This window comes from Colletotrichum acutatum, assembly GCF_030867785.1.
Source record: "Colletotrichum acutatum strain CBS 112980 chromosome Unknown BDZ83scaffold_31, whole genome shotgun sequence".
Lineage (NCBI taxonomy): Eukaryota > Fungi > Ascomycota > Sordariomycetes > Glomerellales > Glomerellaceae > Colletotrichum > Colletotrichum acutatum.
Genome location: NW_026849025.1, coordinates 1 through 129343, shown reverse-complemented (window position 1 = coordinate 129343; position 129343 = coordinate 1). Strand labels below are relative to the sequence as shown.

General features: G+C 54.9%; 41 protein-coding genes and 2 non-coding genes across 43 annotated transcripts; 18 read left to right on the top strand and 25 right to left on the bottom strand.

Annotated features, from left to right (window-relative positions):
• Positions 1 to 2091: 2091 nt before the first annotated feature.
• On the bottom strand, positions 2092 to 4074 carry BDZ83DRAFT_650278 (homeobox domain-containing protein; the record flags this gene model as incomplete). Its single annotated transcript, XM_060510360.1, has 3 exons — positions 2092 to 3377; positions 3434 to 3645; positions 3719 to 4074. The coding sequence occupies 3 exons, from the start codon at positions 4072 to 4074 to the stop codon at positions 2092 to 2094; spliced, it is 1854 nt and encodes a 617-aa protein (XP_060366631.1).
• A 3265-nt stretch (positions 4075 to 7339) lies between these two features.
• Positions 7340 to 10309, top strand: BDZ83DRAFT_774021 (uncharacterized protein; the record flags this gene model as incomplete). Its single annotated transcript, XM_060515411.1, is given in 4 exon segments — positions 7340 to 7429; positions 7589 to 8119; positions 9532 to 9672; positions 9689 to 10309. 4 exon segments carry the CDS (start codon positions 7340 to 7342, stop codon positions 9878 to 9880), a joined length of 954 nt encoding a protein of 317 aa, XP_060366630.1. The 3' UTR covers positions 9881 to 10309.
• Positions 10310 to 10686: 377 nt separating this feature from the next.
• BDZ83DRAFT_729449 (uncharacterized protein) lies at positions 10687 to 11602 on the bottom strand. The gene is made up of 2 exons (XM_060512821.1): positions 10909 to 11602; positions 10687 to 10875 (listed from the first exon to the last, which is right to left on the bottom strand). Exons 1-2 carry the CDS (start codon positions 11234 to 11236, stop codon positions 10814 to 10816), a joined length of 390 nt encoding a protein of 129 aa, XP_060366629.1. The 5' UTR covers positions 11237 to 11602; the 3' UTR covers positions 10687 to 10813.
• Positions 11603 to 16463: 4861 nt separating this feature from the next.
• BDZ83DRAFT_615528 (alpha and gamma adaptin binding protein p34-domain-containing protein) lies at positions 16464 to 18341 on the bottom strand. The gene is made up of 3 exons (XM_060507900.1): positions 18093 to 18341; positions 17264 to 17812; positions 16464 to 17022 (listed from the first exon to the last, which is right to left on the bottom strand). Exons 1-3 carry the CDS (start codon positions 18169 to 18171, stop codon positions 16472 to 16474), a joined length of 1179 nt encoding a protein of 392 aa, XP_060366628.1. The 5' UTR covers positions 18172 to 18341; the 3' UTR covers positions 16464 to 16471.
• A 744-nt stretch (positions 18342 to 19085) lies between these two features.
• BDZ83DRAFT_574079 (uncharacterized protein) lies at positions 19086 to 20408 on the bottom strand (the record flags this gene model as incomplete). The annotated part of the gene is made up of 1 exon (XM_060504679.1): positions 19086 to 20408. The coding sequence occupies one exon, from the start codon at positions 20406 to 20408 to the stop codon at positions 19086 to 19088; it is 1323 nt and encodes a 440-aa protein (XP_060366627.1).
• A 2118-nt stretch (positions 20409 to 22526) lies between these two features.
• On the top strand, positions 22527 to 23738 carry BDZ83DRAFT_574169 (uncharacterized protein; the record flags this gene model as incomplete). The annotated part of the gene is made up of 2 exons (XM_060504689.1): positions 22527 to 22830; positions 22894 to 23738. 2 exons carry the CDS (start codon positions 22527 to 22529, stop codon positions 23736 to 23738), a joined length of 1149 nt encoding a protein of 382 aa, XP_060366626.1.
• A 340-nt stretch (positions 23739 to 24078) lies between these two features.
• Positions 24079 to 25464, bottom strand: BDZ83DRAFT_718350 (hemolysin-III related-domain-containing protein; the record flags this gene model as incomplete). Its single annotated transcript, XM_060512061.1, has 4 exons — positions 24079 to 24174; positions 24293 to 24695; positions 24788 to 24953; positions 25302 to 25464. The coding sequence occupies 4 exons, from the start codon at positions 25462 to 25464 to the stop codon at positions 24079 to 24081; spliced, it is 828 nt and encodes a 275-aa protein (XP_060366625.1).
• A 2875-nt stretch (positions 25465 to 28339) lies between these two features.
• Positions 28340 to 29175, bottom strand: BDZ83DRAFT_255195 (uncharacterized protein). The gene has a single exon (XM_060501959.1). The coding sequence runs from the start codon at positions 29025 to 29027 to the stop codon at positions 28401 to 28403; it is 627 nt and encodes a 208-aa protein (XP_060366624.1). The 5' UTR covers positions 29028 to 29175; the 3' UTR covers positions 28340 to 28400.
• Positions 29176 to 36152: 6977 nt separating this feature from the next.
• Positions 36153 to 38131, top strand: BDZ83DRAFT_650271 (uncharacterized protein; the record flags this gene model as incomplete). The annotated part of the gene is made up of 2 exons (XM_060510359.1): positions 36153 to 36224; positions 36299 to 38131. 2 exons carry the CDS (start codon positions 36153 to 36155, stop codon positions 38129 to 38131), a joined length of 1905 nt encoding a protein of 634 aa, XP_060366623.1.
• A 2353-nt stretch (positions 38132 to 40484) lies between these two features.
• Positions 40485 to 44164, bottom strand: BDZ83DRAFT_615508 (CAS/CSE protein). The gene is made up of 4 exons (XM_060507899.1): positions 43827 to 44164; positions 41855 to 43732; positions 41495 to 41798; positions 40485 to 41438 (listed from the first exon to the last, which is right to left on the bottom strand). The coding sequence occupies exons 1-4, from the start codon at positions 43894 to 43896 to the stop codon at positions 40811 to 40813; spliced, it is 2880 nt and encodes a 959-aa protein (XP_060366622.1). The 5' UTR covers positions 43897 to 44164; the 3' UTR covers positions 40485 to 40810.
• A 1570-nt stretch (positions 44165 to 45734) lies between these two features.
• Positions 45735 to 50638, top strand: BDZ83DRAFT_750701 (uncharacterized protein; the record flags this gene model as incomplete). Its single annotated transcript, XM_060513950.1, has 2 exons — positions 45735 to 48760; positions 48877 to 50638. 2 exons carry the CDS (start codon positions 45735 to 45737, stop codon positions 50636 to 50638), a joined length of 4788 nt encoding a protein of 1595 aa, XP_060366621.1.
• Positions 50639 to 57665: 7027 nt separating this feature from the next.
• BDZ83DRAFT_718346 (acetyltransferase) lies at positions 57666 to 59003 on the bottom strand (the record flags this gene model as incomplete). Its single annotated transcript, XM_060512060.1, has 1 exon — positions 57666 to 59003. The coding sequence occupies one exon, from the start codon at positions 59001 to 59003 to the stop codon at positions 57666 to 57668; it is 1338 nt and encodes a 445-aa protein (XP_060366620.1).
• A 1844-nt stretch (positions 59004 to 60847) lies between these two features.
• BDZ83DRAFT_729440 (uncharacterized protein) lies at positions 60848 to 62850 on the bottom strand (the record flags this gene model as incomplete). The annotated part of the gene is made up of 4 exons (XM_060512820.1): positions 60848 to 61407; positions 61458 to 61656; positions 62503 to 62591; positions 62760 to 62850. The coding sequence occupies 4 exons, from the start codon at positions 62848 to 62850 to the stop codon at positions 61175 to 61177; spliced, it is 612 nt and encodes a 203-aa protein (XP_060366619.1). The 3' UTR covers positions 60848 to 61174.
• Positions 62851 to 63655: 805 nt separating this feature from the next.
• BDZ83DRAFT_574267 (Mis6-domain-containing protein) lies at positions 63656 to 66150 on the top strand (the record flags this gene model as incomplete). The annotated part of the gene is made up of 8 exons (XM_060504697.1): positions 63656 to 63737; positions 63795 to 64170; positions 64222 to 64293; positions 64350 to 64473; positions 64521 to 64697; positions 64757 to 65020; positions 65066 to 65170; positions 65236 to 66150. 8 exons carry the CDS (start codon positions 63656 to 63658, stop codon positions 66148 to 66150), a joined length of 2115 nt encoding a protein of 704 aa, XP_060366618.1.
• Positions 66151 to 66808: 658 nt separating this feature from the next.
• On the bottom strand, positions 66809 to 67648 carry BDZ83DRAFT_650265 (ABC transporter; the record flags this gene model as incomplete). The annotated part of the gene is made up of 1 exon (XM_060510358.1): positions 66809 to 67648. One exon carries the CDS (start codon positions 67646 to 67648, stop codon positions 66809 to 66811), a length of 840 nt encoding a protein of 279 aa, XP_060366617.1.
• Positions 67649 to 68447: 799 nt separating this feature from the next.
• On the top strand, positions 68448 to 70184 carry BDZ83DRAFT_718343 (DNA polymerase alpha/epsilon subunit B; the record flags this gene model as incomplete). Its single annotated transcript, XM_060512059.1, has 4 exons — positions 68448 to 68491; positions 68564 to 68879; positions 68944 to 69889; positions 69949 to 70184. 4 exons carry the CDS (start codon positions 68448 to 68450, stop codon positions 70182 to 70184), a joined length of 1542 nt encoding a protein of 513 aa, XP_060366616.1.
• A 452-nt stretch (positions 70185 to 70636) lies between these two features.
• BDZ83DRAFT_574108 (uncharacterized protein) lies at positions 70637 to 72274 on the bottom strand (the record flags this gene model as incomplete). Its single annotated transcript, XM_060504683.1, has 3 exons — positions 70637 to 70935; positions 70987 to 71788; positions 71978 to 72274. The coding sequence occupies 3 exons, from the start codon at positions 72272 to 72274 to the stop codon at positions 70637 to 70639; spliced, it is 1398 nt and encodes a 465-aa protein (XP_060366615.1).
• Positions 72275 to 74104: 1830 nt separating this feature from the next.
• BDZ83DRAFT_254786 (pyridoxal-phosphate dependent enzyme) lies at positions 74105 to 75732 on the top strand. Its single transcript, XM_060501958.1, has 4 exons — positions 74105 to 74168; positions 74250 to 74386; positions 74460 to 74629; positions 74686 to 75732. The coding sequence occupies exons 3-4, from the start codon at positions 74544 to 74546 to the stop codon at positions 75635 to 75637; spliced, it is 1038 nt and encodes a 345-aa protein (XP_060366614.1). The 5' UTR covers positions 74105 to 74168; positions 74250 to 74386; positions 74460 to 74543; the 3' UTR covers positions 75638 to 75732.
• A 95-nt stretch (positions 75733 to 75827) lies between these two features.
• On the bottom strand, positions 75828 to 76672 carry BDZ83DRAFT_574164 (GNAT domain-containing protein; the record flags this gene model as incomplete). The annotated part of the gene is made up of 2 exons (XM_060504688.1): positions 75828 to 76472; positions 76589 to 76672. Coding segments are annotated over 2 exons (729 nt in total), but the record flags the coding sequence as incomplete, so codon positions are not given.
• A 425-nt stretch (positions 76673 to 77097) lies between these two features.
• On the top strand, positions 77098 to 77213 carry BDZ83DRAFT_t116. Its single transcript has one exon. It is a non-coding gene; the product is annotated as a tRNA-Ser (tRNA).
• A 319-nt stretch (positions 77214 to 77532) lies between these two features.
• Positions 77533 to 77633, bottom strand: BDZ83DRAFT_t108. The gene has a single exon. It is a non-coding gene; the product is annotated as a tRNA-Ser (tRNA).
• A 35-nt stretch (positions 77634 to 77668) lies between these two features.
• BDZ83DRAFT_615482 (tRNA synthetase class I) lies at positions 77669 to 79956 on the bottom strand. The gene is made up of 3 exons (XM_060507898.1): positions 79716 to 79956; positions 78384 to 79648; positions 77669 to 78318 (listed from the first exon to the last, which is right to left on the bottom strand). Exons 1-3 carry the CDS (start codon positions 79900 to 79902, stop codon positions 78010 to 78012), a joined length of 1761 nt encoding a protein of 586 aa, XP_060366612.1. The 5' UTR covers positions 79903 to 79956; the 3' UTR covers positions 77669 to 78009.
• Positions 79957 to 80078: 122 nt separating this feature from the next.
• On the top strand, positions 80079 to 80955 carry BDZ83DRAFT_254692 (nuclear transport factor 2 domain-containing protein). The gene is made up of 3 exons (XM_060501957.1): positions 80079 to 80254; positions 80323 to 80884; positions 80937 to 80955. Exons 1-2 carry the CDS (start codon positions 80209 to 80211, stop codon positions 80787 to 80789), a joined length of 513 nt encoding a protein of 170 aa, XP_060366611.1. The 5' UTR covers positions 80079 to 80208; the 3' UTR covers positions 80790 to 80884; positions 80937 to 80955.
• Positions 80956 to 81068: 113 nt separating this feature from the next.
• On the bottom strand, positions 81069 to 82933 carry BDZ83DRAFT_718337 (prenyltransferase alpha subunit; the record flags this gene model as incomplete). Its single annotated transcript, XM_060512058.1, has 3 exons — positions 81069 to 81943; positions 82027 to 82740; positions 82882 to 82933. 3 exons carry the CDS (start codon positions 82931 to 82933, stop codon positions 81069 to 81071), a joined length of 1641 nt encoding a protein of 546 aa, XP_060366610.1.
• A 460-nt stretch (positions 82934 to 83393) lies between these two features.
• BDZ83DRAFT_574087 (mevalonate kinase) lies at positions 83394 to 84968 on the bottom strand (the record flags this gene model as incomplete). The annotated part of the gene is made up of 2 exons (XM_060504680.1): positions 83394 to 84677; positions 84759 to 84968. The coding sequence occupies 2 exons, from the start codon at positions 84966 to 84968 to the stop codon at positions 83394 to 83396; spliced, it is 1494 nt and encodes a 497-aa protein (XP_060366609.1).
• Positions 84969 to 86057: 1089 nt separating this feature from the next.
• Positions 86058 to 87992, bottom strand: BDZ83DRAFT_650257 (uncharacterized protein; the record flags this gene model as incomplete). Its single annotated transcript, XM_060510357.1, has 5 exons — positions 86058 to 86155; positions 86645 to 86876; positions 87624 to 87694; positions 87802 to 87930; positions 87953 to 87992. The coding sequence occupies 5 exons, from the start codon at positions 87990 to 87992 to the stop codon at positions 86058 to 86060; spliced, it is 570 nt and encodes a 189-aa protein (XP_060366608.1).
• An 844-nt stretch (positions 87993 to 88836) lies between these two features.
• BDZ83DRAFT_574133 (uncharacterized protein) lies at positions 88837 to 89625 on the top strand (the record flags this gene model as incomplete). Its single annotated transcript, XM_060504685.1, has 1 exon — positions 88837 to 89625. The coding sequence occupies one exon, from the start codon at positions 88837 to 88839 to the stop codon at positions 89623 to 89625; it is 789 nt and encodes a 262-aa protein (XP_060366607.1).
• A 156-nt stretch (positions 89626 to 89781) lies between these two features.
• BDZ83DRAFT_615469 (60S ribosomal protein L38) lies at positions 89782 to 91067 on the bottom strand. Its single transcript, XM_060507897.1, has 4 exons — positions 90804 to 91067; positions 90676 to 90709; positions 90403 to 90531; positions 89782 to 90226 (listed from the first exon to the last, which is right to left on the bottom strand). Exons 1-4 carry the CDS (start codon positions 90831 to 90833, stop codon positions 90171 to 90173), a joined length of 249 nt encoding a protein of 82 aa, XP_060366606.1. The 5' UTR covers positions 90834 to 91067; the 3' UTR covers positions 89782 to 90170.
• A 427-nt stretch (positions 91068 to 91494) lies between these two features.
• Positions 91495 to 91917, top strand: BDZ83DRAFT_750687 (uncharacterized protein; the record flags this gene model as incomplete). Its single annotated transcript, XM_060513949.1, has 4 exons — positions 91495 to 91530; positions 91584 to 91596; positions 91649 to 91779; positions 91834 to 91917. The coding sequence occupies 4 exons, from the start codon at positions 91495 to 91497 to the stop codon at positions 91915 to 91917; spliced, it is 264 nt and encodes an 87-aa protein (XP_060366605.1).
• Positions 91918 to 92115: 198 nt separating this feature from the next.
• Positions 92116 to 93529, bottom strand: BDZ83DRAFT_574231 (peptidase family M48; the record flags this gene model as incomplete). Its single annotated transcript, XM_060504692.1, has 2 exons — positions 92116 to 92535; positions 92585 to 93529. 2 exons carry the CDS (start codon positions 93527 to 93529, stop codon positions 92116 to 92118), a joined length of 1365 nt encoding a protein of 454 aa, XP_060366604.1.
• A 363-nt stretch (positions 93530 to 93892) lies between these two features.
• Positions 93893 to 94721, top strand: BDZ83DRAFT_254637 (ribosomal protein L34). Its single transcript, XM_060501955.1, has 3 exons — positions 93893 to 94102; positions 94156 to 94649; positions 94711 to 94721. Exons 1-2 carry the CDS (start codon positions 94008 to 94010, stop codon positions 94469 to 94471), a joined length of 411 nt encoding a protein of 136 aa, XP_060366603.1. The 5' UTR covers positions 93893 to 94007; the 3' UTR covers positions 94472 to 94649; positions 94711 to 94721.
• Positions 94722 to 94910: 189 nt separating this feature from the next.
• On the top strand, positions 94911 to 95753 carry BDZ83DRAFT_750684 (uncharacterized protein; the record flags this gene model as incomplete). The annotated part of the gene is made up of 2 exons (XM_060513948.1): positions 94911 to 95119; positions 95195 to 95753. 2 exons carry the CDS (start codon positions 94911 to 94913, stop codon positions 95751 to 95753), a joined length of 768 nt encoding a protein of 255 aa, XP_060366602.1.
• A 134-nt stretch (positions 95754 to 95887) lies between these two features.
• On the bottom strand, positions 95888 to 98688 carry BDZ83DRAFT_615454 (glycosyl hydrolase family 3 N terminal domain-containing protein). The gene is made up of 4 exons (XM_060507896.1): positions 98330 to 98688; positions 98079 to 98272; positions 97940 to 98028; positions 95888 to 97892 (listed from the first exon to the last, which is right to left on the bottom strand). Exons 1-4 carry the CDS (start codon positions 98413 to 98415, stop codon positions 96027 to 96029), a joined length of 2235 nt encoding a protein of 744 aa, XP_060366601.1. The 5' UTR covers positions 98416 to 98688; the 3' UTR covers positions 95888 to 96026.
• BDZ83DRAFT_254660 (uncharacterized protein) lies at positions 98495 to 99035 on the bottom strand. Its single transcript, XM_060501956.1, has 2 exons — positions 98667 to 99035; positions 98495 to 98612 (listed from the first exon to the last, which is right to left on the bottom strand). Exons 1-2 carry the CDS (start codon positions 98917 to 98919, stop codon positions 98575 to 98577), a joined length of 291 nt encoding a protein of 96 aa, XP_060366600.1. The 5' UTR covers positions 98920 to 99035; the 3' UTR covers positions 98495 to 98574.
• Positions 99036 to 102523: 3488 nt separating this feature from the next.
• BDZ83DRAFT_718332 (lipase) lies at positions 102524 to 103659 on the top strand (the record flags this gene model as incomplete). The annotated part of the gene is made up of 3 exons (XM_060512057.1): positions 102524 to 102673; positions 102728 to 102843; positions 102906 to 103659. 3 exons carry the CDS (start codon positions 102524 to 102526, stop codon positions 103657 to 103659), a joined length of 1020 nt encoding a protein of 339 aa, XP_060366599.1.
• Positions 103660 to 104893: 1234 nt separating this feature from the next.
• Positions 104894 to 108188, bottom strand: BDZ83DRAFT_574238 (SNF2 family domain-containing protein; the record flags this gene model as incomplete). The annotated part of the gene is made up of 3 exons (XM_060504694.1): positions 104894 to 105122; positions 105179 to 108020; positions 108125 to 108188. 3 exons carry the CDS (start codon positions 108186 to 108188, stop codon positions 104894 to 104896), a joined length of 3135 nt encoding a protein of 1044 aa, XP_060366598.1.
• Positions 108189 to 109712: 1524 nt separating this feature from the next.
• Positions 109713 to 111928, top strand: BDZ83DRAFT_254377 (uncharacterized protein). Its single transcript, XM_060501954.1, has 3 exons — positions 109713 to 109947; positions 109997 to 110024; positions 110079 to 111928. The coding sequence occupies exons 1-3, from the start codon at positions 109802 to 109804 to the stop codon at positions 111834 to 111836; spliced, it is 1932 nt and encodes a 643-aa protein (XP_060366597.1). The 5' UTR covers positions 109713 to 109801; the 3' UTR covers positions 111837 to 111928.
• Positions 111929 to 112608: 680 nt separating this feature from the next.
• BDZ83DRAFT_574280 (palmitoyltransferase PFA3) lies at positions 112609 to 114267 on the top strand (the record flags this gene model as incomplete). Its single annotated transcript, XM_060504699.1, has 2 exons — positions 112609 to 112756; positions 112820 to 114267. 2 exons carry the CDS (start codon positions 112609 to 112611, stop codon positions 114265 to 114267), a joined length of 1596 nt encoding a protein of 531 aa, XP_060366596.1.
• A 723-nt stretch (positions 114268 to 114990) lies between these two features.
• On the bottom strand, positions 114991 to 118263 carry BDZ83DRAFT_574088 (peptidase M16 inactive domain-containing protein; the record flags this gene model as incomplete). Its single annotated transcript, XM_060504681.1, has 3 exons — positions 114991 to 115179; positions 115233 to 117447; positions 117497 to 118263. 3 exons carry the CDS (start codon positions 118261 to 118263, stop codon positions 114991 to 114993), a joined length of 3171 nt encoding a protein of 1056 aa, XP_060366595.1.
• A 1228-nt stretch (positions 118264 to 119491) lies between these two features.
• On the top strand, positions 119492 to 123086 carry BDZ83DRAFT_615437 (uncharacterized protein). The gene is made up of 9 exons (XM_060507895.1): positions 119492 to 119932; positions 119986 to 120304; positions 120358 to 120540; positions 120590 to 120747; positions 120794 to 121166; positions 121216 to 121735; positions 121784 to 121903; positions 121955 to 122157; positions 122245 to 123086. The coding sequence occupies exons 1-9, from the start codon at positions 119765 to 119767 to the stop codon at positions 122775 to 122777; spliced, it is 2577 nt and encodes an 858-aa protein (XP_060366594.1). The 5' UTR covers positions 119492 to 119764; the 3' UTR covers positions 122778 to 123086.
• Positions 123087 to 123893: 807 nt separating this feature from the next.
• Positions 123894 to 124765, bottom strand: BDZ83DRAFT_615433 (uncharacterized protein). Its single transcript, XM_060507894.1, has 2 exons — positions 124204 to 124765; positions 123894 to 124137 (listed from the first exon to the last, which is right to left on the bottom strand). Exons 1-2 carry the CDS (start codon positions 124658 to 124660, stop codon positions 123995 to 123997), a joined length of 600 nt encoding a protein of 199 aa, XP_060366593.1. The 5' UTR covers positions 124661 to 124765; the 3' UTR covers positions 123894 to 123994.
• Positions 124766 to 125423: 658 nt separating this feature from the next.
• On the top strand, positions 125424 to 125735 carry BDZ83DRAFT_615430 (uncharacterized protein). Its single transcript, XM_060507893.1, has one exon. It carries the CDS (start codon positions 125481 to 125483, stop codon positions 125655 to 125657), a length of 177 nt encoding a protein of 58 aa, XP_060366592.1. The 5' UTR covers positions 125424 to 125480; the 3' UTR covers positions 125658 to 125735.
• A 1778-nt stretch (positions 125736 to 127513) lies between these two features.
• BDZ83DRAFT_574286 (PLC-like phosphodiesterase) lies at positions 127514 to 129343 on the bottom strand (the record flags this gene model as incomplete). The annotated part of the gene is made up of 1 exon (XM_060504701.1): positions 127514 to 129343. A coding segment is annotated over one exon (1830 nt), but the record flags the coding sequence as incomplete, so codon positions are not given.

Genomic DNA, 129343 nt, shown 5'->3' with positions numbered 1-129343 from the left:
AGTTCCCCGTATCCGGCTGCATTTCCCATCCGCAAGGTGCCACAGACCCCCTCCGCTCCGGCGTCCAGGAAAGTAACGCCGTCTCATCTCATTTCCATCCGTTGATGCCTGCAGCAGCGCAGCATGGCACCTGGCTCCCGACCGTTCTTCGAATTATCGGGCAATATCCCATACCATACCGCCGGAAATTTCCGTCAAAACGTCCACACCACACCCAAAGCGCAATCGTCCGAGTCCACAATGCCTTAGTATCGTTCCCATCCCATCCGTTCTCTCAGAGCCGCAAATCAAACATATCTCAGAAGACAAGACACAGTCATTGCATCTCTGTGCTACGAATGAATAGAACAGGCAGTCAATGATGGACAGATCTCGCCCGGCTTACCATACTTTATTTAGGGTACACAGAGCGCCCCTCAAAGTCCCCCAAAGACCTCGTGTTAGCGGGCCGCCGTCTCGCTGGCCAGATGCACTCCAAGCACCCACCCATCCATCCATCCCCGCCTCTCACGACCAGCCGGGCTCGCGCGCCAACGTCCTCCGCTAAGTTAGGCTGAAGTGATGGACAAGCACACAAGCTAGGCAGTTGGGCAACCAGACATCAGCCGACCAGCCGGCCAGTCGAGACCTCACACTACCCTTGGTCTTCCACGTTGATCCTCCTCCGCCCACACTCTCGTAAAGACCGTAGACAGTACCACGCTGTATCTCTGCTCTTGGGACAGAGCACAAGACTCAGCGAAACGCGACCTCACGTAACATGTCCAAGTCTGCCTTGCTGCTGCGTAACAGAGCACCCGGCTGCGACCAGCCCTTCATCCCAGGGCGCTCGAGGCAGATCGGATTCTCTTCAGCCTTACCCGCACAAACTCATAAGGGACACATCAGATGGACATGCATACGTCCAAGCTCCATAGGCATAATGGGCGGGGCGTCGAACTGTACATTGACGACGTCTGCTTCAGTTCTGGCTAAACCTCACCTCTGAGATCGGGGCCTGCGGGGTCTTGCAAGTTGCATCGGTTCACTGCAACAGTCGTGATCCTGATACATCACCAGAGACCCTTTAGGGATTGATCAATCGCGCATTATACAAGTCACATAACGATTTGGGGAGCAAAATTGAAAGTGGGAAAACAGGGATTCAATGCCCATCTGTCTCTCAACTCTATCGTCAGTGCTTACAAGCCAGCCGCTTCTCTTTCGAAAAGCAGTCAGCCAGGCCTCTTCGCTGCTCGGCCACCGGAGGCAGCTTCCCATTACCACCCCCTTCGGTGCCGGCATACAACAACAAAAGCCACAAAGCCCCTGCTCCCACGACCCATCAAACCAAGAAAATACCCAACAATATAGGTAAACAAGTAATGTGTGTCTTGAGAGAGTTGTATATCCTCAATAAAAAATGTGTGTTGTGTGTGTGACTGATTACGAACCAGGAAAATCCCAAGCCACCTGGGCTTTTCCCCATTTTCATCCTCCAAAACCCGCAGCCAGGACATCTGAGATTCATGAACGATGACAGATGAAATAAAAAATCAACGAGACAGCGATGTGCAGCGCAAGCCAACCAAGAGAGAAGGGGAGGATATTAGGGGCCACGCCATCGTCTCCGCGCGGTAGGCGTGGCAAAAGGACTAGGTTTGGTGATGGATTGGGGCATGATGAGATGCCCACACCCTCGTACCAGAAGCCGTATTTTTGTTCGCGACAATAAATGACTCGAAAGGTGAAACAAATCCAAAAAAAAAAAGTGTGCAAAGGTACGATCGCCTGTGCCGGACATGCATGATCGAGATTCCGAATAGAGATATCGTCATGCAGAGTCGTCGTGGCCGATGGATGATGTTGTAGTGAGAACTGAATCACACATCATAGTCATCGGTGTTGAAAGTAGACCAAGCGCAACCCCATCTGGTATATGTCGAGCGCCAAAAACGCCAGCTGTGAATGACCAAGGCAAGCAACTCCTCTCTCTCGAATAAACCATTTGAGAGAGCACGCCTTCCCAAGTTTGTATGTACGCCATATCCTAGTCAAAGGAACCCCAGAGTCTTCCTGACGTATTCAGGCACGGCAGGCCGAACTCAGGAATCAGTGGGGTGTTTGGTGCATGGACTCGGGAGACATTGAGTTGGGGTCAACGTGGTCAAACTGTACCAGTTGGTTCATGTCGAGGTCATTGTGGCCTTGCTCACCATACGCAGGTGAGTGAGGGTGCATCGGCAAGTTGATGGTGTGCTTGGAGTACATCTCGTTCAGGCCGGTGCCATCATCAGACACGGCACATGATCCATTGTCGCCCTGCTGGTAGATATCGGCGGAAGCAGATCTGCCGAGCATGGAGAGCGGAGGTGACTGCTCAACGATGGACGGCTCACCGTGGTGGCTGCCGAATGAGAGGGGAGACACGGAGGGCGGGATCATGCTCGGTGACGGGTGGGCCATGGGGGAGAGGAAGGCACTGCCGTACGGCGTGTTGTAGCTGGAAGCGGCCGGGAGAGGGCTCGGCTCAGGGCCCTGGGAGAAGAAGTTGGGGCTCGTCGGGAACTCGGAAGGAGAGGCGGTGGTGGCAGACATGGGGTACTGGCGCATATCAAGACCGAATCCGGCTTGAGTGTCGATTCTCAAATTCGGGCCGAGTCCACCGGGCGCCTGAGGAATCGGTGCGTAGATGTTGGGACCAGGCGTCTGAGGAGCAGCCATCTCACCCGGCTGCTGGATGTAGAAGGAGGGCATGGGGGTTTGGAGCATCGAGAAATCGACGGCCATAGGCACGGAGCGACTGCGCTGTCTCTTGTGGCCAGGACCGCGCATGCCGGGGTGCATATGGTTGATGCCCCAAGACTCCTGGAACATGCCAACGTGCGGCTGAGCAAAGTTGGGCTGCGATGAAGGGCGGCTAGGGGACACAGGAGCAGACATGGACAGGGCGTGCTGCTGGTCGATGAAGGGGTGCGGGTTGTTGCGGTTCATGAAGGCCTCCAAGGAGACAAGCTTAGCCAACTGGCCGCTGAGAACCTTGGGGTTGCCACCGAGGTGGTGAACCAAGCAGTGCGAGGCCTGTTGGTCCTCGGTGAAGTCGCCACACTGGAAGAATCCGCTGGCCTGAGGGGAGGAGTCCATGAAGAAGTTGGGAGCCCGGTTCAGCTCGATGACGATGCCACCAGGCTTGTTGGGGTCACCCTCCTGGTTCTCGAGGAAGATGTTCTTGATGTAAGCAAATGGGTACTCGATCTTGTAACCCGCCTGCTCGTTGTTGATGTAGTAGGTCATCGTGCACTTGTCGGGGGAGTAGAAGATGATGAGATCCATCGTGTTGTGTCCCACGCGAGTCCACTTGCCGATGCTCAGAGAGCGGCAGGTCAGATGATGGATCACTGAGAATATTAGTGCTGCTTTCGTCGATGATTTGCCAGGGACTTCTTAGACTTACAAACTTTGCCCTGGCCGTTCTGGTCACCGCCGAGAAGCATATTGTTGTGGCCGTAGGGGAGAAGGCCGGTACGGCCAAGGAAGGGGCCGCCGAGACCCTTGCCGGACTCCATCGCCTGCATAGCGAGGTAGGCTCGCATGGACTCAGGGATCGAATCAATATCTTCGCCGGTCTCGAGGCTCTTCTTGGCCAAAAGCTTGATCTTGGCGCGTCTGTGGAGTATTAGTGGTAATTCAGGGGTATCAGGCTGCAGAACCGGAAGGCGAGGGGCAGTAGAGGGCGTACCTGTTCTGGAACCAGATCTGAACAGATCTTTCGGTCATGTTGATCTCTTCTGCTATCCGCTCACGGACGGTGGCAGTGGGGGTTGGGTTCTTGTTGAATTCCACCTCGAGAGTCGTCAACTGGTCCTGAGTCGCGCGCTGTCTCTTCTGGTTCTTTTGCTGCTGGGTCAGGGTGCTCTTGCGCGGCGGGCGCCTTGATTGCGAAGAGGGAGGCTGTCCATTGTGGGTAGAGGTGGAGGGGGAGGGAGTTTGGTCCATCTTGTGGGCGGATGTGGGAGAGACATCCTGAGGGGTGGATGAGCCGGGTGTCGAGACTTGCTGGACGAGGCCCACGGGGTGTTCGACCTCGGTAGCCATGTCTTTTTCTCTTTCTTTCCTTCTCGAAATTCCTTCGTTCGGTTAGAATGGAGTCGAAGAGGCTGATCGCTTGTGATGTGGTGCGATGTGGTTGATCAGATCAGGGTGGGCGGATGTTCGCGAGGTGAGGGAGTCTCGGTATTAGTCGCGTCCAGGAGGTGATCGGGATGTCGAGGATCGTATAGTTCACGAAAACGCGCAGATGCGGTACTAGGTGTAAATGGGTGGTAACAGGTATGGTGCTGTGAAAGCTAAGGGAAGGTATAGAATGAGCTGTGAGGCAAAAGATGCTAAGGAGTGTGGTCTCTGATCCAACAGGGGGAACAGGAGGTGAGATTTATGTGTGAATAGTGTCGTTTGGTTCGCGAAGAACGAATGTGTGTAATTCAACCAGACGGGAAGGAACGTAATGAGAATACCCGGAAAGGAGTGACGGGATTCGGAAGTTGAGATGGTTGAATTATTTCAAGAGAGTGACTGTGAAAAGGAAAAAAAAAGGAGTGGGGGAAGAGGAATAGGAGGGAAGGGATTGTCGTGAACGACGAGGATGACGATGAGGAGATGGGATGAGGAAGAACACCAGGAGGGATGGGGGCAAGAGAGGAGAAAAAGGAAAAGGAATGGATGGGCGCGAGGCGGCGGGCCCCAGTAAAAAAAAAAGGGAACAGAACAGACGAACGAACGAACGAAGGAACCGGCGCCAATCCACCCTGTTCCTGGGTAGGTGTGAGGTGCCTGTCTCCTCCTCTCTCTCTCTCCCCTCTATGTGTAAGGCAAGGTACCTTTTCCCATGGACTCGCCTTAGCTCCAGGAGTTCCCTTTTCGCTTCTCACCTACTGTGTTGCGCCTGTAGACACGCCTTGGGTACTTGTTCTCCCACTACGAATACTTGAGGTGCTGTCTAGGGCTCCTCGCTGGGAAGAGGTTTGGTCTGGATGGACGGCCCCAGGGCCAGGAGAGGAGTGAGGCGTGTGGGTTGCGGGCGGGTGAGGGACGAGGGTGTGAGGCGAGTCGAGTTGGGGTGAGGTGTGGAAAAGTGGGGTCTTTGGATGACAGGGGGAAGGAAAGACCGGACGTGGGATGTGGGACGTGAGGTGTGCAGCGGCGGCTCAGCAGCCAGTGGTGTGTGCGGTCTGCGGGATGGTCATGGGCAAGGGCATAGGATAGATGGATGGGACCGTTGATGTGAAAGGCACCAGTTAGAAACGGTTCATAGGTTCCATGGGTCCATACACGGTACCTTCTTCCGTACGGAGCAAGGAGACTGAAGTTGAGGTCCAGGTTGAGTCTGGTACTTGGAAAACGTATGCTCTAGCCTTAGGTAGGAGTACGCATCATGTGAATGCACCTTCCTTATGGTAAAGTAAGGTACTCCGTAACCTCTTTCCCCCGCCCCTTTTTTGGCAAGCAGGGTTTGGGGCAGCTTTTGCTCTTGCTCGTTCCCGTCCAGGTCCCTTTCTCTCCTCAACTGCAGGTGCAGTGTTCAGTGTCCACAGCACGAATGGGTGTGGAACTGTGGATGGGGCAGATACGCCGCACGCCGCACAGGAGAAAAAAACTGTGAAAGCCAGACAATTGACGCACCCAGACAGGTGGACGCGGCGGACTGGACGTGGATGTGGACACTTGAAGTCTGGACGACGGACGTTGACGGGGGACGAAGACGAGGACCGGGGCTGGACGTATGGGCGACACCACCAGCGACCAGCGGCCAGTGGCTAGTGCACAATGACTGGGTGCACAAGGGTAGTGCCAGGTACGCGCCTTCTCTTATTCGTCGAGAAAAGCCACTTTACCGTTCGTACCTGCCGCCGATGAACGGAACCTGTCCCAAGCTGGTAAACCTTGCCCCAAGTGGCTTTAGCGGTTTGTTCCCCCCCCCGTTTAGCCTTTTCTGACCTTCTCTCTCGCTTCCACTTTGTCTCTTCCTCTCCTTCTCCTGCATAGCTGTTCTTAGCCTCCATCATCCGTCCCGTCTCTCATCCATCCTGCTTCTACACTACTGCGTGGGCGTACTCCGTACTCGAGCTGGTAATTGTGCACCTTGTGTGTGCATGCGAGTATGCGTTGTCGACCTGTTCCTGCGTCCTGCGCCTCACCTCATGCATCCGTATCCCCCAATCCAGATCCAGACCAGCCAAACCAGCCAGACCAGTCTCGTTCTCTCTCCGCTCTCCCACACCAGAATGACTACACACCGCCGCAACGCCGCGCGCCGCCGTTGGTTCATCGGGGCTGCTGATAGGAGGTGCACCATCGCACCCGCCATGGATCATGACCCTGCTCATTGCTGCAGTTCCTTGCCCTGTTGATGCTGGACTGCTTCTTTGTGCCCAGTGGCCATTGAGAGAAAGGTGGGGGAGCAGAAACATGCAGCGGCCGAGGAGAGACCATACACGACAAAAGGGAGGCCTATCCCAGCAAGCGGGAGGCCAAAAGGGAGACCGGCAAGTGCCAGAGTGCCTCTCTTTCGCTCTTGTTGGGTTCACGGGGTCGCGCCCGATGGACGCATTGAATCGAATCGCGCGGTATCCGTCCACGACCTGGACGCCGATAAACACACAGCATCATGCCTTCGCAGTACTTACACGAACGGATCCTCAGGCTCTGATTATCAGAAAACGTCCATCCTTTCCTACCTCGTGTCCGATGCCAGGCTAGTGGCTAGTATCAACTAAAGAGTATCCGTCTACTCTGTAGACAGACACTACCACGTGTTTTGCGGCTCGAGAGATGCCGCATAAGCATGAGGTAAGGTAACTGGCGAGAGAGTGCGCATCATCCGGCCCAGTCTCTTCGCTGCCCGCTATGGGTACTTGGTACGAATCGTGTCGCCTATCCTTTTGGTCCTCACCGTCTTGTGACTCTCGTCCAACGCAACGCCAGACGCCGTGGGTCGCGAAGCATGGGCCACGGCCGGAGACTGAAGCAGAGCAAGATACTCGCAGAATGTGTCGCGCTTTCCGCCAAAATGGCCGTACCTTGCGCGGTAAGTGAGGGGAGACGGACGAGAGAGTCTCCATCCTTTTTGGGGGCCGTAAGAGAAAATCGCGGCCGGTGTCTGATGCGCGCTGCATCAGCATCTGTGGAGGCAAGTGCGGATCTCCCTCAAGGCTCACGCTGTCTGGCTGTCAGTGGTCAACTTCCACCGTCCGCATCCTCGCTCCGTTGTTGATCGCCCTGGAAGGCTCGGCCTCGAGGCTTGGTCCTGTAGATTCTGGCATTCTGCCGGGAAAGGGAGGCATAAGAGCCGGACGGTGGGACGATGAACGGAAGGTCCAAGGAGATTCCCGTCAAGCATGACTTGGAAAGGAAAGTCCACGTCTATGGAGTACGTGCTCCATACTTTGCATGTGTAAGTACGTACACGTCTGGCTGTGACTGTGGCTGATGAGACTGTGTGGGCCCAGAACGGAGCAAGCAGTGAAGCACAGTTGCATGGACGGGGTCCATCTTTTTGGTTCGGTCCTCAGGCACAGGGGTGACTGACAAGGTACGTACTTTGAATCCATAGGTAATGCAGACACCCAGGTCGGACGGCAGCTTAAGAAAGGGGATGCAAGGAACGAATAGAAACATGTCTTGGCCCAGAGAACAAAGAGCAGTGGATTTTGTATTGGACTTGCAACGGATGGTATCGTACGTAGACGACACGAACAACTTCAAGTGGAGTCAGCAGGCAACTCGTTTTCGAACCACTCGGTTCGGGGCTGTTCTCATGCGAAAGATGCAGCCGCACTCCATACTCTGTACCGAACGACGCCAAAAGACTCGCAGCCGCAAAGCCACGACCGTCTTATCGGTGCTGTTTGAACAGGGGCTTGTTTCCGTAAGGTACCTACCTTATGTATCCGTCCCCCCTCTGAGCTCTCAGACATCCGCACCATGCTTTACGGATAACGATACGGATGCTTGCTCTTTGGTTATTCGAGAATCAAGACCAACCAGTCCAGTCAGACTTCCTCCAACCCTCCGACGTCAAGATCATCCAAAGTCTAAAGTCCCCGAATCCCAGCCGTTATCTCGTCCCGACATCCAGGCACGGGTAGGGGAGGGTGCTATAATGTGTTTTGTTATGCATTCTCATGACACCTTATCCCGCCAATCTGTCGCGTCCCTCCTACTCCATCCCTTCCCGCACTTTCCATCCGTTTGCCCTTCTGGGCTGTCTTGCTTCCCATGTCAAGTTACTGGTGTGCTTAGGTAATGTGCGGAGTACCTTGAGCCAAAATATCCTAGAACAAGACTCGTCATGTGCGGGCAAAACGGCAGGCTTAGTCGGCTCAAACTATCCCGTCAGTCTCACGTCCGCGAGACGGTGGCAGGGGTGCTTAGGTTCTCTCATGGGGGAAGGTATGAACACTCCCCCTCAACGCATAGAGACCCGCAACGGTTTGCTCACAGTGCGCGGCTTCTCCGCCTTCCGTTGCACTTGCCAGTCGCACTTGCACCAAACCTAAGGAAAGAACCACTCGCTAGCTGTAAGGTACCCGAACGGAGGAAGGTACGCTGGATGTGTCCACCTTAGAAACGTCGCTCCCTGACCCCTGCTCACGTCGTTCATCCAGTCTTTTCCCAATGGGAACCTCTAGTTGGTTTTCATCCACACTCTTTTTCTCTCGCTCCAAGTCTCCAAATCAGGTCTACATGCGGTTGCAGCGTGAACTTTCAACATGGTCCTGTCAACCTGCATCATACTGCAGGTCGAGGGCGTCTTTTGCTGGCGCCGGTCGATCGCGATGGCATCACTGCACTGCACTGCACTGCACTGCATTCACAATGCACCACTCGCAACTGGGACAAGCCGCATAGTCCAGCGTCACATCGCCGGCTCGTCTTCAACTCCTCGCTCCCACACTGTGTCGTACCTAACGTCTCTTTCGTCCGGTCTTGTCCCTGTTCCTGGCGATCCATGCTCCCCCTCCTCGTCCTCCTCGCCCGACTTTCACGCTTTCCCCTCGCCCCCAAGACGCGTCCTCATCACACAAGCCGTGTCAGGTACACAATGATCCGCCAGATTTTGTCGACTGCATCCTGACAAGCCGTGTCACAAACGACTCCAAACGAAACCACACAAACCCGTCATGGCAACCAGGCACCTCTCGAAATAGCACACAAGGTTTCGTCGAATCGAATCGACGGCCGTCAATCATTGTCCAGGACATGCAGTCATCGATCCAGGCAGCTCCTGTCGTGGATCGTTGTGCCGCCTGACCTCACATATGCAGTATGCGGTGCCTGGCTGCTGTTCTGCCCACACACACACACACACACACACCGTTCGTCCTCAGCATCCGTCTTCAGGCTTGGATCTGCAAGGCTCCGTTCTCCATCTTCTGAACAAGAATGATCCGTGGCGAAAAAAAGGGTCGGTCTCGCTGGGTACGGTGACGCCTGTCGCTGTGCGCAACAGTCACGCAGCACAGAGACACCTGCCAGACGATAGCTGATCCACAGACTTCTGTAGCCGGTAATATGCGACTGGCGGTCAAGCGTCCGCTCAGACGCCGCCGTCCCGGCTTTGTGAGCCTCCAGCTCGGAATGGATCCATCACGTATTCGACCTGGAGACAAGACTACTTTGAACCTCACTCGACCCGTACGCCTTGCGCTAGCGCCTATCGCCGAGGGCTGACAAGGTCTTCCTAGTCAAGACCGCCATACTGAGTTCGACTGATTCAGCACAAGAAAACCGACGACTCAGCCAAAGTGCAAAGCCTCCTTTGCTGGACCTACCTAGCACCTTTCAATCACGAAGTATCTGGCCGACGGCTTGGGCCGGGGCCAACGTTCAAAAGACAGTTTAAACAAGATAGGCTCGGACCAGCTAGACATTCACTCATTACTGGTCATAGCAGCAGCTTTCCGAGCGGCGTGCCCACTATGCACACCCAAGCAGACGGTTCACGGCTCTTAGAACTACGCAATTCTCTTGGCCGCCAAACTGCTCGCCCGAGTGAGTCCCGACCATCCACTTATTCGCGGGGCAGATCTCGACGCCCATCTCCACGTCGCCTTTGCGCCCGCTCGGTTCTTTCATCGAGCGATGGGGTGATGGCTTCATGACATGGCCGATGCTCTTGGGGAGATTCTCGTCATTTCGAGGCCATCCCGCCGGGGACGCCAACGGCACGGGGTTTGCGCCTCCAGAGGTCGTCCCCTTCTCGGACCATCAAGACCAAGCCAGTTCCAGAGAGCTTCGACCTAGAGCCCGAGATACGTCGGTGCCTTCTGGAACCACTGAATAAACAGGCGTTAACTTCCACAAATGACACGTCGAGAAAGGGGCCTCCCCATGCTGAGCTGAGGTTCAACCCGCCCAACTACATACCAGCCGACCTCGTCGACCGTCATACCGAGGGATGGTGCCGCCACGCATCTTTGCGCACAAGTCTGAGGTGAACTATGTTTGCTCCATGCTCGGCATCTCCCTTTGGCCTTGTCTCGCGTCTGCAACAGACATCGAAACGTCGTACCTTTGAAAACAACGCGTCGGGGCGATCGTCTGGCCATTCCTGTGGGAGTGCCGGGAACCAAAGGGATGTCTCAGACAAGACACTAGGGCATCACAAAGATCGCTTTGCACGACGGAGGGTCTTTTTTGCACACTTTGAGCGTTCCAGTATGCATCTTGCGAACCAATGCTATTCAGCACAAGGCCCACGACTGGTCTTGTTTCGCCGTCCTCACGTTCGAGCTCGAAACGGTCTTTGGAATTCGCATCGATCCTCCCTCCGTTGCTAGACCAAAGGCAGCGACATACTCTCGTCGACTTTCCAGGAGCCTTCCGCTTCGGCCTTGGCTTTTGGGAGACGCAACTTGTGTTACCTCGTACCTGCAGAAGCGTTATGCAGCCAGAACACCCATCCCATGACCCAAGTGCCACATGCACCGAAGACACTGTAACGCAGCGCTAACTGCCTTTGATCATCCGGCCAGCTACCTCCAAGCTCCAAGCCATCCGGCCGTCCTACGGCGACCCTTTCAAGATTGGTGGAGGAGCTCCATCGGCCAGCGGCGGGGGACAAATATTTTGCATTCGCGAGAAGCACATCCGTGAAGTTCGGCAGCAGCAGATGGATTGCGGTTGCGCGACTGCCGGAGCTTTGACTCTTAATATGCTCAGACGTCTCGGTCTGATCACGGCCGGTGACATTGGACATGCTCTGCCAATGTCAGATGACAAAAAGTTCAGACGAAATGTTCCGCCCAAGCGCTCATTGGCGCTCGCTGCCGCCGGCATCGTTCCTCGAAGGCGTGGCGCCGTCGAATGGAGCTCAAACGATCGGAATGTCCCATGCTCGCGCACGCGTCGGCGTATCACTAAGATAGACGGACTCCGTAAAGGCGGCTACAAGTCTACCAGACACCATCAGGAAGCCCGAAATAGCAATGAGATCCTCCGCCCATCCAAAGTTCAAGGTCAAATAATACCTCCATGTCTGCACTTGCATTTGCCTTTGTACTTGTATTCATGGCATTGGCGGTCCTCATCCCGGCTAGGTGGTCCTCTAAAGAAGCACCCCCCCCCCCGGAAGGCTGACGGGGGTCTTGTTGGTATTTTGTTGTTCTCTAACCAACCAAGTGGCTTCGTTTCAAGTGTTCCGAGCGACGAAGCATAGAGTTTGACTTTATCCTGCATGGAAACGAGGTAAACATCACTCGAGAGTCCACAGGCTTCTCTGCTCAAACGAGACAACGCCGCTGTCAGCGCCGAAGCAAAGTCGTGGAGCAACGGAGAGGGACGGCATTACGTCGGTGATGCATGACAATTCGGCTCCGTTTTCCAGAATTGGTCTCCTTGAAGGGGTGCACGAAGTGCGAGAAAGTCAGCACAGTGTTGAGGAATGCGGAAGACTGTCCCTGAGAACTAGTCGGTGTCAGGGCTCCAGGTTGTCTTCAGCAGGATCCGCTTTTACCCCTGAGCGCTGATGTTGATACCTTGCAACTTTCTCAGGGACGCTGCGGCTCAGCCAACCAGCCTCGAGGAGAACAACAGGGATCTGTCAAAGTCAAATCACTCTCATTGGACATTATGCTTGAAACCTGGCCGAATTCGGTCAGGCGAAAGATCGTCGATGGATTTCCTTGTCGGGTTAGAGAGAGAGCCACTACCGCAGCATCTCATGGCTCAGGGCTTAAGGCTCTCTCTCATGGAACCAGGGCAGAATCATCAGACATGGAGCCTGGAGGAAGAGAAAGGGAGGGGTGAGAGTCTGAGAGAGCCTTGGTTGAGGTTCCCCCTGCCTTTCCACGCCTCTCTGGCCCCATGGGCCCTCATTCTGCGGATGCGTCGTGCCTTTTTCGTCTGATCTTTTCTCTTCCCGCTTCTGGCTCGCGTCTCCAGTCCTAGTCCCCCGGTCCGCCTCCGGCCCCGTTCAACAACAACTGTCAGACAAGAGCCCTGTCGGAGCGCGGCCGTTGTGCAGCGTGCTTCCTCCGCAAAATATCAACCAAGAACCCTGGGGGAGTATCCGTACGGAACATAGATGACTATCTTCTTTCGCCGCATAAAGGAGAACGGGAGCAGGAAGTCTAGCCGTGACTATTGACAACCGACCGTCGCATAGTTCCGTGCGTTGTTGGTGGGAGATCGTCGTTTTGGATGCCCACTCGCCGTTGGCCTTGGGTTCAAACAATCTAAACACTTCTGTTACTGACTCAGCCACCGAAGCCGACGACGGTCGTCAGTAAATACGGCGGGCCAAATCTGGTTGTGGCATCCATCGCCCTCTTTTGACTTGCCAACCCGCTGCCGTCTGTGTCCGGACTTCGCGGTCGCCGGTATGAGCTGCCCATTGCTTCAAAGAATCTGCCCGTCTGGGGTTCATCGCTGCTAGCATCACCGGACGCCGGACGGGGACCCCAATCTCACAGCCTGGTGAATTCGTTCCAGAAGAATCGTCGAACATTGCGAGCCCGAAATCCCCGGCCGACTCCCTTGGCTTTGCCCCTCCCCCTATCTCGAGCCCTGCAGACTTAATCCTCGCTTGCCGGGAGCCCTTGAGAGACCGGCTCTTGTTGCTGGACCCTTTATGGGTAATACGCAAGATTGCCGCAAGAGGTAGACAAGGCGAGGAATAGGCGAGATGGATCGCTGACATTTCCGCCGCAAAGTCGGTGGCACCAACCCACAGAATCAAACGGTGGCATGGAAATCGGCTACTGACAGCCAGGCAACACGAGAGCGTCTGACACTTTACGGATACAGGGTCCATCTATCAGATCTGCTGCTCCGGGAGTCCTGTCAGCTGACCATCCGCAGCTACCGAAAAGGCTACAGTCTCCATCAAGCCCGTGTTGTCGATAGCTGGCTAATTTGGCTTGGCTTGATAATGGCGTGCTTCACAGACTTTTGTCGTCCCTTTGTTTCCACACTGCGAAACGCTCATGGCTGTCAGACTGTCAGTTGCCATCGATACCGTCCCAAAAATCTGGTTCTGCTTCTGTAGCCACGTTTGGAGGCCCAGAGCTTTCATGTCGCCTGCAAACGCATTCAGCTCCATGTCCACAACTGACAGAGCATAATCACTCCGCAAACGTTGACCAATAGGCAAGTTGCTAAAGCTGGGGCTCCGCCGAGGCATGAATGATCTTCGCGACGCTGCGACAACACATTGAGAAACGCGCCTTGACGCGTTGCCATTGCTTGCTCCAGGTGCATTGTTTTGAAGCCTCGATGGCAAGATGGTGCATGCTCATTGCGCATGTTGCGATTGTTTACTTCCCATTACATATGAGAGATGCTGTGCAACGAGCCTGATCTTCACTAGCGACTGTGAGGCAAAACTCGAGATCCCACAGCATCGCGCCAGTAAGCTCGGACGATTAGTTTTCTCCTCAATCGACTTGGCTACAGCCTACCCGTACGGAAATGCCCTCTATGCTGGGATATAATCGACCATCGGTCGCCAACTATCATGAATGCAGCGTCTAGCGAAGCCCCCAACAGCGCAGCAGGGTACCCAAAACTACCGTGATACCGGGCCAAGCATTCCCAATCGAGTTTGCTGAAACTTAGCAGGTTATCGCTTCCTCGACAAGCATTACAAGCATCGCTGAGAAATTTCCGATTGAGCCTAGCTTCCCCGCCGGCAGAGGAGGGAGGATTCGTGAAGGAAAGGAAAAAGACCACCAGTCATGCGTCGGCGGTCTCCAACGCGCTGCTCCGCCGCATTGTTTGGCGAGGCGCGGCAGAACATTCTATTGCTACAAAGACGTGCGTGCTCGGGCCTCTAGAGGGGATAGGAACGAGGAGGGGAACCACGTCGGCATAACCAAGCTGTGGGCCATATGGAGAGGCTGTGCCGGACTTGTCCCTGCTCGTCGTCTGTCTGCGACGTCGACGTCGTGCATCTGTACGAGATCGCACAAGGGCTTGCAAGAGGATCGACGCTAGCGTTCGTCTGATGTTCTTCCCGGCCCTCACCGAGACGGGTCCCCTGGCCGGCCTCCCGCTGACACCTGCTTGACCCGAGACGGGACTTGACCGTCAAATTGTTCGGATCAATATATTCTCCCGGGTTGATCCAGCTTCTCGGCGATTGACATGAGCTACAGAGGGCTTCTTTTTCATGACTCGGTATAGGTAAACTCAAGCGCGGAGCGTCCCCGAAGCCTAACCCAAGTGACGAACGACCTTTGACAGTATGGACTGACTGCGTACACTAGTCTTGCCGCATGATACTAATGGATTCCCTGCTTCCTTCGCCCACCGTCCGAACTGCTCGATTCGAGTGGGTTCACTTTATATTTCCAAGCCGTCTAACGCAAACCTATATGTCTGCTTAACCACGCCCTCGGTTTCCCCTGCCCCAAAACGGGTCAGCTTGCGGAAGATGTTGGGATGGGGGACTGTTCTTACACTAAGAAGCAACACTCTATGCATGCCACGCGGCGTGTCGAAGACTGAAAGAAATAGGAGAGGCCTTATGATTCTCGGAATAGGCCGACCTAGGCGTACACAGCCGGGGCAGCATTTTCCTTGAATATCCCGGGATCTACGTCCTTTGGATAGCCTACAATTTGTCTGCTCACGGGAGATCAGCAGGAAGCCACGTTTCTGGAGGCTTTACCCCTATGCGGTGCCCCTTTTGGATGTAGTGACTGACTATCGTTGTTGCTCCATATTGTTTTCAGCATGGTCGCTAGCAAATTCATGAGCTGGAGCTCAATAATACGACGGATACTCTCAAGGCTTCTTGCTAGTTGGCTGAAGATGGCCGTTGCAGATTCTAACGACATGGAGAAGGTTGAATAGGTTTGGCGACAGTTGAGGGGGTGCAGATGGAACATATCGTTGGCTGCATGTCGAGCCTCTCGGGTTGCATAGAACTGTTGCCGAACTCATATTTGGACGGGTTTATGTCGCCGCCCGAATCAATGAGCTTATGTGGGATTTCGATATGTACAAAACTACGTGACTGAGGGATGACGAGTATTTCCATGCGTGCGTTCACAATTCCCATGAGTTCGAGGGTTGTGAGGGCTACAGTTGCCTTTGTGATTTCTTCATCTGGCATTGTAAGAGGGTCGGCTTTGACGCCAGCTGCTTTGCCTACAGTATCCAGCCGAGGGACCGCTTGCGCCTGTCACATTGCTCCAAGTATACTATTTTTCCTCAGTGCATGACCTAGAGAACTATCATGGACCACTCAACGCCGGAAAACATTGCAATATCTCCAATACCCGAGGTGGTTCGTTTTGGGAGGCTGGGCTTACAAAAACCTGGAAGGAGCAAGGCATCACGGGAGGAAAAGGAATGCCCCAACATTCGAATGCTTCTGCTTCATGGAAAAACGAGATCGATTTTCTGCGCCCTTTTCTCTCCGCATTTCAGACCTGACGTCCCTGGGTATGTCTTTACGCCACCTTTTCCTCTCTCTCAATGACGGCGGGAGCTGGCATCTCTGGTCTGAAGGTAGGCGCTGCTGCCTTCGACCCTTGATCGAAGGCTCTCTCTCTCTCTCTCGTTCTCCTGTATAGAACACGGAAAGGTCATGACCTTGATTTTCAAATAGCCACAAGCGTGAGGTTTCTGCCGACGAGATTTCTGGTGGGAGGGACTTGGAAATTTTCAAGTTCCAGCCAGTTCATTTTCTTTTTCCGTCACTGTTACTGCCCAAGAGAAAGGACGCCACGCTCTTCGAACTGCTCGTGAGGGTAGACACCCTCTCAGAACAGCCAACCAGCAAGCCATTTCCCTAATCCCGCTTCCATCCCAGCGGTGCCTTTCGTGTTCTGCTTCCGGGAATATGAAGTCTCTGTGCAGCGGACATGATGACACGGATGACCAATATCAACGCCCCGACCCCTAGAGCACAGCAGACCAGACCAAATCAGAAGAGCCAGAAGCGTCCTTTTGATATTTTTTCTCCCCCCGCCCCCCTCCCCCCCTTTCAAAGCTCCTTCATCACCTCCCCAACAGCCTTCTTCGCCATCCTCCGCCTCTGGTCCTCGGGCAGACCCGCGCTGAGGTCCCGGACAGCCTGCAACTTGCGCATCATCTGCTCAATCTTTTCCACGTCCTCGGCATCCAGGTCCTCCTTTTCTTCGTCCTTGCCCTTCTTCTCTTTTGCATCCGGGATTTCGGTTGTAGCAGCGCCTCCTCTACTTCCACTCGCTGTTTTCCCCGTTCCCAGTGCTCCCCATTCTGCTACTTCATCCTCCTCCTGCTCCTGCTCCTGCTCGAGATTCCAAATCGCCTTCTTCAACCCTTCGAAATCCGCTCTGTCGAAGCCGAAATCCAGGTTCTCTGGGTCGTCGAGGTCAAACTCATCGTCGTCGTCATCGTTGCCGGTGCCGCCTGCTAGAGGTCTAGGTTTCCTGGGTAAATCGCCGGCGGCAGCGTCGAGGTCCGAGTCGAGGTCCGACGGGCCGTCCATGGCGTCCACGGCGTCCCAGTCGTTGGATTCGAGGGCTTCGAGGACTCTTGCTATGCCCATTTTCTCTACCAGAGAAGGGATGTCAGTATGTTCGGGCCTTTGATATGTTGTGTCGAATAGGGGTAAGTTCCGGGACAAAGGTCCTCTACCCCCCCATGACTCCTTCTTCCCAAAACGGCCCTCGAGGGTTGAAGCAAGGCTCGAGGGTATGAGCTGAAGAGTGAATAGCTCAGAGCAAAGGAGAAGCCGAAAAGTAGAAGAAGGGACAAAGGAGGAAACAAGCAGGGGCAGATGCGAGATACGAACCTCCAAACTCGTTCCGGCCATCATCCTTCTTACCCCCACGAACCTGAACGAACTCGAGTCCCCATTCAGCGCAGAGATCCTCCCACTCGTCCGCCGTGCCATCCCCGACGCCGATGCCCAACCCGACGCCGTCCCATCCCCACCCGCCGAGCCCTTCGCGAACGACTCTCCCGACCTCGGTGATGAGTGCGCGGGTGTCCTCTGGCGAGGGCTGGGGGGTTGGTGCTGGTGGTGACGCGACGGTGGCATGAGTGGTGGTGACGTCTGCCGGCGCCGATGCTGATGTCGAAGACGGGACCGCGGAAGAAAGAGACGAGGAAGCAGAAGGCGAAGAAGAAGGCAGCGCGAATACAACAGCCAGCCCGCCTAGCACGGTGAGAACTTCTTTCGCCTCGGGCGAGAGAAAGGAGGCGGACCACTCGGCTGGGGAGTCGACGAGGTCCAGCCAGATGGGCACGTCGGCGGTGTAGTAGCTCGTCTTGATGGGGAGGATGTGCGTTGTGCCTGCGAGGGTTGTGGATGCCGGTTCTGGGTGGGTGCCTGTGAGATCTGCGCTTCCGTATTAGTATGATTATTGTATCAAGTATCTGGCAGATACCCCAGTTGCGGGGGAGGAGGGGGGGCGTGTGTGGAAAGGTGTGATGTGACGAGTTACGGTGAGATTATGAGGATGCCGTTGCGTAGTTTCTCATGGGATGGCGGGCTTGATTCCCGTTTCATCTCTTGATGAGAATGAGATGGATGAGAATCAGACGCTTTGGAGTGAGAGAGAATGCCCAGACTAAGTAAACAAACAGGGGGAAAAGAAGAGAGTGCCGTTTTCACCAACCTTTGATGACTCTACTCAAATGCTGCGTCGAATCGGCGAGCGAGACCGCCAACACCCGGCGCGGATTCTTGACTTCCATAACTTTATTCTTCCCCCCTTTCCCCGATGCAATCTGTTTGAATCTTGAACTGGAGTGAAGACTCTCTTGTCGCTGAAGAATTCGGGGGACGTTGAACGACACGACGTTGGGAAATGGCTTGGCGAGCTCGTGAGTGTGTTTGGAGCTTCTCAGTGTTTAGGCGCAGTGAGATTGACTGAGTTGAGGTGAGGTGGGATGGCGGGGCACAACAAAACGGCGGGGTTCCGTCGGCGCAGGGTCCAGATTACCTAAACTCTGTGCGGACGGTCCGTACTCGTCCAATTGGTGACCTTCGCCAAAAACTACTGCTCTCCTCGGTCGCTCTTGCCGTCCGGACGGAGCTAGACCCTAACGATGCTCGAGCGGTGCTTACACGAAGCGGACGGGGTCCAGTCGCTTGTGAGACATGGGACGGAAGCTTCGGGTGCAACATGATATTTCTCTCCTCCTCCTTCTTACACTACATTAATTTTCTCATTTGCTTCTGCACATATCTCCATGGCTATGCCCTTTTCACGGATCACAACTTTACACATCACCCGATGCACTGATATTCTTACTCCGATGTAATAGCAATTCGTCTCGATTGGGTACTACGTATGTATATATATATCATGCTGTGCTTTTCGCAAGTACTCTGAACCCTCGCTACCTATGCCAAAACAGTGGTATCCCCGAACCAAAAGGGCAAAGAAAGAATCATGATGCGTCACAGTCTGGGAATCATTACGAGGCGATGCAGGAAACAAGGACAAGAAAGCAAGACACCCGCACTTCCGGCCTTGAGCAAACGAAAAACAGCAAAAAGACGAGCAAAGCGACCTATCCGAGGAAACGACACCGATACCCAATGAACGAAACAGCCAAGGAACAAGGAAATCAAAAAGCATGCTGTGCTCGACCGAGACCAAAAATCAACGATCCTCTCCCCACCCAAAGTGTCGATTGACAACATTCATGGCACTAACACCAGCCCTTACGAGCCCTCTCGTTGTCTCCTGATCGATCCCCGCGAGGACGTCTTCGAAGCTCGTGTCCTGTCTTCCCTCGGCATCTCGCAGGTCGCGCTGGTCCAGCTCGCCCTGCCTCCTCTCCAGCACGGCCTTGGAGATGGCCCGCGCCCACATGTTGTACAGGTCCGCCTCGGACAGGCTGACGTAGTCTCTGCCGCCCGCCGCACCCGTCAGGGGATCTCTGCGGCGCCTGGAAAACGCCCACTCGGCTTCGACGACCTCGAAGCGCTTGGTGCGGAAGAAGAGGTAGGGCCACGCAAAGATCCAGAGGAAGGTCAGATAAAACAGCCAGCGGATCCAGGTGGTCTGGCGCCAGCGATTCACGCGGCACGTGTTGTAGATCTCGACCGTGCTGTCATGGACGGGGAAGGAGACGTCGATGCGGCCGCGGTAGTTCGTGGCGCGGACGAGGTCCTCGAGGCGAGCCTTGAGGCGCTCGTCGTCGTCGAAGCCCGGCACGGTGCGCAGGAGCGAAAAGGTCTTGAGCCCCGCGTGCGAGGCGCAGTAGCGGTGGCACCACTCCCGCAGCGTGGGCGGCTCCTTGCTCACCTCCTCGCCGGCGGCGCCGCCTCGAGCACCCGAAGACCTGCCGCCGAAGCCCGGGGCACGGGTGGGGAAGACGGTACCGCGGCGGACCTTTGAAAAGTTGTCTGCGGTGCGAAGCTCACGCCAGGAGCGGCGGGTGGCGATGTCGCGGTAGAGGTACGGGGTAAGCTCGACGCGGACGTCAAAGTCGACGACGGTCTTGCTCTCCGTCTTGTCGTCGCGCTTGCGGATGCTCTCGGTGTGGGTGCCGCGGACGCGCAGGTAGGGTCTCGGTGGCGACTGGGCGAGAGATGTGATGTGGGACTCGAGAAAGGCCGGGTCGGTGTCGAGGCGGCGTGAGCAGTGGATTTCGGCACCGGTTTCGGGGTCCCTGCGGAAGAGGAGCGGGGAGTGGCCGGACTCGTCTGCCAGGAGCGGGGTCACGGTGGTGGTTATGTTGTGTTTTGGGTCGAGCGACGAGGGCTCGTCGGTGTAGGACGGGGGCAGGTCGCCGGCATTGGAAGACGAGGCTGTGGCGATGTCGTCGTAGTAGGGGTCGTTTGTGTGGAGGGAGAAGGCGTCGGAGGGTTGGTTGAGACGGAGAGGCGGCGGGTTGGCGGCGGCAGAGGAAGCATCGTCCTTCTTGGAGTCTGGTTCAAAGGGTGACAGATCGGGAGAGAAGGCGCCTGGCATCGACATCTTGAGGGAACGACGCTGTGGTGTGGTCGTGGGAGGAGAAGAGGTAGGTCGGTGGTCTTCGTTGTGAGATGCCTAGTGAATGTCTCAATAGTAAGGTCGAAGATGGAGATGGAGATGCGGGAGACCAAGGCGTAAACAAATGCTCCAACGGCAGCAAAGACGAAAACAACAACAGCCCAGCAAGGTAACAGAAAAAAAAAACGAGAGACAGGACAGTTGTGAGGGGATGGGCAAGACAGAAAGGAATGGTGTGTTGCCGACGGCCGTATGCGTTCCTGGGCACCTGGGGACGTAGGCAGACGCACCAGGGATGGGGAAGTACCTTATGGGTGGTGGTGGTGGTGGTGGTGGTGGTTATTTTGGCTTTCCGGTGGACAAGCGTGACAGGCACGACAAGGTTCCAGGCCCCGAATTCTGCGTCCCAAAGTCTTGGCCCTCCTTTGGCCACCAAGGGACCTCCTGCCGGCGTTCTTTTCCCCCCTCCCCTCCACTGGGTTTTGGCTGGACTTGGGTGGACTGGACTGTCAGCTCAGGTCGCCGGTCTTCTACCAAGGGACCACTACGCTGCGGCAAGACTGTCATTGGGTGGGAAATTCGCCCTCGACGCCCCAAAAGTCCACAAAGTGTCTTCCATCTCCACTTCCCACTCTGCCCGGGGCGCCCCACACGCCGCCCTTTCGTGCCGGTGCCGCTGTGCCACACAGCCACCAGACTTTCCATTCAGGGCAAGCCGTCGCGGGGATGGACGATGGACCCGACCGGTGTCGAGACAAATCGTCCCACTCCCATCTGGTGAGTCGTGACTGCCAGTGAGGCCAGTGAGACGTCGCCCGTGCCACACGGTTCAATGCGATGAACCTGGCAAACTGGCGACTCATTCAGCTCAAAGAAAAGTGTCAGCTGCACGTCGCGTCTTTTTCATTTTTTTTTTGGCCGCATGTTTTCAGTTCGGATAACCCCTTTGCACTTTCTACTTGCTTGGTTAGGTAGTGTACCTTGACTTGCTGTACATGTGCCGATGAATCTGCACAATGCTTCGGCCTCACTGCAAAGCATCGCCATCCACTCGGGTATCTATAGACATGCCTGGCCTCAGTATTGAACTTGGGTTCGCGACACTGAATCTCGTATATTTACTCGAATCTGAATCTCAGCTGGGGCCAGTGTTACGTTGAACGCAGTATCCTGATACCGATGCTACCTGGTGAACTTTCTTCGGACGACCACTTTTGACGTTCCAGCCTGCCTAGAAAATACCCGAAACTACGATCCTAGTCCGGCAGCACATACACAGTACACAGTATTGCCTAAGGGGATGCAAAAGTTAGCTGCAGTGTCGAGAAGCCAGTATTCAGATTATGGCTTGATTCTGAATCTTACTTTCCCCCAAAAGCATCTCCTTTAGCCTACGGATAGCTAGCGGGCCAATCAGGTTCTGCCAGTCCAATGCACAGTAGATCGACGATAAAATGCAACTCTTCTTCGCATTCGATGGCAACACCTCGTCCGCAGTCTCGACTCCCTAATCTACTAGGCGACGGGGCCAGCCTGCCTAAGTAATGGCCACAATCATTTCCAAGCAATCGAAACGATCTCCGTCATGGCTTCCAGCTCAACTTGACGAGTACGGAATGGCAGATGGGGGTGCTAACTAGTAACACGCAAGCGGCAGTTTAGTTGTCTCTTCTCTTTCCGAGTCGTGGGGAGAGAGAGCAGAGGAAGAAAGGAACATAATTCTTGAATTTCGAGTTGTGGCGTTCTTACTTGGCTACTATTGGTCCCCTCACTCGCAGCATACCATGTGGCAGGATCGCCCTCACCAGACCGTTATGTTTAACCGTTAGGCAGCGCCGACTTCCGCCGATTCTGACGACGACCCTCAACTAAGTGCAGTTATGGTATTCGTATAAGAACTCATTGGAGTGCGACAAAAGAGACACCTGCAAAGTATATAACAAGTTTCAATAAAGAATCATCTTCCTGGCCTGCTCTTCTATATCCTCGTTCTCTCTAGGCTTCGAACAAAATCAAACATCACCAAAATATATATTTATACCAAGCTCTCATCCATTCAAACAATTCATCCTTGGCTTCCCAGGCCCGAGAATTGAACGAAACATGGCCTCATCCCGCGCCTGGACATTCACCAACCGCGGCACCCCCCGCTCCGTCCTCTCCCTCGTCTCCAGACCAGCCCCAACCCTCCCACCAACCGCCCAACTCCTCGCAAAAGCCAAACCCGTTCCCGGCGCCGCCGACGGCAACCAATGGCTCCTCGTAAAAGTCGCACACGCGGCCCTGAACCCGGGCGGACACCTCTACGTCACCAAGCTACCCGGAGCCGTGCGCGCAAAGACGGCGGTTCCGGATTGGGACCTAAGCGGGACCGTAACGGATGTGTGGAGCCCCGACTCCGGTTCCGGTTCCGGTTCAAATGTGGGTATTTCGACGCCCGTCAACGCCGGACCCAGCACAACTGCAGCAGTCAAGAGCAGCACCTCCCGCTTCTTCTCACAGGGCGACCGCGTCGCAGCCTTCCTCCCCATATCCTACGCCTGGCCAACCGGCACCGGCGCTTTGTCAGAACACGTCCTCCTGCCCGCGCGCTACGCCGTTCCCGTCCCCTCCCACGTCTCCCTCCGCGACGCGAGCTGCGTCATGACGGCAGGCTGCACCGCCGCCGTGACCATCCGCGCGACGGGACTGAAAGCAGGCGACAGGGTTCTCGTCAACGGCGCCAGCGGCGGCATCGGGTCTCTAGCCGTGCAGATGGCGCGCGCCATCGTCGGGCGGGAGGGCCACGTCGTCGGCGTCTGTTCGGGACGCAACGCGGAGATGGTGCTGGGGCTGGGCGCCGACGAGGTTGTGGATTATACTGCGGATCGTCCGGTGCCTGTGTCAAAGGTGCTGGGGGAGAAGTTCGGGGCTGAGGGGAGGAGGTTCGATGCTGTTGTTGATTGTGTTGGTGTGCAGGATGTTTATGTGCACTGCGCAGAGTATCTGAAGCCCGAGGGTGTGTACTCTGCGGTGGGGATTAAGCCGGCTGACCAGTCCGTCGGGGCTCTCGTCAAGGCGGGATGGACGATGCAGATGAACGCGTTGTGGCCTCGTTCGACTTGGTTGGGCGGCACGGGGAGGCGGTGGGCTGCGACGGCGATGATGGATCCTGGGAAGGCCCTGATGGAGGAGGTTGTTGCTATGCTGGCGGATGGGAGAGTCAAGGCTGTCGTGGAGAGAGAGGTTGGATTTGAAGAGGCCGTGGACGGGTATGAGATTGTTGGTAGTGGGAGGGCACGGGGGAAGGTTATTGTCAACATCGGTGAACAATGATTCGGCCCATAGAGAATCAGTGTTGTTTGTTTTTTGGAGAAGTACCACTGGATGTAAAGTCTTTGGAAGCACTGTTTCTATTGGATACATAGATCACTAATTAGACTTCGTATTATGCTCTATAAATCGAATAGACAATTAGAACATGATGCCGGCCTACAGTTCATTAAATATCTTTCACTCTTCCTCTATGTTTATTTGCCTGAGACTAAACTTCAGCACGCAAGCTCCTGTGCATGTCTGTAATCGAAAGCCACCACAACGGCCTTTGCATACGAAAGAGCAGCAGCCAAAACCTGGAATGATCAGCAAGCCCTCTGTAACGACTTATCTGAGTAGTTCAGCAAAAGCAGGGATCTTCACTCACAAATATATGCATCAACTGATGACTGGCCCCAAGTAAGTCAAACGTCCTCGGGAACCATCTCTCCGGAAACTGACCCCAGACCAATTAGCAAAGTCTCCCGTAGCCCAAAGCACCAACTACAAAACTCCCCTCACGACGCGGAACCCGAATCAGGGTTCACATAAACCATAAGAGAAGAATAACTCACCTTGGCCCAATACACAATAACAGCAACACAATTCCACCCAGCCGTCCCCAAGACCCACCACCCACCAACCCTATCCCACACCTCTCGTCCACCATCCGCAGCCAGCGCCACCCCGTGCCCGATGGGCAACACAAACACCGCGAGCCCAAACGCAGCAAACAACACGGCGCGGTGGTGTCCCAAGTCCACGGCGCCTAAATCCGGCCTCGCCGTTGCCGCGGCGCAGAGGGCGGCCAGCAGGCCCGTCAGCGCGACGTAGGCGTCCCGCGTGGCGGGTGAGCAGGGGAACACGTTGTGCGCCAGGGGAAAGACGGAGGACCACATGAGGGCGAGGACGCCGTGGAAGTCGGCCTTAATGCCTGAGAGGTAGATGGGTTCGCTGTGGGACATGAGGGTGTGGAAGCTTGAAGGGGCGTCAGCTTTGTTAGACGCTTCCGAATATCTCGGGATAGGGAAGACAGAACCAGGGAAAGTTGATGACTTGAGTGGACTTACGCCGTGGAAAGGACGAAACATGTAATCACCCCGATGGTGTAGGCGGTGCAGACGACCACGTCTGCGGTTGAGGCCATGTTCCATCTCGCTGGTATGCCATCACTGAAGATGTAGAATGGTAGCAGAATGAAGATGATGGCCCCTATTATGTGGGAGTAGATGTTGACTGTTCTCGGTATCAGATTGTGATAATTCAACAGACTGATGCCGTACCGTCAACTCACCTGACTCATTATGCACATAGGTCCAACTGGTAAAGCAGCCTGATACGGAGCCACAAGCTGCTCTATCTCAGACTTCATTAGAACAAATGATCAGAGATCACCACCTTTGATCAAGAATACTCACCGATACCCAGTCATTATATGATCGCTCCCACATCTTGTTTCACTTAGTTGCTTGTTCCGAAATATCATGAGGTAAAAGACTCACTGTTGCCACTCAGCTATACGAATAAGCGTCAACTTCCACTCCGAGCAAGGCAGCTTTCATGAGATTGGCTGGGTCAACTCACGTAATTCTTCCCACGAGAGCAACGAAGCCGTCGCCTTTTCCACCTTTTCTTCCACCTCCTGACTCGGCCCGCTCCAACTCCATAGCCGCCTCCCGGGAGAGTCGTTGTCGATAGCCGTTCTCAGCCTGCGCCTCAACGCTGAAGTTGATAAGAGTGCCGCCATCGCGATGCGCGGCTATCTCCCCCTTTTCCTTTTTCGAAGAGTAAGCGTGCCTCGGGGGGCGCGATCTCGGTTGCTGGACAGAGTGCGATGTATGGACGCGCGCGTGAATTAGTCTCCCCCAACCTTTGCAACGCTGCATAGAACAATCGAATATCAGGCTGTGTAAGTGCAACGGCCAAACGTCGAATCAAAAAGTCTTGAAAGGCTATAATGCAACCTGAAAGCCGCGAGTGGGATATCGCAATCACCAAACGGTATACATGTGAGCCATCAACACATCAAACAAATAGAAAAGGTCACATCAAATTATTGAAAACATTGAAAACGACAAAAACTCCCGTCGTCAATTCCTTCAATGGCATTAATTCGCCCAACTGGCTTCTTCTTCTTCTTCTTGCCGCCATACCCGCCAGACAGGTGTACCAAAACAAAAAAGCCCACCGACTCGAAACCGCGCCCCGGAAGCGCGCCGATCCGGTGCGTCCCCGTGCATCGGACCACCGCTAATTGCGACGACGCTGATGCATGCCCATGAATAATGCAACTGGTATCACCGTAAACCCATCCAATTGAGAGGAGCATTAACAAGAAAATCCGCTAGGAGAAAAGGTGAGCATAGAGCAGAGAAGGAATCGTGCGTGGGAGCGTTAATGCAAGGTTGGACCCTGGGTTCGGGGCAAACATGGTGGTCCGTTGGCGCTACCTAGGTGTAACTCACTAAGCTCAAGTAGGAGATATTCTGGCATTTGACTTTGGAGTCGGAATGACACACATTTAGCCAACAGAAACTACGTGGACGTTTTGACGTTCCAACACAGAGACTTGACTGACTAGCAGACCTGAACGAGACCAACGCTAGTCGTTTGGCGGAGGGTGTTCGAGAGGTCTGACCACGAATTCAGCACCTGAACGTAGTTCAGCTTTGGCAACGTTGGACAGGTAGAGTAGATATATGGTTGTCTCCACGAGCAGCTTGGTGGACTACGAGACCTGATATCGATGCTGTTCCTAGAGTGTTCAAGACAGTTGCAAGAATGAGCATGAGATCGCCAACCCAAGCTTTCTTATATCCGAATCATGCCATCAAAATCTGTAATGCACTATAGGAACAGGAACTACGACCCTATACCGGTTGATCAGAATGATCTATGTCGGTTGTGTCCTCCTACAAGTAGAACGAATCGACAGTGGCGTTGACAGTGACTTTAAGTCGTTGATTTTATGTTCACAGTTTTCAGACATGACTCCGCAAAGTATGTCTCTCTGCCCAGAAAAAAGTCAAATATCACTTCGCAATTCAAAAGCTAGTCACCGGGCTAGAAGATATAGGGCCTATAGGTTAACGTGCCCTGTGCCTACTCGTCAGAACCGCCATTCCGGACCGAAAAGTCAACATCGTATAGCTTTCTCATCATAGTCCTGCACTTTCTGCAAAACCAACACGACACGTTCGAAGCGTAGGCTATTTAGATACAAAACCAAACGAGAGAATTCCTACCTGAATCCCATGAGATCTCCTTGACACCCACGGCAAAGCGCGTGGTTCCTTCGGATTCTCGTTCACCATCGAACACTCAGAACTGTCTGCAGAGCCTGCTAGCTGCCTCTGCTCACCGAAGCCGATTCAAGAGCTAGTATAAAAGCTCAAAGATCATACCTAGTTTATCTTCTCCTCCTCAACAGGGACATTGAACTCAGCCTATTCCTTCTGCCATTGTCTTCCTCATAGAGGTGACGCATCAAGTGCCATCTGTTCGAGCCTCTGAAACCACGAGGCTAAAGAGGAACTTCGCAGGATTGCCTCATAGAACGAGGTTTCCTCACCCGCCTCTCGTGTTTGCCCGCCACGTCCGACATCCCGGTATTCCATCAAGTATAACCATCTGAAAAAGACGGAATACTAAAAGAGTCACTGAAACTGAGATAAACCCCTTCCTCCCTTAGAGAAACGTGCGGTCCCAGACCAAAAGTCCAATTACATGAGCCGAGCGTCGAGCTTCGAGCGAGTTCTTCGAGGTCGCAGATGCAACCAACGGCACTCAGAGGCAGCCGCAGTGAAACACCTGCGTCCCCAGAATCGAGGCTGTGAATTATATTTGGTAGGTACCTACCTTAGTTGTATGGGCAGGCAACGAGCACGTCAACTTCATGCTGGGGCATTACTCCCCGTTCGCCACAAACTTGTATGGCAGTACTGCAATGTCTACTTGGAACAAGTGGACTATGCCAGTTCCTTCGGCATAAGATAGAAATCTCGTTGAATTTCTTAGCTCATCCGCTAGGACTACACGACTAAGTCGTATGATAAGATTCTCATCATCACCTACCGCATTGATCTGTTGACTTCTCCCTGAACAATGTAAATGGATTAATGGCCAGCCTGTTGACGAATACAGGCTCTGACAGGTCACAGTATATCTCAGCCTTGAGTACGTCCAAATCTTTCCACAGCTGCAAAGTCTCCATCGGAAGGTAGCACTGAGATCGAAGGGAATGGGCCATCCGCAAGAGCATGTTGGCACACCCGCTGAACTGCAGACAGGAAACGATGCCTTGGCCACGAGAGACAGGATTGAAAGCGTCAGCTCCTTGCGTACAAAGGGCAATCGTATCAGCTCTTCATCCTCGCACCTTGGCAATCAATGTGCCCTTCCTCATAGCGATACTGATACCGGTGAAAGAGCTCGGGCGTCAACGTGGAGGAAGGCAGCCAAATACACCGGATCGAGAACCGCTTACATGAGACGAATGTCACCAGCCGTTCTGCAGCATGCTTGCGCGTCTTCTGACCTCTTGCTCCCTTTCAGCCATTGATACCAAAAGACTTCACATGTTTCTGGAAGCCTTCGTTCAGCTGATCAACTCCTTGAAAACGTTGTCGTGGGCTGTCAGTCATAACTCGAACAAAGGAGCAATGTCCGAACCCAGGGTTCCCGTCAAGCCCCTCTCGTCGTTATTGGTATCCGGCACTCTAGGAGCCGCCGCCTCGCAAAGATGCGACCGGTCGGGCAAAGCCTCGTGCAACGTCGAATCCTCGAAATCTCAAAAGGGCGTCGCCCCGTGCTCCGTAACCGTAAAGCCTTTTCTCGATCTTGGCACGGGTCGGCCGACTCCCAGCGCCAGCGCTTGAGCGAGACATTCCGCGTGCAACGTTCCCCGAAATCGCACTCCATCCTGACTCGCCATCGGGCCGGTGTTGCATGGCGCTCATTTACACTGCGACTCAGGCAGCAGGTTTTTGCCAAACCCCCCAACAGAGTGCCAACTCCGGGTTTCTGGGTTCTGAGTAGTGACGAGAGTAAGCTTACGTGCAGGGTGCACCTGAAGCTCAGTGGTCGCTGTAGTCTGTGGAGAGGGTGCGTAATTAACTTGTCGGAGGAGACTGCAACCTCAAGACCTCGCGATCGTCCTCGCTTCGAGGTGGATATAGCTTGTTGACCCGCTACACCACGTTGCCCCTCCGCACGAGGATCATCAATTAACACGTCGGAACGAGGGACGGGCTTTTTCGAGACGCTACCCTGTCGATCCCAGTTCTCGCCGTGGCCTACGGACTGATGCATTCTCCAGACAGAACTTTGGTAAACGACTTGTTTCCTGTTTCCTTGGAGGAGCACAAACCAGATGGCTGGGATAACTTCTCATCACCGCTTGATGATGTGTAACGACCCTAGCTCATGTCTTAGACATGTCATCTAGTGCGGCCAGCTGCTGTGGGATCATCCAGGGCGAGAATCCCATAATGGGGATTTCCATGATCTGGAAGCCAGTCGACCTGCCTCAGAGGGCGTCGTGGGCGTGTATACAGGAACGGACCGCTCAAATGATGAGCAAAAGGCGAAAGTTCCCCCCGGTTCTTCATGATCCTCAGCGTAAGGTACGAGTCAATATCCCCGTCTCTCCACGATTTGAAAGAATACGATGCCCCCAATGCTACTGTAAAGTGGCTAGTGCTGAGGCGGCTTGTGCTCATTGGCAAGGGTGCAGTCCGCAGTGTCAGAGTGTATTACTTGTACAGATCGCTTTCGTAGGGTTTGTGAGACACTGTGGGCGTAGGACAATGCTCAGCGATCCCGTCTACGGTCTGACGGGTGCTGCATCCGGAATATGAAGACGACTTCATCTCCCTGATGTAAGACACTACTTGTATCTTCCGCCGAGGGGAGTATGTAAGAGAGTGACAGCGCTGGCTCGTTGTTTGCACATCTCACTGCGCAAATATGCTGTGAAGGCAGCGGTAGGAATGCACCTACCTACCTGATGGACTGGAAGTCCGAGGCACTCAAGTACCTAACTGACCGAAGCTATTGGCGCATATCGCAAGCCACACGAGAATCTCAATGTTTGGTCTGGACCTTGGCGGGGTATGAGTGGATATGTCTAGGACCTTCTGGTAGGCAGTAAGACTGGCTGTCATGTCCAAGATGGCATTTCTGGCGTTAAACCCGCATCAGTGCCACGCGATTGACAACTGGCCAAGATGATCGAGTCTGCTTAGGTCTAAGAGGAAAAAGCAAGCGAAGAGGGTTAAAGTATGTGGAGAGGCTCCTCAGAGGTGGATCAGGGGCATCGTCTTTGCACTGCGCCAACCGCCCTTCAAACGCAAGCCACCTGCGTGATGCCAACCAACTAGGCTGTTTCGGGGCGCCCATCAACTGGAGCCTCGGTACTCGCACGAGATCCAGGTCAAGTCGGTCGACGGATGGTCTGACAGCCTGACAATACAAGGCATGAGTGCTGAATCGGTACGGATGTCTGTATCCCATCCCTGCGGAGTATCCGTGCAGAGTGTGGAAAATGATGAATCTGAACCACTCGGAACGGAATAGGGACTACGGCGATGTCGCCGGGCTTCGGCGGCGGACGTTATCCCGGGCCGGCCGTGTTTGGTAAGCTGAACAAGCTGTGCAAAGAACCCACCCGAGACAAAAAGCGGTTGGTTCGATCGGCCGGACGGAGACACAGTGGCGGGCGCACAGCTCGGGCGAGTAGTTCAATCTGGGTTTAGGAGCTGATAGCAGCGCTTGCGGCGTAAGGGGACGATCGCTGACGACGATGCGGTCTCTGATGGGGGTTGGACTGAACGCTCTGATGCTCGAGCGTCAGCGAGATGAGAGATGAGAGGCCGTTGATAACAGACCCATTGTTCGGCCCCGGATTGGGGTGCTTTGTCCGCTCCTTAAATCCGTCTTCTGTGTGGTCAACCCTGATCCTGGCCGCTTCCGCTCCTGCGTGCCCTGCAAGATTGGCGACGTTGAGCCAGGGGCGCATACGTTTGGTGGTTCAGAGATATTGCGTGCGTTTGATCTGTCATAAGCGTTACGTCTCCAAGCGGTAGGCTGGCATTGCCTTTGTTTCTTTTTTGAATGCGGGGGATGTTTATCCGTAGGGAATGAGGCGTATCCGTACAAACTTGGTTGTCGTTGGGTGCGGCGGTAGGCATAATCTTCTCTAGCAAAGATTGATGTAAGCCGAGAAAACCAAGCAGGACATTGACCAGATGGTCGGTGCAGTCCAAATATCCAAGGTGCCGGGCTCGCACGGAGACACCTTAATCGAAATCGGTTCGACTGCCGACGGCCAGGGGCATTGTGAAAGTGGGAGAGGGCAGCGGCGTGCTGTTGCTCAAAATGGTAGATAGGACTGCGTTATTCTGGAGCAACGAGCTGAAGGCGGATGTCGGCTGCACTGGTCTGTCCAAAGTAGGATGTCGCCCGTAGCTGATTGCCGGAACTTCTGCAGCAAAGCAAGCAAGTCGACACCATCTTGACGGCTGAGTATCGAGGGCCCTGGCCCAATTCCCGCACATGACCAGCTAGTATTTGCCCGACAGGCCACTTTTTGCCAGGGACGAGCGGCGCAGGCCGGTCTACTGTGTAGACTAGGCCGTCTAGTCCAGGAGGCGCGCATTGAAAGGCAAGGCACAGTAAATAGGCTGATGGATCCCTCGGAGGCCGTGGTGTGCTGCATGCATTAAGATCTCCGCAACGGTGCAGCATTATGGCGGAGAGGTTGGCGAGTTGGCGGAGACAGGAGGGCTTGGAGGGCTTGGAGTGGCCATGCCAGAATTACAACCAGAGCTGTCCAGGTCCCTATAGGAGCCTGGAATCCAGGACTAATCTATGACGGCGACTAGCCAGTCGGGCGTGCGATGCGAGATGGGTGCGGTCTCACTGGCCTCATGTTGGAGAGGCCACATGGGCTTTAGCTTGGGTCCCTTTATTAGCGTTGATGGTTGATGCGATGCAACGCGATGCGATGCCATGCGAGGCCTGCATGTGCTGCATATCTGAGTGCGCCCGCCCGCCCAACTGCAGGTTCAAGACAATTAGATCTGATATGTCGCTGGACTAATTAGACCGGACCAGACTTGGACGCTGCATACGCAGTACACTGAGGCGGCGATGAAAGAGCTTGGACACCTGTGCGGATGAGAACGAGTGGAGAGCAAGGTGGAAGATTCGGTCCCTGAGATCCGCTCCGCGGCGTCGTAGGTAGGAGACAAAGTGCGCAGCGTACAAGTATGCTTCATGGATGCTGCGGCGGTTAAAAAAGTGACGAGAGAGGAGACAGTTCTTGGTTTACAAGATATGGTCTGATGCTGATGTCTCTTGAAGTAGCGGTGGGGGAAGATGTATGGAGATTCTCGTTAAACGATGCGCTCGAGATGCGTCTCTCTGACAACGACTTTAAAATAGAGGCTGGAGTTGCAGGTATCCGTATCCGTACGTCTGCGTCAAGTGACGAAAAGTCTCCGGCGGCCAATTTTGTTTGCTTCTCTTGTCTTCCCTGTCGTTGTCGGCAGGAGCAGCCGCAGAGCAAGACCAGCAAGCGGTGTTGTGTCGCATTGGAGGCTCGGAACGGCACATGAGCAGGACTAGTGCAGAGTCGCAAGAGTCAGGAACGACGGTGGCCGTTTTCTAGCTGATGTGATGCGATTTGCGAACCGACATAGGACGTTATGTGGAAATGGCACGCATGTGGAGGGTGTAATGGTCGCTGGCGTGTCATTGAGAAGAAAACCTGCCCGTGGCACCGTGTACATTTCGAAGTACGAAGTGTCTCCGGAGTTGTGCAGGAATGCGCTCGGTACCAGCGCGGCGGCGATTGATGAGCTCCGGGTTGGGCGTTCAAGATGGAGGTGGGTAATATGAAGTTGCAATGGCATGCCACACACAGCCATGTATGACACAGGCTACGATCCGGCTCCCGAGATGGCGTCCTCCATGGATGTCTGGCTCTCCATGTTCTGACTCTTTGGGGAGCCGGCCTGAAACTGTGCGACGCTGAATGCCGCCAACAACCGGAGCCGGGACGATTGCCGGTTCCTCTTGGTCTCGGTGTTGGAGTTTTGGGGAAACAAACGGCTCGACCGGTGACGCCGCAAAGTCAACTAGGCAGTTGAGGTGGAGAAGCGGTGGCTGATAGGATGGAATGCGATGCCGTCTCATGTCGATTCGATCTGATGGGAAAGTACGGATGGCGTATGAGATGACAACGAAAGCCGACGAGCACATCAAAGAAGTGGATGGTAGAAGATGCGCTAGAGGATAGTCAGAGACACGGCTTCGGGCGGATGGTCTGAAAGCCAGTGAGGATGTCTGCAAACAGCGAAAGAGTCGAAACGGCGTCAGCATCATCTGAAAGCAGTCAAGCTCTTGGTGTCTGAATTCCGTACAGTAGGTGAGTATCGGTAAGGTAGTCAGTACGGATAGGCGACAGGAATATCCGTATTTCTCCCTGGAATTGCGGCATTGGCTCTGTGTGTGTGTGTGTCCCTAGACAAGTTGAGAGGGTTGACGGGAATGACAGACAGGGGAGAGGTGGGTAGTGGACGGAGGAAAAGACCAGAGCTCGCAGCTGGACCGGGGCCGCTGCAGGGGAATAGCAGGGATGGAAGAGGGTGAGCCAGGGCCAGCATGGCTAGAAGAGGGCTAATGTGTTTCTCCTTTAGCGATAGAAGTCTTCGAGTGTTTCCGCCCCTCTATTGAGCAGTAACAGGCCCTCTCGCGTCTCGGCGCCCCTCGGTTCCTGGCAGTGGAAGCGTCACGATGCGGACGACACAGTCTCGTGGTGGAGCGTCTCTAGCTGTAGAATTGTATTCGTAGTTCCATGGGGGTTCGCCAGTAGTCTACTGATGCCCTGTATGCGTACGAATAGTCTCCGTGGCAATGGAACATGGCCGTCGAGGCAGACAGGGCTCATCCATCTGACAGCGCTTCTGCCGTGTGTGGCGTGGCTCTCTTATTCTTGTTATTCTTCTTCTCCTATTGCCTTGTTTCCGTGTTTCCGCTTCGTCGAATTGCATCCACTCCGGACTCTTGCTCTTTTGGTCCAGGGGCTTCCGAAGGAGAGTAGGGAGGTATCTCATATAGATGGTGCGCCTAGAGATTCGATTGCGCGGCATGGTTTGGGGGGGGGGGGGGAGATGCAGTCGTCTACGCTGCTGGCTCGGAGACCGAGTCTCTCCATGTGTATGCTGTCTTGAGCATGATGCAGAGTGACTGTACGGTGATGCAAGTCAATTAGAAGAGGATGCGTCCCAAGATGGTCTCGGAAAGTCGGAATAAGGTAAGGTGAGGTCTGTCTGGAGAGAGAAGATTCAGTCACTCTGTCAGTGTCAATGGCAGGAATGAAGGAGCGATACGTACCGTGTTCTTGTCCCTTCCGCAAGGCACTTAAGGTGGTATCCACCCTCGAATCCATCCGTTCCCGATAGCAGCGTGTCATTGGATGAGATGAGATGCCAGTGAAAGTGCCCCCAAGATACAAAGCGGTCTCGAGGAAGAACGGGTCAGGGACATCCCCGTTCCTGCTTGAATAGCCCTGCCCTGAACCCGGTACTTGCGGGTTGCACTTGCCGTTGTTGCTTTGCGCAGGTACCGTTCGTTCCTTCCATTCTTTTCCCCTTCCAAGACTGTACGGCAAGACCACAGGGCACTCAACAGTCAACACAGGCACAGGCACGCTGCACACAGGGCAGGCACGGCAGGGACCCGATTTAATTTTTCATTTTTTTCTTCTTCCTTGTCTTTTGCCTCCTTGCCCCCCCCCTGCGGATAGCACCCTGTCCTTGACATCCCGGCCGCGACCAGTGCCGGTACGTATTGAATGTACCTCGAGAGCAGCGACAAGCAGCGAGTATTTCTCAAGGTATCCGTGCCTTGACCTTGTGTCATTCCACGCAATAAAAGTACCTGGCGCGGTAGTGTATTTCCTCCTATTCTATCTTTGCTTACAATATGACATAGGGACGTAACTTTAAATGCGTATACGTACGTACCCTACTGCGGTATGCGTTGGAGGGGGCTCTGTAGCAGGAGCCAACAAAGGAAACGAGGAAATGCGACAAAAGAGAGTGAGAGATATCTATGTCACCACCTTATGTACAAGAGCCAACAACTACTGCGTAGGGAAGGAGGTAGTGACATGGAAGTAAAAGTGTTTGCTGCGCTACATTTGAAATACACGTGCGAGGCAGATGCGCATATCCACCATTCCACCATTTCACCCCCAATCCAGTCCCAGTGATTCCAGTCCAGTCCTTCCCGTCAAGTCTTCGCGTCTTGGGTCTTGGGCCTAGGACCTTGCTTGGTCTTGCTTAATTTCGCCTACCGCATAGTACGGACCGCTCCAGGACGGTGCGGCAAGGCATGGTCTCCGTATAGCCTCCACTTACGCAGTACTATTCTGCTTCTGCTTCTGCTTCTGCTTCTGCTTCTCTTCTTTTGCTCCGTTCTATTACTGCGTACTCCGTAGGCTATTCTCCTAGACTCCTGGTACCTTGTCCTCCGGCCTGCCTCCCTTCCATCAGTCCCCATCATCTGTCTCCTCTTTGGCTCCATGTCACTGCGGGTTGTGGACTGGCCCTCGCAGTGTCCCGTCTTCAGCGTGGAATCGTAACCATTCCCAGCTTCTCCTTACCCACACCCCCAACATCCCACCCGCTTCATTCGCCGTTAATGACTACAATCTTAAACAAAAAGAATTGCTACCCTCCGCACCAGCAATTCTGTCTGCCTCTCTTCATGCCATTGTTCGCTGGCTCCGTCCCTGGAGCTTGAACCCCCCTCAATCTCCTGCAGACCGCCTTCGCGGCTCGCCTTGGCCTTGCACTTACCTTAGTAACGGATTCCCGTCCCTTTCACCATCTCACCCCCCTCCCCTCCTCCAATATTGGCGGCCCCCATCTACCACGACCACACTACTACCAGTCTACCACCACCGCTTACTTACTTCACACACCTTACACGTCTTTCTCGACTTTCCTCCGCCATCGCGCCTTATTTCTTCTTCCTCCTCTTCCAAGCCGCCCAATCTCTGCTTCAACGCAAACCATTTTTTTTTATTCTCGCGCAGGTCAGGGGCGCTGGATCCAGAGACGTCCATGGGAACAACGCGCTGGTCCCTTTGTGCAGACCCGAGATACCGAATCCCCATCTTGACCCTGTAAACCTGTCTGTCATCGATCCGACCTTTCTTCTGCTGCATGCACAGCGCAACCGTCGTCAACCCTCATTCAGACTGCATCCAGTCCTCCACCGCCGACGCCTGCATTCAACCTCAAGCATGCTTTGTAAACCCTCAACCTGATACCTTGGACACTTTCGAGTTTCTCTTTGGAGCAACGTCGGTGCCTGGGTACGCCTCACTAGTCACAACCCTTGCCTCAGCCTCTTCCATCAGCCATGGAAACTTGCGAGGGAGTCCTCTTGATACCCCCTGATCGGGGCCAGATCTTGGGTCGCGCCATCTGGAAGGTATGGAAATACGTTTGAACCCTCTGCGGGATTGCCATCCCAACATCTTGTCTCTGACATTTGCTTCTTTCTAGCCACGATATGTTGTTGTGGGAGGCCGTAGTGTCTACAGAGAAGCTGTCACCAGTCCGACTTTCCCTCAAAATGCCGCTTCAACCCGCTCAAACGGGACCGGTACCAGGTCTCAGCCGCGGACCCCTGGCAACGACGACTACTACATCTCCATCTTCAAGTCAAAGGTAAGGCTCAACATGACGGAGTTCTCTGGCCCAAACCTAAGCCACCTGAACTTGCAGGACGACTGGGAGCCCTCCTACCAATACCCCGTCAGCTCTGTCATAGATTGTCAGGTGCAGATGCTCGCCCATCGCAAGCAGGGTCCCGTTCTGCCCACCCTCGTCATCACCATCAACGACAAGGAAAAGAAGCGCCGTTCCAGTAGGGCTGCTGGCCTCATCTCGAGCAAAGAGTCTACTGCCACTACGCTCTGGTTTCGAACGCCTCCCGACGACCATCATATTAGTCTACACGAGTGGGCCCGGTTTATCATTTCGAGAAAACTCCCCATGAGCCCCGAAAGCCCGGCGTCTCCGTCTTTCACCAACCCCTTCGCCCAGCAGCGTTCTCGCGATGTTGACTACTTCCCCCGCCCCCCGAGTGGAAACCCGAATCCCCGTGGCACTTTGCAACACAAGAACTCGACGCAGACATACTCGAGCCGAGACCGCCCCATCACATTCAGCTCCGATTCTCCGAGTCTGCGTTCGAAGCGTAGTGATGTTTCCTCACCGACAAGCACTACCCATCCTGCTCATATGGGCTTCACCATCCCAGATCCCAATAAATACACCACCGTTCTCCCGAGCGACATCCCTTCGCCTGTCACAACGATGTCTATGAGCGACTACCAACGAAGCGAACTGATTGAGGGATGGACAGCGGCACAAGGACGTTCGTCTACCATCAGCTCACCAATCCGCGCTCGAGGCAGCGTCAGCTCAGGAGGTGCTCAGCCTTTTCCGGGCGCTGATTCGAGTTCACCACCGAACCAGCGAGAGACGATCCTCGACCGAGCATTTCAACTGCGCTGCATCCCTGGCTCCGAACTTGAGACTCCGGGTGAAGAGAAGCTCACTTCGCTGGCTCGGTTCGATGCATTGATGCGGGAGGCAGACGAGAAAATGCGACAACAGGTGAAAGAGGCACATGCCGAGAAGATTGCAATGCTCAGCGCATTCGATGTCGATGAGGACTCATCCGAAGAGGAGGCTGATGACGACGAGGAAGATGAAGACGACGACGAGCATGACGAATATGCACACGAGGCGGATGCCAGTGGCAACCGCCAAACCTTGATCGCGCCCAATGCCCAACGCGCCCTCGAATACCTCGCCAGTCGCCAAGAGGAAGCCATGTCACCTCGCTCGCCCGTGATGAGGGGCCCGCCTGCCAACTTCAGTGTTCCCCTGCAGGCTCCTGCGCGACCACACACGGCGCATTCCAAGATGCGGCCGGGTGTGACGCAAAGGACGTACAGCCAAACTCAGCCCATGGGCCAAGAGAGGCTCGACGTGCCAACCTCTTCATCCGGTAAGACATCCGATGATGCCAACTTCCGAACCAACGGGGAAAAGCGGGCGTCCGGCTCCAGCGCCAAGCGACTCAGCTTCAGCGAGTTCACCAAGCGTCTCTCGAGCACCAGCAGCTTACTTCTCGTCCAGACCAACACCAGCGGCGGGAGCAGTTGCGGCAGCAGCGAGTTCGACCCAAGTCCATCTCAGGTACCCAAAGGTACTTTGAACGCTAGGGGCGTTCCTCCACGACCTCGAGACCTCGAGAGAGAGGAACAAGAACGGCGCTGTGGATGGCGAAACAGCATCGGATTCACCGAAGGCGGTATGATTTGATTCACATCGCTACCGCCTGCCAATCGCCATGACTTACTTACCCTCTTTACTATTGTCCACTCCGGCCGGATCCAACCCACATCATTATTCTTTCACCAAACCACAACCCACAGTTCAAACTTATACCCAACTCACGCCACAGCATAGTTGATATATGTTGTACGATTTTTGATCTGACGATACCATTGTTTGCATCTAATAACGACTTATGATCGGGGTTCACAGAACACGGACCTGGCGTTTGATATTCGTTCTTATTCATTACGCATTTGATTTCTCAGTTGGAGGTTTAAAGCATCATTTCGAGCAGGGAGGCATTTGTCCAAGGAAACAATGCCTCGATGTCAGAGACTCGAGGCCCGGCGGAATCGACAGACTCCCGTCGGTACAGCAAGGCACCGGGCAATATAGTGGTCATGCCACGTTGCCTGCCCTTTCTCATGTATATGGCAAGTGTTGTCGTCCGTTGTCTGACGATGCGCGCATGACATACTTTGCAGGACGCTACCTATGAGTTCCAGACTTTCATTTCTCAACGCAATTACGTTCAGATGGACATATAGAAATGTTGTAGTACAAAGTTTACGAGAGTGGATGGTATACCAATCTATAAAAAGCATTTGAAACATTCATAACTTATTTCCCTTGCACTGGAGGAGGCCTTGGATTTTGCTGCTCACTTGGCGTCTCAGCAAGATGAAAAACTCTTATCCTCCCCAACGAGTCAACAACACCCAGTCCCCCAGTCGTCACCCGCTGGAGGGAGATTGAAGCAGCGGTCAAACAGTCTCACTGACGTTCTGACAGTCATGACGTCTCCGCCCATTGTGGCACCGTTCATCTCAATTTCTGGCCCGCGACATCCACGGGCGATTCCCGCGAGATCGGCGTCGTCGCCTTCCTTATTCCCACCATGTTTGCGGGTTTTCCAGTGTCCACAGTGCCACAGCACGAAAAACCTCGTCCACCCAGGGGTCCCATATCGTCATGACAAGAAAAACAGGGTCTTTTTTATTGGCGTTCGTCTGGGGACTCTGCCGGGCGAACACTCCATCCCCCGGCAAACACAATCAGTGGATCGGAACACCCCGGTCTTCCTCAACGGGCTCGGCAAACCCCCCACTTCAGAGAGGGTCTAGAAGCCTGGAAGGGGAAGAGAAAAAGGTACGTGGAGTTCAACGCCCCCGTCGAGACGAAAACCTCCTTTTACAGGCCATCTGACTCTCTGTCTCTGAGGCCTTGTTTCCGACGACGAAGAAGAGGGCAGAGAAGAAAAATCAGGGTAAGCAGTATCCGGAGTTCCAGTCGCCACTACCACCCCATTTGCTGACCTGTAGCGTCGCAGGCCAGGAGCCCTGGGAAGAGGAACCAGGGGCGGGATGGAATCAGTCGAAAGGGTCAATGTCGGTGAATTTGACCTTGTGCGGAATACGGATGGTCGTTGAAGAACTTTTTCTTCTTCTTTTCCTTCCTGTTCAACGGTCCATGTAATTTTCTCCACAACTACATCTGCCTGCCAACAAAAACTTACAAGGCACGCAAGGCACACAGGGCAAAGACAAATGGACCTCGGGCGTGCCCGAGCTTTTTCTTTCTTTGCGTTCTTCTACCGCTCCCGGGACCCCCCTATTTTTTTTTTCTCCTTCTGGAACTTCGGTTGCTTGTGGAGCCTTTACTTTTTTTTCTTCTTCTAGCCCTTCTAGAAGGACTGCGCAACTACCGTACCAAGACCTAGGTTATAGTAGAGTAAACCCTCGTGTTTAACAGAGTTCAGCGACCAAATCGGCGGCGCCGATGACGGGAACAAGGAGCCGGCCTGTGCTGGCCAGAGAGTCAGCGAGTCGACCGCACGCTGGCCTGGGCTTTTTGGTTTCCCGTTCTGCCGAATTTCTCGGGAGTTGCGACGCTGTCACGACACCCAAGACATTCGTCTACGGAGTAACTCCACATCCGGGAATAATGGCAGATTGCAGCAACACGGCACCGTCCGGGAGTTACACTGCAAGGACGATGGGGAAGGGGAGACAAGGAGGGCACTAGGGGGTACGTAAGTCGTTCACTCGAGTCTTGCCCTGGACCGGACCCGGGGGGGGGGGGTGTTGGTGTCCTCGTTCTGCGGACTGAATGGGAGCCTACCTTACGCAGTACACATACCCTTCCCTGCCCCAGTCGGGACGATCGAGCCGGAGCGGTGTGGAACTGCGGAACCTGCGGCGGTCGGCGCCGGTAGAGTTGTTCTTCATGGGTATCATCAACTTCTCTAGCCAACCTGGGGCGGGTTAAGTGCATTGTGACATTGCAAACACGAGATAAACAATCATCAATGATCAGACAAAGGCATTAGAAACGGAAAATGCTTTTTTGCTTTTCTAGTCCTCGATACTCGAAAAAGGGGGGATGAACGCTTGTCAACTGATGCTAATCATCCAGCAAGCCTAAATCGAGTGTTTGCTCATGATATTTCCTCCACCGCATACGCCTGGCCGTGTCCCGGTCTGGGTGAATCCTTCCCTTCCCATCTTCCCACTGTGTCTTCTCGACGCTTCTTTCCTGCGTCTTTTTTTGGCATCATCCGCAATCATTCAAGTGTTTCTCCTATTGGAGCCTCTGCCACCCGTCAAGGGCCGTGGACCACGCATAATTGTCCGGCAACCCCATTTCACCGCCTGGTAGCACCTCCTATTGCAAGTACTGTTGCAGTGCTTGCTGCTGCTCCGGCGTAAGACGTGTGTTGACAAAGTTGACAATCGCGCCGTTGTGACGCTGGTTCGCGGAGCTGATGTACGCGCTGACCCAAGGAGCCACCGCGGTGACCTCTGGGTAATCGTCACGCGCAATCGGCCGGCAAGTGTTGAGAGCAGTGTAGGACAGGCCAAAGCCAATATCGTCAACGTCAGCTTCGTTAATGAGTTCATCGCCCAGGCCGGCCGACACCACTGGAGGGTTGACCAAAAGAGCAAGAAGGATCTTGCACGTGTTGGCCCAGCCCTTGGCGAACTTCTGTGCAAAGGCCTGCGACTCGCAGAGAGTCTTGGTGAGACTGACTACTGCGAGCTTACGGTCGACAGGTCGTGCAAGCTTTTCCGTCTCAGCCAAGACAAACGGAGGGTAGACCTTGGCGAAGATGCCCTCCTGAATCTTCTCAGCGTGCTTCATGAAGTAATCAGCACCGAAGCCAGCCTCAACTCGGGACGCCACGAGGTGGAAAAATCGAGCGAAGCGAAGCTTGAGCGAATCCGGCGGGCTGCCCTGCAGCTTGGCGAACAGCAGGTTCAGGATGGTACCAAAGTACTGATCAGTAACCGCACTGAGTCTAGTTAGTAGGGAACTTTCAAAAGGTCTGTTGGCACGGAATTGACATACGGCTCGAATGACTTGACGACGGCCTCCAAGATGTCAAAGGCGTACAACTGGTACTTCTTGACGGCGAGGAGACGCTGGAAGATGCCGAGGATTTGCTCCAACTTGTTCTCAGAGACAATGAAAGCGGAAGTTGCCGGGATGATGGACGACAAAAGTCTGGTGCAAGCTGGGACGTTGCCCTTGGTGTCCCACAGAGCCGGCTCGAGCAACGGGGACAGGAAAGCCTTGTAGTTGTCGGAGACTGCATCGGGAGGGCTTGACTCCAAGAGCTGTGCCAGAACCTGGAAAATGTATTGCAGGAACTCTGCATCATCTTTAGCCAATCATTCAAAGTCATTTTCGTGTCACTAATTGACGTACCGGTAACGTCCTCGACCAGGATCTGGTTAAACGGCTCCCAAAGCTTCTGGTTAAAGAGCGCGGCGTGCGTGGACGAGGTGTATCTGACAAGAGCGCCGAGGGCCTCGAAGTGGTAGTAGTAGAAGCGCGGGTTGCTAGGGTTCTGCTTGATCATGTTTGTGATGGCAACCAAGTGTGTCAGAACAGCCTCAACCAGCGGCGCGGCGCCGTCCTTCAGCACAATGAGAATTCTCATGACACATCTCATCAAGAATTCGTTCTCCTGCAGCTTGGCAGGGGTCTTCTCCTTCTCAATCAGCTTGAACAGATGCTCAAGCAAGTCCTTGGCGAACGGCTGGATGTCCTCGCGGGGGAACATGACCTTGCCCGAGTCGTCCGACAAGAACATCAGACGCTCGACAGCAATCGCAGCATATGAGTAGACCACGTAGTTGTCCGACGCTAGGTTCTGAATGAGGGGAGGGAACGCGAGCTTCCATTGCTCTTTTGTCAGTTGGCTGCGGAATGTGTGCAGGTACTTGATAGCGTCGACCTTGGAGATGGGCTCAACACCTCCGCTGGCCATCAAATCCGCAGCAATGTGCTGTTCGAAAAAGTCCACAACATTGACCAACGAGTTGACCGTCTTGACACCTTGAGCGGCGGTAACGGAACCCTTGGCCGCGATGGAGATGAAGAGGTACACCGCCGTGTCCTTGGCCTTCCAGTCGGATTTACCCTGCTCCAGGTAGTGGTTGATGTACTTGTAAACGACACCAGTGACGAGTTGCTCGTACTTCTCCTGGAGCCTTCTCAAGAAATCGGTCGCCGACCGGCGTCTCGAGTCGGTGTCTGAGCCCTCCAGATCCCTGCGGATGTACTCGATAGGCTCATCCTCGAACAGCTCCAAATCAGACTCGCGCAGGGCAACGTTGGGCAGGATGACCTTCTCGACCACCTGGCCCAAAACGTTCTCGTCCGCAAAGACACCCGAGTGTTGCGAAGTGCCGGCAACAGCGGTCAGGAAGTGCAAAGCCTTGCTGACCAACAGGTCGTACTTGGTCTCGGATCCTGTGCTAGAAAGAAGGTTCCAGGCATTGGTGATGAAGGGCTCCGTGTATTTTCCAAAGTCCTCGTCGTACTTGAGCGTGTAGAGCTCCAGAGCCTCGCAGATATCGGCCTTGACGGTATCGATGACGCTAACTTCGGTATCGTCGTCGGTCTCCAGGATCGGGTTCGTGTATGTGAGGTACTTGTGCAGTAGTTCTGAGATGGAGGCCAGGTGCTCCTCGAAAATGGGGGGCATGTCGTGGGACGAAAGGTCGTAAAAGATCTTGATCATGAGGCTCAGGGACTCGAACCAGCTCTTGAGGGCATCCTTGTTCTGGGCGTTCTTTGTGATTTGCTCATCAGTCTGGACAAGCAGTTGCACAAAGGGTTGCGCGAATGTGCTAATGACGTGGTTGATCTCAGTGTATAGCTCGTCGGTTCTGAAGAGAGGACGCCAGCGGACGAAAATGGAATGGGCGACTTCGAGGACACCGATGTTGACCTTGGGATCGACGGGGGAAAATCTTTCGACAAGCTCCTGGGTCAGTGTTTGCCAGCGCTCCCAGAAATCCGAATCGGCAATGATGCTGATAGCATCACCGAGCTGGGTCTGGATGGTTGGTGGGCAAGAAATCATCAGCCCGATGAGCTGAGACTTGATAGTGTTCACCTCATCGGCGGGGAGCTTGTAGTTGCCATCGGCATCGACCCAGTTGGAGCGGATGAAGTTCTTGAAGGCCAAGGCGGCGGCTAGACGGGTCTTGAGAGGAAGAGAATCTGAAGCGACAATGTTGAGGAGGTTGAGGGAGTATTGCGGCTTGGCTGCCTCGGCCTTGAGGGCTTGTTCGGCTGATTTTCACGTTTGTTTATTAGCATACAAACAAGGTTGGCGGGGTACGAGGCAACGGAAAGAGCAACAGCAACGGGATGGCAGTGGTGGTACCTTTCCTGTGAGTGCTGGGATCTAAAGTAGCATCCAGCAGCTGGGCAATGGTGCCCATTTGGGAGGCCATCTTGACAGAGTTCGCAGCGTCGGGGGGAATGTGTGGTTGAGGAGTGGCGGTGGAAGTTTGTTGTAGTGATGGCTTCTTTTTCCTGCGCTGAACTTTTTGGGATGGGGGGAGTGTTGCTGTGGGGGACGAGGCTGCCTGGTACCGTACCGTAACTGACCTTATGGAAAAGAGATGGAAGGTGCTGTGGGGCGCTTTCCACCATTGGTTGTTGGCAATGACAGACACTGACAAGCGCCAGCCAAAGGCGACCGGGAGCTTCGTCGGAAAAACTGCAGGGAGAGGTACCTACGGATACACTACCCACCTACAGGCTTCCCGTACGTATACTGCGTAGGTAGGCAAACACCTAGGCACCTAAGGAGGCAGTAGGCAGCAGGGCAAGCATGCGGTTGGTCTGTGCGCTACAGAAGAGGGAGAGACTCGTAGGGCGATTGGAATGAAGCCTCCGCCAGGCTTGACGCAGAACAGGATAGAGACAAAGCTGTTGCTGAAGAAAGTGTTTTACCTTCCCTGCCTGCGTAGCTTAGGCCGGTGAGGGTTTCAATTGAATCCGGACCAAACTAGGAAGCGTCATGGCTCGAAAGAGATTCTGCCACACTCGGAGTACTGCACCATCCACTTGTAGAGAATAGTTGCACAATATGATAAAGTCTACAAAAAGATGCATGAGGAACGAGTAGGCTGGACAATGGAACGCCTCAACCGCCGGATGCCTGACATAGGAACCCTACAGGCGATGTTGGTCCGGGCCGGTGCCGATTAATATGGGGCATGTCCCGGAGTGCCCCCAAGAATCCCGTCATTTGTACACTTGACGCCGGCGCATGCCGTCACGGTCAAAGCAGCGAGGTCCTTGATAGCTCTGCAAACGGAACAACATTGGTGCGAAACAACCTAAGCAGGATCAGCTGGCCATCCCAAGTGGGGCTACAGCCTTCAGACCCCTCTAGCAGCCACGCAGTACCTGTACGGTGGTGAGGTACCTGCAACGGGGGAACTGCATACACATTCCAGGCCGTGTCGGGGGACCAAGCAAGCCAAGGTTGAGGTGAGCGCCCACGAACTGTTGGTTCCTGCTGCAGGTACTTGCCGCATATTCTGCCCCCCTAAAAACCTGCGCACCTTCTACCTCCACCCCATGCCATCCGACTCATGGGATCAGCATTCCGTCAGCTTTTCCACCCCGTCACTTTTTCTACGACTTGCACCACCCGCGGAAACCTCTAAAGGCCCACGATGCGATGTGATGTCGTGATAGCGCATTAGCAACTTCCGCTACTTGGCACAACGGACGTAACCCGATCGACACTCAACCCTCCCACCCGGCACCACCAACAACTGTACGAACCAGGACCACCGGCCTTGCTTTCTCGTCAGCTCCCGTCGGCAACCATTCCGAGGTCCTCTCTTCCCACCGTCTCGCCAGCTCTCGACTGGTTCCATTTGCGCCGGGGGCCTTGCTCACCCTCACACGCTCTACGAGCCCGCCCCCTCCACCTCCCACTTCCACTTCGGGACTATCGACTATCTGGCCTACCTGCAGCTCGCCTCGTCGGCCTCGTCTTGAATGGGGTGCATCAGACCGTGGCGCCTTCCTGATTGCCTGCTGCCACCTTTTCAGCTGATCTGAAAGCCGTTGTGCCTGTGAGTAAGGTGGTCGTCCGCAAATACCATCCATACCGTTGCTCGTTCTTCCTCTCTATCGACAAACCGCAAGCTGTGGACCACCTAAAGAATCGCATCCTCATCATTCGCAACATCGATGACAACATCAGCCCACTTTCGCTATCCGACGCTCCAAGCCGATATGAAGTTTGCTGCATTACAACATAGCTAACATGCTCCGTCGCCTAGTCTCGTCCAAAAGCGATCACCCCGAGTCCGATCAAACCGACGAGCACATGTCACCTTCGCCAGGAGATGCGCCCTCTTCGCCAGACTCGAGTCGCCCGAGCGGCCTGGCGAGCGTTTTCAAGGGTCTGGCCGGCACCAAATTGACCAAATCCCCTCCGCCGAGCCTCAAGTCCGCTTCCTCAATCCTATCTCCCATTGCCGACCACGTCAACGCCACTCGAACAACCCTCGCCGGATGGTCGCCGAACCATATGGAGTCCTTGCAGGTGCTGAGAAACGGCAACGGCCCTGTCGGAGAACGTGTTGCTGCTGCCAACTCGCTCAGATTTGCCGTTGCGGAACACCCCATGAACCCAGTGCTAGACATATGGGATGTTGCAAAGACAATGATTACGTCCAATAAATCGGATGCGGAGCGAATTGCTGGCTGGGAACTGTTGTCAGAATGCGTCAAGCACAAGGCCTCTACCGATCTGGAGCGTCAAAGTTTCTTTGAAACTCTCAAGGCCCCTGCTCACGCCAACGACTTTCATCTGCAACTCGCTGCCGTTGAAGACCTCACTGCCCATGGCCGCGACTTATCTGGGTTCGACTACCAAGTAATCCCGCAACTTGAAGTATGGCTTCGCGAAGCCTACCAAGCAGTCAAAGCGGCAAGGAAGCAAGCTAGCCGTGATGCCAAGAAGAACGCTGGCAAGGCAAGGTTCTCTGCCGCTGGAGAAGAGAAAAACCTGCATCAGCTCTTCAAATTCATCGGCGACATCATAAAGTTCAGCTCCAACGTGGCCAACGAAAAGTCCATGACCGATCTCATGAAAGTCCTTGTTGCCGTTTGCCTCACCACGACCATCGAAGAGGATCTGAAAGCATCCATCAACGTCATTGACACCATTGTCACTTTCGGTGCCTTGCCCACTGCAAGCTTCAAGGAGTGCGTCCTGGTTCTGGGTTCCATTTTCTGCCTCGTGCCGAGCCTGTCTAAGGTCGCTTGGCACACAATATCCATTCTCCTGAAATCGCACAACGGCCCAGCAGCAGTAAGGGTGCTTGTAGACCTATTGCGGAATCTTCCAGCGGATGGAACCAGCAAAGGGAAAGACACTAGAGATATTCGTGGGGTGTTGGCTGTTCTGGAAAAGCTGTTGACGAAAAGCACGGAGAAGGGATATCCGCCCGTGCCTTTTGCACTTCTCCTCGATGGATTAGTCGCAGCTGTCCACAGCACCGACTCCGGCCGAGTTCACTGTGCTGTCCTCAAGCTGATCAATTCTCTTTTCCGGGATGGCGCCGGCAACATTCACCATTTGATCATTGAGGAGGACTGGTCGACACTTTTAAACATTGCTGCGGAATGCTCCAAAAAGGCACCATCGGGCATTCTCGTCAATAGCGAGATGGTTGCCCTCGCAAATGAGCCTGACCGTCCAGATGGCGCAATAGGAATCGAGTTGCTGAAGCTCATTGCGCGACTGGAGGAGTTGGCTGCGCAAAAGTCGGGTGATTTTGTTCCGCGACAGATCATCATAAGATTCTTCATCGATATCCACACTAGACTTCCAGACTCGGCAGCGCGCTGCGTTCTCACCTACTTCCAGGAGTTTAGGTGCTGCTCGCCTTCGGACCTACAATGGGAAGAGAATCTGGCTTTGGTCCTGAAAGAGTTCTACGCAAACCGGAGTCGCAGCTCCGAGACCCGCCTGCTATCTCTCCAGGCCGTAACGGAGTCCTACGACATGCTGGATCTTATTGGCGAGGGGCTCGGCGACGATGACTGCGTTCCGAATCTGATCAAGGACCTTCTCAACAATATTGCCGACGAAACGAACCTCCTGGTGCTCGAGTCTGTAGTGGCCTTCATGGTTTCTGTCGCCGTTTCCTCGGATTTGGAGCTCTTCAACTACATTACGGACACACTGAGAACAATTGTTGTCAATGATCGTCTCTTATCGCCCATCGCCTCGTCTGCGTCTCGCCCAACGACTCCTGTCAGTGGCGAAACAGTGACTCCTCCCAAGAGTTACACGTCTTCCGGGGTTGTGACAAGAGGATACGTCAAGTTATTCATGCGTTGTATGAATTTGGACGGGCCCAAGACCCTCAAACTCTTTGATACACTGGTCAATATCGCGAAAACGAGCCACTGCAAAACTGATGCTCGGCTAACCGCCATGAAGCTTCTCTTCCGACTTCGAGCGGATTGGGCAAATCGAGTTTTCCTGATAGGCGACACAGAATCCGACGGCCTCGCGGCAGCATTGCTCCACACAGCTTCATCTCGGGCGAAGAAGCATTCTGAAGATGCATCTCAACCTGCAAGACCCAGTAGGGCCGACATGGGCGCTGTCACCCGATCTACGAGAGGAATATCCTTCAGTAGCTCAGGAACTCAAGAGAGAGTATTTCCGATTCGGTCCGCCAGCGGGGCAAAATCATCCTATCCGTACAAACAGCTTTGGGCGCTGCCTGACCCTGAGGCATTGCCTGAGTCCCCATCGGCGATTGCAAGCCCTATTTTGGTATCATTCGTCGAGGACATAGAGCCAGAGGCCACCGAAGAAAGCGAGCCATCGACCGTGGAGACGAAGCAAATCGCATTGAATATGGACTCTTGGCTTGACACGATTGTACGCATCATTGAAAGTGGCAGTGAATGGGAGATCTACAGCATGATATTGGTTCATCTACCCTCGCAGTTGACCAACCACGCCATTTTCCGCAGTGCGGTGCCGCAGATTCAAGAGCTTCGGCGAGTAACATGCGAGCAAATCAGGACGAACAACTTTCAAGAGCCGCCAAACTCTACAAGCCTGCGACGCGCTGATGTCGCTATCTGTCTGTTTCATACCTTGACAATGATTCTCAGCTACCACGAGTACTTCCAAAAGGACCAAGAGGATGAGATTGTGCAGGCATTCGTCAAGGGTATATCGACCTGGGAGCGATGCGCAAAGTATTGCATCCACGCGCTGTCAATTTGTTGCCACGAGCTGCCTCTGTCCACCAGCAAGACGTTGGTGCAGATGTTGCAGAAGATGGCACAAATTATTACACAACCCCACGTCGCAATGCACATTTGGAGTTCCTCGCTTGTTTGAGCAGAATGCAAAACCTCTACGTCAATTTCAGAGAAGACGAGTACCGCATTGTGTTTGGAATTTGCGTTCGCTATCTCCAGTACGTGCGCGACAAGAAGCAAACGCAACGAGGCAGCCTACACAGCGAAACAGCAACACCAACGGGGTCTACCTCGGACCTTTTGCATCCGAATGCTGCAGATGATCTGCCTCAGTACGTGTATGCTTTGGCGTACCACGTCATCACGTTCTGGTTCTTGGCATTGAAGCTTCCAGATCGTGCCAACCATGTCGGCTGGATTGCCAAGAACCTGCTCAGCGACGTTGACGGTGGGCAGAATCCTGAAGAGCAAGCCCTCGTCACACTTGATTTCATGCAAAGGGTCGCCTACGCAGACGCCGACGAGTCCTCTGAGGACCTTCTCTTTACTAAGGAGCGGTTCGGGGAGATTTTGAAGCGAAGGTGGTTAATGGGCAACAGCATTGTGACGATTGAGCAATCGACGACGACTGGGTGGTCACAAATTACGAAGCGACAACCATCGGGCACGTCCTCCTACATTGTGCACGAGAACTTCCGACCACGCCCAGCCCACCAAGCCCAGTACATCTCCGATGTCTCGAGGGACGGCCAAGTGACCAACAACAATATCCTTCCCAGCCACTTGATGGTGCAGTTGATGACTTCAACGCCCCAAGCGCAGGATACTGCCCGGCCTATTCCTCTCCCTAACGACGAGCCGACCCAAAGAACGGTTCGTCTTTTTGACCGCAACTCAACCGTAGACGGACACAAGGTTGGAGTGGTGTACATTGGTGAAGGCCAAACAGAAGAGACGGAGATTTTGGCCAACGTCTCGGGTAGCAGCGACTATGTGGCTTTTCTCAACGGTTTAGGCGCTCTGACGAGGCTGAAAGGGTCCAAGTTCAATACCCAAGGGCTCGACAGAGAGTACGACACTGATGGCGAATACACTTTTTGCTGGCGTGACAAGGTAACCGAAATGGTGTTCCATGTCATTACGCAAATGCCCACCAACCTCGAGCGGGACCCTCAAGTCATTATGAAAAAGCGGCACATTGGCAACGACTTTGTCAACATCATTTTTAACGACTCTGGCATGCCCTTCAGATTTGACACGTTCCCGAGTGAGTTCAACTACGTCAACATCGTCATCACTCCAGAGGCAAGGGCATCATTCCTCACCATCAGAGAAAACCCACCAAGCGAAGGAAAACATCCGCCATTTTACAAAGTACAAGTGATGAGCAAACCCGGCTTTCCCGAAATCTCGCCGGCCTCTGAGACAAAGATGGTCAGCCTGAAGGCTCTGCCAGGATTCATCCGGCTTCTGGCCCTCAACGCCTCCGTCTTTTGTCTGGTATGGGCAAACCGCGAGGGTGGCGAGCATGTCAGTTCTTGGCGCAACAGGCTTAGAGAGATCAAGAAGTTACGAGACAAACACGGCCCCAAGAATAACACTGCCGGCGTCCACCAATCGTCGCATCCTCATTTGAGCCACTTGAATAGTACCTCGACACCTTCGCCGCCGCCTTCGTCATTGGGCGGCGCAGTCCTGGGTAACAATCACCTCATAGCACAAGGCGCAGATGCGTCCAAGTCTGCGGCCAATGTGCGCGACAGCTTCAGCAGTCTACGCCGGTCCTCGGTCGCAACCTTTTTCACGAGCACCAGCGAGCAGACCAGCCACCGGAGCTCTATGCTCTCTACCACTACCAACGATACGGAAGTTTCACCAGCAAACGGACTCGACGTCCTGGTTGAATCCGTCGACTTTTCCAAGTGGGCATAAAGCACGGACATTTTCAATTTTCTACCTTTACCTTAAAACAAAAAACCAGGCGTGAGCACAAAATTCGGAACGAAACCTAATGGCGGACGAGAACACAAACGAAATTCAAAATATACGGAGTCTTTGACGACTTGATTGACAAAAAGGAGCGAGGGGTAAAAAGGGGTGTCGGCGGATCCTTGGGCTCGAATACCACCAAAAGTTATTCTTTTTCTTCCTTCTCTTCAATGATTGTACGGGGATCCTCAGAATCTCCGTTTGTGTGTAGGCTACTTTGATACGAAAGAAAGACCCTTCCCACTTCTCATCGAGAATGTAATTCGACGTGTGTATTGTGTGGCTTCGTTGTGAACTCATACCGTCATTCACTTGGCCCTTGACTAATGGCCCCCATTAAGAACGAGGCGGCTGCGCTTAAATTACTGTGAAGAACCTACTAGGCTTTATCTTGATGCAAGTGAAAGGGGACCGGATATCTTTGGCGCCTGAAAACCAGCGGCGTTCGCGTCATCGTCGCTTTACCTGACCCAGTCGATGTTGCGGACCGGTGCTCTCTCCATAGAAAATTCAAGAAAAAATCCATGAAAGCTGCTGCTACGGTTTGAATGGTAACTGCGGCTCCAAAACTTGAGAAGGCCGCGGTACCACGCAGTTGTCACAACATCGACAGGAGTCTTTTGTGCGACCTGACGACGTAATCCATCAACTTCAAGGCAAGGACTAAGCACCATGAGGTACAAATCGAGCGCATTCGACGGCCGCGATTGACGTGTTTTAGCAATTTCAAGAGGATGAGGGAACACAATGAAGCATCATACTCGAGTCAGCTGTCAGCCCATCGAACGGTAGAGAAAGTCTGCCTTTGCATCCCCCACCCACGACTAGAATCCATCAGTCTTAAGGCGACATCGCGACCGAGCAAAGACATTGCGTCGTAGAACAATCCATCAACATGAGACGATCAATTTGAGAAAGTACTGGAAAGACAACCCATCTTGGTAGGGACTCGGCAATATCCGACCACGATCTACTATATTACGCTCCAGCCACATCGTCTTAGCGCTGGTCGAAGGCATACTTGACAAGGTCGTAATGGATTCGACCGTAGGGAACCAACTCTACTGAGACAACGAATGTAGCTTGCCTCTTCCGAGGCCGTTTCTTGCCCATTACCAAGTTCGTGGAGAGATAGACACCCACCCCCCCCCCCCCCTCGGACGATCCGAGGTAGCAATAGAAATATGCCTGCTGAGTATTTCGCATGCTCTGCTCCAGCATTTTCGTGGCTGTCAGCCACCACAATCGACCACACTTGATGCATCTTTACAGATTTACGAAAGAGATGCGAGGGCCGACAACTTCAATAACGGTCAGCCCAGGCCAATCTCAGCCCGCTGGAATCAGTCGATCATTCCTTTGGCACTCGGCCTTGCCTTGCGATGCCTTTTCAAAATGTCCTTTAGGCCAGAACATCGAGTTTGGCCGTGATCCAAGCAGACACGCCGCCACCAACTTAGAAGCAAGGCCATTGCCGCATCCAGATATTAAATGTGTGATTCTTGGCGTTTCAATAGTTTACTCATCTTGCCTTCTCGCCCTCCTGTATGCTCTCTTGATCAAAGTATCAGCTGTGATTGCACTTCATCAGAATATCGCATCGCGATCCGATTACCCATTCCGATGCTTCCATGTCTACTACCTTAATGCAAAATGGCCGCCGGGTCGATGAAGACTTCCCGGCTGGAAAAGATGTGCTACAATCTTGATGTTATATTCTTTCGGACGCTCTCTAGAGCCACTGACTCCATCTCAACGGCGAGATGGCTCGAAAAAACATCCATTAGCCCCGCGCAGTCGACTCTACAAGGAAGGAGAAACCATCGGCATCTTTGGCGTTGCGAGACTATATCACCGGGCCTTCTTGAACAGAATGTGTAGGTTTTGCGTATCAGTCGAAACTCATGGCATCTGTAGTAGCAACAGAATCTCGTGTCGCAATCCGCATGGCAGGTCTACTGATTTCGCCTTGCCTTTAGGATCATACCGTCCTGTGTATATAACCAAAGCTTTGTAGACACATGGTCAAAGTGCACAAACCTGCATGTAGACAGCCCGCTTCACTGAGCCATACACCGAAGAGGGCGTCAATCGTCAACTTCTGTGAACGCAAGGATGCTCAACCAAGCGACAAGAAACCGGCCAAGAAGGCTTGCTCTCCAAGCTTCAGTCCCAGAGCCAATCGCCAGTCCCTATTCTCCGTGCCCTAGGACTATATCGAAAAAGCAACGCCCTTGGAACCTTGAGGGGCGTTTATAGGATCAAGTATACAGAACAACTGAGACGAAAAGCCAAGAATGCCACAGACTCCAAACTTGAAAAGCTAAGCGCCACCAAAATTCCCACGATCAATGTACAGGCTACCTCGCAGACCTCGCAGACCTTCGCCTACCCCTCCTTTCAATCACACGAACGATAGCCGCCCAAGATACAGTAGACCACGTTCTAGGCCCGTGGTCCAAAAAAGTCAAAATTGTATAAATCGACGTTGCGATCCCGCGCGTACCCCTCCCCTCCTCCAACGCCCAACCCATTTTTCATCCGTCATCGCGCTCATTGGCTCACTAATCCCCCTTCGACCGCTCTAGATTTCTTAAGTGGTAGGACAAGGTTTTTCTTCTTTGACAGAGCGTGGCTTTTCGAGATAAGCCCTCCTCTTTTTCAAAGGCCGTCCGCTGCAGTACAGATAGATGGAATTGAGCAGGTTTTCAAAAGCGTATATAGCGCACTAGGCGCCTTTAAACGCCCTCGGGCATTTGCCACCATATTCAACTCAAGATAAAGAACACTTTCAACGTCCTACCGGCCCAATTCTATCCAGAGTCAGAATTCTGATTTGAAGCTGCCAAAAGGTCGGCAGTCGTGTCACGTAACAAAGCGCACCAACTGTTTTATACGTATCGTTACCAAATCGACACCGTTTTCCGTTGGTCCATGGGGCTTGGCGTTGGAACGTTGTGTCAGGGGTCAAAAAGAAATCCCAATGAGACTCTACCACCCCAGGAAGCGGATATCTAGTCATTTGCGACAAGCCAACATTTGTGTTCCACGCATAACTAGGAGTCGATTTTGGTCTATCTCAGCACTGGATTCCTTCCGTGAAATCCCTCCCCTTTGCCGAGGTTTCTTCACAACACATTGTTTTCCTCGGCGACTTAAGGATCCATAGGGAGCAATGTGGTTCAAGGGTTGTAAAGAAAGTTCCACACTGCTTGTTTATGGAACTCGTGTAGTTGGAACGCTGTGGCATAGCCGTATTATCTTAGTCACTCAACAGCGCGTCATGTTGCGAAGGACCACGACGCCTAGAAAAAGAACCTCACAATCTTACATCACTTTGAGCAGAAGATAGCAACACCTTGGCGGGATAGTGTACAGGGTATGCAGTTTGATCTTTTGTTCAACATTCTACTTTGGCAAAAGTGACTATCACTCGGATCACTGTCAAGGGCAAGGGGTTCTCTCTCTCTTTCCTTTCACATCAAACTCTATCAAGCGACGATGGTCCCCTTGCATTCTAACCTCTTGGTAAATCATATCGGCTTTGTCTACCTTACTCTCCCGCACTGAATCGTCCATCACGATGAGAGCATACGGGTAGTTAGACAAATGCATATGCACATTCTATGCCGTCGTCCCACTTTCAGCTCACAACGTCCTGCAAGGGCGTTCGGCTGCTCGGCACCCTCCAGTACCATTTTCGGATACAACATACCGACGGTGGGCCTCATTTTGTACTCCGTATACTCTGTTCACGAAACGATGATACATGTCGATCTCATGGCCCAGAAGATAGACAACGTTTGGGACAAGGGGGAGATACTCTCGCCCGAAAGGCGCGCCCCGGAGATCCAAATATCGAAGAAGAACAGGCTTTTGTCCAGCAACCAATTACGTCCCATAACGGAGCGACATAGCCAGGGCTCCCAGCTACTTGGGATCTGGCAAGTCCCCGGAGGCGGAGGGGGGGCTTGCTAAAAGAGACTGAAGACGGAAAGCAGTCCCGATTCTTCTTTATCTTTCTTGGGATTTGGGGGAAAGGGAGGGGAGGTAGGCAGGCAGTTGGTAGTTCGACAGCGGCACAAGATCCGAGCCCACCAGCCAACTTGCCATCGGAGTCTCCTTCCATAAGTCTTCTTCATGTACCTCTGGCCACCACGGCGCCTCTCGATCGACGGTATTGGGGAGTTGCCTACGATGCCTTACTTGATTACCCAAGTAAAGAGCTGATAACGCCGTGCCCCCTTTGCCGCATCAAGCGCCTGATCCTATGAAAGGCTTGGTCGCACAAGGCAGATGATCCAGTGGGTTGCCGAGAAATTTCTGTGGTGTGTTCGTGGCGGTCACGCAGAGGGCGGCGGCGGCGGCGGCGGCGGCGTTGCCCACCTTTTCCCCATCCCCTCCTTTTTCTCACCCATAAGCCATTGCAAGTTTCACCCCTGGCTTATTGCGCTCCTGCGCGTCAGCTTTTCGTCAATTTTGTGCTGGCTGGGATAGGATAGCCTTCTTGGTGCGTTCGGTAAACGCGAAGAAACAAGTCCGTCGCACACACACACATACACACACACGCACGCATTGGCCCACCGTCCGCTTGATAGAGCCGTAGCTGGGTAAGGTTCTTGATGATTACATCAAAAGACGTGCTTGGATCGGCGGTGAGTGTAAGAGGCACACATCGACGACGCCCGAGGTTTATGGGGTTTTCCCGACCTGAGCTGTGCCGCTTGGGGTCTGGAAAAAAAGATTCGTCTCCGAAATTTCCTGGCCTGCCTTTGCGACCGTGTCAGCAAGTGTGCATATTACGCTACACTACTCTGCGTCCAACAGAATCTGGGTTCGTCAGCCGTGTGGTTCACGGTAGGCGTTCCGGCAGGAGTGGGCCGATTTGCGGCCACCGTTATGTACGCCCAAGGTAAGTTCATCTTCATACCAGACGACTTGGATGGCGTACATTGTAGGCTGTCGAGCGTTGGAGCTCGTCGAGTTCATACAGATACATATCCTAGTGAAACCATGGTCAGCTTCCCGGGGACAAACGGCGTTGGGTCAACTTCTTTACCTTGCTTTGCACCGGATACTATATCAGGCTGTGCGGAAGCTGGGAATGTATACTCGTTACTCGGCAAGTTTAGGCGAGGAGGGGGGGGGGGCATTGCTCAAGACAAATTTACTAAGCCGTTTCTGGGTGTGATCCAACGTGCATTTCTGACACCAAGAAAGACGGTACCTGTGACCAGGGATCTGGGGAACCAGGGTGGTCGGTTGGTTGCCATTTGCCAACTTGCCAACTTGCCATATTACTCAGAGGCACTGGTTGGGCCGTGAAACGGAGATAACCCCGCTGACATGACCGGGATACCGGACGCTAAAGGAGTTGTCGGTTTGGCTCGGCTGCTCCCGGTCAATAATCCACCGAGTTTCTCTTCCTCCTTGAGCTCTTAGTCGAAGGGAGTCAAGGGAGCATGGAGAGTCTGCAGTTTTGCAAACCCTGCGCGCGGGGCCATGCAATGGAAACCGGAGGGTCTGTGTGTTGGAATATGTCGGACCATTGAGTCCTTTCTTCGTTCAGTTGGGCTTCGTGCTCGAGAGTCAATCTATTCCAGACGAATTTCCCCGGTATTCGGTCTGCGTGATCGACGGCGCCAACACCATGGTCCTATGGCGCAGCTTACCTATGGGACGTGCCTGGCACCATTGGAAACGACATGTTTCGCGATCGTCGGTTGGGCGTCAATGGTCCCCTACTCATTGCGGTTGACAATGTGAAGATCAGAGTTATGCTTTGAAAGCTGCCCTAAAAGCGTCTGATCGAAACCGGTGATATGAGCTCTTATCGGCGTGTTCAGTTCGATATTCGGAATGCCCTCTGACTGAGACGGTGCTTCTGTTGACATTGAAATGGTCAAGAGGCAGTTCTGAGGCTAGGCGGCACGTCTTCGTCGGAATTGTCGGAGCAGGGCCATAGCTTGCGAATGGACCAATTAGCTGTTCAACATGCTTGACCAGTCTGACGTGCCTTGTGCTCTTGGACCCTTGTACTTTCGTCAAGCTTCATGCATGTGTAGCCCATCAAAGACTCAGAAAGAAGATCGCGCTACACGCGTGTCTTTGATCTCAATGTAACAATGGACAAAACGTGGCGCGGGGAAGGTGGGTTTTTGGAGGGTGGTGAATGAATCTTCGACTTGAGCAGAGCCAAAAAGGATCATCTACATCCGAAAGGATGGCCATGATAGGTGCCACGAGTGCTCATGATGTGCCAGTGTCAGACATGATCCGTGAGCCAAGAGGCGCGATTGGGCACTCTGCTGACTATCGCAAAGTCCTCTGTCTGAAGTCGCATTGAAGCAAAAGTCACGCCGTTGCTGAGTTCAGGAATCTTGCTGGTATTAAAACGCAGTATCTCGAGCAGCAGTCCTCGATCTTGATACGCATTAGTGGCTGGTGCCGATTTGACTATCCAGGCCTCCTTCAATACGAGCCAATACGAGCTGCCAATGTTTCAGCAGCTTGAGTCGACAATGGACTGGTTCCATCATGGAAGTTGGAAAAATAGGTTCGGGATTTGAAATCCTCCGGTCTGCAGTCTTGCGCCGAGGATTTCAATTATTGCTGAGTATCTCCTGTAAAGCTTCGCGGGATACCGCATCTTGATGTAGCGTTTGCTGGCCGACGGGATTCACAAACGTAACTTAAACCTTTCGCCAAACTTCCTTGTATCGCGCCCATTGTCGGAAACCTTTTCGGCCAAATTAGTAGGTGGCTTTCTCGCAAAATCATCGCACTCACCCAGAGATTGGAAACCGTCGTCCCCTCCCTTCATGCCGTCGATAAATAGTTGTTGCATGCCTTGCTCAGCCAACAACTTGACACACGTATCGAGCAGCCTTATCATCACGGAGTCCCGGCTGTTCACCATTTCCGGATGGTCATCTGAATAAGAGTCAGCAGGAAAAGCCACTAGAGATCTTCAGCGTGACCACAAACCTATGATGCAAATGCAGGTTACTCCTCCAGCATCCGCGCCAATGGATTTCGCCCATGGCAGGTCGTTCCCGGCTGGACTCCCAGAATTGGGAATGTAGGTCAAAGCAACAGCTACGATAGTGTCGCCTTCCAGACCAAGGACGACATCCTCGATGTGAGGCGTGCCGTCCAGGTTGTAATATTGGTCGTACCATCCCATGTTATCTTTGCGAGCCACGTCTCGACTGACGATTTCTAGAACCTGGTGGTACTCCATCATGTCGCATCGCCTGAAAGTCAGTCCAGCTGACGAGAAGCTCTTCGCGGGCATGTCTTCGAAATTGAGGAGCCAGTCTGAGGCCTCCTGTCCCTGGCCAGGCTGGGACCCATCCATATTCCAGCCTCGGCGTGAAAACCAATCTCTTGAGAAGAAGTCAGACGGCACGCCGTAAAAGAGACGTGGAAAGGCTGATCCCAGTTGCAGCCTATTGACGCCCCTAGTTCTCTGGAGCTGTTTAAGGGCATAGTTGTGTAGTGTTAATCCAACTCCCCTTCCGCGATATGAGTTCTTGACAATCAACACAGCTAGCGAGCCGAGTAGGTTTTCTTGCCCCCCATCTGGATACGTAGTAAACGTAGCGCAAAAGCCCACAATCTGCTTGGTTTCTGGTTCGCGCACGACATAGTGCCTGGAGAAGCCATCTCTCTGGAGGAGCAGCACAAGCATGTACTGCGGAAGGTGAAATTTCGGTGGAAGGCATTCTGTCCACAACTGATGGATAGGGCCCATATCGATACCGCAGACCTCGACGTCCCACGCTCTTGGGGCGATGATGAGGTTTTGTACGGGAACTGAGCTGATGGTAGGTGGACGAACGTCGTCAAAGATGATGGAAGCAGCAGCTTCCAGCTCAGATGGCGAGTAGCCTGCGATTTGTATAAGCGTAGCAAAGTGATCGACGTGGAGGTTCTGGGCTTGGAGGTTGCAGCAGGCTACTATGATCTGCGGACGCTCATCTGCCATCGTTCGTGCGGCATCGGCCAAGTCGATTTGCGAGACATCATCGTCTACATGAGCTCCAGATATGACAAAGACGATTGCTTTTGCCCTTTTGATGAACTCGTAGTGAACGTTTGTGATGCCGCCTCTTTTCGTGTATGGAACATGGCGGACCAATGAGTGCCGCGAAGCAAAGGCACGGCCCAACGGTTCGAAGGGATCCTTGTCGTTGTCTGCAAATCTGTTGTGAGGAACAACAACAGGCGTGAGCAGGACGATTATGTCGTCTTCCGATAGGATTCTTCTCAAGGGGATACATTCTTGTCGGTCCCATAGTAACATGGTTGGGGTAGCTTGTGTAGACTTTGGGCTTTTCTTGGACGTGACATGGTGATCGATCTGCATTTCCGGAGAATACCTCATGGCGGAGATAGTCAAGCGCGGTCTCTTCAGCTCATCCCTATCTCAAGTCAGCGCGTGGTTACACAAATTAGCGCCGTGTAATGTGAGTAAGCGTCAGGCAGGAAGCGAAGGCTTCTGGACTTACTAGGCCCGTGTAAGAGGAATTCCATGCGAACGGCATGAGACGATTCGTTTGCTGCTCGTTCCGTAGCCAGGTCCACTCTGCCACAATGTTACGAGCCAGCGCACGACAGCTGCGGCTATTGATGATGAGCCAACCCAGAAGCGCAGTTGTCTGTTGTCCCAGTGTCTGGCTGGTCAAAGAGACAATGTTAGGTAGAGAGGAGTTCAGTGATGGCCCAGATGTAAGACGATAAGCACTAGGGCACGTCAAGACCAGGAAGACGTGAGCTGGAATGGTTCGGCGTGTTCTCTGCGTTGCTGGAGCAGAAGAAGAGACCGGGATAAATGTCGATAGTAGATCAAGTTGAGAAGTATATCCTCGACTATTCGATATTGTCGCGAAACGCCGACTGCTGTTGGCTTTCAACCTTTGCAAGGAGAGTAAACGTCAATCAACTTGATGGCACCTAGCACCTGGCACCTGAGCGAGCAAGTCTTGAGGGAATAACCAGACTAAATGTTAGAAGACACATATTTACAAACGTGAGGATTGGTTACACATACCTCGAAGGACTGGGAGCAGGGCCGCGTCTAAGAGGGCGATAGACTCGACAGAGACCTTTAACTTGATAGGTGTGGGAGGAAGTGCATGAGGGCAGCAGTTGAGAGAGTGGGGTGTGCAGCAGAGGCGACCGGCCGAGGGCACAACAAGACCGAAGGGACAGCACAGCACAGCCAGTCAGCCGGATTTCCTACAAAGATGGGGACAGATGGGCAACATGGAGGGGGAAGTCTCGAAAGAGGATATGCATGGAGGCATCATCAGCGGATGCATAACTTGACTTCTGAGAAGAATGGGTATGTGAGAACCAGTAAGGCAAGGTAGGACACGAGGTGAAAAGACGACCAGCGGTTGAGGTCGAGGGGCCTTCACGCTTTCTCACCGTGGGTGGTGGGTCTTTGTAGCAGGTTACCAAATCAAGGGCTCTGTGGTTCCTGGTCTGGGGGACACTCGTCTGACTGATGCAATAACCAAGTTGGTTGTACGGATAGAGGTGTGCGAAAGAGAGACCCCGAGAGAGTGTGTGTGCACGCGTGCGTACGTGTGTGTGTACCCATGGAATGAGGAATGGTGGGAGGGAGGGAAGGATGAATGGACGGATGGATCCAATGTAACCGGCGCGGTACGGAGCGGTACTACGTCCGTCACTCTTAGCTTACTAGGTATTCTGGGTGAAGTTGCTCTTGGATCATGGATGGGAGGGGGATAACGGAGCGTTGGCGGACGGATCTTTTCCCTCGATGTGCTGACCACCAACCGAGCCTTGCAAGTGCCACTTAGCAACATGAGGGTTATTAGAGAAGGTTACACAACGTTGCTGCAGACGAAATTGGCGTCCGGCATGCGGCGTGCGGCGCGCGGCGTACAGAGACCACCTCGAGGTAAAGTATCCCGTAAGGTGAGGTGAGATGGGCACTGCGGTAAGCAGACGCCACTACACATGACGGCCGAAAGGTGACACAGAGCCAAGCCCAGGACAGCGATAGATTGGACCTCAAGGCACACTACGCTGTCATAGAAGGTCGCAAAAGCCCCCACGGCAGTGGGTGAAGGTGGTCCGGTCAGCCAAGGAGAGAAGTCAAGATGGAACAATATTAGCTATCGGTGTATGCGGTCTGCCTCGATCATTCGTCCAGGTCGAGTCGCCGCTGCTAGTGGAAGCCCGCTTGCGGCTTGCTATCGTCGCCTGCCATCCGTGGCCACGGTTTTGGAGCTCCCAACCAACAATTGCCCTGGACAGGCCCGCTGAAAGTAGAAGGTCCAGGGAAATATAGGAGACTTGCGTGGTTCTAGCAGGGCCAGCTTTGGGGGGGGGGGGTTTGTGTGCTTGTCGGGGTGTGTGAAATAGGGTTTACCGGGAGAATCCTACCGACGAAAATGGACGAGGAAAAGGCGGCACAAACAGGGGAGATGCCCATGCCCAGGTTCATTCGGTCCTCTCTCGGCTGTGGAGACATCGGGCCGCGACTGATAATGATATGTGAGGCACAGAGCCAGAAATCCGAAAGACACATGGCGAGCAGAGTCGTCGCTCGGATGATTTGGTCAAACGAGGGAGAGACGTAACATGGAGCGCGAGAACCTGGAAGAATTGTAAAAGGCCTGGACACGATCTGCCTGTCCTGAGGTTGGCAGTCTGTAGGCAGTGTCGATGCGGACCTGGAACCATGTCAGTGACCAGACCAAAGTGCAGCGAGGAGTCATGAGACCTGAATCGACACCTCGGTCACCGTGGTCTTGGACAAAACATGCGGTCAGAAGTGGAGGCGGGAATGACCTCGCGCACCAAGGTGGAGGTTTGTAAGAAGCACTGGACTTCAGAGAAGGATGTGACGGGGCCAGAGAACAGAAGGATTCTTGCGAGGTATTTGGGTAGCCGGTTTGTGGAACAACAGGTAAAAGAGGGCACTACTGCGTAAATTATGTTAGGGATGAGGCGCTTCTGACGCCTCGGTCGTCAGCGGTCAGCGAGCTTTGCCAGATGAGGGCAATGTTGGAGCCAGTTGTATGTCTGCAGGATGCGACTGTTGGAGGTTGCAGGTTGTTTCGAAGCAACCCTGTCATTGAGAGGCAGCTACCTTACCTAGCCAAGGTACCTTACGCAGCAGTTGTCCAAGGTAAGGCAAGGTAAGCAGTGTTGGTGTTACGGTGAGAGACGTTGGCGAAGGCAAGGTAAGCAACTAAGGTAGCCGTGGGTAGTAGGCGCGAGGTCAGAGGTTACGCAGGAACTTGGCGGGACGGAGCGTCGGGATGGCGGTATACAACGGTGAGCACGGGCGTCTCTGGAACGGGTATGCGGTACGGAAACGTACGCACGTACGGTACCTAATTAACGGATGTCATCGGTCGAGAGGTACGTCTATTCGTGCCGTTGTCGTACCTTAGCTTTTCGTAAGGTACATAACCCAGAGTGCCTTGGCCACAGGACTTTTACTTCTTCGCCGCATTACTATCTCACGTTCTCTTCGGACTTTCCCTCATGAAAAGAACAGAGTCTTTCGTCTCCATGCCAAAAGACGGAAAGCCATGTCGAGGTACCCTGCCATACATGCGCCCTACTGTGTAAGCAAGTCCACTTTAATATCTTCCTACCTTACTGGGGGCAATGCCTCTCTCTCCTGACTCCTCACTCCTAGTAACCAGTTGCGGCCCGCGGTTGCAGCAAATGATACTCTCAAGTTGCCTTGTGTAACCCCAAACAAGACCATGAGTCTTCCTCTTCCTTCCCTTTTGCCATTGCCGTGCATGTTGTACCTGCCTCTTGTCGACAGCTCCTACCCGAACCCCGTAGCCGCGATGTGAAAAGTCAGGAGCAGGCCAGGTAGAAACGACATCATTCGAACCTGAGCCGAATCGTCCTCGTCATCTTTTTCCATGAACCTGCTGCAAGCCCGCAACTCTCGACTCTTTGATGACTGCACCTCATATCTCACATCAGTCCCCCCGCTATGGACCCCAGAGACCAAACGAGCGGCAGCCATGGCAGCCAAGACGGCATATGCGCCGCTTACGGTCCGGAAGGTTTGCCACAACGTCAATGGCCAGCAATTGGATTACTCCCAGACCGGTGAGCGTCTTTTGCAATTGCTCAGGCCTGTCCATTTGCTGTTACCCGCCCACAAGATCACTGGAGACGAAATTTTGGGGTCCAAATCAACAAAAGGCCGTACTCGTACCGGAGCAGATATCCATTAATCAACACGCAGGCAGATTCAACGGTGGTCAGATTCTCAGGTCATGGCGTGCCTTCTCTGCAGGCTCGTCATTTACCCGAAAGACCTACAGACAGCGGTGCAACAACACAGGGGCTCGCCTGGCCTCGCCCGGCCTCGCCCAACCCTTCACCGAGGCGTGCTGCTGCTGATGCCTCCCTGTCTCGCGTACAATCACGCTCCTTACGGACACTGCTGACCGAAAGCCCCCCCCCCCCCCCACACATCGAATCCGACACCTTGTACGGAGCACCGTTGTACGAAGACAGACGCCAGAATAGGATCACGCATTTGCTGCTGCTGCTCCGGCTCTGGGCCTGCATCTGTTCTAGCGAATTGCTGAGGATGGAGCTCGCTCCGGCCAGTGACCCCGGACGCTGGACGCCGAAGAACGGACCCATACCGGCTCTATGCAGCCAATAGGGGAATGGACCCATAAAAGTGACAAGGTCCGAGTGCACGCACGGTGCAGTTTTCCCGGTCTGGACGCGCTCACCTTGATCTTCACCCCGCGACGCGTCCGCCACTCTCACTCACCGTTCTTGAATCTGGACAGCTCGGGCCTGTCACCCATGCTGCAACTTGACGACGCTTGACCCGCCTGCCTCATCTAATGTCGCCATACTGTATTCATCCATTGGAAATCCGGCACAAAAAAAGTGTCGCAATTTCAAGGCACCGACGTACTTGGTAGAATGGCTTCGCCCACCAACGATACGTCTATGAACATAGATATTGACCTTGACGTTGACCTCCTGATTGGCGATGTTGTGGAGGGTGAGCAAATCATCTCGCGACATATGCAGTTTGTGTATTGACTCAAATTTATTACAGCTTCCAAATTGCCTGCGAAACGACGGGCGACCAGTATCAAGCCTACTGTTGAAAAGGTCGCGTCATACGCCTTTGAAAATGGCCTTCTTCCCGAGCCTTTGAGCGAACTCATTGACCTGCTCACGAGGCCAAATTTGTTGGATCAGGCAAGCTTGAACACGATACTCAAGAACCTTTACCCCGCCACTCGGCTATCCAGTGATGTCGTTCTTAGAGTTGTGGGATGCCTGGGCCATGGGGAACTGAAGCCTTCCCTAGTCCTGCAGTCGAACATCCTGAAATGGCTAATCATGGCATACCATGTCATCGAGAAACCTGCCATCTTGTCGCAAGCCTACGCTGTTTTGTTCAACTTGCTAGATACGGCAGCCATTCGGTGCGGACTTTTCCTCTGTTGCGAACAGAAAAGGGGCTAACACGACTCCAGACCGCAGCTTTGCCATCTGCTCGCCTTGATCACACGTAGAAAACACGTCCGGCCTTTTAGGATCCAAGCTGTGTAAGTTGGTCCCTCTGCACTCGCAGATGGTTCTCGGCGCTAATGACACATCTCAGCCTCAACCTCTCCAGACAAACAGGAAATGACCCAGCATTGACAGGGCTCCTTCGGGTTTTCAAAGACTACTACCCTGAGATCATTGTCAGCGATGCCTTGAGGGGCAGGGCTTTGGCATTCAAGGTGAGATGTGCCCCGACATCCAGGAGATACTCGTACTGATTTGGTAGCACCCCGACGTGGAATGGCGCGAAAGGTTGAATCAGATCCAACGAGACCATTCTCAACGGACTGCTGAAGCAGCCGGTCAACCTCAGAACGGCTTCAGCGTCAATCATCAGGCTTTACGGGTCCGCGGCAAAAAGTCGTCATATCTCCCTCCTGTTTATACTTCAGAAGCCACAGAGGTAAGTGTTTGGAGGAGACACAGCCAGATAATGATACGCGTGGCTGACTAGTACAAAAGACTTCCGTTACTTTGGAAGAGATTGACAACGCCGATCGTCTTGCTCAGACAGTCGAGAAGATTGAGCTACCGAACCAGCTTGCGGCTGTGCTAGCGGACCCTCTTTTGCAGAAATTTGTCGCCCTGAAAAAGGATGATGCTGCTTCGAAGCGCGTGGTACATTGGATCGATGCCGTGCTCGAAGACGTGCTCAACGGTAATGCCGATGACAAGTCGTTTGCGGAGACGATGGAAATGCTGGAGGAATACGTGGCTCGCGTCAAAGTAAGTGTGCCAACCGGCCTCGGTTGAGTCTCGCTGACTGTGTAGGAAACTCCACCCGTCGTCTTGCATTTTTTGACAAAATTATTTCCGACATGGAACGGCGTGGATGCTCGAGATTCTATCCTCGGCATTCTCCAGTACGCGCCTCTCGTTGCTTTTGATGGCAAGCTTTCCAACCTCGCTTTTCTCATCCACTTGCTGACTGTGTAACAGAGCTGTACAATGTAATCCTGAAGCCACTAGAGAAGTGCCTTCCTCCAACGGCCGAGTCACAGCTGGCATTGCTCAAACTCTACCAAAATCTCCTCCGCCGTTGGACTTTTGTTCTCAACTCACTCGACCAAATACCCAAAGGTGCCCCCGTCAGTGCCTTTTTCGCAGTTATGGAACACGCAAGCATCATCGCCCTCAACGTTGTTCAAGCCTCACCAAGCGCCGCTGTTCACGGCGGCGTCCTCGACCTATATGAGCAGGCTGCCGCCAGCATCTCTGATCCTACGCTCCAACCTCTCCTCCGCATTGCCAATCCGCCGGCCCAGCTCATCTACCTCCTATTCTTCAGCCAGTCTCTGGCAAACGTGTCGCGCCTGTGTACCGTCCTCGCCATTTACAAGAAGGGCTTCGAGATGGCCATGTCCAGGCGGCAGCCGACAACGTATGCGCCGAGCTACGTGAACCATTTCAATGGGTATCTCATGGACATTTGCAACTGTCTCTGGCGCGGCAAGGCTTTCAACGATGGCGATAAGAACGCTCTCGGTTGCCTTAGCGCGGGCCCCGTCACACTGCGGCTGCGCAGATATGTCGAAGACCTGGGCATGGACCTTGCGCTCCCGACGCTGTTTGGGTTCTCCTACTCGCCGCTGTTGAGCTTGCAGGCCATTGAGTGTATCCGCGAGCTGGAGGATCGTGAGCTGGCTGCGAACGAGGACGCCATCTCCACACGACACGCGGGGCCGGTGACGTCAAACAGTTTGGCAAGGTTGGCAGACGCAAGAGGGTTGCGCATCACTTGGTCCGAGTACAGGATCATTGTGCTGCGGGCATTGGAGGGTAAGGGGTTGGGCGGTATCCCGTCGTTGATGAAGAATACGATGAAGGTCCTCATGAGCTCTAAGAGTGCTACATAGAGACACCAAGTTTCCATAGCACGACTCGGCTCATGCCTGGCAGATATTGCGCCAGTGACACGCTCGGGACGCATGCATATATGATACCCCCCTTTTTCGGAGAAGCGCAGCTTTCAAGTAGATGTCTTTCCGACATTCTATTGCATGACTTGTTCATATCTGTCTAGTTGAGTCGACAGCTGATCCTCCTTTCCAAATGTCACGCCTCCCTTTTTCGGTTGAAGACATAGGGTATCTCTAAAGCCGTGGAAATCCTAAAAGAAAATAAGCCCATGAGGACTGTGCCCGCCCCCTTGTTGAAGAGGTCTGCTACATGACCGAACGCCGTCACCGAGCAATGCCGGTTGAGAGTGCCCCCTCTTATTGTCCCCTCGTCTCGTTTCGTCTGTACCACAACCTCCCGGCCTTTCTCTGTATGCCATGGTTCAAGTTGAAAGACACACCGATGCGGTAATCGACCCCCTTGGTCGCTGCATCACAATGTTGAAAGCCAAAAACAAAAACGCATCAACGCCGTCCCTGATGCAGTTGAGTGCCGTAGACGCCGTTCTCTCTAGCGAAATGCAGACAGAAATTCGAAACCCAAATTGTTGAATCACGCCAATCACCAGCCGAACCCCTCTCGCTGCTCCAACCTTCCGTCCAAACCCTAACAAGCTTATTTCAGCTTGTCAGACTCATCACCGTAGCCTCCAACGCCGCCAGTCGCGTACGTCTTACCCTCAGGCGCGACCCTCGCCTGCGACCGCGGACCGCGGTCCTTGAGATCCTTGCGCAGCCAGCCGAGGACCAGCTCGCCGAGGGTGCTGTTGCCCGTGGAGCCGTCGAGGCCCTCAATGAACTTGTCGGCCGTGTCCCACTCGCGGACGGTGCCGAGGTGCATGTGGACCAGGTGGGTGGGCCAGCCGGCGAGGTTGTCGAGGATGTGCGTCGCATACACAATAGTGCAGTCGCGGATCTCCGTCTCGCGGCGCAGCCAGGCGAGGAACTCTGCGCGGCTGAGGACGTCGAGGTCGACGGTGATCTCGTCGAGCAGGAGGATGGTCCAGGGCCGGATGAGGCCCATGGCGAGCTGGACGCGGCGGCGCTCGCCGTCCGAGACGGCGTGCATGCGCCAGGCGGTGTCGATGTCGAGGACGCTGACGAGCTCGTCGCGGCGGTCCGGGTAGGCGTCGCCGCCGACGGAGCGCAAGAGCTCGAGGACGCCAATGTCGGTGCGGACGATGGGGTTGAGGACCCATTCGAGGCCGAGGTAGGTGACGCCCTCTAGGCCGTCCTTGAAGGGGTCGATGCCCGCGATGGAGATGCCGCCCTGCGGGGCGAGGCGCTTGCCGGCGAGTAGACGGAGGAGGGTGGTCTTGCCTGCGCCGTTGGCGCCGATGAGGAGAGTGCGAGAGCGGGAGGGGACGGAGAGGGAGATGTTCTTGAGGCCAGAGCTCGAGTCTTGAAAGTTGTAGCTGAGGTTTGTCACCTCGATCGTGGGCGATTTCTGAGCCATTGTGAAGTTTTGTGTGCTGACGAGGGTGAGAATCTAGGCAAGGAGCGTGTAAACAAGTAACTCAAACTGAAGGAGAAAGGGTTTGGTCGCGCGAATGTGTAAAATACCCAAGGACGGGAGGAAGAGAGGGAGGTTTAGAGCAAGGGCAAAAAAGTAGGCGATTCATCATTCACACCGCCCACAAACTAAAGGCGTCATGACCTGACCTCCCGGCGATACTACGGAAAGACGGAGACCGAGGGGCTGGATCAAGGCCAGGACTGCAGCCCAAAATCCGAGTGCCTTAACACTTTACCGCGCATTGGATTAGCAACCAAGTTAACCAAAGCCCGGTGGGATGGCAGGGGAAGAAGGAAAAAAAAGTGCCCCTCATTCTCATTCCAGAAGGGCGACTGATGACACACACACACAGGGAGTACCTTAGGTAGAGAGCAAGGGAACCCCGCCATCCAATTGACTTTCAGGTTAGGTGAACCACTGGACGGACGGAGGGCACAGTCCCTGAACCGTCTCTCCGGGCCGCTCCAAGCACCGGGGCGGGGCTCTCCCCCGCGGGAGCAAGCCACGGCCCAAGGTGCCTTACAGGGAAGCAACCCCTCCCAACCACAATTAACGCCAAAATTCGCGACTTTTTGCCAGCCCAAAGTCCTCCGACGCGTCGGATGTGCGCATTCAATTCACATCCCAGCTTCGCACACCCACCACGCCCATTGACACTACGCAAAAGCTCTATCCAGCTCAAGAACACCACGTCAGCCGTCAGCAAGTGTCGAAAGAAACACACAACTCGTCTACTACAATGGTGACCCTCGAAGAAGCCACCGCGCTTCTCCAAAAGCCAGCGTATGTTCACCCTGCCCCTCCATATGATCTTTGTCGTGAAGAAGTTCGCTCACCAGCTTCCTTTAACCACAGCGACGCAACTGCATCGTCGTCAAATCTCGTCCGCGCACCGTCAACCTACAAACCCCTTCACACCTTTGACCTCGCCAAAGACCGCTCATACCAGCAGCAGTATGCCGACGTTTATTTCCTTCGCCTCACGTCCATCCGGCCCGCCGTCGACGCAGTCGCAGCCGAGGCATGGGACGGTACCGTCATAGGCGGCGAGGAGGCCCGCCATGTGAACCGTGTTCTCGACGTCCGTCAGGGCGAGCTGTGCTGGGTGACGGGGACGGTCTACATGGACATGGCGTTGAAGCCCAATATCTTGGAAGACGTCTCTAAGGATGTACGTCCCACGACCTCTCTTCTCCCTACCTTCCAAAAGTCTTGGACTAACGAAGAAAACACAGCGTTGGATCTCTGCTCCCATCTTAACGGACCGCTACTACTCCGACGAAGACAAGGACACAATCATGCTCGAAGACGACTCGGGCCGTATCCGCCTCGTCGGCGACATCCTCAAGTCCATCCACCTCGTCACGGGCACAATCATTGGGGTAATGGGCTCCGAAAACGCAAACGGCGAGCTCGAAGTCATCGACGTAAAGTTCCCCGACATCGCGCCCCAACCAACCCGCTGGACCCTCGCAAACGACCCCTCAGAAGACCACGACATGTCCGGCACCGCCCCCTCCACACCGTCCCAAAAACGCCCCTCCTCCAAGATCGCCATCGTCTCGGGCCTCTCCTTCTCAGGCACAGACGCCTCCTACGCCCTCGAACTCTCCCTCCTCCAAGAATACCTCCTCGGCGAGGTTCTCTCCCCAGCAAGCCAATCCGAGCTCAGCACCATATCCCGCCTCATCATCGCAGGAAACTCCATCGATACCATCACCGCCGCCACGGCCGACACCACCACAACCACATCCACAACCAACGGCAGCAGCAAAGCCTCAACCACCAACAAAAAGTACGGTTACGACGCGAGCGCCTACAACCCGCTCCCGAGCCAGCTCTTTGACGACTTCCTCGCCGACCTCCTCCCCTCCCTCCCCGTCACCCTCATGCCGGGCCCCCAGGACCCGGCCAACGCGAGCTACCCGCAGCAGCCGATCCACGCGGCCATGTTCCCGCGCTCGCGGCCCTACTGCGCCGCGCCCGACGCCAAGGAACCCGGCTGGCTCGACACCACGACGAATCCCTGGGAGGGCGAGGTCGACGGCTGGAGGGTCCTCGGCACGGGTGGGCAAAACGTCGACGACGTCTTCAAGTACGTCGACAGTGACGACCGGCTCGGCATGATGGAGGCCATGTGTAGGTGGCGGTGCAGTGCGCCGACTGCGCCTGACACACTTTGTAAGTCATTCACCCCCTATTTGACAGTGACCCCCTTTAGCTAAATGCTGTCATTCTAGGGGCCTATCCCTTCCAAGACGACGACCCGTTCGTCATGAAGAATGCGCCCCATCTCTTCTTCGTCGGCTGCCAGCCCGAGTTCTCGACAAAGGTCATTGAGGGCGGCGACGGGCAGCAGGTCCGGCTCATCACCGTGCCGTCCTTTGCGGAGACCAAGGAGTTGGTTTTGGTGGACACGGAGACGCTGGAGGTTTCAAAGGTCAAGATCACGACGACTTCAGCAACAGCATCATGATGGGGGAAGAGACAGAAAGAGAGAAAGAGAGACAGAGAGAGAGAAAGAGAGACAGAGAGAGAGAGAGAAAGCTGGGAATGGCTGTGAAGGAGAGCATATAAAAAGGTTTATGATTTGATATACCCCCACCTCAAGCTATGAAGAAAATGCAAACATCTCCATCATGGAGCGGAGATTCTGAGTTAATGGCTTCCAATTTCTTAAGGTCTAAAGATGAAATTCAACGCTGTGGGGGGGTGCTCTATGAACCAATTCCCTGCCCAAAAGGGGCTGCAGGAGTAAAAATCTCCCTATGCATCTGCGAATCCGAAGAAGAGACCAAATGCTACCGTCTCTCCCAGCCCAGCATCCAGATCCTCGTACGCCGACGAAGAAACGCACCTAACCGCAAAGCGAAGCAAACCCAAGAACCCAAAGCAAACAACCCCTTTCCCAAATGCAAACCCACGCAATCAAAAAGCACCATCCTGAAAGAGAAGAGAATCCTCCCAATCCTCATAGCAATAATCATCATCTTCATCATCATCACCAAACTCCTCGTCCCGACGGCGGCGCTTGAACTGCCCATTCGAGGCCTCCCAAATCTTGCGAATCGCAGCCGGCAACGAGTCGAGCTTCTTCTGCGCCTCGCCCGCCTTGGCGCTGCGGTACGACTGCATGACCCGGTCGTCGCGCCACAGGTCATTCTCGCCGCGCTTGGCGCGCCGGATGTTGGCTGCGTACTTCATGTTGAGGACGATTTTCTCTTGGCCTTGTCGTTTTCCTGGGTTATCACTACCATTCCCATCATCATGACCATCACCGCCGCCACCGACGCTGACGCCCGTGTTGACGAGAATCTCGATAAACTGGCACGGCAAGCCGCGGAGCGTGCGTACGACCTCGGAGGACCGCTCGAAAAAGTCGAGAAACGAGACGTCACCCGTGCGCGGGTCGCGCTGGGGCGTGATGTCGATGGTGAGGGTGTGGATGCGCGGGCGGATGGGCCGCAGGCCGCGGAAGACGTCGATGGCGTTGGCCATGCTGAGGCGGTAGGGCGCGTTGGCGCGGTTGGCCTCGGCGACGATCATGAGCTTGCGGAACTTGTGGCCGAAGCGGCGGATGTCAATGTCGGCCGCCGTATGACCATCAGCCAGGGATGACGAGGGTCCGTTGGTGACTTCGTCTTCTCCGTCAGAGTACTCGTCCGCGCTGTCTGCCTCGTAGTCGGAGAGGGCGTCGTTGTCGGTAGCGAGCGGGTGCTGGACCACGATCTCGTTCTCCCCCTGCGCGTTGAGCGCGGGGAGTTCTGCGGCGTCGCGGAGGAGGTAGAGGAATGTGTTTTCGCCGTAGAGGGTGTTGAGCGCCTCCTTTCTGACTTGGCGGCACGTTCGGATGAGGTCGGTGCGGATGCCTACTCTGTTCCGGGGGTAGACTGCGGACCAACCCTGGTGGACTCGGATGGGCTCGTCGGCGACCAAGATGTACTTGTAGATATCCTCCCTGATCTCGAGGGGGATTCGAAGAAAGGGGCAAGTGCGGCTCTTGGGCTGCGGCTCAGTCTCCGACTCCGGGGTGGCTGTTCTTGATAAGATGCCGCTGTAGCGGCCTGATTTGGGTCTCGCCTGCCAGCTTCCGGGTCGAACTACCTCCTTGCCCTTGTTGCAAGTGATCGTGGACTTGCTCTTCGGATCGGGCCGAGAAGATTGAGACTGGAGAGGAGGAGCCATCAAAGGAGAGCCCCAAGTAAAATGCGCCGTCGACTTCCTCGCAAAGGTCGCCCCATAATCACGCGGTGGGGGCCTCTCACGAACAGTGTGGTAATCGTGAGGGTTAGTGTTGCCGCCCGTTCTGCGGCGTTTGCTGGGTTGGATCGTGCCATCGTCATTGCTATCTTCTTCGACAACGACAATGGACCGCTTGTGGCCTGCGATGACGATTGTAGTCTCAGCTGGCTTGGGAGTCTTTGCCTTTTTGGCTGAGGCGCGTAACTTCTGTTTCTTCTTCGAAGACGCTGTCTCGGCTGTCTTGCTTCGAGGTGCGCTTGGAGTGGCCGGTTTCTTGACCACACGGGAACTCTTAGCCACCCGGGAGACCTTGGCTGGAGGCATGTTGAAACTGATAGTAGGCTCGGGACTGATTGTGTCTGAAGCTGAACTAGATATTCCAGAATTCGGCGGGAGAATAAGTGCTTGGGATAGGTTGGCGTATATCTGTATAAGTTTCCGTGGCAAATGACTGGGAGTTGAAGGATTTCCCGTCGAAGCTACTTGAGTCAGTAAATGGTAAAGCTCACAACCCGCTAGCCCAATTTCAAAGCATGCTTACCTCCTTAGATTGTGCTTTGATCAAATCTTCAACTTGTTGTAGAATGAAGTGCCCGAGAGGCAAGTCTCGTTGTCTTCAAAGCATTAAGAGTAAGAAAAATTCAATTCACAAACCAGAATGAGAGGCGGGAGCTATGAAGACTCTTCCTTCCTTTGAGATAATGGTTACTTGAGGCAGTGAAGGGTGGAGGAAAGAGATTTGGAGATTGCAATTGTGCCTTTGTGAGGAACAAAGCCTGTAAGGTAGCAATGAAGAGAAAGATTGTTGGAAGCTGATCCGTCTTGAGTAATGTGTGCTGCCCGTTGCTTTGATTCTCAGCCTTGGTCGGCGATTCGCTTATTGTCTTATGCCTCGTCGGCTGAGTTGCTTGGGAAAGAAGTTTGTGACGATGGAAGAGGAACTATTCTGGTAGGTTGATCTTTTGGTGAAATAATTGAGGTGTCAATGAGGTGTTGGTCTGGAAGACAGACTCGTGAAATAAGCACTTGGTGCCTTTTGTATTGCCCTGGGAGGAAGGAAAGAGGGATCTTCAACTGCGCAGAGAATGAAGAGGGAAGGCGTACCTTTTAGAATGCCCGGGAAGAGCTCCCTTGAGTACGTTCTTGGTGGGCAATAAAATCAACGTCAACAATTTCTGCAGAGATATTTGGGTACGAGGCAGTTCCGTATGGGTAAACTATCACCAGATGAGGAAGTAAGTCCTGCAAGATGGATTGTTGTCAAATAATGAAGCGGATTTTCACATTCCAGAGCTTGTAAGATTCCCAAGTAATGAGATTCTAGAGTGTCAAAAAAGAGTTCACCCCCCGGTGCTGAACTGGGGCTACATCTCTTGGTGCTCGTGCTGGGAATCGAACTCGGAGCCTGTCGTCGAGTAGGCTGTGGGCGTAATTGATGATTGTTGACCTTGAACCACTCCACCACCCATCCCAGTTTGACCTGACCTCCCGACCTAGAGAGGCGCCTGCTGGTTGGTGACAGGAATGGACTCGAGGGGGTAGATGAAGGCATCCTTCTGTGTACTCAGGTAAGTACCTAGGTATTAGGCATGACGGATCTCGGGAAAGAACTAGGCAGAACGAGGCCGAACAATATAATTAGTCAATGCTGCATCCTCTCAGATTATCAATCCCGACAAGAAATCTGGCTTCATGATCATGATGACGAGGGAGCTTAACTCTATTTCGATATTCACGAGACTCTAACTAAATTTTCTTAATTTCACAGCGTTGGGGGTTTTAAGGCTCCCCAAAATCACTTCCATCCTGCCGTCTCTTTCCACTGCCTCTCCTCAGACACAGCTGGTGCTATTTCAGCAAGGCAAAATACCCTTTTTAGAACGCACTTGGCGACGATATTTCTTGGACTTGCGTACCAAGCATTAGATGATTCCCAAGAGGACGGCCTGGAGGGCGGCTCCGTTGTGGTCGTCATGTCCGGAGGCCGGGCATGTTGAGATACCCCGGTTCGGCTTCCGGCCACCGATCGGCAGGGCTCCCGGTGCGCCGTCGGATCCCTGTTCCGGCCCCGTGCACCCGCATCCGCAAGTGCGCCCTTTACTTGACTCAATGCAGTAACATGACACTCTTAGTCGGGCCAGCGCGCCCTGGCAAGTTATCGAGAAGCTTCTTTACCGGCAGTCATCAACTTATACATAAAATCCAACACATGATTGAGGTAATTTTCCAACGTTGCCAGAATCGTACGAATTGGCTTATTTACTACGCACTTGACGCTGATTAAGATACATTATTTGAGCGCTCTGAATCTTGGAGACAAAGTTTCTCAGAGCAGGTACCCGTGGCTTTTATCCTTCATTTTTCCATCTCACCAACGACGTCGAGATCCCAGCTTCATTGTCTCAAAGTTGAAGGCCCATCGAAAAAGGGACTTATGTGTGTACCCACTTGCTACTCCGACTTTGCCAGACTGTTCTGAAAATGAATCTCACCGGCTAACTCTATTCAGTTCACAAAGGCCGTTACACAGAAAAGGCCGTTACACAGAAAAAGCCTCCATCACCAAGCCTCCACCTTCGTCAAATCCGCCACAATGGGTTCCCTCAGTCCAGACACCAAGAAGCCGTGGATCCAAACACCATGCATTGCATCAGCTACTCTGTCTCGCGCAGCAGGATGGTCAGTCGTCCCATGACACCTGCCTACCCGAACCCCGTCAACTGACACCAACCCAGCAACATCTACCTCAAACTTGAAAACCTCCAACCCTCAGGCTCGTTCAAGTCCCGCGGTATAGGCAACCTCATGGTCCGCGCCGCCGCCGACGCACCGCCCAACCAAGAATCCCACTTCTACTGCTCCTCGGGCGGCAACGCCGGCCTTGCCTGCGCGACCTCGGCCATCGCCCTCAACCGCAAGGCCACCATCGTCGTGCCCATGACCACCTCCCCGCTCATGATCTCCAAGCTGCGCCTGCTCGGTGCCGACGTCCGCCAGATCGGCGCAAACTGGGCCGAGGCGGACGCCCACCTCCGCGAGGTGATGCTCGCCAACGACCCGGCGGGCGTGTACGTGCCCCCCTTTGACCACCCGCACGTCTGGGACGGCGCGGCGACCATTGCGGACGAGCTCGTCGCGCAGTTGGCATCATCATCGCCTGAGAACAGAACTGAGGTCAACGGGATCGTGTGCTCCGTCGGCGGCGGCGGTTTACTAGCCGGTCTCGCGCAGGGCGTCTCGCAGAACCAGTGGCCAGGGAAGGAACCGCGTCTGATGGCCGTGGAGACGGTCGGCGCGGACAGCCTCAACGCCAGCGTGCTCGCCGGCGAGCACGTCACGCTGCCGGGGATCAAGTCCATTGCGGGCTCGCTGGGAGCGGTGCGCGTCGCGGCGAGGGCGTGGGAGGTCGCGAGGGACACGCCCGGGTTCCAGAGCGTGACGGTTACCGATGCCGAGGCGGCGATGGCGTGTGTGCGCTTTGTGGATGATGCGCAGCTGGTGGTTGAGGTTGCCTGTGGTGCGACGATTGCGACGGCCTATAATGGCGCGCTCAGGAAGCATTTCGGTGCGGGTATGTCGGATGATGAGTGGGCGAAGCAGAACATTGTGCTTATTGTGTGCGGCGGCTCGAACGTCACTATGGGGATGTTGAACGAATACCGTTCAAAATATGGCGATGCTTCATGAAACCATCGCTTAAGCGTGGAACAGAGATCTGGAAAGTATAAAAGAAGGAACCAGCTTGGGCATACCCCGAGGATAGCCTCTGTCCGGAGGATTCGAGACGCAACTTTAGAAGACACGAGAAAGGGACAAGACTAGACACACAATGACTGTAGACAGGCGCCGGGTTATATTCCTCGGACATCAAAACCCCTTATCTAGAATACGAGACCTCACGATACTCATCCGCAGCCTTCACACCAGCAGAAGACGTCACAAACTCATTCAAGTCCCCAAGAACCATCTGAATCTCGCCAAAGTAATTCACCTCCCCCTTCTGCACGAAGCCCAACCGCCGAAACAGCGCGATGCTCGCGGCATTGCCCTCCTTAATCTTCACCATCAAGCCCTTGAGCTGCGCCGCCCTCTTGGTCGTCGTCTCTTGGTCACCCTCCTCACCCCGGACATACTCCTCGAAGATGCGCGCCTGATTCCGGTGAACGTACGTCAACAGCGTCGTCACGGCGGCGTGGCCGATGCCCTTGCCGCGGTGCTCCTTGGACGCCACCATGACGTCCACCTCGCCGACGTACAAGCCCTCGTTTGCCGCACCAGCCTGGCCTTCTTCATCTTCATCGTCGTCGTAGGGATAGATGAAGAAGTTGATGTCACCAATCATCCTCTCCGAAGCATCAACCTCACCCGCCTGCACGGCCTCGGTAGACGCCGTCGTCGACGACGAGCCGAGAGGCTGGCAGATGATGAAGGTGAGTTTGTCGTGAGAGGTGCGCCACGACTGCTGGTTCTCGTACTCCTCTTCCAACGTGAGCGGCTCCGAGGCCGTGGCTTCCTGAATATCCTGTTGCATAGGAATCACACAGTCAGTCCTCTGTTCATCCCGTCTGTGCCATGAATCTGTATCATCACTGGATGACTTCAACGTAAGTGCACTTATTTGCGGGCTACTGGGCTGACCGGATCACTCATCCACTCATGATACCGCTCCACATGTCTTGCCTCGTAGGGGACGAGAGTCACCCTCGGCGTCACGATGGCTGTTCCGCATGTAAGCGCACATCACCCCCAGAACAGATTGCGCCGCCACATCTCTCGTCTCTATCTCTCAAGAACAAGAGTGGTGGCGCGCGGGAGTGGTAGGTACATGCCTGTGTGCTCATTCAACCTCATTGTGTACTTTGCATAAGTTGTTCCCAAGGTTGCTTCTCGTCCTTCACAAGTTCACTACTGCAGCACTCCGTACCTACGGGGTAGTTGCTGTCCCTCTCACAGGTTCCACTTCGAAAAGCCAAAACGCCGCCCCGCTGGTCTCGCCCACAACAAAGCTCCTCTTCTCTCCTGCAGGCGTCCGAAAAGAGGGGAAAGAAGACCTAGTCCCAGGGTACCTGCGGCTGAGACAAGTGCACGATGTGGTCAAGGATGGAGTTCTGGCCTCGAGAGTTCACAGTTCACGAGCTCCCAGCTAAGTCAACGTGCCAGAGTGGTTAATGGGCTGCCCTGCTACGGATCCATCAGGACTTGTCCTGTTCCAGCAGTTGAGGCAGTGGCTTCGGTCGCGCAAGTTCGAATCTTGTCGTTGACGATGTTCTCTCTTTTTTTTTTTTTTTTTTTTTTTTTTTTTTTTTGATTTCGTTTTCCCAGACTTTTCAAGTTGTCAACAAGTGTGAATGTGAGAGTGAGTGGTTTTGCACCAGAGTCGTTGTAGCTGTGCTTGCTTTGGGGAAGCTCAGAATCTGGCCCCACTCTGGATAGCTCATCCATAGCTGCCACGTAGAACCAAACAGCGAAACTACAACCATTCGGCAGTTTTGAACGAGAAAAGTTGGATAAATAAAATTCAGTCGTCGGGGAATATAATGGAGACGAAAATTCCTACAAAAAGCAAAAGATATGCGCGATAGCGTCAAGGACAGGATTCGAACCTGCGCGACCGAAGCCACTGCCTAATCTGGAATCAAGGTTTGATAGCAGGGCAGCCCATTAACCACTCTGGCACCTTGACTAGTGACTTGTTGTGATGAATTTGCACTCTCTGCTGTCTCAAGTAGCGCCGCGCCCCAAGGAGCGCAACAACGGCCTAGAATATACGCCCTCTCGACCACATCTTACAGCTCGCTCTCACAAGGCAATCTGTTGAAGGCATCTTAGATGTAGATGGTCACTGAAGCAAACGTTTCATCTTCCGGAGAACCCCATCGCACTCTAGATGACATGGGCCCTTGAAGCCCCGTTTTGTGGGATTACGCAATATCTACACACCATCTTACACTCGACATCAACAGCGGAGATAGTATACATATTTACACTGGGACAATCAGATTCAACAGAATCACAAAGTCCCCTTCTTAGATCGCGTTCCGACCAAAGCGTCTCCCCACTCAATTCTCAGCCGGTTGGGGAGGAAACAAGCTGTTGAACTCGCCGGGACGTCCCAAGTCAACCGTAGGGGTGCCGTACGTCAAATCCTTGCCAAACACCGCATCCTTAAAACGGCGCTTGCCAGCCTCGACGCCCATCATGTCAAGCAGCATACCCATCTTGGTCGGCATCACCGGCTGCAGGAGGATGCCGGCGGAGCGGACGGCTTCCGAAGCGTAGTAGATGACCTCGTGCTTCGCGGCCTGGACCTCGGGGTCCGTCGAGTTGGCCAGCTTCCACGGTTCCGCGGCGGAGATGTACTTGTTTGCCTGGACACGCCGAGTCAGTACTAAATCATGCAAGTCAATCTTGGTGCATTGAGGCTTGTCCATACCTCGGCCAGAACGTGGAGAACGCTCCGAATGGCGGCGTTAGGATTCAGCTCGTCCATGTGCTGCGACATGGTCGGCGCCATCCCGTCAACCAACACCTTTAAACTCTCGCTACCTTCAACCTTGTGACTCGTCGGCACGCCGCTCTTCTCCGCCGCCCATACCACCGAGTCCCGAAGCTTCCACTTCTTGCTCTTGGCCACGCGGTTCATCAGGTTCCCCACCGTCGACTGCAAGTCCTTCTGATACCTTGCGATGACGAGCGAGTTCTCATAATCCGCATCCTTCTCGATCCCGCCGTCGCGCATCATAAAGTACCGCATCGTGTCCAGACCCCACCGATCGACCGCGAAGAACGGGTTCACCACGTTGCCCAGCGACTTTGACATCTTCTTCTTCCCCAGCGTCCAGTGCGCGTGGCTAAGCAGCTGCTTCGGCAGCGGCAGGTCCAGCGCCATCAGCAGCGCCGGCCAATACACGCCGTGGAACCGCACGATATCCTTGCCAATCACCTGCACGTCCGCCGGCCACCCGCCCTCGTGCTCGCGGCCCGGTCGCCAACCCGGGAACCCGGCTTTCGTGATGTAGTTGATGAGCGCGTCGACCCAGACGTAAATGGTCTGCGTCGGGTCGTCGGGCACCCGCACACCCCAGTCCAGCCTCTGCACCGGCCGCGAGATGGAGAGGTCCTCGAGGTTGTTGGACACCCACGCCACCACCTCCTTTTGCCGCGCCCTCGGCACGATCCAGTCCGGGTTCGCCTCGTAAAATGCGAGCAGCCTCTCCTTGAGCGCCGTCATGCGGAAGTGGTAGTTCTTCTCCTCGATCCACTCCACCTCGTTCCCGGACTCGACGGCCGCCATAATGGTCCGCCCCGTCTGCGGCTCGACCCGCCGCTCAATCTCGTTGTTGCCGTAAAAGCACTCGTCGCTGACGCAGTACCACCCTTCATGCTTGGATTCGTAAATGAACCTCTTCTCCTTGAGCAGGTGCCAAAAGTGCTGCACTGCCTCCTTGTGGTCCTGATCCGTCGTGCGGATGAAGTGATCGTTGGCCATGCCGATGGCCTTTGCCAGGTCGCGGAACTTCTCGGCCGTCGTGTCGCAAAACTCCTTGGCCGGCACGCCTTGCTTCGCCGCCGCTTGCTGGACCTTGGAGCCGTGCTCGTCCGTGCCGGTGCAGAGGATCGCGTTCCGGCCCTTGAGGACTTGCCAGCGCTTCAGGACGTCTGCCAGGAGCATCGAGTACATGTGGCCGACGTGTGGTGCTTTTAGAGTCGATATGTTAGCTTGTTTCGATTCCTTCAAAGCGATTCATGGATACTCTATACGTACATGCATTGACGTAAAAGATGGGCGTTGTCACGTAGTACGGCTTGTCGCCCTTGCTGTCGGAGCTCGCAAAACGGCGTCGCGATGTCTGCCCGTGGGTGCACGAGGGGCAGACCCAGGGCGATCGCATCGCCGGGACATGGCGGCGGCTGCGGAACGCCGAAGCTGTCGATAGCCTTGCTGGTCTCATTGAGCCTGTTGTTGGCGAGCCTTCCGCCTAAGAAGCATGCCGTCGATAGTTGGGATGAGCAGGTTGCGTGATGAATCGAAAGCTTGCAGTGTTCCTCGCTCCAAGTGCACCGTACGGATTGTGTTTGTCGATAACGGCCCAGAGCTCTTATCGGCGCGCGATCCCTGTCCTGCCCCGCCAAACTTCTTCCCGAGTCCTTTCAACACTTGCATTGTTGCGACAACACCGCCGAGTACACAATACCATTCCCAATTTTCCTCCTTCAACACAACTTGGATTGCAGCACACGAAAAGAACACTGCAATCATGTCTCTCCCCTCTCGTGAAACAGAAATGAGGGCCTCGGCTGACGGTATTTCCAACCGACCCCCACCAAACCCACTCTCTACTTCACGATAGAACTAACACACACATCCCCAGCGGCCTCAAACTTCGCAGACGCCTACTACGAAGCCCTCAACCGCCGCAAACAAGGCGGCACCCTCGAAAAGTTCTACACAACCTGCTGCTCCAAATACCCTTCCCCGCCCGACATCTCCATCAACGGCGCCGTCCTCCAGGGCGGTCCCGACGAGTACGTCGCCTTGCTGGACGCGCAGGGCGCTGACGTCCACCACGAGGTCGAGTCCCTCGACGCCCACGTTGTCAACAGCGATTTTTCGCTAGGGTGCCCCGAGCACCTGCAGAAGGGCGACGAGAAAGGCGCAAAGTGCAGCATCATGGCGCAGGTCACCGGCAGGGTACACTACGGCAGAGGCCGGGATGCTCCCGCAAAGACGTTCAACGAGGTGTTTGTGCTGGTGCCGAACTGGGATACGTTTGGCAAGAATCCGCCGAGGGGCGCGAGGCGGTGGTTGATTATGAGCCAGAACTTTCGCGCGCTGTGAAATGGGGGGGAGCATGGAATGGGTCTTTTGGGATTATAAAAGCGAGAGCGACGATGACGAGCGACACGACGTGTCCTATACCACACACGACAGAGGTGAGCCTTACCTTTTCTACTCTTCTTTGTTCGCCTACTGACTCGGAGACAGAATGAATTCGACATGGGACAGCAAGCAGAAGCTCGATGGGATATATAGGAGGCCCGACTTGATGCATCTGCGCACGATGAAAAAGGGGTGTCTCGATTCATAGAAACAGCAACGTCGATAGCAATGCAAAATTCACGCCCCAAGCTGCTGCTTGCGGTACTTCCAGTATCCCGCCCTCACAGGATCCCACTTGGCCGCCAACCGGTCCAGATACTTGGCCGCCTCCTCCTTCTGCCCCTTCTCCGCCAACACCTCGGCCAAGAAATCCAGCGCGTGGCTGCTGCGCACCTCTTCCTCTTCCTCCGCGCCGACATTCTTGACAAACTGCCCCGCAAACGCCTCGGCCGTCTCGAGCTTGCGCCCGCCCTTGACCAGCACGCCGCGCAGGTAATTCCACGCCGCCTGGTTCTGCGGCGCCAGCAGCGTCTTCTCCTCGACGTACCGGACCTCGCGATCGACCACGTCGGCGGGCACCTTGGGATCGTGCTCCGTCGCGTGCGAACCCTCTGTAGAGTTGGCCGGGTCGCTAAAGACGAGGAAGAAGCGGTGCGACCACGCCGAGTTGTTGCGCACGTCCTCCTCGATCCAGTTCTGCGTCGACAGCAGCTCCTGCAGATTCCACAGCCCCAGCTTGCGCACCAGGTACTGCCTGTAGCTCCAGACGTGGTAGTTTTTCGTGTCCTCCTCGAGCATGCGCGTGAGGAACTCCGTCTCGGACCGGCCGAAGCGCTTCACCTCGTCGGGCGTCGCCTTGATGCCCTCGTAGTAGTGGTCCAGCAGCAGCTGCCGGTGGTGCCAGATCTGGTAGTTCTTGATGTGCTCGAGCGAGACCTCGTTGAGCCACTCGATCTCGTCGGCGAGCGGGGTCTCGAGGGCCCGGACGATCTTGAAGCGGTACAGCCAGACGGTGTAGTGCGCCGGGTTCATGGAGATGACGTGCTCCGTGAGGCGGAGGCATCGCGGGCTATATTCCTCGGATACCATGACGGCGCGAAGGTAGCTCATGACTGGAAGACACGCGGTGTCAGCGCCCAAACACAATAGCAACTTGAAGCCTAAAGTTTCAGACATAAAGAGTTGAATTATTTACCCTCGGCATAGTCCTCCGGATAAGCAATCGTAGCCAGCGCGCCCTCGGGCTCCTCAGCGGGAATCGGCATGACGTCGTCCCACTCCGGGTCCGTCGCGTAGGGCCCCATCTTGTCGCCGTAAAGCTCCTTCCTAATGGCCGACATCTCTCTCCGCCTCTGCGTCTCCTCCTGGATATCCTCTTTCGTAATCTCCTCGACTTTTCCCGTGGCGGCGTCCGTGACTTCGGCGCTCGCAAATTCCCTCCGCTGAAGGAACCTCCTGTGCAGGACCTCGAGCGCGGTGAGCTGGGCCTGCTTGGCGGCGCGCGCGGCGAACTGCTCGAGGGGGTACTCGCCCACGTCGCGGCCGTTCTTGTCCCTGCCCCAGTCGTAGACGACGGCTGCGGTACCGGTACCGGTACTCTTGTCCGCCTGCGTCTTTTGCCGGTCGAGGCGGCGGATGGGCGGGCTCTCACGGTTGACCTGTTTCCAGAATTCGCGCTCCGCCTTGTTGTTGAGACAAATCTCCTTGCTCGCCACGCGGCGTACGAGGCTCGCGTTGACCCAGGCCTGTCGCTCCGCGGGTGTCAGACTGTGGAGTCCGCCGGCCTCTTCTCGCTTTCGCTCGTGCGGGTTTGTCTGGTAGAAGCGGTGGAGGGAGCGCTCGTTGACCGTCTTTGGTGGTTCTTGAGCTGCGGCGGCAGTGGAGGATGATGATGATGGTGTTTGCTTGCCTGTGTCGGGAGAGCCTAAGTCAGCATGCGGATGCGGAAGGAGGAAGAAAGCTCGGAACCAGAGGTAGTGAGCGACGAGCAGGGTCCAGAGAGAGGAGCTGTATGATCCGACGAAGAGGAATACGGCTGATGCCAACGTACTCTTGCCCTCAGCTTCCTTGGCTTTGGAGCTGACCTTTGATTTGGCGGGCATGTCTGCGGTTGGCTTTGAGTTATGGCGGGGTTGAGCTGGCCAGCCGAGATCAGACTGTCTTTGGGCTGTGGAAAATGCTCTCCAACGGCCGATACCCCACTACGGGAAGATGCACCCTGGACTTTTCGACACCGGATTTTGTCCAAGACATATTTCAGTTGGAAAAACTACCGCCAGATTCAAGACAATTGCAATTGAGTATGCATCCCTCGTGCGACAGTGTCAATCAACAAAGCATTAATTTTAGCACCGCAAGGTGGACTTCTAAGCTCTCGGCGCCGATTAAAAATAGATACATGAAGCTGCACCCAAAACTGTTCCCTTCTCCTCCTCGTATTATCATGTCGTATGGCAAATAACCCAATGTAGCCAGTAAATCTTCTCAGCCTTGCGCCATGGCACGGCTGGTTGAGAAAAAAAAAGGTAGTGTAGAAGCGGATTGAAGTTTGTAGCAACCTCATCAATGGCTCTCGACTCGCCAGAACTTCCAGCCTTCTCGCTCGCCTACGCCCCCGTGAACGCCGACCAACTTCTCGACACCCTCGTTACCTTCGGCATTCAGGAAGCTCTCTTGGTCGATTTCCATGCCTCCTTCATTGTCTTCGTCCATTCCGTTCTTAAGGACTGCCGGCCAGAGCACACCAACGCCGTCACCGCCAAGGGTTGTTTCGAATTTTTCGTAGCCTTCGTCCTCCAGTTGAGATTCCAGCCGGTTAAGCTTGTCCTTGGGCACATCGGGCTTCAGCAGAGTGATGGAGCAACCGCCGCCGCCAGCGCCGGTCAGCTTCGTCCACCCAATGCCTTCGTGATCCACCAGCTCTCTTATCCGCTCCAGACGCGGGTGGGACACCCCCAAAGAGACGAGCAATCCGTGGTTGATTGTCATCAGCTCTCCCACCTTCCGTAGACTTTCTTCCTCCTCGTTGTCGAATGATTCATTTCCGATCAGAGTGTCTGCCGCAACCGTGACCTTGTCGATGGCGTCTAGGATACTGCCAACTAGCTCCGGGTGCGTCTTCTTGAGCTTGCCGACCTTGGCCACTTCGAAAGCCGTCGACTTGGCCTGCTTTGTGTCGACGAGGAGAAGGGGGAGCTCGGGGAAATCCCAGAGAGGTCGCACGGCCGGGGGTTTGCTGTAATTTGTCCGTTGGAAGACCACAGCCTTGCCTTGGGTTGAAACGGTGTTGTCGACACCTGAAGGGTTGCCGTGTATGCACATCTCGCAGACAAACGCCCACCGGTTGATTCTCTCCACTTGCAACCTAGCCTCGTCAGGGGGCTGATCTGGGTGAGGGCCTGACAATGTGCGCAGCTGCAGGAGAAGAGCCGCTGCCAGGCAGACGGCGATCGACGCACTACTACCCAGACCAGCACCAATGGGAATCGTTGATCGTAAAGTGTAAAGGCATCCCGTGAAAGACTGGTGGCCAAGCGACAGGAAGATGTACAAGAAGGCCGAGGCCGAGTTTTGGTGGACTTTTCGTACTTGGTCAGATTTGTGTGGTGATATTTCTGCGAGGTTTGGTTGGATGGCTGCAACCAGATCCGGGTCAAGCTCCGTCACAAGGTCGTAGTAGGACTTCTTCTTTGAAGGGTGCTGGAAGGTGGCCCACGGCAGGTCGTCGATGTTCCATGTGTGTTGCAGGTCGATATCTGGGAAACGGAGCGAAACTGTTCTCCTCGACTTGGAGAGAGAGGTGACGAGGAGGTATGATCGCAACGAGATGGCAGCGGCGATTGCGGCCTGTTGGTCGGACGTGGGTCAGTCAGAACATAGGCCAGATTGATGCAGGGAAAAAAAGGGGTTTTTTGGGCGCAAACGTACCTTGCCGTGAACGACGGCGTGCTCTCCAAAAACGATGACCTTTCCTGGTGCCGAGACCATGAAAGCCGGCATCATGGGCGAGGACTGTTTGCGTTCCATTTTGAGACGATGCGCCAGGTTGCCGTTGCCATTTACATACGCGGCGGGTGGTATGCCATTGATGGCAATGCTGTCAGCCCCGTTTCGCGTTTCTGGTGCAAAGACAGCCATGTGACGCGTTGCTCGGTGGTGCAGATAGTCAAAAGCCAAGGTACGCGAAAGAAGCAGACAGAGGTTGTCGGTATCGTGCAGTTGTTCGAGGGCCGTACTAAAGGCAGCGCATAGGTAGCCCAACTGTCAGGGTCGTCTAGGGGGTGCCGAATGGGTGGTGCTGTGAGGGGTCAATTGGTGGGTAGCAGCGGTAGCGGAGCGAATCGAGACAATGGCTGCAAGATGGGTCGCGACAGAAGGCTTGAAGAGGTTTGTGGGTTGCTGGCGCAATTGGTGAAGAGCGAGAGGCAGAGAGGGCGAGAGAGGGTGGTGAAGCAGAAAAAAAGTTGTTGGGAGAGAGTGTGAGAGAAGAGAGGCGGAAGCGGAAGCGGGTGACGATCAGCGGCGCGTGAGTAGGTGGTGAGAAGAGAGACAGTAGGATGGATGCAAGACTCCAGGAGAAAGAGTGGCCTAGGTCGTTGGTAATACAGTAATCCAAGGACTTTTATTAGAGGACGAGAGAATGGGACGCTGGATTCAGTTAGGCAATTTAGCTTTCCCAGGTTCCGGGGGGTGGTGGATGGGCAAGCCGCAAATTGGACAACGTGGTTGCGCAGCTGCTGGAGCTCGACATGGACAAGGACAAGGAGACTCGACGGGTCACGGAGCGAGGTAGCTGGGTCCGTCATTAGGTATTAGACAGGAAACATGGGGAAAGACGATCACCAAAGGGGTAAGCCTGTAAGGGCAAGCAAGGTAGCGTGCCTATGGGATACTTTCTTCGTGATGGATGGTAACTACTTGGCGAGAAAACTGTATCATGACAGACGGACACTGGGGTGTGGTTGATTCAGACCTGCTCCGTTAGGTTGCCTAGACACCCGCTCTAGGGGGGCTCATGGTCTCCCTCATGCTTAGGAAGAACGGAGAGGAAAGACGGTAGGTATCGCAATTGAGACTTGATTTAGATGCCATGCGGGAGAACGGGGGTCCCAGTCCGGGGGTGGAATGTTTCCAGATCCCGTGGCGGTTGATTGTCCAGCCGCAAGAAAAACTTTTGGAAGCTCCAAGGGTCGATTCGATGGAACTAATGGAAGCCCACGCCCATGCCTAGGTAGGAACCTCGTGGCTCATTGGGCCAAATGCGCGATGCAGGTCTTGTTGGGACTTGGGACGAAACGCAGCTCCGGGAGAAGCACGATGATGTCCTTGAAACGTAAGCATGTATGGATACTTGGTAAGTTGCTAGCCTTCCACAGTAAGGGCTATGCTGCCGTCTGGCGCGTGACGGCTATTGATGATGATGCCTGGCAGTCATTACGCTTACTTGTCATCAATAATGCTACTTGGGTTCCGACACAACACAGCCAGGGAACATACCGTCGAATGGCCTATACTTGGTACCTTGCTTTCTCGCGGCACCTCGCCGTGCCAACATGACGGCTGCGCTCCTCCATTGGCTCGCTCTCTCGTCTATCCCCTGATGACTGAACTTGTTCCCGGCCTGGTGGGCAGTTTCCCGGCAAGCACCCGATTGCCTTGACAGGGGTTGCTGCAGGTGGAATCCGTGGAACGGTGGAAGGAGGGCGGCCATCAATGGCGACCTGCTTCTTGCCTTGCACTAGTCTGTGGTACTTTGCAACAAAATGGCAGGCAGTATTGGGAAAAGTACATTCCCTTCCACGGGCACTTCTTACCTGCATCTCTTGCACAGCCCTGATGGTGGGGGACACGACTTGAACACACCAAGTTGGGAACGGGAGCCTTTGACAGCGCCACATCCAACGCCCAGCTGCTCGAGACTGACGTTTCGCATGCGAAGCTGACAGCTTGGAGCTCTCGAACTTCGACCTCACTGGTTCCAAACAGCAGCTGAATCGACTCTTCTTTCAAGGCTTCGATTCGATGCTGACCGGCTGCATGGTACCTCTATTGCTCGTAATTGTACCGAGTGTCTCCTATGTCTTCCATTAAATGCGATGCGAAGCAACAAAGCCTCGCAGTTCAACACCAGCAGTCACCAACAGCACCACAAGCAAACCAGTCTTGCAGGCAACAGCTATCGGCGTCTCCAAGCCACCGCGGAGAAGCTTTGGGTTGCGGCGCGGAGCTTACGACGGCACAACAGCCCGGAAATGCCAGAAAACTGGTACGCCTACTGGGCGACGACCCCTAAATCGCCAATTATGTCGCCATTAGGGCGATTGAGCGTCGTTTCGTCTGATGCCTCTACTCGTTCGTGGTAGGGGCTGTGGTAGTACCGATCTGCTCCAAGGGCGTCCGTCTAGGCAGTTTACCCCGGCCAAGAGCCTCTGACCGACATGGGCAGTCCGATGCGACCAACACCACCGATCACGGACTCGATATGCGTTCACCCAGCCAATAACAAAGAGATTGCATCGTGGATGACACAGAGAAAGAACCGAGACTCGAGGCGGTGAGGCATCGCAGCAGTTACAATATTAGGGGAAAGGGAGAACAGGTGCCAAGGGGCACGACAACCCGTCACACAAAGCCCTCCTGTCTTCCCAATGCGTGACACCCTCACCGTTTGGCAGCTCCGTGTCTCGGATTGGGAAATGGGCTGCATCGCCGCATCATATCGAGGAGGCTCAAGTCAACTATCTCGATGCCAGCTCTCGTGAGGCTCATTGGGAAGTGCAGCGGCGGCCGTACCTGGAGCACCGTTTTGCGCCAGACATGAACGCTTGCCGACAGGCAGTGGATGCCGCGAACACGAAGGTTGGCTTATCGATACCTTGCCGTTAGATCCCTCGCCGAGCGTGCCGGGGAGCTTTCAGCTTGACCACCGAGGCGCAGGCTGCGCAGTGCATCTGCGGGTCTGTCTCCTCACCTGGGGAGACTTGTCGATCGCCGAGCACGATAGCCAGAAACAAGCAACCGCTTGGCAGAAACAGAGGTCGATGATGTTCTCGTCTTGACGATGCTCCAACCGCGCAATCTGAAAAATCACGGCTGCATTCTACGTTAGCGGTAACATATACCGAGGAATGACACCGCTGCAGATGACTTCGCATGGAGCATTGTCAGGGATATGTTTTCTGGCTCAAGGACCGCCTCTACTCTGCGATTCTTAGATCCCAGAGGTGACCTAGAAACCAAGAACTTCAATGCACTAGGTGGACGTTCCGAACAAGCCACGAGATGACGACTTAGCCAGTGCCTGGCCACATCAACGTGCCATGGGAGCCGACTTTTTCGTATTACGACTTAGCTCACGTAACGGCTTGCAACCTTGCGTAGAGCTATCAAAGACTTGGGACCTTCGCTTGCCACACAATGGGCAAAAGTATAATCCACGAAGGAAATACTGCAACGGCGGCGGGGTAAACGTCCAAGAGAGCCAAAGCATTGGGGGGAAGTTCAAGCTTGCTTGGCCGCTTCAGACGGATGAACAATGCATATCAGCTTTAGGCTGTCACACAATTGAGCCTATCACTAAGCTACCGGCTCCTACACTAACCTAGGACCGGCGTGTCTGTGCCGCTACTCGCCGGGCGTCAGCGTCACTCCTCCTGCATCGGTATCATCCTGCAGCCTCGCTGCCCCGCCATGTGGATTTCATACTCTATTATCTCCTCAGATGCTCCGATGTTGATCTGAGCGAATAGAAAACACAAAGACTTTGGCAAGGCCTGAGAATCTTCCCGAGACATCATCTCGACAAAGAGAGGTCTTCCCCTGATCTTCATGCTCAAAGCTCCAAAGTACCTTTGTACTATCCCCCGGCCCGCACCGAACCCCGCGCGAAGAGCTTCCCGCTGACCCGCGAACCCCGGAATTGCCGTCTTCAACTCGATATTTCTATCTGCAGAAGATACCAAAGTTGCCCTCGCCCTCGCCGTCAAAATCGAACAAGCTCGCAGCGATGGCCGTGACGGAGCTCGCCCTTCTCCAATTCAAGGAGCCCCTCACCGAGGAGGTCAAGGAGCTCATGGACTACTGCCAGACCGTTCAGGACACCTGGGTTCTGCGCCAGAAGCCCGGCCTGCCGCCGACCCGGATAGAGCGCGGCACCGCCATCCTCCAGCAGGTAGAGGATCCGACGGTGGTACTCCTGGCGGCGCAGTGGGATTCGCCGCAGGCGCATGGGGAGTGGATCGCGTCACCCGAGAACCAGAACGTCATGGCCAAGTTGATGCCGCACATTCACATCGAGGGCCCACGAAGCGTGCTATTCTTTCACATTGACGCGCCCATCTTTGCGAAGCCTGTATCAGCACCGTCAGAGACGAAGGAGGGGGCTGCGGAAGCGGAGACGGACTCCAAGGGTAAGCAACCGGAAGCGCCGGTACCCGAGGAAGAGAGCAAGGCAGAGGGCAAGAAGAAGGCGCAAGACGAGCCGCCATCCCTCCTAACGGCGCCGGTGCTCAGCGTCGGGCGGTTTGGGGTGAAGTCGGAGAAGAAGGCGGAGTTTGTAAAGAAGTACGCCGAGGCTAAGTGGGTCGTCGAGGAGTCGTCGAAGCCGTTTCCCGTCCGCGGCGGTTGGCGGATTGAGAAAGCCGCCGAGGACCTCGAGGAGTATGTCATGTACTGCGGCTGGGAGACGGTGGAACAGCACAAGGCGATCGCGGAGCACGAGGGGTTCAAGGAATGGGCTGGCATTCAGGAGTTTGTGACGGGGACGGACATTTGGCACTACAAGCGGCTCATGTGAGGTGCCTATGACGGTACCCACGTCAATAAACCAGAGACACGGAGCCTTTGGCGTTTAGATGATAGATGGCCTTCAAGGGTGTTGTTGGCTCTGTCCGGTTTGCAAGAGAGGAGCATAGCCGTTGGAGAAAGATGGGGACACGGGTGGTGGCAGTCTTTTTGTGTTCAATGGTTTCTTCGTTGGCGGGAAATGTCTGACTAGCAACAAACGTTGACACAGTCTCCATCTCATCTCGCAAATTGCCTAGGTGATATTCCTCGACGCCATGTTATGTGGTCACGCAGGTTGCCTTCCCCGTTCCCGTATCATTGCAGGTACAGGACCGAGAGAAAACAAAACACTGCGCTTTCAAAACCTCATTTTCCCCAAATAGACCGACCGGCCAATAGCCCCACGAAAAAACACAGAACCCAGGTGGGGGAACGAGTCAAAATTTCATTCCATTGACCTCATGACAGGCTATCCGTACTCATGCTTTTATATCCCCATCGAAGCTCAAAGTTTTTTTGACGATTTTTGTTTCGAGACGTTTTTACGGGAATCCCTTATGCGGAGGACTTGCCCTTGGGGTTCTTCTTGGGGACGTCCTTGATCTGGAGCTCTGTGGGAGGAATCGTGGTTAGCATAATCTTTTCTGATCTGCTAGTAGTTCCCGTCTGCAGTTTCTCCTTTCCGTAGTCCTCGACAGCGCACGAGGCCCTTCCTCGAAAGAAGAGACTCGGGGGAGAGAGAGAGAAAGCTGCGCCGGGGGACAGTGTAGGAGGGATCAAAACGTACGAGGGGGGAGGGACTGCTTGAGCTTCTCGGCCTTGTCGGAGTCCTTGAGGACGAGGGTGTAGAGGTGGCGCTGGCAGCGGACCTTGAACTTGATCTGGGAGTTCTTGGTGCTCTTCTTGATGCGAGCGGCTATAATTTCGATACACGTTAGAAATGCGGTTCCTTCTCTGTGTCTTTCTACGTTCGAAATTCGAAGTTTCTCTTCTCATTGAATAATCGTTCGAAGCTTCGTCGGGTGTGTGGTAGGAGGAAGGGATTCAGGTTATGGCATACAGGAAGCGTCCTTTCTCCGGGCAATCTCAATGAACTAAAAACAGCAATTGTTAGTCAATTTCTCCCGGGGGTTTTTTTTTCCCCAATGAACAGCAGTTCAACAGCGACTGCAGATTCCAACAACGTACCTGCTTGATATCACCGATTTCGCGAGGCATCTTGGCGGTATTTTTCGGGGGGGATTGGCGACAACGGAGGGGGGTCTTGTCTGGTCGGATTGAGTGGTTGCTGTCGTGAGACTTTCGTGGGCTTTTTTGGATGGAAAATTGATTTTGTGGGATGGACCCCTGTGGCAGCGAAACGCACGGGCCAGCTCGAGTACTCGGCCGGGGAGGGGAGAGACTCGACTTGCATGCATCTCGCGAGGTCCCGACCTTATCTTATCGGGGTGGGCTGGAACTGAGGTCGCCGGGTGGGGATGGTCACCGATCACACCGAGGAGCGGAGTCGGGTCCCGTCGGGTCCCACGGATTTCCAGGTTCCTCCACAGCCACAGGCAGCAGCTGGCCACCCATTTCAGATGGGACGTCACTGTGGCACGCGTCACACACACACACCCCGAAAGCTTTCGGGGTAGACGTGGCGCTGGGATCAGACTCTCGGCCTGTACCTTTCCTTGCGCATGGGTTGACGACGCTTCAACTCAATCCAGTTTGTAAACGAACACGTCACATAACACGTTACCAAAGGTGTCCTGGGACTTTTGCATACCTTATATTTGGTACTCTTTGTGCTCCTGTTCGCAGCGTTGAAAACCTGAGGTTCTAGCCATCAGTTGCACAAGACGACATTGTCACTGCACCGCCACATCTACACAAGATGCCTACACCCCTCGACAATGCCATGAGATCCAGGGTCCGTATCTGCCACCACGATTGCATTTAGTCGCTCTGCTAATACTTCCTTAGAATGCCGTACTCGGTAAAGCAACATACAATCGCACACAAAGACCTAATTGCTGACCATTTACTAGCGTTCGGCGGCTTGGTCACGGCGGTAGCTGTATGGGCCATCTACGGCGGCGACATGTTCCCCGCGGGGCCGGATCCCACAGGTAACCCCGAGGACTGGACCAGAGAGGAGATGAGGAGGTGGCTTGCGGCGGTATTTGCAGCTCTGTTCTCCGTCTCCGTCATTGTTTACTTACATGTATCATAGCGAAACCTGTTTCCGCAGGACAACGACACGCGAGAGGAGCTGTTGGCACGTGTGTTGGCCAACATGAGAGCCCCGAGGAGGTGAGCTGTCTCTGTGGGAGGGAAACTTGGCCCAGTTTTGCTTCTACTGCGTAAAACGATTTATTCCATTTGCTTCCGTGACTCGAGGAGTCACCATCCCTGTTCGCTGGGTGGCCTAGTAGTAATACAAATATGTCTGCGGAGTGTGAACTCCGAAAATGCTCTTCAAAGACGCAAGCACTCTATTCAACTATCTTCCCCTTTACAACTCGTCTCTTCCAGAGGCCTTGCCCACGGTGGGTTCCTCCGATGTGACCTTGCCCGTGGACTTCCAGTTGAGCGCATTGAGGCGCTCCGACAGGTGCGGGTGGGAGAAGTGGTAGGTCGCGTACATCCAGTCGGCGTCCATGGAGCTGAGGTTCTGGATCTGGAGCTTGAGGAGGGATCTAGCCAGCTCAGCCGAGTATCCGAGCTTCTGGGCAAACGCGTCGGCCTGGAACTCGTACTTGCGGCTCAGGATGTTCATGAGCAGCTTGACGACGGTGTCCATGGGGGAGAGCGCATCGGAGAAGAGGATGAAGCCGATGATGATGGGGTGCTCCGTGAGGAAACCAAAGTCGGCGTACAGGGAGTTGTTGCTGATGAAGACGGAGAAGAGGGCAAAGATGTAGAGGAAGTGGGCCTATCGCTGTTAGTGGACGATGTTGCGCTGCTTGACCGCAAAGACATACCTGAGAGATGCCAAAGAGGCGCGTGGTGTGGCCGAGACTCCAGTGACCAAGCTCGTGGGCCAGAACGGCAACAACCTCCTGCGTCTCACTCTTCTCAATAAGGGTATCGTAGATGACAATGTGCTTCTTCCAGGGGAGACCGAAAAAGTAGGCGTTGCTGTGGGCGCTGCGCTTGCTTCCGTCAATCACATAGAGCTCGTGGAGGGGAAAGTTCAGGCTCTTGGCAAGGCTCTCGACGCCGTTCTTCAGCTCGCCCTCTTCCAAAGGCGACAGCTTGTTGAACAGAGGCAGGATGGCGACCGGGTAGATTGTGATCATGAACACTTGAAGACCGGCGGCGAAGGCCCAGAGGTAGAAGAAGAACTGGTTGCCCGTCTTCTTGACAATGGAGAGGAAGCTAGCGAGGATCGGGGGAGCGAGGACAAAGGCGAGGAGCTGAGACTTGATCATGTCGGTGATGAAGAGCTTGGGCGTTTGCTTGTTGAAGCCAAACTTCTCCTCCAGCACAAAGGTCTGGTAGATGGAGCTGGGCAGCGAGAGCACCTGCTGGATCATGATAAAGGCGAGGACGAAGACGATTGACTGGGAGATCTCCCCGGTGAAGCGCGCCGGCGCGAACTTCAGCAGCAGGTGACCGGACCATGACCAGAGCTTGGGGAGGACGTCGAATTGGATAAAGGCAATGTTCTGGATCTGACCCCAGAGACCGCTGATGAAACCGAATTCCGCTTTGGCGCGACCATAGGCTTGGGACTTGTCGAAAACTTCCTGGGAGACTTCCTGTTCGAGAACCTTGGGGGGCTTGGTGTTTTTGAGGACCTGGTACTGGCGGAGCGAGAGGAAGCTCTCAAAGACGAACTGGCCGACCGAGAAGCCGAGGATGAGACGCTTCCATGGGAAGAGGGGTCGGTCCAAGAACCGCGCGAGGCGTTGAAGGAAATCCATTTTGGCCTCTCTTTGCTTTTCTTCGGATTCCGGAGGGGTTGCAAAGGAGGGACAAGAATGGAATATATGGGATTGGAGATGGAAGAAGCAGGCTCCGGACCTTGTCGCAAGCTGGGTCTGACAGCTTGTGCTTGGGTACGGAGTATTGTTAGCTCAGGCAAGCTGTCCACAGTGAACCGGCGAATGGGACCAAGTGGGGGCGGGCTGGTGCGATTCGGGGCTTGCGGCTGCCGGCAGGGTCGATCATTGGCTGCGAGGACGCCAGCTTACCCCAACTTTAATTGGCTGAAACACCCGCCTCATGCAATGTCTTGCGTGCAGTTGAAGCCCCGTCCGAACGGTGGAACCCCGTTTGGTGCATGAGCGACGGGAAGTGCCGTTGGATTGCAGGAAAGTCTTCCAGCAAAATCTCGAAGTTGTCGATAGGGTCACTTTGAGCTCCACGCCGCTCGACGACAACCACACGATTGCCGCCAAGATGATGCGTCAATCCATCACAGGCCTGGCGAGGGCTTTCCTCGCCCGCTCGGCTACTCAGCCGGTGCGCGTCGCCATCCAATCGACATCGCAAAGGTGTGCCTCAGCCCCTTCGCAGTAGAGGTGAAGATAGCTAACCAGCACCATAGGACGTTCTCCTCCCTCCCCTCGCTGCGTCCATCCATCACACCCCTCACATCCGCCTTCCGCCGGCCGAATGCTACGCCGTTCACGCCCTCGACTGTTGATGGCGCCATCGCCGACCTGGTTCCCACAAGCGCCATCACCGAGCACCCTGCCCTGGGTGCCATGCAGCTTCGCTGCGGCCCTCGCAACACGATGAACCGCAACACCCGCCTGATCCAGAAGCGCAGACACGGCTTTGTTTCCCGCATGAAGACCAAGGACGGACGCAAGATTGTTGCACGGAGGCGCCAGAAGGGCCGCACAAAGTTGGGCGTTTGAGTGTACCGTGGGGGGATAGAGCTACGAGAACCGTGGAAAGGACCAGACGGCATTGCTGCAGATGAGGAGAGAAGGGTACGATCACCCCAGGCAGAGTTCTCAGGGATGGTGTGGCCAAGATTGGGCGTGGCCAAAGTCGGGCTGACGAAAGACTCCAACGTTAGAGCCTCTGCGAGAGGTAGTGTTCAATATGTATCAATATGAAGCCAATGTACAACAACTCAACCAGTGGGTTTCAGGGAATTCGTTGAATTCTGCGGGAATCGCTTGCAGGGCCTCGTGAGGCTGCTCGCTAGCCGTTGACATCTTCGGCATTGCGCAGGCCGTTGCAAGCACCCAACAGTCATTTCCATGCAAGTGTCTGCAAAGTTTAGGTCGAGCCAGTGGTTCTCCATGCCGAGAGTGAAGGAATTATGTTCCTGACGAGGGGCGCAAGCTCATGAACCAGCAGATCCATTGCCAGATCCGCGACCCGGACAGCTTCCGCATGTACACGTACAACGACCACATGGCCTACGGCGTGCTGCAGGTGCTGCAGAACCTCGTCCTCGACTATGAGGAGGCAAAAGGGAACTGGCGGGAGCAGTGGGTCATCTGCGAGGCGCTGTGCCCGTTTATTTGGTACCTGAATGGTGGTGACTTTGCCATGTAAGTCTACTGTCAATGACTCTCTCGAACTCCCTCTCTCTTTCTGTCGAAATGAAGTTACTGACGTATTTCCAGGGCCGACAACGGCGAGTTCGTCGACGAAACAGCAAAACTCATCGGCAACCTCTTCCTCACAACCCTGGCTCGCCTCGAGCGCGAGGGCGTCCTCACCCCGGACTCAGAAGTAAAGGACCTTGGCTGCGTCATGGCCGGCATGCTCAAAGTCGCCTCCGCCTTCCGCGGCTTCGACCTTTTGCAAGACGAGACCGTCCACAAAAAGTCCAAAAAGCGTCCCTTTCCCTTCACGGCGGAGAAATTCGACAGCTACGTCGCCGCGTACGCCAAGAAGCACGGCATCACGCTCAAGGGGGTCACGGGGCTGAAAGCTCTCGTTGACAGTCTCGATGATGGGGAGGAAGAGCTGCCCAACGCCGAGGAACACGGCGAGGACCCCTGGGGATGGGCGGACGCGCTGGCGTCGTACAAGAGGGGGAGGAGGATTGGCGGGGATGATTTGGATATCACGTCGTGGACACCTGCGAAGCGGAAGCAGCATGCTTTTAGTAAGAAGGATCCGCTTGGGAAGAAGGATATTGACGCTATCAAGAATGGTATGGTCATGATGCTGAGTTGAGAGTTGGTTGATGCTTGTGTTGGATCAGGCACAGGTCTGGGAGCTGCTTTTGCTTTACTATTGAGAGATACCACCCTGTATTACTTCAGCGAGACTACCGTAATCAAACCCGAAAAGTTGACTATTCGACGACAGTCACCATTGACGCCGCTCGTTCTACGGGAAACTCGATTCTACCGTCCTGTTCGCTGACGGTTGACAAAAATCATCCACCCCTGTCACATCAATAGCCTTAAGGAGAGTTCAGAAGAATAACTATGGACAAGGACAAAATCAAACCGGGCTAGCCAGCCCACCCTCACACGTCTTGGTATCCGTATAACACGCCAAAAATAACTTGTCACTCGCCTCCCCGATCCAAATCTTATACCGCCCGGAGGGATTCGGCACAACCCAGTTCTGGCTGACAACATCCCACACACTCAAATCCCGCCTCGTTAGCTGCAGCGTCACGGTGGCACTCTCCCCCGGCGCCAGGCTCTTCGTCTTGACAAAGTCGCGCAGCTGGATCACCGGCGTCTCGGGCCCGCCACCAGGGAACTGCACGTAGGCCTGCGCGGAGGCCTTACCCGAGTACTTGGAGCCCGTGTTGGTCACCTTGACCGACACGGAAAATACAACGTCAAAGAGGGCGGGGTTGCCGCCCTGCGCGCCGCCGGCCGGGGGCCCCGGTTTCTGCGTGGTGCTGTACCCCTCCGGGTAGGGATACGTCTCCGTCTTGGAGGCGGCGATGGCGTCCTTGGCCTCGGACTCGGTGCACCAGGAGTAAATGTAGCGGAAGATCTTGTTGAAGCCGGACGGCGCGACGCCCTCGGTCCAGTCGGGGATGGGCGCGGTGTACGTCAGAATGCCCTGTTTCGCGGGGCGGGCCGGCGGAGACGCGGTGAGCGCCGTCGCGGAGCTGATGGTCGCGCCGGTATAGGAGAAGGCGGTGTAGCTGAGCCCATGGCCAAAGGCGAAGCGCGGCTTGATTCCGTTCTTGTTGAGGTAGCGGTAGTCGATGTACAGACCCTCGGAATAGGTATCCTGGGGCTGGCCGAGGGAGCCACCGACGAGCTGGGTCACAGAGTCTGGGAGGTCGGATTCCTTTTTGGTCATGCTGTAGGGGAGGTGGCCGGAGGGGGAGGCGGCGCCGAAGACGATGTTGGCGAGCGACTCGCCTGCCTCCTGGCCGGGGAGATGGGCGACCAGGACGGACTTGACGCTGGGGAGATCGATCCACGAGTCAACGACGATTGGTCCGACAGAGTGTATGACGACGACGACGTTTGAGTACTTCGCGGCGGCGTCCTGGACCAGCTTGTTGCCGTTGTGCCAGGCGTCGAGGCCAGACGAGCTGCGGTCACCGTTGTTACCCTCTACGACGTACTGGTTCTCCCCAGAGTCCGAGGTAATGAAGACAAAGGCAACATCATCCGCTGTTGGAGCAGGTACCGAGGGGAAGGAGTCGGTATTGTAGAACGTCACGTTGCTGGCCCTCTTCTTAAACGCGGTGATGGGATCGTCGAGGTAGACGTAGTCAACCGTCCCCGAGCCCCAGCCGATGCCGAGCAGACCCTTGTTGCAGGATCGATCGGCACAAGCGTTAGGACCGTCTGGGTTTGTGATGGCATCCGTGCCAAACACTTTGATCGACGCCGAAGTGGCAATGGGCAAGAGGCTGCCGTTGTTCTTCAGCAGGGTGATGGCCTCCTGCGCGACCTGCCTGGCGACGAGGTAGTGGTCCGCCTGCACTTGGACCATCTCGTTGACGACGCCGCTGGGGGAGAAGGGGAAGGCTCCCGGGTAGAGATCTCCCACCCTGTTGCGGGTTCCCGTGGCGAAGTTGAGCGCGGGGAAGCCCGAGTCCTGGCCCATCTGGTACCAGCTCGCCAGGACTCTGGTGGCCATGTCGTTGATGCGATCCACAGGGACGGATCCATTCAGCACCGCCCTGGTGAGATCGTACATCCAGTAGCTGTAGCCCGTCAGGGGAACTTGCTGGTCACCGGGGGCGTTGAAGTCGAGCCCCGCGAGGGCTGAACCAACGCCGGACATGTGTGAAAGCCAGTCGCTCATGACGAAGCCTTGGAAGCCGAGCTCGTCTTTCAGAATGCCATTGATGAGGAAGCTGTTCTGGCTGCATGCCGAGCCGTTGACCTGGTCCCCGTCAGCTCAAGTCTCAATGAAGTGCACAGAACACTTACCGCATTGTAGGCCGTCATCACGGATCCTACGCCTGCGTGTACGCCATCCGCAAAAGGCCACAGATAGAGCTCATGTAGTGTTCGGTCATCTATCGTTGTTAGTCAACAGACTAAGTACTGGACTCTCTCGGCAACGCACCAATGTTGGAACTGTATCCCTGCTGTAGAGGGTTATACATGCGGTACATCTCCTGCTCGTTGCCGATGAGATGCTTGATCGTGGCGATGACGCCCTGCTCCTGGACGCCCTTGATCGTCAGAGCAGCAGCCTTGCCCTGCAGCGCAGGATCGGCCCCGAAGCCTTCCCAGTTTCGGCCACCACGGGGCTTTCGGCTGATATGGTCAGCTTGCTCTGAGCGAATTTGTCACATCGTCAGGGACAGAACATACCCTATGGGGCCCACGCTCGGCCCTAGGTAAACGTTGGCGCCTTTACCTCGGAATTCCTTGCCTATGGCAACACCGCGAGCGTACATCAAGTCCTTGTCAAAGGTGGCACCAGTCGTGATGCCGGACGGAAACACCGTCACGTTGTCGGCTTGACGGAGACCGGTTGCCGAGTCTGCGAGGCATAGCTGGGGGAAACCGACACGAAGGGCGCTGCCAGAGTTTCCAACGCAGCGGCTTGGCTATGGTTAGCAGGAGCCATACATGTTGTGATGATGAACGCACCCTATGCATGTTAGTTGAACGAGTTCTACAATATCGCTCCACAGTCAAGACTCACCCATGAAGATGCCAGTTCCGGACGTGATGTTGGTCTTTTCAGCCAACGTCATCTTATCAACCACAGCTTTCGCCCTCCTATAGCTGTCTGTCCAGTCCGAGGCCCAGCCGCCGTACGGTGCTGGGTAGTAGGGCGCGGCGACATATCCGGCAGGCACATCGGATCTCACTGATATCACGGCGGCGTCGCAGGATGAGATGTGACTGGCAAGGAGGGCCACAGCCAGGGACTTGACAGAGAATGTGTTTGCCATGGCGGCGGTCGATTGGTCTCGTTACCGCAAGGCTCTTACAGGCTAGACTCGAACCAATGATATAGGTCACGAGAGAGAGCTACGTCAACACGAGCGGAAGAACAGGAGCTACAGAAACTGCGACATCGCGAGCACCACCACCCACTTATATACTACGCACGGGATATCTACGCTGCTGGCGGACCGGTAGCTCTCACTTGTCATTATGACTATACACTCCAATCACGGGCCCTTAACGTCCGCGTGGTATAGAAGGCAAGTGACAACAGACGATCCGCTTGGCAGCTCCGTGGACTCTACTGACCGCAGGGATATGCAGCCATACCTGACAGCTCATGATGCCCTGATAGCTACCAGAAGGGTCCAAGAGCATTAGAAAAGGGCAGATATTGCAACGTATCAAGGTTGTGGGATGCTCCCTTTGGGTAGCTGTGCTGGATCGTTCGGGCCTATGCTTGTCAGATATGAGCGTTAGAGTGGTCGATCGACATGTCGCGTAGACAAAGTACGGGTTGATACGACAGCGCCAGCGATAAGTCAGTGGAAGGCGGGGGATAATACCACCCTTTGGAGATTCTGTGCTGTAGTCTTTTGGTACAAAGGATTGATTCGGTGTCGAACCGGATTAGCGGCCGAAACCGCCTCGCTTCGGGCGGGAGTTGGTAGGTGGGAACCTGGGACTTGGAGTTAAGCGACGGCATTCGCAAGTCCCCGGGGAACATTGACAATTCAGAGTCGGGCTTTCCAGCGAGGGCGTTGAAAGGAGCGGTGGGTATGACAAGATTAAGCCGTGAAGAAGACCCACGCTCGAGGCCCAAAGGGTCGACGAGACGGCGATGATGACCGTAAATGTCGACATGGCCGATCCAGGGTGACATGCAAACTGGATGTGAAGATCTCCCTTGTTACGTGCAGGGTGGGCGCTTGGTGAGAATGCCTGGCGAGCTGTGAGCGGTCAGCAAACTGTACAAGGGAAAAATACTGCTCGTCCGGGCTCGGCTCCGACGCGGGGAGAGCTGTCAGTCTGTCAGATTGTGGTCGGGCGTTGCATTGCGCGCGTGGTTCACTGGGCAGGTCGCAGATGTCTATTTCCTTGAATAAGTGCATATGCAGCATTGCAAATGGGTGTGTACCATTGGCATGGTGGTACAAGACGGACCTCGTGATACCCCAAGAGGCCTCTGCTTGGGGTCTGCCACGTCCACCAGATCGAGTCTAGGGCACTGCTGAAATTAGGAAACTCGCAAGCGAACAGCACCAGGCGGTCGGAAATCCCAAACTCGGTCCAGCGGCGAAGATCGATGGGGCAGGGGTCAGGGATGATGGAGCGCAGATTTCGGCTCATGTTCTGCACGGAAAACGGGAATCGATCAGAGGTAAGGTCGGTGGAAGCGGCACGGCATGAACGGCAATCTTGGGAAGAAAGAAGGTCAAATGTCGGTTCGAGAGATGGCGCAGTGATAGCTGAATGAGATGTGTGGTAGTGTCCGATATGTCGTAGCTGATGGCTGCAACATGGACTGGTCGTGAGGGGGAGGCATCGAGGTTGTATTGGCCCAAGAGACCAAGGCCAAGAGACCAAGTGATGGAGGGCGAGGAAGAGGTCTCGTGGGCGCGGACTCCGGATGACAGCCCTTCTTTCTAGAATGTCTCAACCCCGCGTTGCTAGGTCGACATCTGATCATCAGGTACGGGTGGCCCGGTGGGAAGAAGGGACGAATCGACGATGGTGGAGGTTGACCGTCGACCGTTGACCGTTGGAGCTTGGAAGAGATGTGTGTGGGTGGATGAAGGAGGGAGAGCCTGCTGTAGTGTAGTGTAGTGTAGTGTAGACACTAGACAGACGTAGAGAAAAGCTGGCAAGGACGGCATCACGGCATGCATGAATGAAGCTGGCAAGCTGCAGCTGCCGCACACCCAGAGTCTAGAGACAAGAAGGAAGCTGCGAGATTCAGCTCCGAAGCTCCCAAGACGCGGCAGGAAGCAGCATGACATAACGCTGCCGCCGACCCCAAGTCTCTAAGCATTTTCATCCCACCCCCATCTCACTCTACCGCAATCTAGTGGCTTTGGTGTTGCATCTGCCATCCATCTCAGCTGCATCTTCCCGTCTTTAATCACATCCACATGCTTTTTCTTTGCAAATATTCTTGTCAATAGTCTGTAGGCGTACCTTAATGCCGACAACTATGGGCGTGATGCTCTTGGAACTTGTTCTGCCTGTCCGACCTCCATACTCGATTGGGAGGAACGGACCGTGGGACGAAGATTTATTCGTCCGCGTGATGCCTCGAGAGCGGCTCTCCAGCGTAGAGGGCCGCGTATCACCACACGAGAATCCCGATTTGGTTCTACGTATCTTGGCTCTTGGACTTACGACTCTCCAAGACTAATCGGAAAATTCAAACTCGCACAAGACCATATTGGCAGCATTTTGTTGAGCTCTTGCGGGCCTCGTCCAGGGACTCGCCCGGGGGCCGGCGGGCTTCTTCCAGCAATCGGCCGACCGCAATTGACCACCAGTTCGTTCCAACAAGGACCATTCGGCCAGCTTCATTAACAAACTTCTTCCCGGTGCGGACGCTATTGTTTCGACAGAGCCCAACAGAAGTGGGAATTGCCCAGCTTCACCCCGGCTCGTCGCCGTCCAGGGACCATCCACTCAGTTGTCGTTGTTCAATGAGCGGCAAGCCCACTATGGGGATGCTTGGCTCACGTGGCGCCAAATGACACCCCAGGATCGCAGAGTTATTGAGCAGAAACTCTCGTTGCTTGTCTCTGTCTTTGACTCTTTGCACTACGGGCACCCAAGGATCGAGATGTTCTGTCTGACCGCACGGGCGCTTCCTTACCACCTTGACGGTCCATCAACCTCATCACACCCACGTGGATTCTGCTCCTCATGGTTGGACTGATTCAAGACCGATATCACTCGAGGCTTGCTACTAATCACTCCGAACCGCTGACCTGCCACCAATACTTGGCTATAGTGGCCAGGACCAGGTCTTGTCCTCTTGTCTGTCTGACGAGGCCACCCAATGGCCAAAGCTATCTATCCCGCACTGCCGCCCCCCGGTAGGACCTCTTGAGCTTGGCCCCTTGCTAAATTGAGAATGGAACCGCCTTCTCCAAGGACGCATCTCTTCCATTCGCAAATGGTGCTTCTAGTGCCGATTTCCACCGCTCTGTGCCTGGCGAGATTGCTCTAAGAAGCGGAGGAACTGCCAGAAACCGCAAAGTCTTGCGTATTGTTTGCTTTAGCGTGAGAAGTCTCACCCTGGCTTGCATATCCCCAATATCGAGGGGAGTTGGTTTGCTACCGGCCCCCAACCTCGCCCGAGCCATGAATGCTTGACTTGGAGGCATGGTGGACACTCACCGCAACCCTTACAACGGACCGTTGTCTGGGGTGTACGACTCGATGTCGATCCACTGGTCTCTTTACCCCGGCGCTCCGTTCGTTGCTCTCTTGATTATGTATAAGACGTTGCGGCAGCGTGAGGACGGTAACTTGCTTTGTCTCTCTGTTCGTTGTGCTTCACGAGAAAGTCATCGAGTCCCGTCCCTGTTCCTGTTGTCCTGAGTTGCTTCCTCTACCGTCATCATGTTGGCCAAGTTGTCTCTTCTCCCTCTGCTGTCTGCCGCAGTCTCGGCATCCCCCCTCCTCGATGTCAGGGCCCCGGTGGCTGCTCTTGACGAGAGAGCCGTGACGGTGTCGAGCGCCGACCTGTCCAACTTTGAGTACTACGTTCAGGTAGGACATTGCCCAGACTTTTGACTTGACCGCGTGTGCTAACAAGTAACATAGATGGTGGCAGCAACCTCTTGCAACAGCGAAGCCGCTGCTGGTGCGTCAATCACCTGCAGCGCCGATGCTTGCCCTGATGTCACCGCCAACGGAGGCAAGATTGTGGGAACCTTTTCGTAAGTTGACGAAATACTCCTGGCTTTTCACCTTTCACCTAAAGGTAGCTAACACGCTCCAGCGGTCTCGTCTCTGGTCTCGAGGGCTTCGTCGCCACGGATCCCGTGAGAAAGAACATTGTCATTGCCATCCGCGGCTCCAGCAACGTCCGCAACTGGATCACCAACATCCTCTTCGGCTTCGACGATTGCGACTTTGTCGACGGCTGCAAGGTCCACACCGGCTTCGCCAACGGCTGGGACGAGATCAAGGACTCCCTTCTGGCCTCTGTCAAGTCCGCAAAGGCCGCCAACCCCAGCTACACCATCGTCGGCACCGGCCACTCCCTCGGCGGCGCCGTCGTCACCATCGCCGCCGCCGACCTCCGCCGCGACGGATACCCCGTCGACATCTACACCTACGGCAGCCCCCGCGTCGGCAACGCCGCCTTCACCAACTTCGTCACCGCCCAGGCCGGCGCCGAGTACCGCGTCACCCACGTCGACGACCCGGTCCCCCGCCTGCCCCCCATCCTCTTCGGCTACCGCCACACCAGCCCCGAGTACTGGCTCTCCACCGGCAACGCCACCACCGTCGACTACGCCGTCGCCGACATCAAGGTCTGCGAGGGCGCCGCCAACACAAAGTGCAACGGCGGCACGTTCGGCCTCGACGTCGACGCCCACCTGTACTACCTCCGCCGGACGGGCGCCTGCAGTACCGACGGCTTCGGCATCAAGGAGAGGGAGGAGGACATCTCGGATGAGGACCTCGAAGCGCGTCTGACGGCCTGGGCCCAGCAGGATATCGAGTACGCCGCGTCGCTCGAGGAGTAAAGAGGGCGACATGCCGTGCACACGAAAATGAAATCAAAATGTCATGACCATGTTATGAAAGGCAGGGAAGCGGGCTTCTGGAGTTTAGGGGAAGCATCATCATCATCATCATCATCATCATCAAAAGGATACCATCAAGGGATATCTCAAAGCCATTACGGCTGAAGGAGATATCGTCAAAACTATTCACGTAAATAATTAGTATAGTACATAATCCGCACCCAGCGTCAACCTGGGCGTTGAACCACAATGTTTCTTTCTCTAAACAAATTGTGCTTTCAACGACCCTATCTGCGACGGTTCACAAGCCATACCAAAACGAATCCACGAATGGACGCACCCCGGACGGGTACCGAGTCCGAACACACAAACACCCCCCATGTCGTCGCCTGACTCGCAAGTCCTGTCAACTCAAAGACCACGCGGTACCCAATCGAGCAAAGTTCGTATCCCAGATTTCCCAAAATCAGCGTTCCTCTTTACGGCAAACCGTGTGTTTCGTTTTCCCGTGCTAAGAATGGCACTGGCGCGTTGGAAACGGAACGGGTTGTGTTACGTATATATTTCGGCCGCTTGGCATCGCGAGCGACGTGGTACTCCGTCCAGGATAAACTTTCCCAGAGTGAACATTTGATTCACCTGAAGCTTGTGGGGATTGAGTAACCATTTGGGATATCTTTCTGGGATTTTCTGGAGTCATGAATCCAGGACACCAATAACCCCGGTACACAACGCCCCTACATAACCCAGCGCCCACGTGCGGAGTTTGCGGATCAACGGTCCCATGGATGCTGACATCGCTGACCGGCCATTTCATTATACGGCACTATATGGCTCCTCACTGCAGTCACTGGCATTGCGCATCAATAGTTGCTGATACCTAATTTTTGAATCTACTGTCCAGATGGACCTCTTTGGGCAACAAAGAACCTCCCAGCTGAAAGTTGAGAGTATCTACCTAAAGTAATGGGCCGTACCCATACACATGAAAGGATCTCATCCGTGAACGCGGTACTACCATGCCAGCCATTTGCAAATCGAAAAGGGGGTATAGGAAGAAGAGAACGACGCACGCCCGACTCCAATGATGGGGGCTGGGTACTACAGTCCCAATGTCCTTGTCCTTTCCGTGTGCCCTGCCTTGTCCTCAACGCCGCCCTGGTGAAAACCACAGAAATCCACTTTTTGCGGGAAAACACAATGATGAAGGAAAGTTTGCAGACGACCCAAAAGTCTAAGAACCACGGAACAGGAACTGCATGTCCTCGGGGCTCAGAGACTCCATGGCCTTGTCGTCGGCGTTGACGGTGGAGTTGATCATGTTGGTCTTCTTTTCCTGGATCAGCACCATGCGGCTCTCGACCGAGTCCTCGATGCAGAGACGGGTGATGGTGCAGGGACGGGTTTGACCAATACGGTGGCAACGATCGGCGGACTGCCACTCGGCGGCAGGGTTCCACCAACTACATGTATGTTAGCCAGGATCTTGACAGTAAAGATATCGAGGCGTGTAACTTACGGGTCAACGATGAAGACGCGAGACGCCTCGGTGAGGTTGAGCGCGACACCACCGGCCTTGAGAGAGACGAGAAAGCACTCGCACTCCGTCTTGGTCATGAAGTGGTCGATGGACGCCTGGCGCTGCGCGGGGCTCATGCTACCGTCGAGCATGACGGTGGTGATACCGGCGCGACGAAGACGCCACTCGATGAGCTGCAACATGGAAGAGAACTGCGAAAAGATAATGGACTTGTGAGAAGCATTGTCGGATCGAAGCTTGTGAAGCTCGTGGACGAGAAGCTCAATCTTGGAGGAAGAAGTCCATTCTTCCATCTTGATTCGATTGATAATCGAAGACTTCTTGACATCGGCCTCATTCTGCTCAATCTCGGGCTGCTCCAAGTCGATGGCCAGGGCAATGTGGCAGCGGGGGCAGTCAGGCTCAGCGGAAGACAACAGGTAGCTTCTAGCACAGGCGCGGCAAAAATCGTGCTTGCAGCGACTCCTGATGGCATCCTCGGCCGGCTCATCGCAGACGCCACACATGAGTGTGTTCTGGCCGCCCTCTCCATGCTTGCGAAGGATCAGATCGGGATGATCTGCCACCTGGCGCATCTGCATGATGAGACCAAAGATGTTGGCGTAGTTGTTGAGCAAGACACCCTGAGCGACGTACGTCTCGAACTTGCGCTGGCCGTTGGTCATGATGCTGTTGGCAAAATCATTCTCCGCTTCACCAAAGAACTGGCGGTCAACATAGATCTCCTTGACGGGGAGTTCCATGGAGTTGGTGTGGTCCTTCTTCAGGCGACGAAGCATGATGCGATCGGTCATCAGACGGAGCTTCTGGAAGGCTTCGCGGCCCGGTCCAAAGTTGCCAAACTTCTGAATGGGGTTAAGGAGCTCCTGGTTGAATACAGACACGTGCTGCATGCCGGCGTGTCCGCACGAGTGGCAACGGTGATCGTCGTCGAGGTTCCAATCCAAGCCGGCACAGGGGCACTGCTTGCACAAGTACGACGCAAAAGGCGCGACTTGAAGGAAGCGGATCAGGGAGAAGAACTCGCCAATGCGGTTCTGCAGCGGAGTTCCGGTAAGGCACCAGCGGTACGAGGTCTTCAGAGCAAAGCAAGCCTTCGCCGTCATGGTAGTACGGGTCTTGATGCTGTGGGCCTCGTCGAGGATGATGCGGTGGAAGTCGACCTGGTGGATCAAGCTCTTCTCCTTGTGTACGCCGTCTGCGCGGGTAAAGCCTTTCTCCTGCTTTCGGTACATGGACTCCAGACTGTTGTACGACATCATGATGACATTGTACTTCTTGAGCTCCTTCAGGGTCATGTTCTTGGCGTTCTTCATAGTACCGTGGTAGACAAAGACCTTGAGGGTGCCGTCCGTGTACGACTCAATCTCGCTCTTCCACTGCATCAGAGCAACGGGAGGAACCAAGACGAGGGAGGGCTTCTTCTGGGGGTAGTCGGACATGATCAGGGATACCGCCTGGATGGTCTTGCCGAGACCCATCTCGTCACCCAAAAGTCCGCCTTTGTAGTCGGTCTTTTCCATCTCAATCATCCAAGAGACGCCCTCGAGCTGGAAGGGCTTGAGCTGACGCGAGATCTGCTGCGGCTGAGCAATCTTGTCGGGCCTGAGGGCCGGAGACGCCTCCAAGGTCTGCCACATGGTGAGAAGCTCAGGATGGTTGTTCTCCAACCTGGCGCGTTCAAGCATGCCGCGACGCTTAGAGCCACGCTGATAGGCGCGACGACCACGGGACTGTGCCGCCACGGCGCTCTGAAGACCACCATCACTATCGGCCTCGTCAGATTCCGAGCTGTCAAAGTCGCCGCTATCGAGGCTCGACAAAGCATCGTCTTCGTCTTCAGGGAGGCCCACAGAGGCTGGAGGCAATGTCGAAGCGGAAGCTCTAGTCCGTCTGACTGGCTGCTTAGCCTTGCCCTTTGCCTTTGCCTTCTTGGGGATCTTGTTGCTATCATCGTCCTCCAGTTCAGAAAAGTTGTCCGAGAGATCGCTAAGCTCGTCGTCCGTCGAATCTGCAGGTTCATCCTCGTTGTCCGACTCAGGGACCACAACCTTTTGCTTCTTGGGGGGTCTACCTCGGCCCCGACCAACAGGCTTGGATCGAGAAAGAAGCGGAACATCCTCAGAGTCGGCGTCGCTGTCCTTGACTGTGGCCTTAGCAGCAGTCGCACGACGGCCGCGACCGGTAGCAAGGGGGACATCAGACTCATCCATCTCGTACTCCTCTTCCTGGAGACGTCGAGCAAGGGCGGCATCGGACAGGCCGGTAGAGGCAGTGGATTTCTTGTTCTCTTCCTTCTGGAGGCGGCGAGCAACCACGGCATCCCGATCATTGTCAGAAGGCTCCTCATCCTCTTCATCGTCGTCGTCGTAGTAACCACCGCCAACCTTGCGTTTGGCTGGCTGCATAGAATACTGGCTGTGGCGCAGAGCACGCTCGTTGAGTCCAGCAGAAGTGGGAAGCTGAACCTCGAATTTGGATGCAGACTGAGGTCCTTTAAGCCTGGGGTTTCTCAAAGCGGCAGGCAGTACAAGAGGGACATAGCCGGACCCAGAGACAGAGGGGGCCGGTGTAGCGACATTGCTGGTAGCAGGAGTGGAGGCTTCACTAGCAGAAGTGAGGTCGGCAGATGCAGCAGCAGACGCAGATGCAGTTGAGGAAGCCGAGTCGTTGGCCAGGGAGGCTCTGCTGGGTCGACCTCGACCTCTCTTGGCAGTCGGAGGGGCTGAAGTGACAGGTTGAGCCGCAGCTGCAAGGTTACGGCTCGATGCAGATCTAGTGAGACGGCCGGTACCAGCAACAGACAGAGGGTCAGGAGAGTCTGTGGATGTGTTAGACATCGATCAATTGCATTTTGCGCACGCAGTCATCGAAGAGCTGATGGTGAACGAGCAGACCGAAAAATAAATCAAATCATCGACTTACTGCCTCGAGTGGAGGCCATACTCTCTTTCTGAGCGAGAGACGGGCGACCACGGCGGCCAGTCATCTTGACGGTGATGATAACCTTTCGGTGCAGCGAGGTGATTTTTGTGCACTTGCGACTTCAATTTTGAGAGAGAAAAAATTGAAGTTTGCCAGTATTTCTCACACAGAGGTGAAGGTTTGGCGGCGGTTGACGTGAGAAGAAAGTTGGGATGGCCAGGACAAAGCTCGGCAAGTGGTGGCGAACAGTCTCAGCTTATCGCCGAAGAAGCTTGGAGACTGTGCACCAAGGGGGTCGATGATTGGGGTATCTCGGTACCTTTTGGTGAGGGAGGGGAAAGGGACGAATTGGAATTGTAGACTGCCCTGGGGTAGAGGCCACACAGTCTGACGATTGGTGATGTGAAAAAGGGAAAGAAAAAAAGAGGTAAGTGGTGATGGAAAGGGCCAAGGGGAAAAAAGAATTTGGACTTGCCACTGGCGAACTCCTTTTCGGTCAGGCAAAGCTGAGAAGGACCGCCTCACCTCAGACAAGAGAGACGGGGAAGGAGGGGGGCCTGGGGAGATCAAGGACGCGCCCTTCAATGGCGGGCTCTGTACACGAAGTCACGTGGCCTCTTTGTCAGGGATGAGAAGGCGCCCAGACGCAGGGGCGACTGCCTAAAGCCTAAAGCCAGTCTGGAAATGGGAAGTTTTTTTGTTAGCTTGGCTGGGATCTAGGCGCTGGTCGCTGGTCACTGGTCACTGGTGTGAACATGAACGTTCTGTCGAGATGATGCACACGTTCCTTGATGGGGATCCAAGCTAGCTTATCAAGGCACCTGGCGAAGTGAATGGTCCCCTGGTTGCGATTTCTAGCAGTACATCCCACTTGGCATACAAAACCATCCTCAGAAATAGTTTCATCTGGCAGGAGAACACATAGCAAGACCGAAATGGCAGCATTGGATGCAGAGGCAGATGGCCGATCTCCATGTCCCTGGGGCTCCAGTGTGACGATTCGACTTGGGCGATCGATCTGCTCCCCGACGACTCCGGTACAGTGGCTCTGTGGCTCCTTCCATTCGAGTCCACCTACCTACTCCGTACCCCACGACGGGACTGTTGTGGGTCTACTTCAATTAAACCCCTGCAGCTGCCTACCACCTGCGCCATCACTTGCATCTTTCACACGGTGCATCCTCACCAGCACCTTAGATTCCACCCACTGATCTCGAGAGATTGGCAATCACCAGTACAGTGTGCTGCAAACTTCACCCTCCAACACCTGGTCTGGGCGTATCGATCCAGGAACAAGAGGACTCCAGAAGACACTACTTCTTTGTCGCCCCCTTTCAATTTGCCCCCGAACCAGCGCATCACGGCATTGTCGACAAGTGTGATTTTTGCGGTTTGTCGTCTGCCTTTCTCTCCAACCAAAGGTCTGGACTTGAGCCCATTTCCAACCCATCAACCTGCCGGTAGTGTCTATCGTTCCTACCCCATGGCTAGTGTGTAATTCAGACAACTTTTGCCACACCTATCCGAAAGGGATTTCTCAATCACGACTCGCCGCAACACCCAAGGATTGAACTTCATCGCAACTGCAGCTCGAAAAAAAAAAAAAAATTTCGACCAAACTCGCCAGGTTCAACTCATCAACGTTGCACACAGAGACTGGAAGTATCCATCACCAAAATGGCGAGACCGTCTCGTCGATCCCAAGCTCAGGCTGCCCAGGCTGCTCAAGGCCAGAACCAGAACCAGACTCCTCAGCAGGGTCAAGCTGCTCCTCAGGATGATGCTGCAGGCACTGTCCGTATCACCCGCCACATCTCCGGACCGTGAGTTCTTCTACTCTTCATGCGCATCTCATCACTGACACGAATTTAGACAATCGGCTTTGACCGACTACCTTGCTGTAAGAATCTCGATTGAACTAACCATCTGTGCAGACTGACAATGTGCTTTCAAGGCCCACAACATCTCTGCAAACCAGATTCGCCGGGATGCAGACCAGCGTCGTGCTGCTGCTGCTGCCCAGAACCAAGCAGATAATGCCAATGGAAATGATGATGACGATGAGGAGACCGAGGCCGGCCCTTCAACAGCGTCTGCCGGGGCTGCCCAGTCCGGCCGCAATGAGACTGCAGCTGAGAAGGCGAAGCGCCAGAAGAAGGAGCAGATGGCTATCGCCAAGATCAAGGCCTCCAAAGCATTCAAGAAGCGCAAGCACCGGGGCATGGATTCAGAGGACGAGGACGACATAGCACGCGCCCTATTCGAGCAAATGGCCCAACCCTTGCCTGGCCAGATGGACAACTGCGCCATCTGCAAGAAGCGCTTCACCGTCACCGCCTACTCGCTGAGTGGCCCCGAGGGCGGTCTACTTTGCGCGCAGTGCAGCAAGGACGAGGCTGCCAAGAAGGGCAAGGGCAAGCAGAAGCCCAAGAAACCCACCGGTGGCCAGGGCAAGCGTCGCAAGATGCAGAGCAACATCCTCGACGGCACATATCAGACGGGCGCCAAGAACCTGACCACTCTCTGCATCGAGACTCTGGCCAAGAATGTTGACCTCGCCGACAGCTTGGGCGATTTGCCGGACCAGGTGATGGACAAGATTGCGCGACTCTTCTCCAAGCGTCGACTGCTCAGCCCTGTGACACTGCCCCTGTTTGTGCAGCCGTCCACCACGGTCCTTCACATCTACGACGGTGCCAAGCTGGGCTCCAACGAATTCGAGAGCATCTTCCAGACGGCACCCAACCTCAAGAGATTCAAGGCTCGTAACTCTATTCAGTTCAAGGACGAGGTCATGGACTACCTTCTGAGTCGTGACATCAAGCTTACGCACTTCATTCTTCACGGCGCCAACCTCCTGAGTGACGAGAGCTGGACCAAGTTTGTCCAGCAGAAGGGTGCCCATCTGGAAGCCATCCAGGTCTACTACACTGATAAGCACGTTGGTGACGAGCTGCTCGCTCTCCTCCCCGAGACTTGTCCCAACCTCAATCGCCTCAAGGTCTACCACAACCAAAAGGTCACCAACGTCGGCGTCAAGTCAATCGCCGATATCAAGTCTCTGAAGCACCTCGGCCTCCATCTGCAGCATGACATCACCTCCAAGAGCCTGGCCCACATGATCCACGGTGTAGGCAAGGACCTGGAGACGCTTTCCTTGAAAAAGATGCCCACGGCCAATGACGAGGTATTGACTGCGATCAGAGACACCTGTCGTTCTCTCAAAAAGTTCCGCATCACCGACAGCGAGCACATGACGGACGAGGGATTTGCGGACCTCTTCAACAACTGGGAGAACCCCGGCATCGAGATCGTTGACCTCCAAAAGTGCCGCTACCGTGACTCGACCAAGCCCCGCGAGAACGAAGACGACATTGGTCTCTGCTCTGACGGATTCCGTGCCCTCATGAAGCACTCCGGGAAGAAGCTGAAGAATCTCAACATCCACGCTTGTCGTCACATCAAGCGAGAAGCGTTCGAGGACGCCTTCTCCGAGGAAGACCAGTACCGCAACCTCGTCAAGCTCGAGATCAGCTTCATCGAGGAGGTGGATGATTTCGTTCTCGGACGCATCTTCCGAAGCTGCCCCAACATTCGCGAGATCAACGTCTTTGGATGCATGAAGGTCAAGGATGTCCGGGTTCCGAGAGGCAAGGTCATCGTTGGCGTTCCGAACGCCATGGGAATGGTCGTTGAAGGCCGCGACGATTAAGTGCAGCTTTGTAAGGGACGTTGGGGGTGCAGAGGTTTCGTAGATGGTTGTTGATCGCCATGGTCTTTGGCATCTACTTCATTATGTTTCTCAAGGTGTTGAGGACCGGCGTTGTGGTAACCTCGGGTACGGGCGTTTAGCCGGACTTGCTCATCCAAAAGGACAGGCTGGGCGGCATTTGATTTCACATCTGGTAGATAGTTGGCGAATACCAAATCATCAGAGTCAGTCGTGGGACCGAAAAGCGAGGTTTCTCGGAAGCAAATCGATATGCAGGTCGGCGCGGACCAAGCAAACGGCCCACTGTCTCCTGCGGAACACGGGCGGGAACTGGGGCCAGTGACGGGGACTAAGACACCGCCACAGCGTGCCGCAGGGCGGAGTGGGGCCAGCCTGGCTCAGCCTCAGCTCCCTGCGTAAGACGGCAGCGGGACGCTCACAGCTGGATGCCACGGGTGCGCTACGCCGCCAGCAGGTTACCTTGCATTCCACGCATCCACAGGGCAGTTTATCCACCCAGGTCCCCTGCTCGTGCCTCTAACCTCCCCCTGACTATCCGTATCACAAACCCAGGCTTGTTGAGCTGAGCCAACGTAGCAGTTTACCATTTCGCGGGCCCTTTTTTCTTTTCGTGGCTATCGATCAGCAGCCATTCTTCCGTGCTTGACCGCCATGGTCCTTTGCCCTTCCTAGCTGCCTCTTTCTCTCTTTCATTTCCCTTTTCGAGTGAATGGATGGATCTCGCTTGTCTACAATCCCCTCCTCCGAAATCATGTCTCGTCGCTGGGCGCGAAAGCTTGAACGCTGCTGCTGCACTTTCGCGACCTACATACCTCTGCTCTTCGTCTATGGCTTGACCACTTGGGCCGTCTGGGTAGATGTCACCATCGGGTCCCTGCCTTCTAAAGCTTCGTGGCTCGGTAAGTAGTCCGTTGATGATGCCCTCTCGCCCGCCGCCGCTTTCTAACGATGCATCACCATAGGATCCGCATCTTCCGCAGGCGCCCTCCTCCTCTACGGCCTGCTCAACTGGTCCTACACGACCGCCGTCTTCACGAGCCCCGGAAGCACGACAAACGATAATGGCTACAGCACGCTACCGACCGAGGCGCCCCCGGCCGCCACCTCCTTCACCGTAAAGTCCAACGGCGAGCTCCGGTTCTGCAAGAAGTGCCAGGCGAGGAAACCGGACCGCGCCCACCACTGCTCGACCTGCCGCCGCTGCGTCCTGAAAATGGATCACCACTGCCCGTGGCTGGCGACCTGCATCGGCCTGAAGAACCACAAGGCCTTTTTGCTCTTCCTCATCTACACGACGCTCTTCTGCTTCTACAGCTTCTTCGTTTCCGGCAGCTGGGTGTACATGGAGGTCATCAACAACACGACGTACGTCGAGACGTTGATGCCCATCAACTACGTGATCCTCAGCGTCATCGCCGGCATCATCGGCATCGTAGTGGGCGCCTTCACGGGGTGGCACATCTTGCTCGCGAGCAGGGGCCAGACGACAATCGAGTGCTTGGAGAAGACGCGGTACCTCTCGCCGCTGAAGAAGCAGATGAAGCACCAGTTCGTCGCCCAGCACAACGGCGAGGGTATCCAGCTGCCCGCCTACGGCCAACAACTCCTCGACATCCACGCAAACGCCCTCCCGGGCATCACGCGACCCGAAGAAGGCGAAGAATACCGCGGCGGCGGCGGCGGCGGCGGCGGCGGCTCCTCGAGGCCGATGGGCGCCACGCATCAGTCGTACGAAGAGATGGAGCGCGAGCGCGCAAAGAAGCGCTACGAAGAGTACCTCGACGAGCAGGACTCTGAGAAGCTCCCCAACGCATTCGACCTTGGCGCGAAGCGGAACCTGCTGCACCTCTTTGGCCCCAAACCTTTACTGTGGTTCGTCCCCGTCTGCAACACCACCGGCGACGGCTGGGCCTGGGAAGCCAGCCCCAACTGGCTGGCCGCCCGCGAGCGTCTCGCGAGAGAACGCCAGGAACAGCGCGCGCGCGAGATCAACGCCGGCTGGGGCACCGACGAACCCCCGACGTTCATGCGCGAGGCGCCGCCTACCAAGCCCGACGGCGCGGGCCGACACTACCTCACATCGCCCCCTCCCCCTCCCTCCAACGGTGGATCACGTAAGACACCATCCAAGGCCGACCGGGTCCTGGGCCGCGACCCGAACCTGTACGCCGACGGGTTCCAGGAGTCGATGCCCATGCGGAAGCTCAGCCCGCGCGGGCGGGCGCTCGAGGACGAGCTGGACGACAGCGACCTCGACATGGAGGATCCGGCAGCGGCGGAGCACCGCGCGCTTAACCTGGTGACCAACGGCGGGTGGGGACGGAGCGGGGCCAGCGGGCTGTTGAGGAAGCATAGCCCGTCTTCGCCGTCGTTTAGGGACCAGCCTGAGAACGACGATGATGTTGATTGAAGATCGTAGCGGAACGTGAAAGAAAAAAGTAAAACATTTTTTTCAAGATAGGGGCAAACAGAGGGAGCGTCTAGAAAGTGATATCCAGAGAGCGTAATCTTTCATGTTCCCGTCAGCAAGGGCTATTGGGGTTCACTAGGGGGCTCACTAGGGGGTTTTTAGAAAGTGTATAACGCATTCATGTACCGCCTTTCTCTTTTTCTCATCTCACAAGGGAACTCAATTCGGAAGTCGGACTCTGAGATGTACATTTTTCATGGTTTCCTTTTCCACGTTCAAGATTGGTGTTTTGGGTGTTTTGCTTGGGGTTGTTTCCTGGCAGGGGATTGGGGCTTTCCACTCTCTTCCCTCTGTTGAGAGAACGGATAATGATGTTTTTAGTAGCACTTTTTTCGCGAATTAGAGCATTTCTTCATTCAGTGGGATTGCGGAATCGTGCTACTCTGACGAAAAGCATGTAAAACGAAACATCAGAGTTCGAATACGTGCTGCAAGATTCCACAGGGAGGGACTGTTGACGAGCCTCCGGATGAGATATTCTTGGCCAAGGGGGGCCCCGGCTGTCGCCAAAATCACAAAGATGATGAAGACTCTTCCAGTGAATCCGTCAAGATGTGTCTTGGGCAGACGTCTCTGATATCCCAGCCCACGCACCAAGGTGCTGTGGCTGCCAGCTCTATCAATGCCAGTCTACTTCTACCATGGTCTTTCTTTCCCGCCGTCTTAATCCGACTCTTCATCGCTGTATTCGCCCTCGCTATCATCCTCTTCGTCGTCATCAAACTCGTCATCCTCGTCCTCCTCAAGCTCCTCCTCGTCCTCGTCGCCCTTGAGGCCGTAGTCGTCGTGGAAGTAGGCGAGTTGCTGGACATCCGTCTTGTACCCCATCTCCTTGAACGCCTTTTCAATGTTCTGCAGTCCCCTGTCAGTAAACGTTTGTTGTAATCTTGCACCACAAAACGTACCTCTTGCAAGATCGGAGCACAGGTGATCACGACGTTACTCTTGCCCGGCTCGAAAACAGGCATGACGAGCTCCTTCAACACCGTCTTGATCTGCTCGTCCGTCACGTCCCGGACGTCCCTCATGACCTTCTTGTGCCAGTCCAGCGGCAGGCTGCGCACGACGCCGAGCATGAAGTTCTGCGCCGCCGACGACGCCATGGTCGACTGCTCGTCCGCAAACTGCACGACGACCTGGCTGATGGCGCCCTCCTTGAGGTGGCGGTCGATCTCGACCTCGCCCTCGGCGATCTTGCGGATCGTCTCGCGTGACACGGAAAAGGCCTTGCTGGCGTCCGGCGAGCGGTACACCTTGTACTGAATCACGCCCGTGTCGAGCTCGCGGCCGAAATACGAGCCGTACGCCAGCCCCTGGCCGCGCACCGAGTTCCAGAGGGGGCCCTCGGTGGTTTCGAGGTAGCCGATGGCCACCATGATGGCCGGGAGGCGGGGGTCGTCGAAGGAGGTGATGCCCTTGGCCGTGCTGACGCCGTAGGAGCTCTCGGCCGTGGTCATGGGCACGATGGTGGCGCCGACAGTGCCCGGGTTCTGGCCCTCCTTTGTGAGCAGGGTGTGCGGCTTGATGATGGGGAGCAGCTCGTCGGAGCCCTCGAGTTGGTTGCTGAGGATGTCCCAAGCGGCCACGGGCTCGGGCAGGCGGACGACGTCGGCGGTGACGAGGATGCGCACGTTGTTTGAGGTGAAGAGGGACTTGCGCAGCTGCTCAAACCAGGAGAGGACCTTTTCCGGGTCGGAGGCGATGAGCTTCTTGAGGCGGCGCAGGTAGATGGCTCTGACGAGTGCGCGCTTGGCGACCGAGTAGGACTCCTTCTTCATGTGGATCGACATGTCGATTTCGGAGGCCATGGATCTGCCATCACGCTTCAACTCGGGGATGTCGGCCAAGTGCTTCTGGACGCCCGCCTTGAGGCGCTGGATATCGAAGACGCTGTCAAACATCATGGTGCGGATCCAGTTGATGACGGTGGAGTACTTTGCAGGCTCGATCTGGAATTGGATCATGACGCCGTCGGGGTCGCCGTAGTCTCGTGTAGAGCGCAGTCCATAGCTAATGGTGTCCTGCTCTAGCTCCATGACAACCTGTTCGAAGCCAACCTTCTCTCCATCGCGCATGATGGGAGTGTTGAAGAAGTTGTCGTTGAAGATGGGCAGCAGCGGCTTCAGCTCGATCGGTACCTGCGAGGTACCGAGATAGACCGTCAGGTGCACAAAGTTGGTCGGCACGCTCTCGAACTGGATGAAGAGCGGGTCTTGCCCTTTCTTGGCGCCGTCAATGACCTTTTGTGCCGCGTTGTCGACGAGGCCGAGGCTCTTGGCCTTTCCAGACCTCGCCGTGTCAGACTCGATGAAGTGAATCGACTCGGTGCCGGGGACAGCCCACTGGTCGATCACGGAGGCCGGAATGGGTTCATCGTTCTTGGCCTTGGCAGCCTCGAGGCGCTTCTTGAGGTCAGCCAGACCCTCAGCGCCAAGCTCCTCCTTTCTCTTTGCCAGTCTCGCTTCCTCTTCGGCCTTTTGCTTCTTCGCGAGCTCGTGCGACGGCTTGCCGAGGATGGAGACGTGGGGAGCATCGGATAACCACTTGCGCAAAAAGTCCCTCCATTGGGCGTCGGTCCACTTCTCGAGCTCTTCGTACTCGGACAAGGACTGCAAGTCCTTGAGCGTCGAACCATCACGCTTGCCAAAGAGGTAGTCCGTGATGATGTTGTTGGAGTAGAAGCCTTCAGACTCCTCGGCCTGGAACTTAACCTGAAGGCGTTCGCGGTGGATGCATGAGGTCAGGTATGTCATGTCCAAAGGCTTCGATGCAACTTCCTTGAGCAGGTCCACGAGCCTCTTCTCGACAAATTCGAGCTTGTCCGTCTCGACGCCAGTCGGCTGGAACCAGATGACGGAGTTGGGCCTGGCATCCCACCAGTAGGATACGGAGCTTGCAAGCTCCTCCTTTTCGACAATGACATTCTCGAGAATCGACACAGAGGAACCGCAAAGATAGGTCAGCAAGACGTTGAGTGCAGACGTCTCGATGGTGTTGGTACAGTTGGGGCCGTAGAAAGCCACAGTAATCTCGCCGACGGATTCGTCCTCTTCAGGGAACTCGGCTGTCGTGATGATGGTCTCCTTGAGCGCCGGGGGCTGTGCTGAGTCGATCCAGGGTCTGAAAACTCACGTCAGCATGGGTCATTGGGTGTGTGGAGTCGAATTACCTTTTGAAAGGGGAATCCAGCGGCGGAAGGTCGTCCTTGATGCTCTCCTCGAACTCGTCCAGGATCTGCAGCAGCTCGTTGTGGTCTGCTTCGCCAATGATGACCACGGCGAGGTTGCGGGGCTGGTACATGTCACGGTGGAACTGGCGGATGCGATCCGGGGTCAGAACCCGGAGAGCCTCCGTCATGCCTCCGGTCTCGTAGCGGAAGCCCACGTTCTCCGGGTACAGCAGCCGGCGCGCGCGAAGGTCCATGATTTCGGCGCTCTTGAACTGGACGGCCTGCATCTCTGAGTAGACAACACCCGCATCGTTGCCCTCGCCGTCAATGTGGTGCACCTCGGTGATGCACGCCTCGTCCGTGATGACGGGCACGATGACGTGCTCGAGGTACACTGGCAGGATCTGAGAAAAGCCTTCCCAGCCAGCGCTCTCGAGCGTGTACGCGGTGTGATCCGTCGCAGTCCAGGCATTCGTCCCAGAGTAGGCTCGGGACGCCAACTTGTCGAGGAGTCCCTTGTAGCGATAGTTCTTTGAGCCCATGAATACCAGATGCTCGAGAGTGTGAGGGGCACCCGAGTCGTCAAAGATCTCGGTTGCGAGAGTGAAGTAGCCATTGGTCTTGGGGCCCTTGCGATCGGCTACAATCACCTGCATGCCGCTCCTCTCCGAGACATACTGGCTGATTTGGCAAGGGGCGTAGTCCGTCTTGAAGCTCTGGACCTTGCGGAACCGCGGCTGCGGCTTGGGTTGCTCCTCAGGCGACATGGTGTGTGACTTTGCTTTGAACAAGCTTTGGAATGATCTGACGAGATGATCAACTTGGTGTCCTGTGTAGTTGTGGGAGGTTCTTTTAAAGGCATGAGCAGGGACACAGGGCTTGAAGAGTCATGAGCAAATAGTTTCATGGCCCTTGGATAAAGAGACAACAAACGCAGCTCAGACATGGTAATACGAGTCTCCTGATGAAGTTCTACACCGGAAAACAGAAAATAGCTGTTGAAAACAGGAGGGGAAGATAACCAGACAGCGGATAGATGCAGTAGTTCGTATGACAAACGGCCATACGTCCGTGAACACCAGGACACCCGGTCCGAGAAGACATACCCAGCTCTGTTGGATAAGATGTGTCCATGATGGGGAACAAGACAAGCCGCCAGAAGCGCAACGGCCACGGCAAGCGCCACTTGACTGGCTCCAACCTTCAACATGTCGACGTGTCAGACACGGGAAGGATGCCCTCAGACAGTCGTGTGAAGCTTGCAGCCTCGGAATGGTGCAGCGCAATGCGCCATGGCATATAACCAGTTGACAGGCGAAGAAGAGAAGCAGAATGACAAGGGGCCAATCGGGGAAAACCACTTCAGCCAAAAAGGCTTGATAAGAAAGAACGAGTAGGATGGACGGAAGAAAAAGGCGCAGCAGCTTACCGTACAGAAACCGGCTTTGCCAGCCTGATGGACAGAGATGAAGAAGACCAATGAGGCTTCCCGAAGCGTATTGGCCAGCCCGTGATAGGGACCGATGTAGCGGTTACCTAAACGCCGCCACGAGAGGTGCTGACTCAAGGATGGAGGGGTATCGACAGCACTGGAGAACGAGCTGATGCGGAGGCTTACAGGCGGTCCTCAGGGATAGGTATATATGGCTGCTTTGGAGTCCCGTTGGCGCTGCGCTGTGCGAGTTACCGGGTTTGTCGCTTCGTCGCGAGGCACGAGAACGTGAGAGATGTCGCTGGCCGTACAATGAGCGCACCAGTCCATCTGCCCCTCCAAAGTCCAGGGCAAGGGACCAGTGGAGTTTATCTTTATTTTTTTTGATTTTCGCAAAGTCATCGGCGGGGTGGTGACTCCCGATTGGCCCCTTGCCGCGGGAGAGCACGTTGGACCAAGCGCCAACCGCTCGGCACAAGGTCGGATCAGACGCGAGGTACGTATCGGGGGGACATTGAATTGTGACGTGGGTGCTTTCGGGACAGCTATGCAATCCAGTGTCATAATTGCCCGTAGCTCATCGCCCGGTTTTATGCGGCATCGCTTCGAAGACGAGGCAAAGTCCTCCTGTCGCCCGTTTCTTGGCTACATAATTGCAGAATCACGACGTCCTGAACTCAAGACGAACCACTCCAAAACTCAGATCTACCGCATCCCATTTCCTGCCTGCGATCCGCCCTGACTCCTGGCGCCACCCCCCGACCGAAGCGGCCCCGCGATATCGAGAGCTTCGAGAAGCCACGCGTGTGTCCCGCGCACGGCAACGGAACGACAAGATGGCCGTCGAAACAGATCAGAATGCCTCGGCGCAGCTCGGAGAGGCTGTGGTTGCCTTTGCGCTTGAGGGGCGCTTCCCCGACGAGCAGGTATCATCGCTGTCGCTGTCCTCTTCCGATCTGTCGCCTGCGATTGATGCGCTGGAACGAGCCAAGGGTGATTTGGAGGTAATGCGAGGCCCACAGCGAGCGATGCCAGCCTCTTACTGATGCATGCGCAGTCTGAAATCCACACGATAAACGAAGAGACCAAGGGCGACGTCAGCTCGTGGGTGCACAACGCGAAGACACTACAGGAAGACATCTTGCGATCCAAGAGGCTGGCCGACGATATCGTCCGACAATCGGAAGCGCCGCAGGTTTCGGGGAAGGCTATACAAGATGCGGAGGACCACATTCAGTTTCTCGAGAAGGAGGTGCTATACACGAACCAGCTGCACGACGCCCTCAGGGGTATCCAGCATGTCAACGAGCTCTTGGGGGAGGTCGAGCAGGCGATGAACGAGCGGCGCATCATCGATTCGCTGCGGTGGCTGGAAAGTAAGGACCGAAAGATTGCATCGGCGTCAGGGCGAGGGGCTAACGCTGTGCAGAATCTTGGACGGAGCTCGATGCTGTCCCAGTCAACAAGAAGGCATGCCGGATCATGAGGCTCCTCGATGTGAGGGCTTTCGAACTCAAGTCACACGTTCACGACGTCTTCGACCATGTCTGGGCATCGCTCGTTCACACAGATCTCGAAGCAGGCTCCCTGGCTATTTACAAAAAGTTGGATGGTAGTTGGCACCCGTCTGGCTGAACCCACCAGAAGCTAACAGAATCCAGACGAGCAAATGACGCTGTCGGAAGCCATCATTGGTCTTCAGGCCTACAAAGAGGTTGAAGATCGCATGTCCAAGCTGTGGCACGATGTTGACAAGGCCATTGTGTTTCCGCGCATGGACACGCAAGCTTCATCGCTGCCATCCATTCGCGAGACTGAGGTATGTCCTAGAGATTATGTGACGGCCTAGGTGCTAACCCCGGCAGAACGTTGTTGAACTGAATGGCCGAGCCGGAAGATCAATCGACGAGCTATTTACGGATCTCCAAAAGGTGGTTGAGTTCCTGGCCAAGCGACTGACACCGGATCTCCTCATGTTCTTCAGCCCCATCATGATGAGCGACCTGGTCCCGAGGCTCATTTCAGTTTGGCTCGACTCAGAAGTGCCCTCAAATCTCAAGGATCTTGGGAGGTTCCAGGCTGTCATCGAATCTGCACGGCGCTTTTGCGAGGTCCTTGAAGACAACGGATTCACTGGGTTTACGGAGCTCAAGGAATGGGTTGGCAGTGCGCCGTCAATATGGCTCGCAAAGTGCAGAGAAACAGCCCTTGATTCGGTCAGGGTGCAAATGTCAAACGGTCTGTCACCCAGTGTATGCCCGCTTGAAACAGTGCTGACGTTGCGTAGGTCTCGGCGCCACAAAGCAAGTCGAAAAAGTGGAAAAGCAGATGGTGTCTCGTTCCGAAGGCAAGGAGTTGACGGCGAACGGTGTAGCTGGCACCGTTGCAGAGGATGATTGGGGTGCGGAATGGGGAGTCGACGACGACGAAGAGCCATCTGAAGCCAAGGACGACACACAGGAGGAAGATGACGGTGCCGATGCCTGGGGATGGAATGATGAGGAGCAAACTACAGAGAGCACACAAGAGGAGACCGCGCAGGCCGAGGAAAAGACGGCAGACGATGAGGACGACGCAGCCGACGCGTGGGGTTGGGGGGATGATGATGCGACAGAGCAAACGGAGCCAGAACCAAAGCCCCAAGCACCAAAGGCGCATACGAAAAGGCAAAAGACGGTATCTGCTGAGCCAGACGAGAGCAGGGAGATGGTTCTCAAGGAGACGTACCACATCTCCTCCATGCCGGAGCCGGTGCTGGAGCTTATCCTGGCCCTTTTAGAAGACGGCGCGGCTCTGACACAGCCCGAGTATGTTGCGAGTCCTTGTCAACTCGGTGATCCTTCTAACACTCGCAGGTACGAAAGCAGTCCAGTGGCAGCCGCCGCCCCGGGTCTCTTCAGCTTGCCGACGTTCGCATTAGCCATGTTTCGAGCAGTGTCGCCGCACTACTACTCGCTCGACATTGGCGGGAACATGTAAGTCGCTGGTGCCTGCGGGAAGATCCTTTCGAAGCTGACCAATATCAGGTTCCTCTACAACGATGCCATGTATTTGTCCGAGAAGCTGGCTGATTTGGCATCAAAGTGGAAGTCACGCGAGGACCTCACCACCCGCGCCCAGAACATGCTGCGCATAGACAACGACATCAAGAGCCTGCAGAACTTTGCGACACGCGCATACACTAACGAACTTGGATTGCAGAAAACGGTGCTGAGAGATCTGCTAGGAGGTAGGTTGTGTTCTAGCCTGGGCTGAAAGCACTTGCTGCAGACTGCCGGCAGTCGGTATGACTTTTGGGCTAACGCAAGACGCACAGGCGATCAAAGTCTCATGCAGCAGGATGAACTGGATAGTTGCGTGGACTCGGCACTAGCGCGGGTCAGATCCATGGCGGTGACATGGGAATCGATTCTGGCACGCTCGGTGTGGTACCAGGCGGTGGGGTCACTCCTGGATGGGCTGTCGTCCAAGATTATCGGGGATGTCATGGACGCGTCGTCCATCGGCCAGGACGACGCTTACGGGATCGCGAAGCTCATTGCAAAAGTCACGGAGCTCGACGACCTCTTTCTGCCGTCGCGGACAACGGGCGCGACGGGGGCAGCGGCAGCAGACGAAATACCAACAACGGCTCAGTACGCGGCCACGTGGCTCCGTCTCAAGTACCTGAGCGAGGTGCTCCAGTCCAACCTCAATGAGGTCAAGTACCTCTGGTGCGACAGCGAGCTCAGCCTGTACTTTTCGGCGGACGAGGTCGTGGACCTCATTGAGGCTAGCTTCGACGCTAACCCGCGGATGAGGGAGACCATCCGGGCGATTCGGGAGACCCCAAGCCCCGTGCACGGCTAAGGGAGGAGGGGACGGATAACACCGGACGGTTGAGCCGGAGGGCCCGGGCGGACGGCGCAAGAGCCGGAGCGAGATGATATGGGATGATGGCTCCGCTTGGGGGTCGTAGCCTGTAGGTGACGGGTGATGGGGGGCGAGAAGGAAAATCTTTTCCGACGCGAAAGAAGAATAACATACATTTAGCGTTGATGATGTATTGTCCAATTTTAAGGTGCTACATTGCCTTTTGAATATCAAGCGTTGTCATTTCCCCGATTTGATTCATCCATCCCAATCACCTAATCCAACCCGAAGCAGGCTTGTACTCGCCGTGTCTTTGCTCTCTACCAATCGTTTTGATCTCACGCCCGTCTACCACTGTCAATTGCACACCCCCCCCGTCTCTGTGTTCCGTTCCCCACACGCACGCCCCCCTTGTACACTGCAGGTTGCAGCTCGGCCGTCTCCACATTCTCCAACGCGCGACGCTGAACCCTGTCGGTCTCGGCACCTTCCACCCCAAATCTCCACCTTACCCCAATTTCTGGTATTTTTTATTTCATTTTTTGGTCTGTCTGTTCTGTTCTGTCCAATTCTGTCTGTTTCCCATCTCTCAATTTTCTACTGTGGTGTTGTTTTTGTCCCATGACTTTCTTTTTTTACATTTTTGCCCGGCTTTGCCCATTGCGGTGTGGCTGTACATTTCGTAGGTGGTCCATCAGCGTGGCAGTCACGCAACTGTAAATCATCAACTCTTGTTACTCTCTCAACGTAACCCGAAAGCCGGGACCTGGAAACCCCCCGGCCAAGCGCAAGAGGCCATCGTGATCGCCGAGGAGGGGCCTGGCCTGGCCTGGCCTGGTCTTCTGTAGCGTAGCATTCTGGGCCAAAAAACCTTGGAATTCGCCCGACCCCCATGCCAAACTGCCAACGTCGCATTTTCCTCAATTCATCTCTCTCTGTCTTGTTCCTTTCTTTTCCGTCGATCACGATCTAGAACAGTAGAGATCATTGCGGCCCCCCGTCGCCTCCTTTCCTGCAAGATACAAGCCTAGCACGACAGGCAAGAAAAATACTCCGATGGAAAAGAAAAGAAGGCAGAGAAATTTTTCTGCAGCAAGGAAGGAAATTGACTTTCTCCTTGCAAAACCCTGTTTGACGACCATCGAGGCCCTACTACGTAAGTACTGTGTACGCAACCTTTCCGGAGCAGTTCTTCCCCCCCTTTGGCCTCAAACTTATTTTGAATTCACTTTTCTTTCCCTCCCCCCTCTAGTCCCCAAGGTCATGGAAAGAAAGCCAAGAGGAAAGCCACGGTGACGGGTTGCATACTCTATTCGAGTTCCATGCATATACTTTCTTGGCTGCTCGCGCCGTGCAGCTAGACAACCGTGATCAGTACATACAGCTACTGATCGAGAGGGGGGAAGGGAAGGGGCCAACGCACCGCAACGCAACCCCTCGAACAGAATTTCATATTCTGCCTTGCTGCGCTGATCTCCGCTGCCCGTCAACATCCCTACCCTGTCAATCCTCAAATACGCGTCTTCTTTTCTTCCATTTTCCACCCGGGGAGGAGGTAGGTCTCCTCGGTTGCGACATTCGCCCAGCCAAATCAAAGCCCCTTCTTCATCCCCGCATCGTCGCATTCTCCTTCGCGTCCAACGTCGTAGTGAATTCACCTTACGCGTAAAGGACATTTCTCTCCGAGCAAGCAGCAGCTGTGGTTGTGAAACTACATCGCGATACCTCGCATCTGATGCGCTGGAACGTGCCATCGCACATACATCCCAACCAGCAGGACCTTCTCCGCATCTACGCAGTATTTGCTTCATCCATCCACCTCGACGGCTCCCACATGCCCCTTCCTCACTCTCCGCACGCACCAAAAGTCCCAAAACCATCCATTCCTCCGTCTGGTCTTTATTTCATCCAGCCACAACTCTGACAGTGACCTGTTTGATCACGTACCTTCCTCTTCCTACCCTCCCTTTAGCCTTTGCGAAGCATGTGCGAGCAGCAAAAAGCCAAGCCAAAGGGAATCCTGCCTGCCTCGCCTTTTGTCTGCCATCCCACGGAGCCCCCTCCGGATGCAGCTCCGGAAGACACGGCAAAATCGGATAACAACTGGATTGCCAACGATTGGCATCCCATCATTGGCCAATGCCCCCTCATCCTTTCCTCTAGGTAGAGTGCAGAGCCCACCACCTCTTTGGCCAAGTCGTCTATTCTCTGCCGACAATGCCGCTACTCTCGCTCTTCTCTTGTCGGTCGGGTTGCTGTGATTTCCCTCTTTCCAAGGTCCACACCACGGCCCGGAGAGCTCTCTGTCTCTGAATCCCTGCGTCCTTCCATCCTCCCGGATCCTTGGTCAACCCATGTCCCTAGCCAGTGAATCCCCCTTGAAAATCAAAATGGAGAAAAACACACTACATCTCTGTATATGAGACAAGTCTCTAGTTTGTAGGAATTTTGGCGTGCGACATCTACCACACGCCCCTACCCAAATATACCAAATAGCAAACAAGAACAAAAAAAGGAGCAACATGAGAAAATCTCCAGCACGGAGATTGCACATGTTACACCATCCCAAAACCCAAGGACAAAATTTCCCACCACATTTCTCTCTCCCCTCCCTGCCCTGCCCTGCCCATTCCCCCCTCCTCTTCCTGCACCCCGGATCAGCCAGACCACACACACATTACGCAGTAGGTATGCAATTGCATGGTTACACACCGTGATACCCACACCCAACCCACCCCGGGGAGGGGGGGGGGATGGGAAGGAAAAGCCGCAACAAATCATCGAACCACCCACCCATACACTCAACTTAAACCCATCGGGAGGAACAAAGAGTCTGGAGAGAGCTTGAGCACGGGACACATACCTACCGCGGTGTAAGGTAGTGTACACACACACGCACGCTCTGCCTGCCATCCGGCCCGGCCGCAGAAATCCCCACCACTCCATCCGGGCCCCCGTTCGCATGCCATCCCCCCCCCCCCCCAATATTCTCCTCTTGTGCAAAGTCGAGGAAACTCAAGTACAGTACAGTACAGATAGAGAGACAAGTAGAGCAAAAATTAGTGAAAGACTCCAAAAAGTCTAATGTTCACCAATACGCACGCAGAAAAAAAAAACATCAAGTCATGCCATGTCTCGATGTTCAGCTGCCCCCACTTCACTCTTCCTCCAAAGTCCCCGGCCAAACTAACCCAGTTCAACCTTCAGCTGCAACGTACTTACTTACCTTAACCTGATATCGATGCTTTTCGTCTTCTGGTGTGGCCCCCTCTCTGGAGACATTTTGTCAATTTCGAACCCCCCCCCGCGTATACGTATTCGCAAAACAGTAGAGAGCCCTCTCACTCCTGTCACGGGCAACTCTGCGACGTCTCCTCAACCCCTTCGCTGCCCCTATTCAGTTTAGACCTCCCCCAAACATCTGCCAAACCTTTTCGAACAAGGTTATATAGCCAAGCTCGTTACGGGCATAACTCTGTGTCCTGTAAAGAAAAGACACGGAAAAGGGCGGAAAAGGCAGAAAAGGCAGAATAGATCCCACATCGACCCTTATGACATTCCCCAACATCAGACACAGCAAACGGTCTTGGCACAAGGTTCTTGGTTCACGTCACCAAGCCAGAGTCTAGATAGACACACACACACAGACAGCTACATGGGACAGCAGTATGATCATTAGGGCAATCCGATTGACATTGGTACGCGCCTCTCCACGAGCTCTGTCTCTTCCCATCCATTTCAGCGGTGGGAACCCAAAGAGATACCAGTCTGCCTTTCCCCCATTCCAGCCCCCTTCCGTTCGTTCATCCGCCCATGCAAATAACATATGCCCCCGCCCGGTCCATCCATTCCAGATGATTATGCTTCATGTCAATGCTTAAACAAGATTCCCCTCCAATCCATGCTAACCCGGCCGGGCTTTGCGGGACCGTCCTGGTCCTCCGCTTGTCCTCGTACCCCGAGATAATCAGCAAATTCCTCCCCGTTAATCAACAAACACCTCTCACAAACTGGCCCCGAGTGATTCAATGCTAGAAAAGGTGAGATAACAATCATCCGCCGTCGTGTACTGTGGGTCCTCTTTCAAAATCGTGAGAAACAAAAAAGAAACTTTTTTTCCTATGGTCTTTTCTCGACTCTTGCTTTCATCATGTCGGATTGATCCCAGTTCTATAATATTCCTGTCCCTTCCTGACATGTGGTATATGCTGTGTGTCCTTTCCCGTTTCAAAAAGTCGACGCGACCCCCGGGCATCAGGCCTCTCGGGGGTGGTGACGGTTATGCCCTTATTCGCCGTCCCAATGAATAATCCCATGAACAAATGAAATAATTGAAAAAAAAAAAAAAAGGTGTCCCGTTGGTATCCCTAGAAAAAAGCCTCGCATCCTTCAAGGAGAGCGGGTGAAGCGAAAGAAAAATAGTCGTAGACTACACCAGGAAGTTCTCCTTCATGCCAATAGTACGCCGCAGTCGAATGCCAAAGGGGGGGTATTGATAGCACATTAGATCCAAAAAATGGGGCGCGCTGGGAATTCTGTCTTTTGGTTCGGCCGTGTCGTTTCGCCGCAGGGGGTACTCGAGCCCCCCTGGGCATATGTCGTTAATTCTCTGTCGATACTGATACAAAACTTGAACTTGGGGAATAAAAAAGGAAACAAATTTATGCCAAGAAGCGAAGGTGGTGAGGCCTCAGCATGGTACAGAGAGGACGGCCATGTGATGATGGAGCCGTCTAGGTCGCCTTTTCCATGCTGGATTTGGGGCTAATGTTGTTGGATCGAGTGCCAAACGTGTTAAAGACGCGTCCGACGCCACGGGACTTGCTGGTGCCCGTAGATTCCACGTCGTCGTTGTTGCTGAGCAAGACGGTCTGAACGGAGTCGATGTTGACGCGGCAGAAGAGGGTCGAGAAGAGGTACTGTTCGCCATTGTGGTCGAACAGGGGGAGAGTGCGGTAGCCGCGCTTGAGGCCGTTGAGCTTGGCAGTGTGCGTCGCCACGGGCTGACGGTCGTTGTAGCTCTCGCCGTTGTGTGAGAGTTTGACCGACCAGCGAACAAAGATGAGTTCGGGGAACTTGGTCGTAACCTTGAAGGTGAACTTCTCATTGAAGATGGGGTTGAAGCCGTTGCCCGCCTTGATCTTGGTGCGGAACATGAGGGGCGTATCCGAAAGCGAGCCCTCGGCGTCAGTGTCCTTCTTGTCCCTCTTGTCGCTGGAGTGGAACACTTCCACCTCGACGTACGGGTCGACCGTCTTGTTGTTGGGCATGCCGTTGGGGCGCATAAGCTGCTGCGCCGAGATGACATCAATGGAGAAGGTGACCTCCTGGCGCTCCCGGTGATGGCCTTCCCATCCGGGGGGCATCACCTTGATCTCGCGCAGCTCCTTTGGCTTCAAGACGTAGCCGGATCGGTCGGTGCCGCTCTCGTACATGGCCTGGTTAAGTTGCATGCCGAGATCGAACGTCTGCCAGTTGAGTGCGGCCATCTGCACGCCCTTGCGCCAGTAGCCGATCGGGTTGAAGTTGTTGGACGTGATTCGCGTGCGGTCGGGGTAGACGCGCATGAGGTACCGCATGTTGTGGAGCTGGATGGCTCTCTTCTCCTCCTTGGACCTGCTGTTCTTGTGGAAGCTCGACTCCATGAAGGAAAAGATGTGGTTGTACGCCTTGGCCTCAGTGGCGTCGAACCCACCAAACTTGAGGCCGGCGCAGTACACACCCAAATCTCCCAGCACCTTGACCGTCTTGTTCGATGACCGTCTAGGGGGCATGCGCTCGCCGGCACTGTCGTTGTCGCTCGTGCTGCTGCTCAGGGCGTCCTGGACCTCGCCCTCGGTGATGGTGTTGACACGGCTCTTGCTGACGAGGCGGCGGGACGAGTGGCTCGGACTCAGGATGGGGCTCTGAGGTAGCGACTGCGAGGGGACGATGCTGTTATCCAGCTGAACCGGCTTCGGGTACGGCGAACTCAGGCTGTTGCCGCGTCGGCGACCGGTCGACTCGGCCGGCTTGGTGGGCTCCGGGGGTGGCTGCGGGCGCTTGACCTTGATGAGCACTCGCTCCTTGAGCTGCTCGGGCGACGGGAACTTGTCCGAGGATGGATCCAGGGGTGCGGTGACGAGACGAGCGCCAAAGGTCTCCTTGATGATGCGAGCCATCTCAGCCTGTTGCGCCGGGTTGCAGTGAACCTCGAGGGAGATCCAGAGAGGGTACTTGGTCGCAATAAAGGCGTACTTGTTGATCGTGGTCATGGTCTCCTGGAAGCTGATCGAAGTGGTGAGCGTGCGGCCATGGTTTACCGTGGGGTTGCCATCCGGTCCATCCCAGCAGTCGACCTCCACACAACGGCAGCCGCGGACGAGCGCAGAGATGTAGCCCTCGACGCTCGAGAGACCGGCGACCTGCCGACCCATCAGGTAGGTGTTGTGAGAGCTGGAGATGAAGTACTCATTCAACGGACGGTCGAGGGAATAGGTCTTGGGCTCCTTGATGGCGGGCAGGTTGTAGGTCGACGTCAGGTAGGCCGCAAAGGCAGCGTCGCCCATTCGAGGGCCTTCGCT

Bases quoted from the DNA above. Each gene is read 5' to 3' on its own strand.
- BDZ83DRAFT_729449 (XM_060512821.1), bottom strand. From the start codon at position 11,236: ATGTCCAATGTCACCGGCCGTGATCAGACCGAGACGTCTGAGCATATT. The intron at 10,876-10,908 runs GTACGAGGTAAC...GTCTCCCAAAAG, and splicing joins GCTGCATAACGCTTCTGCAG to CCAAGGCCGAAGCGGAAGGC.
- BDZ83DRAFT_615528 (XM_060507900.1), bottom strand. From the start codon at position 18,171: ATGGAAGTCAAGAATCCGCGCCGGGTGTTGGCGGTCTCGCTCGCCGAT. The intron at 17,813-18,092 runs GTTGGTGAAAAC...ACGGAAGCGCAG, and splicing joins TTTGAGTAGAGTCATCAAAG to ATCTCACAGGCACCCACCCA. The intron at 17,023-17,263 runs GTTCGTATCTCG...CTTCTCTGGTAG, and splicing joins TGGCCGGAACGAGTTTGGAG to AGAAAATGGGCATAGCAAGA.
- BDZ83DRAFT_255195 (XM_060501959.1), bottom strand. From the start codon at position 29,027: ATGCATCAGTCCGTAGGCCACGGCGAGAACTGGGATCGACAGGGTAGC.
- BDZ83DRAFT_615508 (XM_060507899.1), bottom strand. From the start codon at position 43,896: ATGGCCTCCCAAATGGGCACCATTGCCCAGCTGCTGGATGCTACTTTA. The intron at 43,733-43,826 runs GTACCACCACTG...CGTGAAAATCAG, and splicing joins TCCCAGCACTCACAGGAAAG to CCGAACAAGCCCTCAAGGCC. The intron at 41,439-41,494 runs GTATGTCAATTC...AACTAGACTCAG, and splicing joins GTCGTCAAGTCATTCGAGCC to TGCGGTTACTGATCAGTACT.
- BDZ83DRAFT_254786 (XM_060501958.1), top strand. From the start codon at position 74,544: ATGGGTTCCCTCAGTCCAGACACCAAGAAGCCGTGGATCCAAACACCA. The intron at 74,630-74,685 runs GTCAGTCGTCCC...ACACCAACCCAG, and splicing joins CTGTCTCGCGCAGCAGGATG to CAACATCTACCTCAAACTTG.
- BDZ83DRAFT_615482 (XM_060507898.1), bottom strand. From the start codon at position 79,902: ATGAGACCAGCAAGGCTATCGACAGCTTCGGCGTTCCGCAGCCGCCGC. The intron at 79,649-79,715 runs GTACGTATAGAG...CGACTCTAAAAG, and splicing joins CATCTTTTACGTCAATGCAT to CACCACACGTCGGCCACATG. The intron at 78,319-78,383 runs GTATGGACAAGC...CGGCGTGTCCAG, and splicing joins TTCTCCACGTTCTGGCCGAG to GCAAACAAGTACATCTCCGC.
- BDZ83DRAFT_254692 (XM_060501957.1), top strand. From the start codon at position 80,209: ATGTCTCTCCCCTCTCGTGAAACAGAAATGAGGGCCTCGGCTGACG. The intron at 80,255-80,322 runs GTATTTCCAACC...ACACATCCCCAG, and splicing joins AATGAGGGCCTCGGCTGACG to CGGCCTCAAACTTCGCAGAC.
- BDZ83DRAFT_615469 (XM_060507897.1), bottom strand. From the start codon at position 90,833: ATGCCTCGCGAAATCGGTGATATCAAGCAG. The intron at 90,532-90,675 runs GTATGCCATAAC...TCGAAATTATAG, and splicing joins CCGGAGAAAGGACGCTTCCT to CCGCTCGCATCAAGAAGAGC. The intron at 90,227-90,402 runs GTACGTTTTGAT...TTCCTCCCACAG, and splicing joins CAAGCAGTCCCTCCCCCCTC to AGCTCCAGATCAAGGACGTC.
- BDZ83DRAFT_254637 (XM_060501955.1), top strand. From the start codon at position 94,008: ATGATGCGTCAATCCATCACAGGCCTGGCGAGGGCTTTCCTCGCCCGC. The intron at 94,103-94,155 runs GTGTGCCTCAGC...CCAGCACCATAG, and splicing joins ATCCAATCGACATCGCAAAG to GACGTTCTCCTCCCTCCCCT.
- BDZ83DRAFT_615454 (XM_060507896.1), bottom strand. From the start codon at position 98,415: ATGTACGCTCGCGGTGTTGCCATAGGCAAGGAATTCCGAGGTAAAGGC. The intron at 98,273-98,329 runs GTATGTTCTGTC...TGACCATATCAG, and splicing joins CCGAGCGTGGGCCCCATAGG to CCGAAAGCCCCGTGGTGGCC. The intron at 98,029-98,078 runs GTGCGTTGCCGA...TAACAACGATAG, and splicing joins GGGATACAGTTCCAACATTG to ATGACCGAACACTACATGAG.
- BDZ83DRAFT_254660 (XM_060501956.1), bottom strand. From the start codon at position 98,919: ATGGCAAACACATTCTCTGTCAAGTCCCTGGCTGTGGCCCTCCTTGCC. The intron at 98,613-98,666 runs GTGAGTCTTGAC...TAACATGCATAG, and splicing joins CGGAACTGGCATCTTCATGG to GGTGCGTTCATCATCACAAC.
- BDZ83DRAFT_254377 (XM_060501954.1), top strand. From the start codon at position 109,802: ATGGCGAGACCGTCTCGTCGATCCCAAGCTCAGGCTGCCCAGGCTGCT. The intron at 109,948-109,996 runs GTGAGTTCTTCT...ACACGAATTTAG, and splicing joins ACCCGCCACATCTCCGGACC to ACAATCGGCTTTGACCGACT. The intron at 110,025-110,078 runs GTAAGAATCTCG...TGTGCTTTCAAG, and splicing joins CTTTGACCGACTACCTTGCT to GCCCACAACATCTCTGCAAA.
- BDZ83DRAFT_615437 (XM_060507895.1), top strand. From the start codon at position 119,765: ATGGCCGTCGAAACAGATCAGAATGCCTCGGCGCAGCTCGGAGAGGCT. The intron at 120,305-120,357 runs GTAAGGACCGAA...AACGCTGTGCAG, and splicing joins TTCGCTGCGGTGGCTGGAAA to AATCTTGGACGGAGCTCGAT. The intron at 121,167-121,215 runs GTCTGTCACCCA...GACGTTGCGTAG, and splicing joins CAGGGTGCAAATGTCAAACG to GTCTCGGCGCCACAAAGCAA.
- BDZ83DRAFT_615433 (XM_060507894.1), bottom strand. From the start codon at position 124,660: ATGGTTTTGGGACTTTTGGTGCGTGCGGAGAGTGAGGAAGGGGCATGT. The intron at 124,138-124,203 runs GTGCGTTGGCCC...ACGGTTGTCTAG, and splicing joins GTTCGAGGGGTTGCGTTGCG to CTGCACGGCGCGAGCAGCCA.
- BDZ83DRAFT_615430 (XM_060507893.1), top strand. From the start codon at position 125,481: ATGGTTACACACCGTGATACCCACACCCAACCCACCCCGGGGAGGGGG.